Source organism: Miniopterus schreibersii (genome assembly GCF_964146895.1).
Source record: "Miniopterus schreibersii genome assembly, chromosome: 15".
Lineage (NCBI taxonomy): Eukaryota > Metazoa > Chordata > Mammalia > Chiroptera > Miniopteridae > Miniopterus > Miniopterus schreibersii.
This window is the reverse complement of record NC_138115.1, coordinates 32,372,470-32,516,648: the sequence shown is the minus strand read 5'-3', so window position 1 is coordinate 32,516,648 and position 144,179 is coordinate 32,372,470. Positions and strand designations below refer to the sequence as shown.

Here is a 144,179-nt window from a genome sequence, read left to right as displayed (position 1 = left end):
AAGAATGTGGATGTGCAAGTGTGTGTGTGTGTGTGTGTAAAGTGTTGGGATGGGGCAGCCCCTTCTGTGGATGGCTCCCTCCTTTATTTTAAATCCTCACCCGAGGATATGTGTGTTTTTTGTTTTGCTTTGTTTGTTTGTTTGAGAGAGAGAAAGAGACAGACAGACAGACATCAGTTGCTTCCCCTACCCACCCTGACTGGGGATTGAACCTGCAACCTGGGAGTGTGCCCTGACCGGGGATCAAACTTGCAACCTGTTTGGTGTACAGGGCGATGCTCCAACCAACTGTGCCACACTGGCCAGGGCGGAGGGCTCTCTCTTAATGATGCACGTGAGGAATCAGGGGGTGGTGAGGCTGTTGGCTGATTTACTAAGGCAACATTTTTGTTTATTATCTGTCTACTTGTTTTGGGCAATAAAAGGCGATTACTGATCTGTATTAACCTCTATTCTTCTGAAATCATCCAGCTGTCTTTGCACAGTGTAGGCAAGAGTAGAGATGAGGGAAAACTGCTGAGATTCAATTTCCGGGAATTTCATAACAAGCTGTGCAAACTGACACTTGTTCTACTCACACACTGCAAGAATAATTTCCATCTCTAAGGAAATGCTCAGTGCAAACATTAATCTCATAGTCTTTCTCCTTCAAAGAATTGTGTGGAATCATCTTTACGTGTTACTTGTGACAGGAAACAACTTGTAATGAAATATTCTCTTACATCGTGCAGTGGTTTGGAAATGCAGAGAGACTAGAGATTCTCGAATAAAAGCATGTAATTTGAAGGACTGAGTTATGCTTCTGTGAACTGGAGATGAAGATGCAGAGTCGAGCAGAACTGGGTTGGAACTTTAGGTCCCCTGCTTAGCCAGCTGTGTGGCCTTGGACAAGTCACATTTCTCCAAATCTCCAGAGAAATAGACCTAATTAACCTTAGAGAGTTGTACAAAGGGTTAGAAATAATGGATGTAAAGCAGGTAGTGTGCTATGCACATTGGAGGCCAAGAAATGATGGGATTATCTAATATACTTAATGATGTTGTGGTGTCCTTAAATGGAGACAATTCCCCCATCTTTTTTTTTTTTTTAATGGAAATTCTAGCCCTGCATCTTTAACACTCCTGAAATATTGGAGATGACTTGTAGTGATCTGAGTTGTCACATTTGCAAGATAAATTCCCAGAAGTGGGATTGCTCAGTCTAAGACTATATTTGTTTATAATTTTGATAAATATTTTCTAATTAGTTTCTATGCGCCTTATTCCAATTTATCTTCCCACCAGCAAAGTATATGAGGTAGGCAGATGTTTTTAGAACACTGCTAGATGACCTCTTTGTGGAAGTTTACAAGTCTATAAATTCTCTGACGCACCTCCCATCGAGAGGTGGGGTCTGTGTCCCCTCCCTCTGAACCTGGGTGGGCTGTGACTGCTTTGACAAATTGCTGTGGCAGAAGTGATGATATATGGTTCTGGAGGCTATGTCATAAAAGGCCATGCAGCTTCCACCCAGTTCTCTTGGGATGCTCACACATTGAAAAGCAACCACTATGAAAGGAGCTCAGCTACCCTGAGGCCACCAAGTTGGGGAAGCCACATGTGGCACCCTCTGATTGAGCGCCCAGCTGAACTTCCAGTCACAGAAAGGACTAGCTGTTGGCCGTGTGATGGAGGCAGGCATCTTGGTTGTCCAGGACAGTGGAGCCTTCAGATGACCATAGCCCCAGCTGACGTCTGACTGCCACTGTATCAGAGACCCCAAGAGAGGAAATTGCCAGCCCAGTCCTTCCTGAATTTCTGACCCACAGAATTGTGAGCAAAATGAAATGGTTGCTTTAAGCATTGAAGTGTTGGCGTAGTTTGTTACCCAGCAGTAGTAATGTGGACACTTCCCCACAGTGGTTCTTGAATTCTTTTTCTCAGTCTCCCTAGAAAACCTTTCAAATGAGGGTTCCAGAGGTTTACCAGGGGTAAATGCAGGGTCTAGCTCACTGGTTCAACTCTAGTCCTCTCCAGCCCAAGGAAGCATGGGAGAAGATGAATAAGAATGAGACTGTTACAGGGCCAACCTAGAATCAGCAGCAGCCTAAATTTAAAAAAGGTATTCATTAGTTAACTGCAATACTGTAGTTACTTTCTAGGAGACAGCGCAAGGATGCATGAACCCTTCTTTGGGGTCTGAGGGAGCTTGGTATGAGAATTTGGGAAAGGTATTTCATACCCTCCGAGTCCCAGTTTCCTTATCTGTATTGGCAATACTTAGCTCATGGAGTTCTTGTACATTCAATAACAGAATGCAGGAAAAATGCATGCTAGCGATTGTCTCAATACACAGTAGTTAGCTGAGAAAGCATGACCTGCTGCCCTGTGAGGCTAAATGTCCCTCAGGGCTGGGCATCACTAGGCTTATTACTGGAAGCCATTCCCTGCAGTAATACTTCTAGAAAACTTCCAACTTCGCCCTCCATTAGCATGTTTACACCTTATAGGCAGAGTGAGTCTAAGTTGGATCATGCCACCTCTCTGCTCAGGGCCCTCTGACGGCTCCCATTTCATCCAGGGGAAAAGCCAGAGTCCTTGCTGTAACTTACAGGACCCTCCATATTTACCTCACTTATTACTCTTCACCTCACTCACCGGGCTTCAGCCACTTAGACCTCCTTGCTGTCCCTTGAGCCCTCCCAGGGCCACCACAACCTGTTGGGTGGGTTGTGCTCTGTAGGAAGTGCAGCCTAGGCTGCACTTTCCATGTTGTGCTCCTGGCATGATTGACACCAAGGTATCCCCTTGCCTAGCAACAGCCCTGAACTCCCAAGGTGTGCTCCTGTCCCAGGGCCTTTGCACTTGCTGTTCTTTGCCTTGGACTCTCTCCCTTCAGAATACCTGACTTACTCATTAATTTCCTTCAGGTCTTTCCTCAAATGCTACCTTATCAGAGAAATCTTCCCTGACACTTTTGTATACTGTATTTATCTCTGCTCTCCTCTCTGTAGACAATGATTCTGGAAGAGTAGCCCCTGAACCCAAAGCAACGGCCTCACCTGGGAACTTGTTAGGAATGTGAATTACCTGGCCCCGCCCAACACCTTCTTAATCAGAAGCCCTGGAGGGGGGCCCATTAACGTGTTTCAATAAGGTAATTCTGATGCCCACTCAAGTTTGAGAATCCCTGGTCTAGGGAGTGAGAGAGAAGATTCTTTTTTCATTCGCTGAACAAAATCACTGGGTTGAAGACTCTGCTTCAACTAAGAGACCTGCCTTTCTCCAGATTAGGATAAAATAAAGTGCTCAGGGAGTATGAAGCCCAGGGGTGCACCTCTTGACCCTGAGTGTGGCTGGATCAGTGTCTTGTGCTTTAAATGTGCCCAGTTGCCTGCATTCTGGTCCAAGCTGTGATGAAATAGAGGGGAAAACAGAATCTTTTCTTCTTTCCTCTGGCAGTCAGCTCATTCATTCCATCTTTTGAATGAGCTTTTCACAAGGATGATATCTCTAGTGTTTGTGTTCAGAAGCTGGAGCCAGAGGCTAAATTTTGCTGAAAATTGAGCTTTTATTATTTGGATTAAAAAAAGACCTGCTAAGAAAACCCTGCCCGTGGCCTGCCCCATGCAGAACAGAGAGATGAGCTCAGCTGCTAGTGGTCATGTGGTCAACCCGAGGCTTTATCTTTGTTCACTGAGTGGGAGTTTTTTTCTTTTTCTCAGAGGCTCCCAGCTCATCTCATACCACTCCCAAACACAATTAGAGGGAAAACAGCCTTCAAAGAGCAAAGCAAGATACACTTTCCTTCTTAAAAGGGGCCCCTGAGGTTATTTCTGGGTGGCGGGTTATGGCCATAGGTGATGCTTCTGTTTCCTTTAACCTTACTTGTATTTTAAAAAATTTTCTAGTCACACCCTGGATCATGTATTATTTTTTGCAATATAAAAGGTTAAAGAATAAATTCAACTGCACAGACAATTTGTGAAATAAGTAAATAAATAATCAAAATGGCTGGAGATAGAGAGGGATTTTATATATATTTATATTCTTATTTCATTCCTCAGTTCTTAAGTCAAATTCCTGCATACTTGGTCCAAATCTCTCTACCGACACCAACCCCCTGCCTCCTAACCCCACGGCACCTTTATAGAAACAAGCTTTAATCTTAGGAACTCAACATTCTGCTGAAGAACAAAGAAACAGTCAGGAGGGAAATACTTTTGCCACAGGTAACACTGTTCCTGAGGACATAGTCATTAGTGTGCCTGTAAGTGGATCAGGTGTGGCTTAAAAGTCCACAGCATTTGAGTTTCAGAATAATGTTAACAGAAAACACTTATGTCACACTTACCATGTGCCCGGATCCAGTCTAGGGTTTGCCAGTGTTAACTTACTTTTTAATTTAAAAAAAATTTTTTTTTCGAGAGAAACATCGATTTGTTGTGCCACTTATTTATGCATTCATTGGTTGATTCTTGTAAGTGCCCTGACTGAGGATCGAATCTGCAGCCTTGACATACATGGACGATGCTCTGACCAGCTGAACTACTCAGCCAGGGCTGACCAGTCATGTGGCCGGATCAGTGTCCTTGTGTTTTAATGTGCCTACCAACCTGAATTCTGGTCCAAGCTGTGATCAGATAGATGGGGAAACAGAATCTTTCCAGCAACTGTATGAAATCAGAACTATTTACTGTTTTTTCATTTTAGAGATGAGGAAACTGAGGTACCCACAGATAGAGTAAGTAACTGGCCTAAAGTCACACAGCTAAAAAGAGTCAGGGCCAGAATTTAAACCCAGAACTGTCTGACCCCAGAGTCCCTTCTCTCAATGTACTTTTTCTCTCAATGGGATGACCTCGTCCAAAGATCCTTGGTAAGTAGGTAGGAAATTCAACTTCAGACATTATTGGGGTTCTCTTCTCATCTCCACAAGGTCAAATGAGAAAATCTTCAGCTGGGAGAAAGGAGGGGTTGGGAGCCCAGTGCACACCCACCTGAGGCTTCCTGGTTCCATATTGGTGAACACCCTCAGGGCTGGTTCTCCCACCTGGCTCCGGGCACACAAGAGAAGCACAGGGCTGTATTGTGCTGAAGGTTTGCCCTCATCGGGACCTTCCCCCCCAAAGCCCCCATCTACTGGGGCTCAGTGGGCCCTCAGCGTCCAGGCTCGGTCCTGTGTGGAGACCCCAAACCCCACTCAAGGGTATAGTCTCACGACATTTCTGCCTCCCTTCTTAGCTCAAGTAATGGCCTTTGTCGCCTGTTCCCTGTGAACACCCAGCTGAATCCTCAGTTGTGATGAGACAAAGGATTTTTACTTAGTTCCCAAGACTGATTGGAGGAGGGGGCAAATGTATCCTAGTGCTGATCCCTTCTACCAGGGTGGGAGGTGGGGAAGGATGGATGGATGGCAGGTATATGTTGGTAAATCATTTACCCTGTTGCAAATTCCCATGAGCCAACAGGTGATGCAAGTGACTCAGGAGTGCAGGGAAGTGGAGATGGGAAAACTCCAGGTGGAAAGGCAAGAATCACTTGAGGGTGATTGTTCAAAACACTCGAACCCCATTCCCATTCCAAATTTATGGAATCTGAACCCCCAAGGGTTTTAGGAATACTAAAGTTTAGGATCCTTCGGTCTGCGTGGTCTGGAAAATTTTTGCTTCACCCATGAACTGGCATCCTACTGTTGTCTAAAGGAGTTAGGAAATACATAAGGCCCATCAGGGTGGTCAGAGTAAGCCTCATGGATACGCCCCAGCTCTGCAAAGGGTGGCAGTGATGTGTGTGTGTGAGAGGGGGTTGTTTCTGGGGCTTGTTCTGAGCAGTGTAGTCAGTGGGAAAGCAGGGCACTGGACTGAGGTTAGGAAAAAAGAAAGCGTTCAGGAAAATTATCTGAAACTTGGGAGTAAAGTGAAAAGATGATTGCCTGACATTTTAATGTCTTGCTAGAGCATTTTTTATAAGCCTGCCTCAGGGTCATCTGAGCCTCTGGGAATATAACTCTGATTTGCTAGTCGCAACTAGATCCCATCTGCTTTACAGCTCTGAAAAGTTAGAGATTAAGTTGTATTAAACTGAGAAGAGGCTTTTTTTTGCCTTGTAGGACATTGCTCAGCATTGTTCCTGACTTAGCACTCATTTCAGCATTCCCTTTTCCACTGGCCGTATAAACCATACCTCTCATATCCTCATGGCACTGGCTTTTTCTCTCTGCCCATTCCCGCATTAATGAGTTGAATAAAACTTTGAGTGAGCTTATTATCTATTCATATGAGAACTATGATTACCTTCAAATTATTCTTTCACAAAGCATACTGAGCCTTTTTAGGCCTGAGGAGTAAGCTGAGGCAGTCAATGGGAAACCAGTCAAAGGGCTGAGTTGAATTCATTAGGAGCAGCGGTCCGAGAGAGAGCTCTAGAAAAGTTAAGGCGAGCAGTGCAAGATGAAGGCAGTAAAGACGATAAGGTTGGCAAGTGTTCTGTCTGTGTGTGGTCCCTGGGGTAGACCAGGATTGTTTTAAGGCACCATCCTGGACCACTCAGATAGTTCTTGCCCTGTTAGGAGGCTCAGAGCTAAGATCTATGCTCTTCCCTTCCTCAGCCAGCACTTTCCTGTTTCTTTTTCTCCTTTCTTGCCCTATGTCACTTGGCCTCTCTCTTTTTGTTCTGTGTTTTATTTGATGTGCCCTCTTATATAAGCTATTTAAATTCCTGTTATAACCAAGGAGAAGCAAATCAGTCAATAAAGCAAAGGGAGATGCCTCAGCAGTATACCCTGACCTAAGTTGATGTGGATGTTCACAATTATTAGGCTCTTTGATTTATTTTATTTTAGTTTTTGGTTCATATCTGTAGTGTCCAATAGTTAGAAGTTGGAACTGTAAGTCTAGATGTAGGTCTTTGCTATTATGTTAGAAGACAGCAAGTTTCAAATTGAATTTATCCAGTTAGACATTTATATTTAAGCAGGCAAGAACAGGCAGGGTAGGGCTAGGATTAGAATTAGTTTATAGACCACCTATTTGGCAAGATCAAGAAAGTGCTGCTTCTTTGTCTTTGATAGCACCTCGCATGAAAGAGGCTCTCCAGAGGCCAAGGTGACAATGCTCAGGGGCAGGCTTGCCTGACCATTGAAGTGAGTGAGGGGACCAAGAATCCTTCCAGATCAGGGGTTGCACACAGAACCTTTGAGAACCAAGCCTCAGAGACTTTCCCAAAGTACACGAGGCTTTTAAAATTCTTATACCCTGTTTGTACAAAGATGGGAGTGTCTAGTATTTCTGGTGAATCCACTATTTAGAACATCACGGATTTCACCAAAAAAAATTCTATTTCCAATGGTCATTATGCTAATTAACAAAACATGTTGGTTGGAGAGAAAGTTAGCTGAAGCGTTGGCAGTAGCCATCTCTGGTGTGTGGCCTTTTGATTACATGCTACTTGACCATTGGGTCAGGGCAATCCACTTCTAGGACATAGTTGAAAACGAGAACCCACATGCCACGCTGTGGGAAAGAGTTGTAAAGAATTTCCCAGCCACATCACGTCCAGGACATGGGAAAATTCACTGTGCTCTTTCTGGCTGGTATAGGAATTAAATAATAAGCCACAATATCTTTGAATCAGCCGTGATTAAAATTAATTTTAACAATTTCATAGCAGTAAATTTGAAAGGAGAGTAAATTGTCAATGCAAGTGCTGTTGAGAAGGCAAAGCACTGCTTTACATAGATTAGGAAGATTAGAAAAATACACCAGTTGCAAAAAAAACCTGGGGTTTAACTGATTTGTAACCTGTATCTTGTCATCATAAATTTGATTTTTGAGCTAAGTCGGTTCCCTAGAAAGGCAGAGTTTTCTGTAATAGTTGAAAGTCTACTTAATATAAACCTTGGAAAGATCATCGACAAGTAACTTCGAGACCATTAGTTTGTGTTATAAGGAACTACATTTGTTAGGATATTTATTATGGAGAGCAATGTTTATCACTTCAAGTTGTAAACTGTATTTGTCACTGGAGGCGGAATTGACGGCCAACCTTGGGATCACTGATCCCCTGACTGACCTCTTGATCTTGTTGTAATTAACTACTAGTCATTGTATGAAAATCAAGCACTTTTTTTGGAGAGAGGAATGTTATTCCTCCTTGCACAAGTTCTATCCAAGTAAATGTTAAATATGTGACTTTAGAAGGTAAAGACACAAAGCAAATTCTTTCTTCCACGGTGGGTTTGGACCTGTTTTCCTGTAGCCTGTGAAAGTTGTGTGGCAGAATTATGAATATTCTGGATACAGTTTTGAAAATGATGCTATCATGTGAATGACCAAAAAGCCCAGGCTTTGATTGCACAGGGGTTAGCTATTTTTTTTGTGTGTGTTTTTTTGTTGTTGTTTATGTCTGGTTTCTCAATCTCTTCTTGTCTGCTTTTTGTCATGGATACAGAAACCTTATCTCTCCAAAGAACATAGCTTTGGGGATTAATCTTGGATTCCAAGAGGCCAGTGGAATGCTGATCCCACTGTAAATACTCAGCCAGCCTTTGTTGGTGATAACTGGGGCTCTTCCACCCTTCAAGGATTTGGGTGTGAGGATGGAGGGGGATAGTTCAAAATCTTTGATGCCTTCCTTTCTGAGACAGAATGAGGAACCCTTTATGTCTCTGTGTTTATAGGGGATGGGGATGGGATGGGTAACAAGACTGCAGTCCTAAGAATGTCTTCCAGCTTCCAGATCAAGAAAAATTTGAGAGAGAGGTGAGAGGCTGTTACCAATGGAAGCTAGTTTGTCCACTAATAAGCACATATTCTTCTGATGGGGTCTCATTTTGGCTCATGGAGTTGACAGTTATCTTTCTTCTTCTGGCTGCCAGCATCTTATCTCCCAAAACCCCACAAAGATATCCTGAATCACATTTATTCTGAATTACATTTATTGCATCATTTTCCCTTTGAAGATATCTCGCCCAACAAGAGCTTGTGAGGGGTGGCTTAAGTCTGAGATTCTGTCACAGCCTGGTTTTTATACAGACCTGATTGGGTGCACTGAGTTACAAATTTGTGGCTGGCATTGCCTAATTCATTCTCTTAGGTATAAGTAAATGTCTCTAAGTTTTTAAAGCATTATAACTTTAGCCATGATTTAGGAATTCCTGAGTTTAGTACCAAGCCTTCTCTCACCAGCCTTAAATTCCAAGTTCTTGGCTCATCACTGAAATCACTGTGGACTCCATCTTTTGTATAAACTTTCGGGCTTTTGCAGGGTCTGACTAGTATTAATTCCTCGGTTAAGTGCCATTGTCTATGCCTCTGTTCCTCCCTGCTTTCCTGGAATCATCTTTTCATTTTCTTTTTCTTCTTCTTTTTAAAAAACTTATCTTTATTGTTGAAAGTATTACAGGTGTCCCATTTTCCCCCCAATTGACCCCCTCCACCTTGCTCCCACCCCCTCCCCAGGCCTTCACCCCGTTATTGACTGTGTCCATGCGTTATGCTTATATGCATGTAACTTTTTTGGTTAATCTCATCCCACCGTCCACCCTCCTTCCCTCTTTCCTCTGAAATATGATCACCTGTTGCATGCATCAGTGTCTCTGGATCTATTTAGTTCATCAGATTCTTCTGTTCATTAGCTTCTTCTTAAAGAAGACCTTTCAACTTTTCCTATAGTGCTGGTCTGGTGGTGATGAATTCCTTTAGCTTTTCCTTGTTTGAGAAGCTCTTTTTCTGACCTTCAGTTCTAAATGATAGCTTTGCTGGGTAGAGCAATCTTGGTTGTAGTCCCATGTTTTTCATCACTTTGAACATTTCTTGCTACTCTCTTCTGGCCTGCAAAGTTTCTGTTGAGAAATCCGCTCACAGTCGTATGGGTGCTCCCTTGTAGGTAACAAACTGATTTTCTCTTGCTGATTTTAAGATTCTCTCTTTGTCTTTAACCTTTGGCATTTTCATTATGATGTGTCTTGCTGTGGGCCTCTTTGGGTTCCTCTTGTTTGGGACCCTCTGTGCTTCCTGGACTTGTAAGTCTATTTCCTTCCCCAGGTAGGGGAAGTTTTCTGTAATTATTTTTTCAAATAGGTTTTCAAGTTCTTGGTCTGTTTCTTCCCCTTCTGGCACCCAAATAAAACGAATGTTGGGCCTCTTGAAGTTGTCCCAGAGGCTCCTTATACTATCTTCATATTTCTGGATTCCTTTTTCTTTTTGCTCTTCTGGTTGGTGTTTTTTGTTTCCTCATGTTCCAAATTGCTGATTTGATTCTCAGCATCCTCTACTCTACTGTTGATTCCCTGTAAATTATTCTTCAGTTCAGTTCATGTAGCCTTCATTTCAAATTGGTACTTTATTATGTTATCGATTTTCTCAGTTATTTTCGTAAAACTCTTACTAGTATGGTTGAGCATCCTTAAAAACAAAATTCTGAGCTCTGTATCTGTTAGTTTGCTTGGACCTATTTCATTTAGTTCCTGTTCTAGAGATTTCTTCTGTTCTTTCCTTTGTGACATGTTTCTTTGCCTCCACATTTTGGCTGCTTCCAGGTGTTTGTTTCTATGTAATTGATAGAGCTGCTATGTCTCCTGGAATTTGTAGAGTGGCTTTGTGTAGTAGGTGTCCTATAGAGTCCAGTGGCTCAGCCTCCCCAGTCACCTGAGCTGGGCCTTCTAGGTGCTCCCCTGTGTGGGCTGTGTGCACTGTCCTGTTGTACTCGAGCCTTGGTTGCTGTTGGTGTCACTGGGAGGAACTGACCCCCAGGCCAATCAGCTGTGGGGACCAGCTGCAGCTACAGCCAAAGAGCTGCTGTGCTGGAGACACCCCTGTGGAGCAGGATTTACTTCAGTGGGGCTTTGGTTCACCAAGTGTGCCCCTTGAGTGTGTCACTGGTGGATGTGGTAGGGTTGTAATCCAGCGTGGTCAAGTCTGACCACCAGGTGCACTGTCTCTGGGGCCTCCCGGGAGGTGCAAAGTCAGCCTCTGCCAGTGCCTTGCCCAGGGCCACCCAGCATGAGCTACACAGCAAACCGTAGTTGGCTGCTCCTTGTGCTGGGCTTGGAGGTGCCCAGGAGAGGCCAAGCTATGAGCCAGCGCAGGCTGCCGCTAGTGCCAGGCCTGGGGCCACTTATCACGCCATATGGGGCCCGCTGCTGCTTGTTGGAGAGATTTTAGGAAAGTCCTAAGCATGAGGCTCGAGAGGCCCCTTGCACAGAAAAGCCCCTGGAAATGGCCTGGATGGGCTGCAGGTGGGGAGGGGCGGGGCCTCCGGGAATCACGGGGCGGGGCCAAGGGTGCGAGTCAGGTGCTGGCGATTCAAACATGGCGCCTGCCTGCCGGCTGTGTGCCGGAGGACTCGCCAAAGCAGCAATGGCCTCTGCCAGCCCTTCTGCCTGGGAGGAAGCCGCCCTCCAGCTCTCGCCCCGACTTCAGGCAGGTTAGTTCCTCCCCGAGTGTCCCGGGTCCCTTCAGGCTGCTGCCCGGCGCTGGGCTCAGAGGGAGCATCCGGGTGAGTCCGTGCCGGGCCCTTTGAGAGGAGCTGCTGGGGCTCCCGCAGCCTCCGCGACCCTCAGGGACAGTCCCCGCTGGTTTCACAGCCCGGAGTTGTGGGGACGTCTCTTCCCGGCCCTGGAGCCCTGGGCTGGGGGCCTGCTGTGGGCCTGGGACCCCTCGCTCCTCTGGGAAACCCCCACCGCCGAGATTCCCTCCCGGGTTTAACCCGCGGCACCGGGTGTGGGCCTGCGGCCGAGTCTCTGCAATTCAGCCCCCATCCGCTCGCGTCTGCGCCCCTTCTACCGGTCTCGGTGCTTCTTCAGTTCCCTGGTTGTAGGGCTTCTGTTCAGCCAGAGTTTAGGCGGTTCTGAGTGATGGAGTTTCTGTATTTTAGTTGTAATTCTGATGTGGTTGCGGGAGGCGGCGGGTGCAGCTGTTACCGGCACCGCCATCTTGTTCCCTCCCATCTTTTCATTTTCTGTCATCAGCCCTCCCATCAGTGGAGAGGAAAGTGGAGACACTCTTATTTGAGGCAGTTTTCAAATAAAAGAACAGAGAATATAAAGAAAGCAGAGTGAGTAGATAGTGTTAGTTACCCCAGAAAATGGCTATCGATTGCTTATGTGGCCTTTTTGGGCCTCAAGTTCTGTTGGCAATAGGAGGTTTGACTAGATGATCTGTAAGATCACTTCTAGGGCTAAATTCTCCAAATGCACAAACATTTCAGCTAGATATTGTATTTGTCTCTAGGATTGCTGGTAGCAAAAGAAAATAGGAAAAGATGTTGAATTATATGGTGTTCACTGACAAAAAGAAGTGCAGGCTTGCATCTGTAGAGATGGACTAATACTCAAGTATGAAAGTATATTATAGGACCCTGGAAAAAATTTTAAATTGTGCCTGTGCAAAAGTCATAGTGATGGTTCTGAGTTACAAGTGACCAAAATTAAAATTGAGCTAGCTTAAGCAAATAAGGTAATATACAGTACTGACTAACACACACATATACACACACACAGTAGAAGGGCAGGTACTTGACTATCCTTAGAATTTCCTCTCTACTTTCCTTTGTGTTTTGGGATCAGATAGGCAGGTTTTACAAAGCTGAAACCATGGCAACAGGCAAATTCAGCATTGTATTTTTAAAGCTTCATAACTGCATAACCAGAGATGTTAGAGAAAAAAAAAAAATCTAAGGAAAGATTTTGATTGGCCGGGTTTGGGTCACATGCTGACTCCTGGATCAATCATGGTGTGGGGACTGCAGCTCCCTCCCGCTGGAGCTGAGGGTGAAATGGGATTTTCCCATAGGAGGGTGATTACCATTCCAGGTAAGCAAAAACAAAATGACTGTTTCACCATGTCATGGTTGCTCTCTTTGTCCCTTCTACTCTAGGTTCAGGTCTACCATACAAATTTGCCCTTCTCAAAAGTTCTCTATACACTCAAAGCCCCTAGATCTTTAAAAATTGTGACTTAGCTCCTGACTGAGGTTTACCTGCCCAATCTTCTAAGTGCTTTTCATTGCAGCAACTAGCAATCTTGATAGATTAATCTGTGCTGCAAACAAACAAGCTAGAGGTGATAAAGACCACCAAGGACACACTTGCCATCCAATAAAGTTGGGTTAACTTACTGAACAAGGGGACCACACACCAGAGGGATGAAAGAGTTCCTCACCAGACAAAGGAAGACACAGACTTGCTATAATATTGGGGACAAGGGTGGGGATTTGATAAAATTTCAACAAAGCAGTGTTGTGCTTACTCAATGAAGGAGTAGACATCAGGCCTGGGCCCAGATGAGAAAACTGAGGCTCCAGCTTCCTCGGAAACTAAAAGTTAAGATAAATGTGGGATGTTGTGAAGCTCTGCACCTAGGTTGGAAATTGAGGCTGTTTTTCTGTTAAAATGACTTAGATTCCTCAGGCAAGAATGAGGTGTTTCATTCCCACTGGATGTGGTTGCAAACAGCGAAGTTCCTGACAATCTATGGTTTTAGAAACCAAGTTTTCTCATATTCTTTTGTTAATGAACAAAAGCATTTTTTTTCTTCACAGTTTCACAGAAGAAATTCTTTCCCCTCCATTCATCATATAGGGTGGGGCAAAAGTAGGTTTACAGTTGTTCTTATGGAAAATAATACAACAATTCATAAAAATACAAGAATAAACTGTGTTTCCCATATGTAAACCTACTTTTGCCCCACCCTGTATATGCACTTGATCAGAGCCTCTTTTGAAATAACAGCATGGCTTTCGTAGTCAAACATCAAGGAGTGAGTTAAGGTGGAAATGCTATGGCAGTTACAAGGAGAAGCTGGAGAAGTTCTTCTGGACTTAATAACATACTTTAGGTATGTTATTAAGGTGATTAGTTGCCATTTATTCACTCTGAAAATATTTGCTGACTTCCTACTATGGGCCAGTCACTGCAAAGGAGATAAAATTTCTATCTTGGAGCAGCTCACAATATCGTGAGGGAAATATCATGGAAGGAAACAACCCCAGAACTCCACGATAAGGGCAATAGTGGATTTTTGCATAAAGGTTTCTGAGAACAAAGAGGAAGGAATTGTGAGGTCTGACCTGAGGAACTTGGCTCCACTCATGGTAAGAATAATCAGTGGTGGAGGGGTCATTGGCAAAAAAATGGGGACATCTAATACTTTCAACAATAAAGATAAATTTTAAAAAACTTAATCAGTGGGAGGGAGAATCTGAGGTTTTAAGGTGAGGCGATTTCGTTTTGAAGAAGTTGGAAAGTGTAGCAGACACTGTTGATCCCTTCAGGTCTTACTTTCTGTATTCCCTCTCTCGTTTCCCTGGATTGCTTACCGAATAAATCGCCTACACCCAAGTCCTTGTCTCAGGTTCTGCTTTTGGGGGAACCCAAACTAAGACAGCAAACTTTTCCCCTGTAGCAGAATAGTGCACAAGGAGGAGTGAGAAGATGCTTAAAGGTCAAGGAGAGGAAAGTGGTGAGTGTTCTGAGGTAACAGAAGAAATAAGGACCTTACTGCTTATCTAGGGTCAGCATTAAGATTTCAACATCATGAGCCTAAGGTCATCTTGTCTAAGCTACTGCCTTAGGGAATGGAAGGGAGGCTAGAGGAGAGGGTTGCTGTTGAGTGGGTGAGTCACAGGGAGAACATGGCTTTCTGAGCAGAAAGAGGGAACAGAAGACTGAAAGCAGTGGTTGGCATTAAATATCTGAGCTTAACTGCTTTTTGGTGAAGAATTTTACACGTGATAACTTGATTATTTCCCTGAGAGAATCAGAACATTTAGTGCGCACTTCACAAGTGCCTCAGCTATATGTGAAGGACTCTATTTCTGAGTAGAACAAAACTTTGCCCTGTTATCTCCACATAGTGATTCATTAAGGGACAATGGATAAAGAGTGTGGTAACCTATCATTTCAGGAGTTATCCTCCATCTAGGATGCTCTCTAGGTTTTGTGCCCAATTTAACAATTTTGGGAAAACACTGAGAAACTTGAATTGAACTTTGTTAGTGATTTACTGTCCTTCTAATGATAGTTTATACTCAGGCCAGAAACTAAACACCTCTCCATTCCAAGAATGGGTCTTCAGATTTTGAGACATTGTATACAAAATGTGATGGAGATAGTAGCTGACCATGGCCTCCTCCTTCTCCTTCTTCTAAGGTAATAGTTGAGCTAGACACATGGCTGCCTAGTTGGAAATCAAATATTATGTCTTCCCTGCTGCTGGGTGTGGCTGTGTGACTAAGGTCTAACCAATGGAATGTGGTGGAAGGATTGTGAGCAACTTCTGCTCTGCTGATTTAGGAAGAAGTCTCCAGGTTTAGTTATTTCCCCTTTTCTACTGGTTACCCTGGTGCTACTTGCAGAAGCCTTAACTGACACATGTTGAATCTTAGCCTGGATACCTGAATGACTGTGTGGAGGAAAGCCTCTTGCTGACCTGGAATACCTTACTTGGACTGAATTAGGTGAGAGGGAAATGACTTTCATTGTTCTTTAAGCCATATTATTGTTAGGGGTCTGGTTATAATAGCTTAACTCTTACCCTAATTCATGTATACATGCATGTAAATACTTATATATTTCCTTTGACTCCACTATGATCCCTAATCTGGTTGGTGTGAGCTAGTTTAGAGCATCCAAGGAGAATACAGACAGTTGAGCTTTGCCCTGCCTGGTGAAGGTTATCAGTGCAGAGAGTGTTTGTCGTTGTTCAGTTTATTAATTTATCTATCCACTCGTCCATCTGTCCATCTACACGTCCATCCAAACATCCATTATACATGCTGTTTTGAGACCTAATACGTGCAAGATTCTTTGCCAGGGGATATCTGGGGGATATGAGTGACACAAAGATGAATGATACCCAGTCCCTGCTCTCAGTGAGTTTATAGTCTAGGGACTTTGAGTGGAGACTAATTCATTAAAATAGGGATAGTTAGGGTCAATTTTTATTCTAGAAGCTTAATTAAATTTGAAGAAAGCTAGTTTATATTATTATTATTATTATTACTATTATTATTATTATATTTTGAGAATGCTCTCCTTGGTAAGTTTTTGTGTTCATTTTCAAGACCAGTGTTTACAGAGTGAAGGACAGTTTTTATTTAATGGTAATAAAAAATGTGTGAGCACAAGCAATATGTTACTCTCCATAAACACAGCCCTTGCTCCGCCTCTTCCCCCACCCCCTTGTTTCTTCCTGGGAGCGCATTAAATCCTGGAAAAGCTGATGTGTAGCCTTGAGCCTTCCTGTACTCCAGCCTCAAACAGTTCTTAAGTGATGAAGACAAGAAGGAGAAATTGAAAGGACCAGCTCAAAAGGCTTTGCCAGGTAGGAAGAAATGCCTTTTCCCAGGGATAGTTTTTCTTATTGGGAACTCTAGTTTGTTTCTTTTTATTTTTGCAAATACACTGGTTCTTTTCCATTTCTAGGCAGAGAGAAACAGAGCCATATAGACAGATAGAAGGGAACGAGAAAGAGACTGACAGAGAAGTTGAATAGCAAAGATGGAGCAGTTGAGATAGGGAGAAAGGTGCAGAGAGACAAAAAAACCCAAAGAATATGTTAGATATACAGAGAAAGAGGAGCTTCCAAAGGAAAACTATGACAAAAAGAGATCTGCCATTCTCTGAACTTTTAGTGAGCAGGAAGATGTGAGATATGAGATTGCTTCCAAAACTTATCATCTGTGTGGAGAGGGGAAAATGACTTTGGGGACTCACACATGTTGCATGAATTATTTCATTGATGCAAATCTTTGGGAGACTTTAAAAATGGAGATTAATGTTAAAATGTAAGGCCAAAGGAAGAAGAAAACACTAGAGATTTAATGAATAAACAAACTTAGTAGAAAGATAAAACTCAGGTAAAAATGATTCTCCCTCTTAGAGTGTTCTCAGGGCCAATAGGGGCAATTTGGAGTTAGAAATAAAAGTTTTTGTCCATTTAGTTTGCCAGGATTCATACAATTTGACTATTATTTCCTTTCCATTTGACTACCACACACAAGTTTAATAAATAAGTTAAATGATTATGTACATTTTTTTAATGAAAAATTTCAAACATACAACAACATTTAAAGAATTCAGAGAATACATGTATACTCAACACTTACATTCACCATTAGCAATTTAATGTAGCTATTTCTCACATATCTATCCCTTTATTCATCCCTAATCCATCTTATTATTTTATGCATTTTAAATTAAATTATAGACATCAGTGCACTTCTCCCTAAATACTTCAGCATACACATAATTTACTAGACTCAAGGAAATGATTATTTTGTAAAGAACTGTGAGGAAAGTTAAGTGAAAATGATCAGTTTTAGATTTTTGTATGCAGTTTTTAGATAACGGGCTGATATTTCTACATTTAAATTCACTGAACAGCCCTGGCCTGTGTGGCTCAGTTGACTGGGCATCGTACCGTGCACCAAAAGACTTTGGGTTTGATTCCTGGTCAGGGCACATGCCCGGGTTGCAGGCTCGATCCCTGGTGGGGCATGCAAGAGGCAGCTGATCAGTGTTTTGCTCTCACATCGATGTTTCTTTCTCTCTCCCTGTCTCTCTAAAAATCATTAAAAATAAATAAATAAATTCATTGAAGAAGCATTGGGGATGGTGATGACTATTAAAGGTGACTTCTGTGGGGTGAAAAGATAAAAAATATTGGCCGAAAATTATTCCACGAGATCTACAGGAGAAAAAAATCTATCACCTTTTGTCTCTTTTGTACTGATCTTCAGAAACTAAGAAATAGGCCCAGGGAATACTAGATACAGAAGGGGTCCCTTTTTATTTTAACCCCTGAATATGTAACCCACAGGCTTTTGAAAGTAGTCTGTCATCACATGGTTCTGTCTGGTAATTTCTGACTCATAGGAATGGGCTTTGACAAGCCTAAGGATGTGTTTATCTTGACACTGACTAAGAGTAATGAAGTCCTGTCCATATTTTTGCAGAAACAGAAAATATGGTGTGTTACAGGGTCACTAGGAAGTGAAATGATAGATGTTATCTCCCTGATGTTTTGGCCTGAAATATCCTGAGTCTAAAAGCATGATGGCTCCTTTAAAAAAAATCATACAGAAAATTGTTTTGCTCAAGCATTCCAACCTAATCTTGTGTCTTATGTTTGAGCAACTCACTATCTAAGTGAATTTTTGTGGCTGTGAGTTTTAGTAGATTCACCCTTCTGGTCACATCCCTCCCCTCCCCCCTTGGGCTTGGGTTGCAGTCACAGACTGGCTTCATTTGAGATTTCTCAGAGATCTTAAACCAAGTCTCTTCCAATACTATGTCCATGATCTGGTTTTACCCATTCTACAAACTTGCCAAAAGTTTAGATTTATACTGTTTGTTGTGATTATATTTTTAATACAGATGAATAAAAATAAAACTGTAATTAAAATGTAAATGTAAATCCAGTTGGTTTTAAGTTCTTCATTTACCAAAAAATAATGGTGTAGGGCCCACCAATCATCTCAAGAGTGCCTCTAAATCTTTGTATAGAACATTTTATCCTAAGAACAGGAAGTCACTTATTTTTTTCGAGCCAATGAATTTACGCAACAAATATTTGTTGAGCACCTGCTATATGCCAGGCTCTAAGGATACATCATGGGAACAAAAAGATTCCTCGTAGTACTTCTATTCTATCTAATGGTGGGGGCATAACAACAGGTAATTAATAAAAACCATGATGAACATTAGATAGGATGTTAGTTCCCATGATGAACTATGGGAAAAGAGGAAAAGCAAAACTGGGCAAGGGAGGTTGGGTGTGCTGGGAGAACAAGGGTGGGTGGAATTTTAAGTAGAATGGCTGGGGTGGACCTAACTGTGAAGATGACATTGTAGCAAAGACTTGAAAGAGGCGAGGAATTAGCCGTGTCTATATGTGGATATAGGGGTAAGAGTGTTAGAGGTGGAGGAAACAGCATATGCAAAGACCCTAACAGGGAATGTTTGAAGAACATCCAGTAGGCAAAGGTGATCAGAATGCAATGAGCAAGAGTGAGAGATGAGTCAGAGAGAAAATTGTGAGCCAGATCACACAGGGCCTTGTAATCTACTTTGTCTTTCTACTCTGAGCAAAACGGAGTCATTGAAAGGCTCTGAGCAGAGGTGACTTAGGTTTTTGAAAGGATTTCCCTGGATCTATATTGAGACTAGACTTAAGGGAGAAAGGCTAGAATCAGGGAGACCCACGGAGGTTGCTGGTTTTAAAAGAATTCCCCTGGGTATATATTGAGACTAGACTTAAGGGGAAAATGTTGGAAGCAGGGAGACCCATGGAGGCTGCTGTGGTAATCAAGCAATAGAGGGGATGGTGGCTCAACACAGGCTGTTTGCAGTAGAAGTGGTGGGAGATGATCAGTTTCTGGATAGACAGCTTTCATGGAGAGCCAGCAGGATTTCCTGGCAGGTAAGATGTAGAAGGTGTGTGTGAGAGAGGAGTTAATGGATTTGGGCTTGTGCTATGAGAAGGCTGCAGTTGACATGAACTGAGAGAAATGAAAGGAGGGAGTTTAAAAAGAAAAAAGAAAAAAAAAAAAGAGCAAAGAAAGGAACTGTTCTAGGTGCTGAGCATATATACATGATGAAGGCACAGCCTCAACAAAGCCTGGTTGTTCATTGAAATAAGTGCACAAGGTTCAGAGGGAGCACAGAACAGGAAGTGATTTACCACCAGGCTTCGGTTAGGGAGGTGACATCCGAGCTGGGTTTTGAAAGGAGCCTGCCAGGTGTGTGTGTATGTGTGGGTGTGTGTGCATGTGTGCCTATGTATGGAGGCCAAGGAGTTGGAGTGCATCCTTTTAGGTAAAGAGGAGGAATAAGTGACATATTGTGAATCTGTAGTCTGAATGAACTTTGCAAAACACACTATCTTATAATTATGTAACCTTCAGAGAGCCTAATGCATCTTACAATCTATAAAGAAATATATATATATACATATATATTAGATATCTTTATTAATTTCAGAGAGAGGAAGGGAGAGGGAGAGAGAGAGTTGAAACATCAGTGATGAGAGAGCCATCATTGATCAGTTGCCTCCTGCACGCCCCCAACCGGGGACCAAGCCCGCAACCTGGGCGTGTGCCCTGACCCGGAATCGAACCACGATCTCCTGGATCCTAGGTTGATGCTCAACCGCTGAGCCTCACCTGGCCGGGCAAGAAATATTTTTATCTTTCTGAGGGCCAGAGAGGTAGGTATTGACATATTTAATGGGTGTTTTTCAATTTGTTTAAAAAATTTATTATGCACTATTGAAGATATTAAAAAAATGATACAAAGAAGAGTTCAATGGTACTTTGTTATTTTAAGCTGAAGTCCTGGAGACAAAAGTGAAAGATTTAGCTCAAAGAACATAGGCAGCTAGTTTCAAAGAGCTTGTGCCATCCAAGTGACCACACCGCCACCAGCTTGGTGTCACACCAGGTACCCTACTCCTTTGATTTAGAAAGTCTTTTCTCATTGCTGTAAAAAGTCTGTTACAACCCAAATCTCACTTTCATCATAGCATGGTTATTTCCTAGAAATAAGAAAGCAAAAAATGTCATCACAGCTCTTTGATTCAAACAAAGCATTGCTCTTGGAATAAAAACTGCTGAAGCCTGGTTCTGTCAACGAAAAAGGATTACATTTTGGGGACTTTGTTCAATAGATTATCACTTGACAAAGGTAATGGTAACCTCTCAAGTTTTATAGCTTTTTACAAAGTCCTTCCTCCCCCATTAGCTCATGCCATCCTGCCAAGTGGGGATGGCAAGGTATCATTGCCTCTATTTGATGCTGACAGAGCTGAGGCTTAGAGAGTTGCAGAGACTTCCAAGAAGTAACGTAGCAAGCATGTGGCAGGGGTGACACTTGAACCAGAAAATTCAAAGTCAGATTCTGTGCAAATTTTAATGCTCCACACTATACTTTCTCTCCAGTGTCTGGAGCAACCTTCTTCTTAAAGGACATAAAAGAAATATGTGTCAGCAGACTAGATAATTGCAGAGGGCCATCTTGCCCTTACTCACTATCATGACCTGCTCTTTCTATGTTTCCTGGTGACTGGAAGTAAGGAGTGGCAGAGTGCCCTGACCCACTCAGCGCCTTTGGAGAGAGACCTGATCTGCTTAGTGGGTTGTAGGCATCCTTCCTGAATGAGACATCTCAGAAAGATAGGGGAGTTATTCCTATTTCCCTGTCGAGACCAAGCTCATGAAATGCTGGGGGGATGGAGTTTATAAACCACACGTAAGTTGAAAGAGTTTGAGTAAATATTTTTTTCCATTGGATTAAATCATTCAACCATTTATATAATGAGCATAAAAGGAAAGACTTATTAGTTGGCTTCAATGTATCCAGCACTACAATGATTTCTCAGACCAAGTCTCCACCCTCTTTGTGTTCACAGACCAGTGAGGGAACAAACAATTAAGCAGGCAATGACAATGCAATATGGCAAATGACGTAATTGATGTGTGAACCAGAAGTTTTGGAAAACTAGGTGAATCAAGATATGAAGAGAGCCTAGGATGGTTTTTAAATGCCCAACAGCTGAGATTTTGTTCAGTTCCAAAATTTTAAACATCTCACAAATTAACTGTGTGTGGATTTTGTAATTACCAGAGCTGACGAGGGTATCATGGCCATCAGCACCCACTTATTACTTTGCTGAACTGTGGCATTGTCACCTTTACCTCTCCCTGGTGGAATACTCTGAGGCTCTGCATCTTGTTACATTTTTCTTTTGGAGCCTAATGACACATTAATTGTCATTGAAATGTTTGACACAGCCTCTCTCAAATATTTTGCAAAAAGTTGTATATATATCCAAGCACTCACAAGATTTGTGAATGGGCACAGAAAGTAAATGTTAATATTTATGCAAAAGGTTAAGGCTAACCTTTAGTTTCTTTTAACTCTCAGACATGCTGTGTGGTTTTTAACATGTTGTATACAAAAAACTCTGTTTATGTTCCCCAATTGTTTGCCTCCTGGAGTTTCCTATTGCCCAGATGTGATACACTTTGGTTGGAAAGCCAAATCTACGGTGCTTAAAGTACCCTAAGTGACCAGTAAGTGGTGGTGGTGGGGGGCATAGTTTTGGATTTCAGAGTAAAGTATAATTAGGAATTAAATTTAAAAATGTGTTAAGTTAATTTTGCATATTTGCATTGGGCCTTTCATCCAAATATATTGCATCTTCTACCTCTCAGTCACAGAAATGTGAAGAAAAAATTTTTAAGTTGATCATCTCTTCCCTTTCCCCACTTAGTTGATAATAGACACTTGATTTTCTCCAAGTGATTTGTGAGGGGATATTTTGAGACTGTGTTAAAATCCTGTTTTCCAACACACTTTTAACCAATGGTTTTAGCATCTCTTAATGATTCTTTCCTGAATCAATTATTACTATAGTGGGTGCAAAGTAATTGTTTTAATTGAACAAATAAAATTATCTTAAAAAAATAAATTATCCTAACAAGTTAACTATTTAAAGCAGCATACTTTGAGAGAAGTCGCTCTCTACCCCAAACCCATTAGAATTATTTCCAGAAAGAATTGGTATCCGATGCTATACTTACCTAATTGCCCTTCATTTAATGGCTTCATTTTTTTGTCTCCATGATGGGCCTTACATGTTCAAATGCAAAACCCCTTTAGCAGCTTAAATTCGATATAAACATCTTCATGGAATAGTATATATAATATAGATAGTAAGCCCTTAACATACAGACATTTTTCTCTTTGTTGATATAACACACACATATGAACAGCTGTAAAATGTTTATAAACTTTTGACTTTCCCACTCAATTTCCATAAACATCCCTGGTGCTTTATTTACAACTAACTAAAAATACTTTTCATTTCTTATGATTTATTGCATTATACTAATAATTAAGGCATAATGAAATATAAAATGTAGATACTCTACTTCTATATTTCATCTAACTTTATTAACCCAAGACTTTCAAAAGTTGAAGTATGCAGTGGTGTGTGGAACCAGCTTACTAGCTTGTGAGAGCTGATAGTTAAATTTTTAGGAACTCTGCAGGCTAGTTGTTAAGTACATACAGTTTAAAATAACATTACATAAACTTAAAATTAAATTATATTAAAGGTAATGAGTAAATGAGTACTCAAAAAAGTTGAAATATAGTATTTTATTGTAATGTAGTAATAATCATAATGTATGAATTTATTTTAGATTATTTTTTCTGGCACTGTCAAACTCTCACGGTCTTTCCTTCCATACTGTCCTTAATCTGTTAGAACAGTCTATTCTTTAAGATTCATGCGTTCATTTACTTGCATTTAGATGAAAGCTTGTTGGGAATAGGATATTTATAATCTTAAATTATCTCTCCTCAAATTACTTATATGCCTTCTTGAGAAGGCATTAATGGGAAGTTGATGTAGAAACTAAGGGACAGAGAAATACAATTATATCCCATCTGTGTTTTGGAAAATCACTGGACCAATTCCTTGGGGAATGCTTGCAATATAGTGGACAATTTAGTAGGTGTCTCAGATCAGCACCAGGCCCCCTGAGTCATCACATAAACCTTGAAAGGTGAACCAGCTTGCTTAAGTCCACACAGAGCAAGTGGTCAAGCTGAGGCAGAATCAAGGCCTGTGGGCTTCCTTTGAAGTCGTGACTTTTCCCAGTATCTTCTGCTGGCATAGAATAAAAATAGATGTGTATCCTTGAGCCACTCTTAAGGAGTAAATTAAGCATGCACAGCAGAAATGTGTCCTCTGGGAAGCAGGGTGACTACATGTACACATTCTGAAAAGAAGATCTCAATTGTTGGGTGGCTGCTATTTTTGGGCATCACGATATCATTTCCATACAATATTCTGCTTTAAAGATCCAAGACTGAAAAGTGATTTAGATACAGAGACTCTTGCTTAAACTCTTTGATAAGTTTAAAGAATGATCCTTAGAATTTACTGAATTTCTTATCACTTCTGGGGTGTAAAATTTCTCTCTGTCCAAATAGATTGTTCAGTTCTCTAAACACAAGAGCAAAGTTTGTCACTCCATTCTCTGGAGCACCAAATGCAGTGTTTTAGACGCAAGACTGCTCTTTGAAGACCTAGTTGGTGGGTAAAGGAACTTAGGTCTGAAGTTCATATTCTTACCCCAGGGTAAACTGCTCACAGGTCTTCATTTTACATGAAGTGGACCCTGGGGAGCTGACTGACAGTCTGAACTTAAAGATTTTCATTGAAGGGTCTGAAGCAGATGTTTGAGGTCCAGGCATGCACCCAGGACCTGGAGTCAGGTTACCTGGGACAGAACCTGACAGTGCATAGCTATGTAGCTCTGGTATACTATTTAATGTTTGGGACCTGATTTCTTTGTTTCCCTCAATGAAATGAGCAGAGTAAGGTTTGCTCTGCTGGCCATTCCCAGGTTTGAGCTGAGGAACATGAAGGTATTAGCATTGTAATTTATAAACAGTGATCAAAGTGAAAAGTAAATGAATTAAATTAAAAATATGAATCAAAACACATAAAACAAAATAACTGCTTTATTAATACACAATGCAAAGTATTAGTGTTCCTCTACTTCTTCAGATTCTGAGTTTCCAATGAAGAGGAAGTACTTTTTTACTTTTACATAGTGGGTTTTTAAGAAGATGTTTTCTATTTAACAAACACTTAAAGAGTGCTATGTGTCAGGCATGAGTCTAGTGTTTTATAATAATGAGCTCACTTAATCCTGATTACAAGATTCTGAGATAGATGCTATCATTGCCTCCTTTTTACAAATGGGGAACCGGACACAGAAAGACCTGAAACAACTTGCTCAAGATTAACTATTAAGTAGTGGATCTTAGACTGAAACCCAGGCAGTCTTTCTCCAAGAATACTTTTGTTCCTGCACTCTGCTGAGAATGGCTGTGAGGTTGCCTGGCTACGAAGATAAAGGCGAGGTGTTCTCTGTTCAGTTGGAACATCTCATTCAACTGCTGTGTTCTCATTTTTAAACACATAGACTTTCTTAGAGCAAAAAACAGAAATGGAATTGGGAGTGGGTGATTTCCATGGGGGTCTTTGGAACTAGATCCAAGTTTAGGAGCAGAAAGTCTGATGCTCTGCTTCTCCTGGGAACATATAAAATATTTTCAGGCTAGGCTGATTTTATCAGGCAGATGTGCTCCTGAGAGATTTGACTATTTCTTCATGCCATAAATGTTTATCAGGTCATCCAATGCTTGTATAAAAATACCAGCAAAATCATCCAGGAATGTTTATGTTCCAGCAAAGAAATTTATTGTGGGAAACAGAAGTTCTTCCTAGGCCCTATATACTTTCTCCTCTTATGGTCATATCTGGACAATTTTAAACAGGGAAGTCTGAGGTATACACTCCGGATGTTTACAGAATTCTTCCTGAGTTGGGTCAGCAAGACCATTTTCTTTGAAACAGTGTGGCAGTGTGTCATTTTTTATTTTTATCTTTTTGTCGTTTCTTTTATTTTAATTGAGTTTATTGGGGTGACATTGGATCGCAGAGCCATACAGTTTTCAAGTATACAACTCAATAAAACGTCATCTGCACTCTGCATCATATCCCCATCACCCCAAGCAAAGTCTCTTTCCGTACCCATTTGCCCCCCTTTGCCCACCTCCACCTACCCCCCACCACCCCTATCTCTCTGGCTATCACCACACTGTTGCATGGTCTATGTGTGTGTCATATATATGTGTGTGTATATATGTTTTTTCCCCTTAATTCCTTCACCTTCTTTTATCCAGTTCCCCAAACCCCCTTCTGTACCATGTATCTAAGTTTCTATTTTGTTCATCAGTTTATTTTGTTCATTAGAGTCCACATATAAGTGAAATAATATGGTATTTGTCTTTCTCTGACTGGCTTATTTCACTTAGCATAATGTTCTCTAGGTCTATCCATGCTGTCACAAAAGGTAAGATCTCTTTTTTTTTTATGGCTGAGTAGTATTCCATGGTGTAAATGTCCTTCTTTATTTTTATAAAGTTTCATCTGGAAAAAGACATAATTGGACTTAAAAAAAAAATCAAATTTTTTGACATAATTAACATATAATATGATGCATACATTTTAAGTGTATGGAGACAATTTTAATTATGAGGTTTCTTTTTCTCTCTAGGTACACATCTAGAATGGAGACTTGGAAGACATTTTGGAGGGTCATCTTCCTTGCAGCTAGTTTTGGCTTCATCAAGTCACAGAGAATTGGTAATACATTGTATTCTTAAGTCAAAAATGATGACCTTGACAGGAACCTAATGGTAGTGACAGTCTTAAAATATTACAGGAGTGTCATAATTAACAAAAAAGGAAATGGTTCTTTAAAAAGAACTTAGAATCTGGAAGCTTTTAATGAACACAAATCCTTGTTTTTTTCAGGCCTTAACTTCAAATGACAAAAAATAGATAGTAAAAAATACTATACTTCTGAATGTATTACCAGGTTCTCAAAAGCTTTTGTAAACCTGAGACTAGTCTATTGATTCTGCATTTTGCTTTGTTTCCTTTGGCAGAGCTATTCCTGGGGGTGATTGTCATCACAAGATGGGTAGCAATTTACCAAATGCTAGTGACAACTCTGAAATTTTTTGCAGTCACTTTAACAGATTGTTGGGACTTTTCAAGATGAAAGTCTCACCAAGAGAAGAATGCTTGAGTAGTCTGAAGCCCCACTGAGACAATATTGAGTTTTAAATATTCACGTATAATTACACAGACTGTTATTTGTTGGAAAAATGATATGAAGCTCTCCGAATTTTCCCTTTGGCTCTGACTCCTCTCATTTGTAAACAGAAAATGTGACAGTCAGTCTTTTCATGTTCCAAACACCTCCTCAAATGACAAAAAGCTAGTGGAGAGGTTAAGAAAGTAACACTGCATGAAAATGTAATACATCTCTCAAGTTGCACATGATGAAAGCAATACTTATTTGCCTGAAAAATGTTCTACAGCTGTGAGGTTTCCCCTGATTGGGAAGATTAAAAAACCACTTCATGGTCTGTGTGTGATCTCTTCTGAAAGAGATGTTAAGGGGACAAACCAGTTAGCCACCCCAGGAACACTCACTGAATTCTCTCCTCCTAACAGGATTGCATTTGGGAGGGCCAAAGGGAAATAAAGCTTAAAGGACTTTAAGCTCATATATTATCTGCATTTTCAATAATCATGAATCCACTTGGATGATGTCTTTGGTCAAGTTCTCTAGAAACAGAGCCCAGAACAGGGATTTGGTGAACGTGTTACTGGGAGGGAGTACTCTTTAGGACAAATCTGTAAGGGAGTGAGAGAAGTTGAGACAGGGGAAGAAATGAAACAAGGGTGTAGCCTCAGGTAAAAATCAAGCCTTGGCCTGAGTCATGGGTGATACTAGAGCACAAATAGCACCATGACATTGTTTCAGTTAAGACAAGGGGGGCAGGTGTGAGGTGATAATCTCATTGAGGTGTTTGGTTTTTTTTTAATTAAAAAAAAAAAAATCTTTATTGATTTCAGAGAGAGGAAAGGAGAGGGAGAGAGAGAGACAGAAACATCAATGATAAGAGAGTCATTGATCAGCCGCCTCCTGCACGCCCCCGACTGGGGATCGGACCCGCAGCCCGGGCATGTGCCCTGACCGGGAATCAAACCCTGATCGCCTGGATCCTAGGTTGACGCTCAACCGCTGAGCCACGCCAGGCCGGGCTCATTGAGGTTTTAATTTGAATTTATCTGATGATTAGTGTGCTGAGCATCTTTTCATATGTCTATTGACCATCTCTATGTCCTCTTTGGAGAAATGTCTATTCAGATCCTCAACTCATTTTTTAATTGTATTGTTTGGTGTTAGTGTAAAGTCGTATGAGCTCCTTATGTATTTTGGGATAGTAACCCCTTATTGGACGCATATCCCTGGTGAATATGTTCTCCCATTCAGTAGGATGTCTTTTCTTTTTGTCGATGGTTTCCTTTGCTGTGCAAAAACGATTTAGTTTGATGTAGTCCCATTTGTTTACTTCTTTTGTTTCCCTGGTTTCTTTTATTAAGTTTAAGGGATGAATGGAGGGCCATGGCCAGGGATATAGTTGAAGGGTCAAAAGTTAGATTGGAACAGAGGGTGGCAGGTGAACAAGGGTAGATGGTGGCCATGAAGAAGCCAAGATGATCGTGTGCTTAGGCCATATGCATGTTAGCTATCATGGGAGAGCTGTGCAGGCAGGCCTGTGGGTTGTAAAGGCACTAATTTGGGAGAGAAGTATTTACAGCCAGTAGCTGTCAATTTTGTAATGTTTTATTTTAAATTGACTCTCTTCCCCAGTCTGCAGCCAGGCCTCTGTGGGAGATGTTGTGTTTCTAATGGACACAAATATCAACCCCCGATACACCCGCAATGTGCGGAACTTCTTGTACACCATGGTGAACAGCTTCAATGTGAGCAGAGAGAACATCCGTGTGGGGCTGGCCCAGTACAGCGACGTGGCCCATTCGGAGTTCCTACTTTCCACGTACCACCACAAAAGTGATGTGTTGAGGCACATCCGGAGGTTTCCATTGAAACCTGGGGGTACTGGAGGCAGCAAGATGGGCCTGGCCCTGCAGTTCCTTCTAGATCACCACTTCCAAGAAGCAGCAGGGAGCCGGGCTAGCCGGGGAGTGCCTCAGGTCACCGTGGTCATCAGCAGCAGCCCAGCCCAGGACCCTGTACAGGTACTTGCCGAGGCATTTAGGAGGGCTGGCATCCTGCTCTATGCCATTGGTGTCGGAGATGCAGCTTCAGCAGAGCTCAGGGAGATTGCCAGCCGTCCTGTGGAGAAGTTTGCCTTTTTAGTTCCCAGCTTCTCTCATCTGGGCAGCCTCACCCAGAAGCTGCAGAAGGAGCTCTGCAATACTTTGGCAAATGCAGCTCAACCTGTTGACCACGTCTCTCCAGGTACAAAGTCTTTTCCCTTCTTATTTCTGATTTAGAAGTCACAGAACTCAAGGCCTTATCTCTAATTCATCCCATGCACTATCCTTCTTATTTTCCATATGTGTGAGTATTTGATTTTAACATTCAAATTTTGCTAAGCCATCTGTACTCTATGCTCTTCTCCAATCATGGATCTAAACTAATCAACTCTCTCTCTCTCTCTCTTTTTTTTTTTTTTAAATCCTGTGGGCTTTATGCTGGTTCTATAAAGTCAGGTAGTATAAGTCCATTTTTGATGAAAGAAACATTTGTTCCTATGGTATTATTATTCCTAGATTAATTTACCCATAGTGCCTGGATGGAGGGCAGAGGAGGGGAAAGGGACATAGAGGCTCCGAGAGGATCTATGGCTTTTTTACTACCAGGAAGCCAGCTTATTTTACTGCTAGTATGTTGTTGTAATGTACTGGTTAAGAGGATGAATTTAGGGAAAAGAAAGATCTGGGTTCAAATCCCCATTCTCCACTTTCTAAAGGTGTCATCTTGAACATGTTGCCTTATCTCTCTGAATCTATAAATTTTCTTTCTAGGATGATAGTATCTGCCTCAGAGAGTTGTTGAAAGCATGAAAGTTATCTAAGGTGCTTATCACAGTGCTTAGCCCATCAGAGATGCCCATAAGCATTACAGTCATTGTCTGTGATGATAAACTTGTCATCAGCTTTATACTTCTGTTAGTGGTGATGGGGCATAAACTGGTGAAAATTCTTTATACAGCAATTACTAAACTTTACTAGAAAGCACAGAACTTTTAACAGAGAAAGAGAAGATTGTTTGTGGGTTCCATCAAAATCCCCTAGAGGATAGCGCCTTCATTTCTTATTCTTTAATTTGATATTTCTACATAGGGTGGGCGAATTGGAAGAAGAGCTAAAACTTATGAACCGTTTGATTCCACAGGTGTGCAGTGGTAATATTGCATTTGTTCAGCCAACTTATATATCTTACTTTTGCATAGTACTTCCAGATGTACAAAGAGGCTTTACATACATAGTAATAACTAGTTTTCTTGGAGCTATGTAGTTTTCAAAACTTGTTTGCATTGCCCATCTGGTAGATAGATACCTAATGTGATTTTTGTTAGATACATAGGGCAATTAGTATTATTATTTGCATTTTTCATGTAAGGAAACTGAGGCCAAAGGTAACATAACTGATGGCAAAGCTAGGACTTGATCTCAAGTCTTTCAGAGCAGATCCACTTCAATAGAAAGGTGTCTTAGATTGTGTCCCCGGGAACAGAGACTGAGACAAGGATTTGAATGTATATTATTTGTTATGGAACTCAGGGCTGTCTTGACCCAAGGCAAGGAGCTAGGCTTTCATATATTGTAGGCAAAACAGCTCCAGTACCTGAAGAGAAGTTCTCCAAAGATCAGTGTAAAGAAATAGTAAAAATGGATCCAAAAGGACCTGGGCAGAACACTGATCTTGTCTGCTACAGTAGATTATCTTATCCTCAAAACAATCTCATGAGATTGTGAGGGCTGGTATAAAGATTTCAGTGCTGTAGAGAGAAACTTGAGTCTCATAGAGGTGAGTGATAAATAGGTCACAGGGCTGCTAAGTGGTAGAGCTACAGTGAAATGTATCATTGAACCTGGGATAGATTCCAGCTTTCTGACCCGTTGGTGCCAGCACACTCCTAGAGATGAAGTTTATTCCCACTGGAGAGAGTACATCCCCTTTCTCAGCATGCTGCTACATTTAGAGAAGTGTCTTTCTCTTAAAGAGAGTTAAGGGATTGTCTAAGTGGATTTCAAGGTTGGAGGTATCAGCTGAGCACAATGGAAGTCTCAGAAGTTGACGGAGTGGAGGGAAGGAAAGGCATAGGGGATGCTGTTGCTTTTCTGAGCACAGTGTCACTCGGGGTATTAAGGACCACTGAGTATAGGTTGCCTGGCATTGCTCTCCCTTTTTGTACACCTTTTGACTCCAAGGGTTCTAAGCATTTTGAGTGAAGGTCCACAGACTGTCCCTTTTGTTCTCTCTGTTGCAGCTTGCAGAGAAGCAGTCCTGGCGGATATTGTCTTTCTAGTAGACAGCTCAACCAGCATCGGACCCCAGAACTTCCAGAAAGTGAAGAACTTCCTTCGCTCTGTCGTCTTGGGGCTTGACATCAGTGGTGACCAGGTCCGAGTGGGCCTCGCTCAGTATAATGACAACACCTTCCCAGCCTTTCAGCTGAACCAGTACCTTCTGAAGAGTGTGGTCCTGGAGCATATCCAGAATCTGCCCTACCGCACAGGAGGCACCAACACAGGGGCTGCCCTGGAGTTTATCAGGACCAACTACTTGACTGAGTCGGCTGGCAGCCGGGCCAAGGACAGGGTTCCTCAGATAGTTATTCTGGTGACAGATGGGGAGTCAAATGATGAAGCCCAGGAGGCAGCTGACAGGTTGAAGGAAGGTGGTGTTGTTGTGTATGTGGTAGGCATCAATGTCCAGGATGTCCAGGAGTTGCAAAAAATAGCCAGCAAGCCATTTGAGAAGTTTCTCTTTAACACTGAAAACTTCAACATCCTGCAGGATGTCTCGGGAAGCATTCTTCAGTCACTGTGCTCAGCAGTGGAGCATAAAATAAGAGGTAAGAAGCTGTGTCGAACCCAACATTCCAACCATGGTGCCTAATTACAATATGATCCAGGATACACTGAGCGCAGTGGAAGGTAGGAGAAGGAGCTGCCCGCTATCTCTGGAGAACCCGGGGGAGACTTGCTAGATGAAGGAACACCTGAGCTGGGGATTGAAGGATGAATGAAGTTCTCATGGGTAGAAAAGAACACCCTGCCATATTGGTAAGAGGAAACAGCGTGGGTTTTGAAGTCCAGAAGACATGTTTTTTTTTAATTCTGCCTTTGCTACTTTCTAGTTCTGTGAGCATGGACAAGCAGTTAAGCTTCACTTCAGTTTTCTCATCTGCACAATGAAGATAATAATACTTGTCTAGTAGGATGGTTTATGAGGACTAAATCAGATAGAGTACATAAAAATCTCTAGCACAAAGTAACTGCTCAGTATAAGTCAACTTCCCTTGTCTCCTTCATTGGTGAAAGAATAATTGGAAGAGTCTAAGAGGGAGAGAGCCTTGTGACAGTCTCACGTGGCGGAGGTGAAAGTACAACATGTACAATGTTACGTATATAGAGTACCTCTTCCTCTTATGCCCCCCCCCACAAAACCACATTCAATATCCATGAGATCTTAATTTGATTTACTTTGTCTTCTGTGTCTTTCCCTGCCCCTTTCTCTCTTCAATTCCAGAATTCACCCAGGCCTATGCAGATGTGGTCTTCCTTGCTGACACCTCACAGAACACATCACAAGCTAGTTTCCAGTGGATGCGGAATTTCATCTCCAGAGTGGTTGACTTATTAGATGTTGGCAGAAACAAGTACCAGATTGGGCTGGCTCAGTATGGGGGTCAAGGTCATACTGAATTTTTGCTCAATACCTACCAGAGCCAGGATCAGATGATTGCTCACATTCATGAACACTTTGTCTCCCGGGGTGGCTCCAGGAGAACTGGCAAAGCTCTGCGATACCTTCATCAGACCTTCTTCCAGGAGACAGCGGGAAGCCGGTTTCTCCAGGGCATTCCCCAATATGCAGTGGTCATTACATCAGGCAAATCTGAGGATGAGGTCTGGGATGCCGCACAGACATTGAGGAAGAAAGGCGTGAAAGTCATGTCTGTGGGTATACAGGACTTTGACAGAAGAGAACTGGAGGGGATCGGGACCCCACCCCTTGTATATCAGATGCAAGGACAAGATGGAGGCAGACAGGTGATGCAAGATGTGAGTATGGTGATCCAAGGGACTGGGCAGCCCGAGTTCAGGACAGAGGCCGAGAAGGAGACTACAGTAGGTAAGGTTTGGTCTCTAGGTGTGTGAGCCACTGAGAAGTTTCAGCATAGCAGGAAAGTCTGGGGAAAGGGCAGAGAAGGGGGGTATTCTGGATTCCTCAGCACTGGCGCACTAGCCCAGGTGGATGGGGAAGGGGAAGGGCATGGAACTGCTTCAGGCACAAACCTTGTATTAGTTAACTATAGTCACAATGATGCTGCATAACAAGTCATCCAAAAAGGCAGTGAATGAAAATAATTATTTATTTTCACAGCTCTGCTGGGGCTCAGCTAATCTTCTTTGGGTTCAACTGAATGGCCTTGCTAATCTTTTCTGGGCTTATTCACAGATTTGGGATTTGGCTGAGGGTTGGCTGATCTCCATTTGGCTATGCCCCATGGCTTTCTTCTTCCTGGCATTATTAGGCTAATCTAGGCATATTCTTCCTATGGTAATTGTAGAGTTTCAAGAGAGAAAACCCAACTGCATAAGCACTTTTGAGACCTCTGCTTTATCATCTGCTAACATTCCATTGGCCAAAACAAGTCATATGGCCATGAAATCATGAATGGAGCAAGAAAGTATATTTCTATCAGGGAAGTAAGGTGTAGGGAGTAAATATTTCTGAACAATAATCCATGTTACCATATGCCTTTTCCAGGAGAATTCAAGGTTCTCCCCAGAGATTAAATAAAGTCCTTCCCTAGGTTGGCATTCAAAACACTCAAAGGAGATGCTACTGGCATTTGGGGTGGGAAAATTCATAGTGTAGGATTGTCCTTTGCATTGCTAGAGGCCTAATATTCCTGGTCCCTGCCAGGAACATCCCTGAACCTTATGACAATCCAAAACACCACTATATATTTCCAAATGTCCTTTGGGGATGGATACCACTGTTGGTTGAGGATCACTGAGCCTTAACTCCTGCTAAGTTCTTTTATACATTCTAACCACTAGCCAAGCTGAACTACCCACCATTTGCTGTGTATGTGTAATTCTTTCCCACCTTTGTCTCTTCCCTGAATACGCTGTACCGTCAGCCTGGAATACCCATAGTGAAAACTTCATTCTCTAGTTTTTTTGTTTTTTAAAAAAATATATCTATTGATTTCAGAGAGAGGAAAGGAGAGGGATAGAGAGATAGAAACATCAATGATGAGAGAGTCATTGATCGGCTGCCTCCTGCACGCCCCCCCTGGGGATCGAGCCCACAACCCGGGCATGTACCCTGACTGGGAATCGAACCCCGATCACCTGGATCCTAGGTCGACACTCAACCGCTGAGCCACGCCCGGCCAGGCCACCCTCTAGTTCTTAAGTTACCTTTTTTTGTGGAGCATCCCCACAGCTAGAAGCTTGGTGTAGCTTCTATATCCCCACAACTAGAAGGTAATCCGTCTCTACTATCTCTGAACTTTCATAGCTCTGCCCAGACCTCTCAACATCTAGAGCTTGAGGGTGTTTGGAATTTTATAGGTGGAAAAGACAAACACATATGTGAGACAAGAAGAGGAAAATCCAAGTCGAGCTAATAAAGAATTAATAAGCACCTTGCAGACACTGTATCAAGTAGAAAAAGAACAGAAGGAGGGTGTCATGGAGAACCTGGGAGGAGCTGTGTTGGCCCCTCAATAATGGGTGTAATTTTAATGTGTAGGGAGAAGGGAGGAGGGTACTCTTGGTAAGGGGAAGAGCATGACTAAGGGTGTGGAAGTAGGAATGGGCTGGGTGAATGTGAAAGAAGGTGAAAAAATGGAGCTAATTGGGATTGGGGGAAGATTTAGAAGTAGCAAAGGATGAGATTAGATTAGGTAGAATGAACCCTGATTATGGGGACCTAAAGGCACTGGGAAGTGGCAGTAGGCTTTTAAGCAGGAAAAAAAATGACATGATCAAAATGGTCTTTAAGGAAGCCTTCAGTGTGCAGGCTGGATTCCACGTGACACCTCCGACTCAGAAGGACTTTGAGGCTGTCCATATAGGGAGGATGCCTGGGTCTAGCCATTGGTGGCTCTGATAATGAGGAAAGGGCACTAATCCTGATGACGGCCTTTAAAGAAGATAATAGTGCTTGGTACCAGCAGGTGAAGAAGGCGAGCTGTTAGGGATGCTTGGAGTTTCTACAGAAGGTGTTTTAGACTTGGCTAAAATAGGGGCAACTCCCTTTTTTAAAATCTAGGATTGATTTTTGGTTCTTTGTAAAAAAGGACCCAAGAGGGAGAATTTTAGGATACCAAGAGACCAAAGATAAGTCAAAGGATCATTCTGTTGGCCCTATATGCTGGTCTCCAAACTTTGTTTCATGATATTCAACTGTCTACACACTGGTTTCAGCCTCCTGCATATGTGGTTTTGGCTCTCTGCTAGGGAGATTTTTATTTTTTCCTACATCCAAGCCGATTTGGACCTTTTTGGTATGTGGACACAGTGGGCTGTTTTTGTTTGTTTGTTTGTTTGTTTTATAGTAGGCACTGCCTTAAATTGTGAGAGAGGTGTTTGGACTTCTCTTAGACAGGAGTTTAATGCGGTCATAGCTCCACTACCCCATTAAAGGCAGGTTGGAGGGAAGATTCTTTTATAGCAAAATAAAACAGCCATTAAGCCCAATTTTTGAACAAAGATTTTTGACAGGAACTTGTGATATTTCATGTTGCCTCTGCTGCAATAACATGAAATTTATAGAGAAAGGTGCACAAGTTAATGGTCACAATTTACTATTCCCAATCTTCTACCAGGACAAAGGAAAAGTTATTAAATCCAGGAGGTTTCAGGCCCATAAAGTTATTAAATCCAGGAGGTTTCAGGCCTATAAAGGGAATTTGACCCAGGGTTTCCTGAAACTAGAAAAATGGAGAAAAAAAACTAGACAAGCAAGGCTCAGATGCTTCTAATGGACACAGCGAATTGAAAAATGACCTTAAGGCACTTTCTTGTGGATATACATATATTTACATATTTTGCAAGTGATGTGAATACTCTTTCATGTGAAAAATTTGGGGATAAGAATGAACCCTGTAACGCTCTTTGACCATCACCCCAAATGATGGTCATAAAGGCTTCCACTAAATTCTAAAATGTATTAATGTAAATTAGTATAATATATATTATTACAATTTGTAATAGTAAATATTACAGTATATAAAAATAAATATATAATTATTGTGGTATATAAAAATATAGCATAACTTTTATATACAAAATGCACGTTGTCTTTACTATTCTGTTCTCATGCTAAAGCCCTTCTGTTTGTTTTTGTTTGTTTATAGCATGTCCAACTGCTATCCCTGCTGACTTAGTATTCCTCATTGAGGACTTTAGCAGGGATAGGCAACTCAATTTCCAACAAGCTGTCAGTTTCTTAAAGACCACCGTCAGCTCTCTAAGCATTCTTCCCGATGGTGTGAGAGTTGGCTTGGTCTTCTACAGTGAGGAGCCACGACTTGAGTTTCCACTGGATGCATTTCACACTCCAGCCAAAATCTTGGAGCATTTGGACAGATTAACCTACCAGGGAAAAATAGGAAGGACCAAGACTGGTGCTGCTTTGGATTTCCTAAGGAATGAGGTTTTCATTCCAGAGAAGGGCAGCCGGTCCAGGCAAGGTGTGCAGCAGATAGCCGTGGTCATCACGGAAGGCTTTTCCCAAGACAACGTGTCCAGACCGGCCTCTCTCCTCCGCAGTGCGGGGGTTACCATTTATACAGTGGGCACCCAGCTTGCCTCAGAGAGTGGGGACCTGGAGAAGATAGCATCGTATCCTCCTTCGAAGCATGTCGTCACCCTGGAATCCTTTTTCCAACTCTCCACTGTGGGAGGCAAGATTAAAAACAAGCTCTGCCCTGAGATTGCGCGTGGAAGTGTTTCCATTACTGGGATGAGCAAAGTCCTGCAAGAAGGTAGGAGGACCTCTTCCAAATTTTGTGTGTATGTATATATATAGAGAGAAAGGGGCACAAGTTAATGTAAAGGGGCACAAGCCTTCAGTGATGTGTATATATATATATGTGTATATATATATGTATATATATATATATATATTTATCTTTACTCTGCTTGCTCCATACACCTACTCACCTCCTCTACTCCCCACCACGCCCCATCCAAGAAAAGATTTTGAAGTCAATTTATTAAAAAACAGAAACACAAAACTTATAAAATTAAGGTTATTTCGTCTTGATTCCAAACTGCAGAAGGGTGCGAAGTGCATAGTGAATACTCCCCCCTCTTCCTGTCTTACCCCTCACCCACTTTAACAGCTAGATGACAACATATGTATATTTACAGTAGAAGCTCTAGGGATCTGAGTATGGATTGACCAAATCTTAAGCCACATAAAGCAGGAAATTATTTCTAAAAAGATACAAACGTTCTTGAAATTTTATACTTTTGACTTAAAAAATAAAATGACCAATTTCTGAATCTTTTGTGAAGGGCCAATCCTTCTTTGAATATGAGCCCTGCTGACTGGAATTCTGAGTATTTTCTTCATCCATCACTCAAAAATGTGTTTTCTATAGTTTCCAGTTTCTTTACAATGAGAAGATAACTTAGCCACTTTTGAAATAACCTGAGTACAGAAATACTGATTTTCATGATCTCAAAAATTCAATCTTTTATAGTGCTATCTAGTACACCAACAATTTCTTTGATAACAACTAGCCTCTATTGGTTTTTCTAAGCAGTTAACCTGGTTTTCATGGATGCAATAAACCTCTTTTATTCACACTCATATCCTACTGATTTGCACAGTATTTGATTTGCTATGTAATTATAATAACAAAACTGCCATAAACAGGCTAGGGACAGACCCATGTCGCCCTTGGTAAGCTTATTCTTCCACTGAGCAAAGCAGAGCTTTGTGGTGTTCAATTGGGAGCGTCCAGGGGGAGGGTATTCAGTGCATTGCTCATGTGTTGCAGAGGGAAGGGAGAATGTTGGTTACCTGGGGAGCCACTTAAGAGGAGGTTAGTTAGGAGACCTCCTACTGTGTACGCAGTTAAAACAAACAAACCAGAAAAAAAAAAACAGCAGTAAAATATGTGTACCTTGGAGTCAAGTTGCCTGAATTTTTAAATCCCAAATTTGCCACTTACTGGCTGTTATAATAAATACCTTTTTATCTGTCTGTCTACTTGTCTATTTTTGTCTACCCATGCTAGTATTTCTTAGATTCCAGTCAGAATTATAGAAAGGAGATGACAACTTGAAATGTAGATAATTAACTTAAAAATTCAAGGTTGTGATTATATCTTTAGGGGAAAATGACTGAGGTTTTGTTTTTTTAACAATTACTAATGATCTTGTAATTTTTTCATTACTTGTGCTGAGGTCTAGAGACTTAAAATAAATAAATCCCCATTTTTTTCCTTTGGCCTATATTTTTAGTCTCTTTCTCTGTCCTAGGAATGAGGAGCAAAATTGTTAAATATGAACTTCATTTCCTTGTGCACCCCTTGCCTCTATTCCATAGGAAAGGAGAGAAGGCTCCTTTTCTCTCTTAATTCACAAAGAGTATAAAGACTTGAGAGTTGGTTTATTTCCCAGACTGCATAGCAGCTGAAAATAAACTTGGAATAGGAAAATCAGCCCAAAATATAGAGGAGTTGGGGGTAACTTAGAGGTAAATAGAAGTTGGGACATTTTTAGCAGAATTCTGCCCTGGCTGATCATAATGTTCATAATATCTACCATTTATGGGTCATCTGTTCTGTGTCAGCCACTCTCCTAAGCACTTTGTGTATGTAATAGACGTGGATGCTTACAGCTGTAAGAAATATCTTTCTTTCTACTCCCTCCCCTTCAAATCTTCATCTGCCAAGATTCACAAGAATGTGTAATGCTCTTGGTTCCTCTGGACAGTGCAAAGGCCCTGGGCTGCAGTGGAGCCTCTTTGGGCCACTGCTGCCTGGGGCTGGCTCTAGAGATGTCACTTCCTGCCCAGTGGCCCTTTTCTCAGACTCAGGCTAGCTATCTACCTGTCAGCAGTTGGTGCTGGGTTCCAGCAAAGCCTGAGTATCTGCCTTCTTTTTTCATAATTTTCCCTTCATTCTTCAAGCATTTGACAAACGCCATAGGGGCAGATCACTCCTTTCTGTGTCCTTCTAAGCCACACCTCCTTCCAATGCCTGCCCCTCTAGGGTAGGGATGCCCAGTTAAATTTGAAGTTCATTTAGATAAACAAGAAATACTCCCCCCCCCCCGTAAAGTATTTTATTTTATTTTTATTTATTTATTTTTTATTGTTGTTCAAAGTATGTCTCACATATTGGCTGGACCAAGGTCCCCCCAGATGAAAGCATGAGTGATGGAGCCCAACTCCCGCCTCAGACCACGTCCCTTTCGGCCAGGGAACATGAAAAGGCTCTTCATTCTTCCCTGGGTCAAGGGAATCCAGACATTAATGCCTCAAGGCTGGGTTACCCTTATTGAAAGGAGCAAGGAGAAAGTTATATCTCATTCTTTTTGAGGAATCTGCTAGGTGACAAAAATAAAACACTGGGTGCTCTTAAACATGAATTTTTAATACTCAGCTCTGCTATGTTTCCATACTCTTATTTAATCCTCACAATAAACTCACTAAGCCTGCTAGTAAGCAGTGGACACAGGATCCAAAGCAGAAAGTTTTAAGTTCATTTAAAGTAATTACATTAAATTAAATTTAAGAAAGTGTTCATATATTTTAAAAAGTGTGACTTGCGTGGGAAGCAGGAATATTAGATACGGAGATAATTCACAGCATCAAATATGCTCTGATATTTTACTTTTAGCTTGTTCTCAACTTCCCTGTTTAAGAAACGTCAAGTAACATTTAGTAAATGTCTCAAGTGGGGTTCACCAGAAACCAACTGTGGGACAAGAATCTGGTTGCAAATGATTTATCCTGGAGATCACTCCGGGGCCCACTGGCCGGGGAGTGGAGATGAGAGAGGAAGGGGTGGCAGCCAGCCCGGGCTGAGTTAGTGAGCAGGTTATTGCTGTAGCAGCTGGGGCTTGGTTCTGCTGGGGACTACTCGCCATCTCACCTGGGTTCTAACGGGCTGCTGCTGCTTCTTATTGTCTAGGCTGTATGCACGTCGAGAAGGCAGACATTTACTTCCTTATTGATGGGTCTGGCAGCATCAGACAAGACGATTTTCTTGAAATGAAGGTGTTCATGAATGAGGTGGTAAAGATGTTCCACATCGGGCCCGACAGAGTGCAGTTTGGAGTGGTTCAGTACTCAGATGGAACCTACAGTCAGTTCATCCTTAGCCAGTATCTCAGCGTGGCAAGACTGAAGGTAGCCATCGATGGCATCCAGCAGAGGGGAGGCGGCACCATGACCGGCGAGGCCTTGAGTAACATGGCCCAGATCTTTGCAGACACTGCTCGCCGAGGCGTGCCTTGGTATCTCATAGTCATCACTGACGGTCAGTCTGAGGACCCGGTGGCTGAGGCTGCAGAGGCACTGAGGGGAGTCGGAGTCATCCTTTATGCTGTTGGGGTCAGAGATGCTAACATCGCTGAGCTTAAGGAGATAGCTAAAGACAAGATGTTTTTCGTGCACGAGTTCGATTCATTGAAGGCCATCCAACAAGAAGTGGTACAAAGCATCTGCTCCTCAGAGAGTAAGAATTTTTTCTTCAGTCTCTCTCTCTCCAAATATATATGTCTATTCCATGAGAATAAGCTTCCTTCTTGAAGTGTGGATTCACTAGTCCATAAGGGAGTATTGGACACAGAGTGACCGTGACCTGGAATGAACCAAGCCGGTCAACTTTTATGTCTTTATCATACAGCTGTGTCTATTTCGAGATAGTTTGTGCTGGGTCATAGAAAATTTATTTCATTGACTTCCTCTTCCACCCCCTTTAAAAATATTTTTATGTTGTATATATACCACCTCAGATTGTCTCTGAGGACTTGTAATTAATTGGTTTCAGTCTCTGAGTGAATGTTCTGTTCTGTTCCTTTCCGCCCCCAGACTGTAAGAGTAAGAAAGCTGACATCATCTTTCTGATAGATGGTTCAGAATCCATCTCCCCAAAAGACTTTGAAAAGATGAAGGGATTCATGAAGAGGATGGTGAATCTATCTTATATCGGTCCTGATGAAACTCAGATCGGCCTTTTGCAGTTCAGCACCACCCCCCAGGAAGAATTCAGACTCAACCAATACTCCTTAAAGGTGGATATTCACAGAGCCATCTCAAATGTTCAGCAGATGAATGATGGCACCCGCACTGGGAAAGCCCTGAGTTTCACCCTGCCGTTTTTTGGCAGTTCAAGAGGAGGGAGACCCAGTGTTCATCAGTATTTGATTGTGATCACTGATGGGGTCTCCCAGGACAATGTAGCCATACCAGCCAAGGCCCTCAGGGACAGAAACATAATTATCTTTGCCATTGGGGTGGGAGAAGCCAAAAGCTCTCAGCTTTTGGAGATTACTAATGACCCTGGCAAAGTGTACCATGAAGAAAATTTTGAGTCTCTGCAGAATCTGGAGAAGGAAATTCTTTATAAGGTCTGCATTCCAGAAGGTGAGTGACAAAGTGTTTGTTATTTAATCTGCAAGCCCATCAGAGTTGTCAGGGACCCAGTTGGCTCTCTTAAAGTAAAACTGATCCTTCTAGCTGGGGGAGGGAAGGAAGGTCACCTGTGGAGAGGACAACTGGACTGAACTCCTAATACTGTGGTTCACCTTCCCCTGGGGATTCTTTTAAATCATTCCCTCGCTGTCTCCACTCTGGCCTCCAGAGACCTGAACTTTCTCAGAATTCTGTCTCTAGGAAGTCCTCACAACTATTACCTTTATTCCTTGTAGATGGATGAAACCAGACTGGAATGCATAAACAGAGCTTACTGAAGATTTGGGCATATCGAAAGGGAAATAGAAGCAGAGAATAATCGGTTAGGTAGTAGTTCATATGAAATAGAACACACTCTTTTCTATGTGGCTCTGTACAGGCGTCTCTCCACTTTGTCACTAATCTGCTTCCATATGGCCTAGGTCATCCTCAATCCCATTTTATCTCCTCAAGCTTTTATCCAAAACAGCAAGGTCCAGAGACAAGTGTTCCTCTTCATAATGGTCTGAGTCTGTTCTTCTGATCTTATCTCAAGACTTGCCTTTCAGTGGGTGATTGACCCAGAGAATACCTTCATGGATGACTGTCTCTTTCTTCAGACAGGGAGTGAGACTCTACAGCAAACCATATGGTAATTAGGATAGCTAACCTTTAGATGGTGTTTTATTTTGTGCCAGTGGCTGTTCCAAGGGCTTCCATATATTAAAAAATTAAATCTTCACATAGCCTTATTGAACAAATACTATTTTACAGATGAGGAAAGCAAGGCACAGAAAATCAGGTTATTTGGCCCAAGTAAATAGCAAAGCTGAGATTTGAACTTGAGGAAGTCTGGTTCTAGAGTTTGTGCACTAAATACTGTTTCATATTGCCTTTTGGTATAGTAGTAGAGTAGGGCATAACAGGGCCTCTCAGACTTTAACATGCATTTGATTCACCTGGAGATCTTGTTAAAATGCAGGTTATGATTCAGTAGTTCTGGGTTAGATTCTGTATTACTAACAAGCTCCCAGGTGATGCTGATCTTGCTGGTTCTCAAATCATACTTTGAGCAGGAGGCTAGTATCATATGGCATAATGAAACATAGTATAATATAGAAGAGTGTTATATAGTATGATATAATCATGTGTCACTTAACGACAAAGATACCTTCTTTTATTAAAAAAATCATTTAATATTTTTCAGTTAGAGTTGACATACATTATTATATTAGTTTCAGGTATGCACTCCAGTGATTAAACATTATATAAATTATGATAAATCTCATACCCATCTGACACCATACATAGTTATTAGAATATTATTGACTATATTCGCTATACTGTACTTTACATCCCCGTGGCTATTCTATAACTACCAATTTGTACAATGAGGATAGCTTCCGAGAAAAACATCCTTAGTGATTTCATCTTCCTGTGGATGTCGTAGAGTCCACTTACACAAACCTAGATGGTATATCTCACTACTGTAATTGTAGGTGCTAAACTTTTATAGGAATGGTAGCGCAGTGTGTTTGCTTACACCAGTATCACCACAAACAAGTGAGTAATTGTACTTTAAGTCCCACTTAGCCATTTGGACTTCTACTGTGCATGTGCTTGCCTCCCCTGTTTCTCCCAGCCTTCCCTCCCCACCACAATCCAGTACCAAGGGTGGGCTGCTCCCTATGTGGGGGAAGGGAGGGGTGATAATCCTCTTGGTGGGCCAATGCTGCTATCCCCTGGAGTGTGTAAAGCTGTAGCTTCCTGGATAAACAGGCGTATGCTCCCTAGTTGATTATGCTTAATAATGTCTAATTCCATTTGCTCCTTTTATAAAAATAATATCTTGCTACCTACTCTAACAATAGTAGTATAGTATAGAATAGCATAGAATGGCATCAAATGGTATAATATGCTATAGTAATGTATATATAATATAGTGAAGTATAGTATAGTATGGAATCATATAGGAGAGTATATAATGGAACCCATAAGCCCAGTATTCCTGCATCAACGCTATGTGAAGCATGTGCATTATTACGATATTCAGTTTCCATATAATCATGAGAAAAACAAAGGAGGTTAAGAAACACAGATGGGAAATAATGGAGGCAGGGTTTGACTTCCCAGCGGTTTGGTGTCAAAAGCTGGAGGCAATTTTCTAGAGCATTAAATTAATATTTTTGTTTATAGTGTCTAAAGAATATCACTTTGCAGTATCCTTGGTGAACTCAGAAATCAATTGAAAAGAGTGCATGTGTATAACATGTTTTAAATAAACATGGGTTATGGAATGTCCTGCATTAAGCAGTTCAGATTCTTTAGAAATTAAAGTCCTATTTTTGTGTTCATATGCACCTGGGTATTATCTGGGAGAGGAAAAGAGATACAGGATTCCAGCTTCTCTTTTCAGTTCATTTTGCACTGTGCAGTAAATTAGGATTTATATTTATCTTCAGCTTTGTCCTTTGACTTTTTTGAGAAAATTAGCTGGATACTTTAATAATAGCTGGAATCTAATTAATTCTAGACTTCTAGAATCATAAAGCTGAATCATAAAGACCTTGGCGGTTATCTGGCAAGGTTAAAGCCCTCTCCATTAACAGGGAAAGAAAATGCTCCTTGCATTACAGAATAAAGTCAGCTGAAAATGTCCCTGTGGAAGAAGTAAATTAGAAATGTTGGAATAATATACCACACCTCAAAAAGGAAATTATTTTTTTCCTGAATTCAGATTCTATATATGGAAATGGGATTTACATCTGTGGAAACTCCTTTTGGTGAATTTCGATTAGAGATTTAAAAATCGAAACAAGCCCTGGCCTGGTGACTCAGTTGGTTGGAGTGTCGCCCCACACACCAAAAAGGTGGTCAGTTTGATTCCCAGTCAGAGCACATACCTAGGTTATGGGTTCGATCCCCTATCAGGCTTGTATGGGAGGCAACTGATTATTGTTTCCCTCTCTCTCTCTTTCTCTTTCTCTCTCTCTCTCTCTCTCTCTCTCTCTCTCCCCCCTTCCACTCTCTCTAAAATCAATAAGCACATCCTTGGGTTAGGATTTAAAAAAAATAACAGAACCAAGAGGTTTTATATGAAAGGAAGGGAGGGAGGCATTTTCTATCTTGGCAACTCTAGAAACATATTTGGCTAGCTAGCCTAGAGTATGATATTTAGGGGATAGAAAACTCATGGCTCACCCCTGGATCTCAGGTCCCTGAAAAACTGTAAGTCACTGTTTATAACACTTTTCACTGGTGATGGGTCCAGTATTTATTTTTCTCAAAATTGCTCCCCACCCCCAAATACACAGTTTTGTTTTAATTGATTCTGAGCCAAATACTCTAAAATGTGCTAGTCTAAGGAGAAAATGTCCACATGTCCTGGTTTGCCCTGGACAGTCCCAAGTTATGTTTTTCCAGAAGTAATTAATAATAGTGGCCCTTTTATGGGCAATAAGTTACATGTTAAGTCATTCATTCAGATTCTAATCTAGGTGCATCTGTGACCATCAACTTTTACCTCTTCAGTAGAATTTTGTGGATAGTCTTTTTTTATATGTGTGTGTGTGGCTATAGACTGAAAGATCAAAGTTCAAATTCTAGCTACACCCTTCCAAGAGGGCTTACAAGTTTTCAGGTAGAAGAAACAGAAAATTGGAGAGATCGTCAGTCCTGGTCTTTTCTAATATGCTCCCCTGAAACAAGGTATATGCATGGGTGATGAATGAAGAAGACAACTTCCAGGGGAAAAAGAAATAGTACAGCTCATGCTGAAAGAGACTCAAGGCTCACTTCTAGTCCCTTCTTTTTTCATTTGTCAAATATTTAACGAGCATCTATCTGTATTAGGTTACTGGGAAAGTAAGATGATATAGTCCTACTATCAAGGAATCCTCATTTGGTGGTAGAGAAGGTCAAGTAAAGTAAATCAGAGGCATTTGATAATTCAACTTGAGGAGTTGAGGACTTGAGTGAGAAAGAGTTTTAGAGAAGGGGTTATTAAACTGCTACTTGAAAGATATGTATGAGTTAACCAGACTGGGGTTGAGGGGATGGGAAAGAACACTTCAGGTAGAGGGAATAGGATTGCAGAGTGTAGCGGTATGAAACAATGTCTATTGTATCAGTTAGCTTTTGCCGTATAACAAACCATCCCCTAAATTAAACAACAGCCATTATTAAGCTTATACTTCTATGGGTATTTTGGGGTTCTTTTTTCAGGGCAGTCTTGGCTGATATCTTCTGGGCCTGGTCATGCATCTATAGATGACTAATTTTATTTTTTCTCCTCTGCCTTCAAAGGATGCAACCTAGATTTGTCTGTAGGAATCGATATCTCCACTCCCACAAGGCAAAATCAGGAGAAGCTTCAAGGGTTACTGCCAGAGCTGATGCAACAGTTGGCCTTGCTTACTAACATCAGCTGTAGTCAGATCAACACAATGTTTCGCTACTTGGTTCCTGGATCAAATGGCCAGCTTATCTTTGACTCAGGCTTTGAGAAGTATAGTGATGAAATCATTCAGAAGTTCTTGGTTCATCAGGCTGCCACAAGCAACCGTATGGATGTGGATTTTTTGCAGTCCCTGGGAGATAATGCTATCCACCTCTCTTCTGCTAAAGTGAAGGTGATAAATGTTGAGAACCCATGTATGGAGCCATCAGGCAGGGTCTGGGGGATAAGGCTTTTGAGACTGAGGCCAATTAAACTGTTCTTCACTGGAGATCCTGCACAGAGGAAATCCATAGTCTTACCCAGTAAAGACCAACAAGAAATGTACTTTCATTCAGTCAACAAATATTTACTAAGCGCTAGAGGCTCTATATTGAATAATGCCAGTAGGGAGGAAAGCATAAAGTCCTTGTCCTCAAGTTGTCCACAGTTTAATGATCCAGATTCTTCTATGGAGTGGTCCATTCCAAAGACCACTGGAAGATATCTTGAGATTCCCTAGCTCCTTATGGCCACTGATTTCCATGTAGAGTAGAACGCGTTATTTTTCCATTCACCTTGAACTGTCTTTAGTGCTAGCTGATGTCTCTCTAGTGCACCTCTTCCCTTCTGAATGCCCCAAAATTTTATACCCATAAAGGCCCATAGGCATTGCAAGATCTCATGTGGCATTCAGAAATGACATCTCCAAGTTTTAGAAGTTATATTTATTTTTTCCTTCAGTCATGCATCCACTGAATTTATTTCTTGACTAGTATAATTCATTTTTAAAATTAAAATTTTCTATGAGTAAAGGTAACACATTTTAATTATAGAAAATGTAACTTTTTTGGTATTTTTATATTGATAAAGATGAGTATTGTAAGAATTTTTGGAAGATATTTTTAAGTGAACATGTGAAGCTGGTCCAAATTATTATTATTATTTTTTGCGGGGGCGGAGAGCTGAGGGGAAAGTTGAAGTAAAAATGAATGTGTAATAAAATGAATAATGGATGGGTAAAAGGGAACAGGGTGAAAGGCTGGATACAACCAGAAAAGCTAGACTTATCCTTGCATTTTAAGGAAATGTGCAATTTACAGCATCCATCTTCTCCATTTCCTTCTCCTTCCCCCTCTCTCTCTCCTTTCCCTTCCCACTCCCCCCCCCCCCAAACAACAGGTCCTTTTAGTATTTACAGATGGACTGGATGATGATTTAGAGAGACTGAAGAGAACATCTGAGCTTCTCCGAGGCAAAGGTAAGTGCACAGAGTTGCCCTGTGTGGGCCTCACCCCTCTCACAGGGGCTGAGATCCTCTTACCGATTTCCAGGCGTCTCTGGACTCTATTAAGCCTACAGGCTGTTAACACAGGTGATAGGAGCTCAGTGCCCACCAGGCTAATACCCACTTTCCCTCTTTGGATGAATCAAGGGGCTATTTAGGGCTGAGACAGCCTGTGGCTACACATCCCTGACACTGACCAGGGGCTTCTCTGAGACAGGATCAACAAATTACCGGCCTGGCATCTGCTGTTGAGGGTGGGGAGAGGGGTGAAGGTGCAACTCCTACTCCATGGTGAGTGGGTGCTCCTTGCTCTTTGAGGCTACCTAGGTGCCCATATGTCTCTTTTCCCTGACATCTGGAGTCAGCCTAAATCTTGGCCTGGCTCTTTCCACTGCCCTTCCTCCCTCGTTTGCTCCCTAACTCGCCCTCCTTCTCCATCTCCCAGGGCTGCTGCTAGTCTATGTGGCATCTTTGTGAAATTAGAAAAAGAGGCCCAGTGCTCTGGGTGGGTGCAATCCTGTGCCTGGGCACCTGGCTTGGTGAGTGGTGTGTTGGCTGCATTTCAGCATCCATCAGCTCCCTCAGCTGGGTGTCCTTGGGCAGCACCTTCTGTTCAGCTGTGTCTGGTTACTCTGGACATTCCCGGTGTGTGCCACAGAAAGGCTCTAGAGCCAACTCTGGATGAACAGCCAGCAATGTGACTTGTTCAAGCTCCCTTCATCTTTCCCCCTCCCCAGTCGAGTATGTTCAACATGTTCTGGGGGTGATGTTTTCCCTTGGTTAACGATATGCTGGAGTATATATTCTTTATGACAATTTGCTCCCAACAACATTTACCAAATAGATCGCTACTGGAAGTTTAAATTGTTGCAACTTTTCTGGAAGAGATTTGGGAGTCTATGACAAAAGACTGCAAACTTTGCCAGTGTGCTAGATCAGCAGTTCCATTTCCAGGAGTTTATTTTCAGGAATAATTAAGAATATCTATGACAACTTTTAACCACAAGATTGTTAAGCAGCTTTTTTTTTTTTTTTTCTTTGCAAGAGCCAAAAGCTGATGTGCATGTGAATTTACTATTCAAAATACTGACACTAATATTTGTTCTGAAATTCTAGAAACAGTGATTTCTAGCCAAATTTCAGTGTCCTTGTTCATTTGTTCTCTGTTATGTGGACAAATCCAGATGAAATGTTAGTGCCTGATTCAGTAGAATAGGCTAAATTATGCTGTAATAACAAACAACCTCCAAATCTCAGTGGCTTAAAGTAGCAAGAATGTATTCATTTTATGCTCCATACCCACTCATACATGTGGCATCCTCATCACTCAAGGACTCAGGCTGAAGGAGGGGTCTATTCCTGCGGCAGGAGAAAGGAAATGAGGCAAATTGTTTCCTTCTCTTTACATGTCTCCCAGGGAGTGACACATATCACTACTGTACATATTTAATTGGTCAGAGTAAGCCATTTGGACAGTTCTAACTTTCATGAAATAGGTAATATTTTTACAGGTAAGGAATTGAGGCTTAAATGAGAGTTTATAACTTTCCCAAAGAAGTAAAATCATATCATGTCCCCTTAAGGAGAGGAACCAGAATATTTGTGAACTGTCCCAATGATGCCACAGTTTCTAAGAGTAAAGCACAAATCTACATCAGGAATGGGTTTAAAAGGATGTAACCCAACACAATAACAAGTGAAAACCCTGTATGAAATAAAAAGTAGGCACTTTAAGGGAATTATGAAAGCCCTTTGTGGTTCCACCTAGCTGCTTAACTTTCAGCTGGTGGGATTGAAATGTATTAGACCAACTCTTCAAGAAGGAATGCCATGGGCTAGTTTTGATTTTAACAAAAATAGAAAGGGTGGGGTGATGGAAGAATATCTGGGGCCAAGACAAAGGCAGACCATTCAAAAGACATACAAGTAAATTGCCTACCTGCTGGTTTCTTAAAGGATTCTCTGGACTCCTCATGATTGGCCTGGAAGGTGTACATAAGTTGGAAGAGCTTCAGGAGCTAGAATTTGGCAGAGGATTTGCATATAGTCAACCTCTGAGCACCACACTGCCATCCCTCCCAAGTATCTTACTGAAGCAACTTGTAAGTATTTTTTTAAATGCCATCCACAGGGTTTTAAAAATCCTGAGGGAATTTTGTCTCTTTAGTGTGTAATATGGTGTAGGTTAACAGATGAAAAAAAAAATGTGATATGGGTTATGTCTTTCAGGACACAATTGCAGAAAGAACATGCTGCAATGTGTATGCAAAGTGTTTTGGAGAAGATGGACACAGAGGTGATGGTGGGAGCCCTGGGAGGAAGGTGAGAATTTATTGAGTGTGGATGGGGGAGGGAGAGAGATGACATTTCAAGTAGATGATTGTAGGTGACTACATACCAGGCTCTGTGTTACACCTTTAACACAGTTTTCTTCTAATTCTACCCTCCTAATAAACTTTGGAGGTGAATGTTATTTAATGGGTTTGAAATTGATGCTCAGAGAGGGACCATCACTTTCCCAAAGTTACACAGTTATGAAGAGGTATTTTTGAATTTAAACCCCTGTCTTCCTGACTCACATTATTTCCACTCTATTAGATACTTCCATAAGTTATCTCACTGCACAGAAGTTTTTACTTGTCTCCAAAATTTTCATTTGTCCATCTTCTGCTTTCTTTACAGTAGTCAATGCTCCTTTCCCCCCTACCTAACCTCCCAGTCTATAGCATCACACTCTGAGGAAAGATACAATCACTGGTTTACTAGGGGTTAATTTGCATCTCTGTTAACTCTGAGTTAAGTGGGAGAGAATTTACTGCTTCACACTTTTATGAGTGAATATCTCATTAGAAATGGTCCTCAGACATCCAGGGACACAAGGTTCCATTCTCATGGGGAATATAGCTTCATGATGAGGTTAGAGTCACAAACCCACAATGTAAGCTTGAATCACCCCCCTTGGCTTTGCCCATGTTTTTACATGCTCTCTTTGTAAGGTTTTCCATGAAGTTGTTGGAATGAGATCTATTGACTTTGGGGATCAATCTTAATTTAGAGTAGTATAAACTGTGTAATTATTTTTTGAAAAATAAATTGCAGTTATGCCTTAGCACTAGCTTATTTCCCCCCTCACATTGTTCTTAGGTCATGGGTCGATGCTCAACCATTGTGTAACACTGGATAGGCCTTCATATTATTCTTAAACATCACACTGGAAAATCAGAAAATCAAGCTTGGGAATCTCTTGACTTTGTGTTTTTTTTTTGAAATGCAACTTAAGGACTATGCCTCAGAGGTCAAAGATGAGAGTGTTTTGACTTTTTGACTTCTCTGCTCCTTCTGTTTGTTAAAATTTAGTGGTTGGTTATGTTGACTTTCATATCTTTGTTGATCACAAATAGACTATGGCTCCCATGTCTTATTACCAGTTTTTAGACTAAACAAACACATCTGGCTATAAAATGGTAAGGCAAACTCTCTCGAGAAGAAATGGTTTGTGTTTTTAGGTATCTAAAAAGAAGTTAACAAAAAAGAGAAAGAGACTAAATAGCCGAGTGATACAGAAATAAGTAATATGGTTGCCAACACCTTTGCTTACTGATGTTTTGTAGAACAAGGTCAAAGCCCTCTTTAAGAATAACAGTTTTCCTTAAACATTTGACTAGGAACTAGTTTTTCTTGGATTTTCACAGTAGAATGGCATAAGAAGTTATTTTAGAAAAATAAAAATAGGTTGATGTATCAATTATTAAGACAAACAGGTATTCAAGTTTTCCTTAAGATAGACCATGAATACTTGTTTCTATATGTCTTTGTGCACTGCACTCAATATTTAGTAGATTCTCAATAAAATGCCAACTCAGTGAGACAAGGTGATCTATTAGTAACAATTTTTCTTTCATGTAGCTTCCAGATATGAAGAATTTAGAGTCCAAGTTATTTATTTTGATTTCTTTTCTTTTCAGGGAGAGAAGGGGCCTGATGGATTACCTGGTCATCCCGGTGAAGAAGGGAGACATGTAAGTACTAAATCTTAATTGTTTTCTTTGATGGAACACTAGCAATACTTAATTGCACTTAAGTCATGAACATTTTTCTTATCTATGCCATTTAAAAATGGGTTTAAAAAAATAAAACAGGTTTAAATCTATGTAAAAATAACCACTTATTCTAACAAATGTCAGGTGGGCAAATTGTGTATAGATACATAGTCTCTAGAAGGTGTTTAATGAGGAAGTGTTTTGTTTTTTTACTGAGTGAATTCGTGATGACTGAAAATGTGGCCTGTGTCTGATGTGCATGCATGTAATAGTAGTTGTTAATCTTGAGCTAAATTGCAGGTAATTTGTTACTGTTAATGACTTAGTCATGTTTGTAAGTGGTTTAACTAAATAAATGGAAGAGAATCAGGCCATTCTTAGAACCTGATCCCTCACATGTCTTCCTGAGTGGCTGAAAGGAGATGGAATTATGGTTACCCTTACCCACTGATAGTTTGTATAGATGCCTGGATACATCCCTGGGCAAGGGAAAGTTATCTATCATATGATTGCCTGTGGAGAAAAATGTATATTAAAGGGAGAATTGTTAGCTAGGGGACTGAAATATAGTAGAGATCATATTTATTATATCATATAAATATCAAAAGGATTTTAAAACTCCATTGTTTTCAGTTAGTTTTAAATATGGAAAACCACTTCACCACAGGCGTCTATTTTACAGTTGATTTGTATATACCACTGGTTCTCAAGCTTTTTGTTTGTTTGTTTGTTTTGTTTTAATTTATCTTTATTGATGAAAGTATTACAAATGTCCCCTTTTCCCCTCCATTGATCTCCTCCACTCTGCACCACCCCCTCCAGGCCATCACTACACTATTGTCTGTGTCCTTGGGTTATGCATATATGCATATAAGTTCTTAGGTTGTTCTCAAGCCTTTTGATCTCAGGATATACTTTTTTTTTTTTTTTTTTTTTTACTGAGGACCTTGAAGAGTTTTTGTTGATGTGGTTTCTATCTATTTTTATTTACCACACTAGAAATTAAAACTGAATTTTCAGTGATCTATTTTATTTCAAAGTAACAAAAATAAAACCCTTAACATAAGTGACATACTCTTGTATGAAAGTAATGATATTTTCCAAAACAAAATATATTAGTGAGGAAAGTGGCATTTTTAAAACATATTTTCAAATATCTTTAAGGCCTAGCTTATTGAGCTAGATTCATATCTCTGCTTCTGTATTCAGTCTGTTGTGATACCACTGCTGTGTGGCCCCTTAAAAACTCTATTATATACTTGGGAGAGCATAAAAATAAAAAATAAAATAACATTTTAGTGTAATTGGGAAAATAGCTTTGACTTTGTGAGCACCCCCTCCCAAAGGGTCTTGGGGATCTGAGAGGCCCTTGTACCAAACTTTTCAAACTGTTGGTATATACAAGCATTAAAGTCTCCATTGCACATTGTTTTATTATTCTGAACGTTTAGGCGCCCAAACAGAAAATAAGCAGAAAGTAGAGAGAAATGCACCTGCTGAGACCTATGTAAGCCGATCCATTTCCTTGATTACACTTCTGGGAGATTTGCTCAATTTCTATTTCGTCCCAGTATGCATAATCTTAGACGTTAGAAATGCATTCAGAAATGTGAATTGTGGATTATTTTCTATTTTGTTTAGGAGTAGTGAAAATATCCCTTCTCATTTTTATGAAGTTTTAAAATGTCCCTTAAGTGTTATTTTATTTTTCTGCTTGTCCTGTGGTTCAATGAGCCTCACCAAAGTTAAGAGAGTTTGTCAAGCACTGACCAACCCATTAGGATCATCGCCACCAATTTCAGACAAACAGGATAAACAAGGCTTTGTCTGCCCAGAGTGGGAGATGATTTTGCCCCCCTTCTCTTCTGTCTTATTACCTTAAAGCCAAGATATTTTATAAAGACCCCCTAGTACAGAGCTAGAAATATAATGCGAGTGACATACAGTAGCCTCCTTTTATCTGTCGTGTTCCTTTCTAGATTTCAGTTCCCTGTAGTCAACTTCTGTCCAAAATCTTAACTGGAAGCTTTCAGAAATAAACAATTGATACATTTTAAATTCTGCTTGGCTCTGAGCAGCATGATGAAATCTCGTGCTGTGCCTTGGGAGAGGTGAATTATCCCATCGTCCAGAGTTTGCACGTTGTAGACGTGCCCGCCCGCCCGTTAGTCACCTAACAACCATCTCGGTTGTCAGACTGACTGCCACCTTATCACAGTGCTTGTGTTCAGGTCACCCTTATTTTACTTAATAATGGCCTCAAAGTGCAAGAGTCGTGATGCTGGCAAGTCAGGTGTGCCAGAGACAAGCCATAAAGTGCTTCCTTTAAGTGAAAAGGTGAAAGTTCTTGACTTACTAAGTAAGAAAAGATCACATGCTGAAGTTGCTAAAGATCTATGGTGAGAATGAATCTTCTGTCTGTGAAATTGTGAAGAAGAAGAAAGAAATCTGTGCTGGTTTTGCTGTCACAGCTCAGAGTGCAAGTGCAGCTCACCAGGTAGGCACTTTAGCATCTCACATCAGCACAAGAAGAAGGCGGGTGAGTATAGAACAATAAGATGGTTCTAGGGAGACCACCCACGTCCACTTAACTTTTATTACAGTATATTGTTGTCATTGTTCTATTTTATTATTAGTTATTATTAATCTCTCATTGTACCTAATTTATAAATTAAACTTTATCCATAGGTATGTATGTACAGGCAATGATAGTATGTATGGGGTTCAATGCTATCTGTGGTTTCGGGCATCCACGGGGGTCTTGGAACATATCTCCTGGTAGTGAGGGGTGGGGCTACTGTGTATAATTTTATATAATTTAAAATTTTATAGTAGCACTCTAAAGAATGTAAAAAGAAACAGGTGAAGTTGATTTTAATAATATATTTTATTTAACCCAATATATCCATAATATAATTATTTCAACATGTAATTAATATAAAAATTGATGAGATATCTTACTTTGTAAGTATACTGTCCTTGAAATCCAGTGTGTATTTTACACTTACAACTCATTTTAATTTGGACTAGACATGTGTGGCTAGTGGCTACCAGTGCAGCTCTAGTCGGTCTCGGTTGCTTTTTACTATGTTTCTCACAAGAGACTTTGACTTCAAAATATGTTGTCTCCTGAAGGGCTTTTAATGTCATTTCCCCTCAAAGCAGGTCAGATTGGGCTGCTCCACAGCAAAGGCATCTCTTTGCAGATGGACAGGTTTACTGATGGGGCCCTTAATTTGTAGGCCCTTAATTTGAAAGTTTATAAGGACAAATAACTGCCCTACCCCCCAAAACCCAAATCAGAAAACCCTTAGTGGTGTGAAACAACAATCATTAAGTTCTCAGACTCGGTGGGTGGGGAAACTGAAAAGAGGCCAGCAGGGGCCTCTTGCCTGGATGTCTGAAGTCTCAGCAGGGCCTCCTCTCTCACACTCTGGCTCTCTGTTAGGATGGCTGGCCTGGCTGGCAAGCTGGTCGTCTGAGGCGAAAGTGTATGGCATATGGCAGCTGGGTCGCAGAGGGAACATCCAACAGGGAGGGTCAGTCCCAAGAGTGAGCTTTCCAGGAGACTAAGGCCAAAGCCGCCAGGTTCTGAGCAAGACTCAGAAGTTAGGCGGTAACTTGTCTGCCACACTCAATTGGGTACAACTGAGTCACTAAATCCAGAGCAGATCAAGAGTCCGGCGGGGGGATTAGACTCCTCTCGATGGGGTGTGGCAGGTCACAGGGCGGAAGCTCAGGGACATTTTGTTGTGGCCTTCTTTGGAAAATACAATCTCACAAATTCTATATATTTTCAAATTTTACCTATTATGGGATAGTGGTTTATCCATGCTGTCACATGTCAGAATCTCTTTCCTTTTTGTTAAAAATTTTCTTTAAAATCTTTTTAAAAAAATCCTCACCTGAGGATATGTTTATTGATTTTAGAGAGGAAGGGGGTGGGGAGAGAGAGAGAAACATCGATGTGAGACCATAAGTGCCCTACGAGGGATTGAACCCGTAACCTAGGTATGTGCCCTGACCAGGAATCGAACCTGCTACCTTTTGGTGTACTGGACAATGCTCCAACCAACTGAGCCACCAGCCAGGGCCAGAATCCCCTCCTTTTTAAGGCTGAATAACTCCATTGTATGTATATGCCACTATGCCACTTTGGTTTATCCATTCACCTGTCAGTGGACAATTGGCTATTCTACCTTTTGACTACTGCAAATAATGCTGCTGTGACTATGTTGGTGCAAATACCTGTTTGACACCTAGCTTCCAATTCTTTGGGGTACACATCTGGAAATGAATTGTTAGGTCATGTGGTAATTCCATTTCGACTTTTTTGAGAAACGACCTTACTGTTTTCAACAGCAGCTACACTCCTTTATAGTCTCACTAGTGCATAATGGTTCCACTTTCTTCACATTCTTGCCAATACTTTTTTTTATTTTATGATGGCCATTCTAAGAGTGGGTTTATTTTTAATGTTTTGTTAAAAATAAAACTGTAAACATTTTCCCTTGGTGTCTCTGCTTTATCAGGGGCATTTGTTTTATATATCACAACTCTTTTCTAATAAACACAACAACCAATTATTCATGATTCATAATGCTGCATAGAGCAATATAATACAGTAAATGTGTTAGAGTTAAAATTTCCAGATGAAACTGAAACACCATGCACTGAACCTAAAAATGCATGTAGACTAGGAAGAAGGGGAAGTAGACATTTATTTGACATCTACTGTATGTCAGGCCCTACATTAGGCATTTTGTATACATTATGACATTTAATCTTCATTACAACCCAACCAACACATGCTAATAGTTTCATTTTATAGATGTAGAAGTAGAAACTCAGAGAAAATGATTTACTAAGGTCAGATAGAGAGGGTTGGAGACGTGTCCAAACCCAAGTCTGTCTGATGCTAGAACCTGTGCTTTTCTCATTATGTCTTGCTGTTTGTTAAGTATAAAACCCCAAAATTTGTCCAAGGCATATGATTTATGACGTACTTTCAATACAGTATCTCATGTGTTCAATACAACAATCTTTTAATGACTAGAATCAGTATTATCCAGATCCACATTTTATAAATGGAGAAAAGTTATATTCATTAATATAATTCAGGAGGTAATTTTTCAAATCCTGGTTGGATGTCTACTGTGTGCCAGAGACTGTGCTTAGGGCTGAAAACCCAGAGATAAATAAATGAGACATTGTCCTTGTCATCAAGAAGCTCACAACATGGCAGAAAAGAGTATAACACAAAAACAACACATGATATAACAGAAAAGGCTTCTCAGAAGAAGAGGTCACAAACGATCTATACCTTAGGAAGGGGCAGGATTTCACCTAGAGGAGAAAGTTAAATAATGGTTTATTTCTTGTGGCACTACAAGGAGACCATCTAGTTGTAGCTGCCTGAAGGAAATGTTCAGACACATCTCAGTTTTGTTTGAATGCTGAAGTTTTGCCCATGTGGCTTGACAAAAGTGATAAAAATATAGATGATCTGGACTTGTATGATTTGGGGCCATCAATATGGGTAGTTGATGGATGAGCATTCTGATTGCCAAGCAGGTGATCCAATCAGGTCTCTGAGGATGTAGAAGTAATTGTAAGGACCGTGTCATATTTTAGTCGTTCTTATGATCATTATTGTTGGGTTAAATTCATCAGGTGCTTGACTGTCTCCATGCGAATCTTTATTTCACAGGGAGAAAGAGGCCCCCAAGGTTTTCCTGGACCCCAAGGTGAGGAAGGATGTCCAGGTATGAGAGGGCCTAAGGTGAGTGTGACCTTGAGCTGTGGAATTCTCCCCCCTATCTCTGTTTCATCCCTTGAGTTTGAAAAAAACCTTAATCTTTCAACATAGGTATGGTATCTTGGTTCCTCCTGAGATGGAGGGTTTCCCAGCAGATGAGCCCGACAAACAGAATCAAGTGCAACTAATTTATTGGGAGGCAATCTCAGTAAACACTTGTAGGGAGTGGAGAAGTTAGACCGGGAGGGAAGGTGGCCTAAAAAGGGCAAATTTTCAGTGAGATTGCCACCAGGGGTAGACAGAGCTTAATCCTGCTGAGGAACTCTGGCAGCCAGTGTTGAACGTGCACCTCAATAATTTCCCACTCAAGGGGAATCTCCTTTAATAAAGCCAGAAAAACATTTCTATAATCTTGGAGTCCTATGGAGATTTTTTATGACCCCAGTGACCATGTTCTATGTATTTTATTTTTATTTATTTATTTATTTTTTTTCTATGTATTTTAACAAGTTACTCTTGCAATTAATTTGTCCTGTTGTTCCTAGAAGCTCTCTCATGCTTGTTAGCCAGTGTATTGTCATTTTTGTTTGAAAAACGATTGTTATAATTGTAAGTGGCGGGTCACTGCTATTTCCTGCTCACCCTACAATGTGAAGAGTTACAAGGTGCAATTTTCTTCCAAGTCACAGGGAAGTGGTAGTAATCAGAGTGCTGTGTGCGACGTCCATTACAGTTGCTGGAGAAGAAATCCTCGTTTTGAATTAATAAGTGCATTTTCTTGAAACCAGGGAACATATGGTTTCCTAAATGAAATGATGTTTTAAAAATGTAATTCAAGCTCAATTCTTTTTATTTCTTCCTAACTTTAGGGAGCACGAGGGTTTTCAGGAGAGAAGGTAGGTGACTTTCCTTACTCTTCTTAAACTGGAGAGCAGTTTCTTTGGGAAACAAAATAATGAGTCCAGTTGCTTTTCCTTGGCTTGACTGAGGTGGGGCTTAAAACTTTTAGGTGAGGGGATGTGTCAGATGGTATACTGAGAGCCAAGCTGCCATGCTACGGAATGGCTATTTGTAAGACATATATTTCAGGTTTAAGGTAGGGATTTATATATTATCATTTCAAGCCTTGCTAACTCTATAATAATTGAGTCACCATGTTTATCTCATGATGGTCTGAAAGAGTTGGTCCTGAATTCAAGGTGTGGTTGGGAGGGACTGGTCAAGGTGGGCATCAAATGGGAGAGGGACACTAGGAAAGGAGCTGGTAAGAAACGAGGTGGCCAAGGAAGGGAATGACTTTACACTCAGATTCAGATCCATTTTCTCATTTATTGAAAAAATATTTATTACGTTCCCACTCTTTTGAGGGAGTGGTTGCCAAGTAATGAACAAGAGAGACAAGGGCCGATAAAGCTTCTTTATTCATCGGCCTCGGGACCACTGATTCACCTCGGGACCACTGATTCCCCCTAGCATGTATGTCATGTAATTTTAGCCTGGGAGTTTGGTATGCTTACTTTCATGCACGAACTTGGCTGTACTTTGGTTTAAAAAAAAAAAAAAGCCTGAAACCAGATTTCCTCATGGGGACAGTATGAGTAAATCAGCTATTTCACACATGCAAAAGACATTGTATTCTGCTTGCAAAACTGAATATTTTCCCCAAAAGATATTTTAAAAGAAATGTGTTAACTGTCATTTTGGGATAGCTGGCAATACAAAGGGCCCATAACTTGAAAGTGATTGCATATTAGATCAGATGTCACTGCACCTGCCAGTTTTTATTCTTATCTAGTTCAGGTTTTCATTTCTTTTCTTAAGGGCGTTTTTTTACTGCAAGTCTCCCAAAATGCACACGTATGGATACACTCCCATTTAATTCTTCCTTAATCATCCAAGTTTCCATTATGAAGATTAATTCAGGCATATTTGCCAGTCTTTTCAAATAAAAAAAAAAGTCAACGACCAAAAGACCATCTTTAACATGCTGACAACCAGTGGGCAAGGTTTCATTCAGTCTTCTGGACAAGTTACTTGTGTCCAGTGCAAAAGTTTCAAAGGAAGTCCTTCTATCCAAAATTTGAGTTTCTTTTTCCCCCTAGCATTTTCTTTGACCCCTGAAACTGCCAGGAAAAACAGTATATAACACTAATGACTTTTTGGGGGGGGGGGGAAATCATTGCTTTATAATAATTGAATGCAGTACATAAACATTGTTTTGGAAGGTCTAGATTCTTCTAACTGAAAAAAAATATTAGTATGGAAACGAACATCAAAGCAATAACCGTGTACACCTGGTCCTTTTGCCTCTAACTTCGCCCCTTGGTTCACAGGGCAGCCCTGGTGAGGAAGGTGTTGATGGCTTGGATGGAGAACAGGTACAGCAAGTTTCTCATCCTTTGTTCCTCCCTCTACTAGTTTGGCATTTATACTCTCTATTCATACATTTCACAATTAGTCTAGAAATTTTTAACATGCATGCTCAACGTCTAAAGTTAATTTATATATTTGCCCTTATCTGCAAAATAGAAGGATCCTAGCAACTTAGCTCTAACCAGCCGCTGCCTGTAATACATAGCATTGTCCAGGATTTTGTTTCCATTTTTTGTTAAATTCTACCAACTAGACACTATAATTATTGTGTTATTTAGTCAATGCTTATCTAGCTTTACCCTCATATTTATTACTATTACTGATGCCTTCCAACGAACATAAAAAGGTCCTGTTTCTTTTGTCTATGGTAGGACTTTTAGAATTTCCTTTAATGAAGTTCATAAGCTCCTTTGGTTTTTGCTTTTCTGAAAATCTCTTTATTTTACCCTTTTTTTCTAGAAAGATAGTTCTTGGGGAAACATTTTTTTCCTACCACTTTGAGATGTAATTTCATAGTTTTCTGGCTTCTGTTATCTCTGTCTTTCATTATTGCTGTGAAGAAGTTATCCATGAAACTAATTGTTGTTCCTCGGCCAGCAATCTTAAAAACTTATCAGGCTGCTTTAAAATGGTCGCTTTGTTTCTAGTTCTCTGTAGTTTCAATAAGAAATGTCCAGCTGTGGGTTTCTTTTTATTTATCCTGTGTGGGACTTAGTAGGCTTGTGATTTGGAGCATTTGGACCTTCTATAGGTTTTAGAAAATCCTTAGCAAATTATCATGTTGATATTTTTATCTTTTAATTTTTTTCTATTATCTCTTTATTTTTATTTATTTTAATTTTTAAAATATATCTTTGTTGATTTTAGAGAGAGGAAGGGAGAGGGAGAGAGAGAGATAGAAACATCAATGATGAGAGAGTCATTGATCGAGCCCACAACCTGGGCACGTGCCCTGACCGGGAATCCAACCGCAATCTCCTGGATCCTAGGTCGATGCTCAGCAGCTGAGCCACGCCAGGCTCTCATATCTCTTTATGGAAGTCTAATTAACAATTTGGGAGACCTTCTCATTCGATAGTCAATGTCTCTTTATAAAGTATTATTTTTTAATTCTCACCTGAGGATGTTTTTTATTGATTTTAGAGAAAGAGGAAAGGAGAGGGAGAGGGAGCAACGATACATTGATATGAGAGAGAAACATCGGTCGCTTCCCGTATGCACCCAGACTAGGGATCGAACCTGCAACCTAGGCTTGTGCCCTGACAGGAATTGAACCCCAAACCTTTTGGTATAAGGAATGACACTCCAACCAACTGAGCCACCCAGCCAGGGCTACGCTCAATGTCTCAACCTCTCTTTCATATTTCCTATTTCTTTGTCTTTCTGTGCTGCATTCTGAATAATTTCTCCAGTTTCTAATTCACTAATCCTTAAGTCACTTTGCTTAATATGCCTTTTCACCTGTCAATAACATTTTTAATTCCAATTATTCTAATTTTCACTTCAAAAAGTTGTATTTTATTTTATTCTTTCTCAAATCTTCTTGGCTTTTTTTTACAGTTGCTTTTCAAAAATAAATTCCTTTCTTATTTAAATTTATTAAATATACCTATTTCATATTCTATATATGATAATTCCGTATCTATAGTCAATGCAAGTCTGATTTTGTTGTCTATTCTTCTGCTGGTTCCCCCATCCTGGTGCCTCCCTCATGTGTGTTGTGACTTTTGATTTAAACTCATTTTTTATTGAAAATTTTCTGTGAGAAGTCCTTAAGGCCCGAGCTGAAGGTTGTTTGCTTCTGCCACGTTACTTGGTGGCACCCCCTCCTAGGACCACTTTAAAATAAATGATCAGCTTGTGTTTTTTACACCACGCTCACATTGAGTGATCAGAAGTCCTTAGGACATCTGGTGGCTATCACTTCTGTTGATTCCTGCTTTCTCTTTATTCTGAACTCAAAAGATTTCTCTCTCTCTCTGTCTTTTAAAACTCAGGTCATTAATGTATGTGAAATATTTTGCAGTTTGTTATCTTGAATTTTAGACTGTTTTTCAAAGGGTCAGTATTGTTCAGGGCAGCTAGTCTGTCACATACTCAGAAATAGAATGGTAAAGAAACTTTCTACTGTTGGCTAGAATGTGACAGTATGTGAAAAAAACTCTGGTGTGACTAATATAACAAAGATGCTTTGCATATTTATTTTATGTTTTAGGGTAATCGTGGGATCCCAGGATCATCTGGAGAAAAAGGAGATAAGGGAAATCTGGTAAAGTATGAGGATATTTTTGTCTCATATTTCTATTGGTTAAAATGACCTTAACAGTTTATTTTTAAGTTCTGGGAAAGAATCATCCAGTGGCTTAATTACTAGATTGGGGGTTAAAGGGAAATACATATTAGATGACTGTTTGGAACCTACAACTTAAGGCCTGACTCTGCTGATAATGAAATGGGTAATGTTACTTAGTTTTTTGTGCTTTAGAACCGTAACTCATTCCCCGTATCACTAGCTTTTATGTCTCCCTGTTGCCAATGATTTAGTCTTATACCCAAGGCCTTTCCACAGCATTTCTCACTAATCTTGGTAAAGAAGTGTCCTTCCTAGGATTAAGAAGTACAAATTGACAGTTATAAAATAGTCACAGAGATGTAAAGTACCACATAGGGAATATAGGCAATAACATTGTACTATAGTGCCAGGTGGATACTAGACTTGTCAGGGTGATCACTTTGTAAGTGATGTAAATGTCTAATCACTATGTTGTATGCCTGAAACCAATATAATATCATATGCCAATCGTAATCGAAAAATGATAAAGAGAGGAATCCTCCTCAGTCAAGCTATACTCACTGTCCCCTGAAGATTCCTTATGCATGCCCACCTGGAATGTCTTTTCCCTGCTTTCATCTTCAGGGCTTATTTGATGATCAGTTTTTCTTCAGTTTCCAGCTCCTGCCTTTCCTCCTCATGGTCCTCTCACTGACCATGTTAATGTGTAGAGCTCTCCCTTCTCTATATCCTTCCAGTGTACATTGTTTGTACTATCTTAATGGTGACTGTACACTGCCTCATGCTGATCTTATATTTCTATGTAAGGGAAGGTGTACATACTAAACTCTTCCTTCCTGTGCCCATGGCAGACATTAGTAATTAATTACAGAATACAGCCTGAAGGATCCATCTCAGCACAGTACTATAATCAGACTCTGTTGTTTGATTGGATTAGATAAAGGGAATAAAATTTATTCACTTTTTTTTTTGTATCCCACGTGGAATTAGAGTAGTGCTTTGCTGCAAGGTATGGATTGATTTTCTGACAAGTGAAACAGGAACTCATAAGAAATGGCTTTTTATTGAGGTTTAATTTTCAACCTGCAGTTTGTCAATGAGATTTTGGAGAAGGCAGAGGACACCACACTTCCTTCAAGACTGGAAGGCCTATAGTTTCCATTGAGTTTAGTGAATTTCAATAAACTCCTGTCAAGTGTTGCTTGCCTGTATAGGGTATTTTGCTAGACACAAATTAGAATTCAAAAGTAAATAAGTCATGGTTATGACCAACAAAGAGCTTATTAACTGGGGCAGGAGATGAGGTTTGTATAGGAGGAACTGTAATATAAGATAGGATAAGATAAAGGCTTTAAGAATGGTGCAACTAAAGAATGAATGGGAGCACAGTGACTTGGAAAGGAATCTAAAGTAGAGTGGTGTTTCTTCATCTGATCAATCATCAAGATTTATTGAGCATCTATTGTAATTTTGGCATGACTATAGAATGGGGAACAGCAGGCATGGGTTCTGTATCTCAGAACTGGACTCTCTGGGGGTGAGACAGCTGTTAATGAAATAATCATGGAAATGGATGTAAGATTACTGGTGAGATAAGTGCATGACAGGGAGATCTGATCCAGCCTGTGTAGTCAGGAAGGCTTCATCGAGAGAGTAAAGATGGAATGAAATTTAAAGGATGAGTAACAACCAGATGAGGAGGGAGGAAAGAAGGAGGGCAAGAGACCAACCCTCCATACTAAGGTCTGTGGCATTTGAGAATGGTGCTGAAGGGTGGAGAGGCCTCTGGCATTCCAGGGCACACAGGAAATCAAGACATTTTTTTTACCCAGACGTTTGTGAGAGAGACACACAGTGTATTTCGGGTGAAGAAAACAGTAAGGCTTAGAGTTAGAGGAACTCACGGGTAGCAGAGTGGCGCAGCGGAAGCGTGCTGGGCCCATAGAGTTAGAAGAACTCAGTGGGCTCAGACAAACAAGGTTGCCAATTCAACGGGAGTGGAAGGTGAGATAAATAATACAAAGGGTGAGAGGAAAGTCTGGAGTCAATTTAATGACATGTTTAGGGGTTTTGTTTTTTTCTACTGTATAATCAGGTGCTACTGAAAGTTTCTAGGCAAGGAATACATGTTCAAAGCTACAGATTTGGAATATTACTCTGGAATCCAGTGTCTGAGTCAGAAAAAGGAAGGACTAGAAGTTGGACAAATCATAATAGGAACCATATGCCAGGCTCTGTGCTAGGCATTTTAATTTATCATTCCATTTAATCCCTGTTACAACCCTATAAGATAGGTATATCTGTTTCACAAATGAGAAAATTGTCTTAGAGAAGTCAAAGAAACTTGCCTACCTAGTAAATTAAGCAGCAGAATTAGAATTTAGAATTAACTAACTTCCTTTTACCATTGTATCAGACCAGGAAAGAGGTCAGGAGGGGTCTCAAGTCATTACCAGATAGCATCTTTTGGAGCCTAGAGAACATTCCATTCGTTCTGTGTCTGAGAGCCAGATCTCAGAGAAGGGTCCCACTTCATTACTTTCAGAGTATGGTGTATACCCTTCAGAACCAGGCACATAACATTATCTGAGGAAGGTTCTGTGGCTCTGTGGGAACTACTACACAGATATGGTACCACTAAGGGCAGGTTTTAAGAGAAGCAATCATTTGCTTATGTCATAGTCTTACAGCAAGTTGCTTTGCCTCTCTGGTTCCCTGTGTACAGCAGTCAGGAGCTCTGGAAGCATTTTCCTCTCTTTTTCCCTGTTTTTCATGAGATCTTGTTCTGCTAATGTTGTCCATGTTCATGATGGAGAAAGCCTTCTTGTTTTTCTTACATGCATTTCTGTGTGGGAGCATCAGGGTAGAGTGGAAAGATCAAGGGATTTGGTAGTAGAGAGACCTGGGCTCCACTTCTCTGAGCCTCAGTTCCTGAATTGTGAAGGTTAAATGAGGTAATGCACACTTAGGGTCAAGCATATCACAGATTTCCAATAAAAAATGTTCTTTTCTGTGTCTCAACCTCACCTCTTTGGCAGTAAATGATTTAAAGTTCAAATGCAAAATTGCTCTTTTAATTTGATTCTTATTTTCCCATTTTCTTTCCTTTAGGTAATAGATGATTTTAAAAAGTGACAGTTTTTTCTTTCTTTGTGATTTAAGGGCTTGACAGGACCCCCTGGGCAACCTGGAGAACGTGGAGAGCCTGGGTTAAGAGGAGATCCTGTGAGTGGTGGTTAATGGGTTTCTGTGGCTTTAATCCAGGGACTTGCAAACTATTTGCTTGAGCACAAAGGTAGAGAGCAATTAATTATTCATTAATGAGTCATCATTCAACCTATCTTGGCACTGTAAAAAAATAAGAGATTTGAGAAAAAACACATCTTATAGAACTTTTGCGTTCTTAAAGAGTTTGGTATTTTAATTGCATTGCATATTTGGGATTATTGGGTAGGGGTAGACAATTAAAAGGGTCTACTTTGGTGCCTTCTTTTAAAAAAAGATCCTGCTTCCTATAATTTTTTTTTCTGTCTTTCCTATCCATTTGAAGTAAGCAACCTTTTATTTTCTCAGGGGGATCCTGGAATTGATAGTTACATCCAAGGCCCTAAGGGAGAAAAAGGAAGGCATGGACATCAGGTAGGATGGTCTCTGATTGGGGATACTGGTACACATGGTAAAGGATACTAGGTGGTGCAGAAGACTTTGCATTCTGGTTGGATCAGCATAAAAAACAAGACAGCAAACCTGTGGGATGCCATTGTCATGGAGACAGAAGCTCTGAATATTAACCCCCACTAATATATTTGTCCTTGCATCCATGTCTTATAGGTAGGGGTGTGTGTGTGTGTGTGTGTGTGTATAGAAATATTATCTTCCACAACACTAGTAATACATGTTACTTTACCTCCTTTGTCCTTGGTTTCTTCATGTCCAAAATGAAAGAATAAGACTCAGTGATCCCCAAGATCTTTCCAGCTTTAAAATCCTCCAATTTTATAATGATGTATTGATTTTAATGATGCTCAGGGTCATTGTACTGCTGGTTTGTTTTCCATCACTGCCAATTTTGATGGATGTGTATCGGGGACTAGCCGTTTTTAAAGATAGGATCCTTGTTTAGTTCCAAAGACTAGCAGCATCGTGACAGAAGACATCACAGGAGGAAAAGACTTGTTAACTTGACAGACGCTAACTTGTTGGAAGCCATTTTTAGATTTTTATATTCTAGACATTAAAATGCATGACTCTGAAAAATGACTAAAATAACCCAAGTGTGTCTGTCCTAACATCTCATCATTCCCAGTTTCCAGGAATGAGGTCTGCATGCCAACATGTTTACAGCTGTAGAGCAACCTCTGCTTGCTTTGAACTCAAATCTGTATCCTTTGACAGAACCTTAGTACATCAGTTCTCTTCCCTGGATTGTGGCTAGTTCACATCCTTTTTATATGTGTCTAGGTCCTGAATAAAATACAGCTGGTAACGAGATTATTATTATGTGGCTATGGGAGAAAACTGTTAGACTTGCTGCAAGATTTTCTCGTTCTGTTGTTAATTACAGTTATTTTGGACAAACTCCACTGAGAGGGTTCTCTTTGGTGAGTTGAGGTTAGAAAGCCCTGTGAATATCCACTAAATAATAATAACCCATTCAGCTATGGAATTGAGGTAAGAGAACAGCAGAGCAGTAACCCTCAAATCATGTGGGCCTCAGTTTCATTATCTGCAGGGTGGGAAGATTAGAGAAGCCATTTCAAAGTTTCCATCAGTTAGTGGTTATCATGGGAAGAAAGCTCATGTCCGCATATGCTCATGGTTTTACAGCTGGGAAGGAACTCAGTCTGCACAGCCATGGGAAGAGCCTCATGCTCACAGCTTTCCGAGGTCTCCATCACTGACTTTAGCTAAGGGTTAACCTTGAAGTTCAGATCCCTGAATTGTGCATGCAAACAAAAATTGTAATCCTCTGAGGCAGTGCCATGTCGTTTTGCATTTGTGTTTGCCATGGTTTCTATTCCCATAATGAGGTTAAAGACAGTGCTCTAAGAACTGAGAAGATAGCCCTCTAGGGGGCACTCTTTCATTAGTATTAGTTTTGAGTCCAAACGAACAGCAGATTAGATGTAGCAATTTGTATGGAGAAAGTGCCCTGATGATGCAGTCTTTCAAACCAAATTGAGAAACCTGGTATTGGGGAAGGAATTAAAAAACCAGTCATGCTTTAGCACTTCTGGGTAAAATGAAAACCAATACAACCTTTTTGGAAAGCAATCAGGCAACATACATCAGTTAAGAATGCTGATTTTTATTTATGTTTTTTAATATACAAGTGACAGAAAACCTGACTGGCAGCATTTAGCTAATAAACATGTTTGATAATCCAGGGATAGGTGATTCCAGGTTTGGTACAGTAGCTCATCGATGCCATCATAACCTAGTGTCACCAGGGACTCAGGCCCTTTCTTTCCACAGTGCCATCCTCAGGTGGTCCTTGGGCTTGGCAGCCTGAGAATGTCCTTTAGTCACAACCTTTGCCCAGTTGTTTGTTTGTTTATATAACATTGACATTCCAGACTAGTTAACCTGCTAAACACCTCTCAATTAGGATTTGTTTGATTGTTTCCTCCTGACTAGATTCAGGTTAAACATTTTTGGCAGGAGATTAAGACCTGTTGTACCCTTCTCAGTCACCAGGAGGGACAACTACATCAGTCTGTCTCATTATCAATAGATTAATTTGGTCACTTGATTATGATGATGTTCACCAGATTAATCTATTGTGAACATACTTTCCCCCTCTTTCTAATGATGAAGTAATCTGGGCAATAATAGTCTGAGTGTAAATTTTTTGTTTTCCAACATTCTTTTACCCGGTGGTTCCTGCATCGGCCCAAATAATTCCTTTATTAAGTTGGCTGAAAAACCCACAAAAAAAACACAAAAAACAAAACCTGTTGACTATTGAAATGAGAAAATGGTAAACATTTTAAGAAAGAATCTTTATTATATCTAGATCAATTGTGAGAGTGCTATATCTAAAGCATTCTCCCTGATATGAACTACTTTTTTAAAAAAAATTCCCATTATAAAAGTAATACTGACAACAGGAATTTTGGAATACAGAAATATAAAATGTAAAAAAAAACAAAAAACACAACAGTTCCAGTAACCAAGAAAACCATCACTTTACAGAACTTTCCTAACTTTTTAATGGCAGATACTCTCCCTGAGAAAGCTATATGAGGATCTCAAGGGCTTATTAAAAAATGTTCTAGTGTAATATAAAAAAATGAGGAATCAGCAGGCTGGTGTGGCTCAGTAGTTGAGCATCGACCTAGGATCCAGGAGATGGGGGTTCGGTTCCCAGTCAGGGCATATGCCCGGGTTTGTGGGCTCAATCCCCAGTGGGGGGCATGCAGGAGGCAGCCGATCAATGACTCATCATTGATGTCTCTGTCTCTCTCCCTCTCCCTCTCTCTGAAATCAATAAAGATATATTTTTAAAAAAGAAAAGAAGACGAGGAATCATCATTTTGTCTTCCTCAATATTTGGGATAAATTATTCTGCCACAGAATTTAACATACTTGAAAAGAACAACATTATAGCACTATTTTTCTACTTTATAAATTTTTGATAAAGATAATTTTTAATTGTTGCATACTATTTCAATAAGCGTTTCTACCATAATTGAATTATCAGTTCCTTCATATTGTGGAATATATATATTATTTCAGAATTTAATCTATTATAAATGACAGTTGGAAGGACACTTTGCACAAAATGTTTTTGTTTCTGCATTCCACATTCTCTCCTAATTTACGCCTTCTTACTGAGGTAGCATGCAACTTCGCTGAATAAGTCTTAATATATCCCTATTTGGGATCAGGTCATTTCCATTTCTCTTGAAAGATAAACTCATTCTTTCTCTGGACACCACACATTTCCCCACTTCTGACCTTAAAGAAGTTGAGAGCTCTGGACGGTTTGTCCATTGTGACTGTGTGTGACCTCTCCCTCGGTCATCATCTGTATGTATTGATCACTCCACCTGTGCAGAGACAACTCTTCTACCTTCTGTTTCTGTCTGCCACTTTGTACCCTGTAGAATGCAGCTAGGAAGGGAAATGCTGGTATTTCTCAAATATTAAGCATGGCTTGTTGGAGAATATGTATGATTACTGTCCCAACATGGTGAACCCTGAGGTGTTGTCAAATGAACAGCCTTTGGGGAAAGATGCTTACAACATGAATATTTTTAAGCACCCAAATTAAATCAGCACTCTAAAGGAGTGTTGACCAATAGAACTTTCTGAGATCATGGAAATATTCTATATCTGTGCTGTCCTATGCGGTAGCCACTAGCCACATGGAGTTATTGAAAACTTGAAATGTGCCTAGTGTAACTGAGGAACTAAAATTTGAATTTAAATTAATTTAATTTAAACTTAATAGCCACCCATGGCTACTGGCTTCTGTATTGGACAGCCTGTGTCCAATACTGTGCAAAAGTATATAGACAGCTAAGCTGATCGTCCCTTTACCTTTTACTTTTCAGGGAAGTTCTGGTTACGAAGGCCCTCGGGGGGAAACCGGAAATGTTGGCCCTCAGGTAGGTATAACTGCTAATGTATTTCACCTGCTTTTGTGGAAGAGTGAGATTGGCTGGGGTGAAAGTTGGCTGTTTTCTTCTCTAAGATCTTTGTTTCCTTTGTATTCTTAGGGGTCAAGGGGAAGACAAGGTCTGCCAGGATCGAAGGTCAGTGCTTCTTGTTCCACATCTGTGGCACGTTAAGTAGTTCTGTCTGAGGTCAAGGGGAGTGCTGGTTGGGCTGGCTGGGGTTGCACAAGGATCACTGGGAAACTTCCATGGGGACCGCACCCTCTCCATGAAGAAGGGAAAGTTTATGTGGTTCCTCTCTGCTCCCTCTTCAGCCTGCTAGAATATTTCATTTAGATTGAAAAGAAGCTAATACTTTAGGGAATACCTTTTACCTCTGAAATAATGATTTTTCCATTTAAAGAGACTTCCTATGGGTGCATAAGGGAATCTCACAGTCACTAATTGAAGGGGAAAATACTTTTACTTTTTCCAAAGGGGGAATGATGTGATTTGAGGGTGGGATGGGGGGATATCTGTGGAAATTGTATTTTGCTAAACATTTATCTGCCTCCAGTCGCCATGTTAGACCTTTATTTATATTATCTCATGTAAACCTTTCTACAGCCCTAGGAGTTATAAGCATCACTGGTTACTTTATATGGATAAAAGGAAATACAGGTTTAGCAAAGTGAAGTTACTTGTCAGAGGCCACACAGCTAATAATTGGTGGTGACAGGATTCAAATCCAAAGATCAGAATGCTCTTGGAAATAAGAGTTAAGTTCATTGTGCAGACTTACCTTTAGCCTAGTCTGGTCAGATTATGCTGGTATTATTTTTTCTAGTATTCTCATGATTTAAGGATGAAGAAGTCAGAGACTGACTTATGTCATCTCTGCGCCTGGGAATGGGTGAATCTGGGTGTGTGTGTGCTGGGTAATGACCTAGGTACAAATGGAAAATGAGATTCATATGTCTTCAAACCAAAAATGTTGAAAAAAGCATGGATATTGAGAAATTCCAGCTCTCAGATATCCAAACAAGGTTTGTTGACACCAACTAAAATATTATTTCTTTTAAACGACGTTAGGATTCGAATTAAGTTCTTAGATAATCTTTGTGCTATTGATTAAATTTTAACACTTGTGAAATAAATAATGTCTTGAAATATCATTTTATCCCATTGTTTTTATCCCCCAAAAGCAAAAAGAAATAGACTACAATCAACCATGCTAAGTTTTGGAGAAAATTTAGTGGCTCTTGGCAGTGTAATGAATTTCCTACTCTTGAATTATTTAATTCTCTTATGATGCTATGTGCAGTTTACCTAAACATCCTTTAGCAGTGTGTCCTCTGCTCAGTTGGGTCTTGGTTATTTTTGATTTCCTGTGTTACTCCACCTCCTGTCTTTTTTTTTTTTTTTTTTTTTAATTTAATTTAAATCAGAGCCATGCCTGTGCATAAATTTAAAGTCAACTTGCACTCTCAGGCTTATAATGAAAACGATTTCCCTGTCCGTTCTTCCCCTTTGTTCCTGACTCCCAGATCTTCAGGAACACTCACTTTCAAGTCTTTGGATTTTCCCTTCCAATATTATTGCCTTTTCTGTTTTAAATTCTTTTTTTTTTTTTTAATTGATTTCTGAGAGAGGAAGGGAGAGAGGGGGAGAGAGATAGGAACATCAATGATGAGAGACAGCCATTGATCGGCCGCCTCCTGCACGCCCCCTACTGGGGATCCAGCCCTCAACCTGGGTACGTGCCCTGACCGGGAATTGAACTGTGACCTCCTGGATCATAGGTCGGCCCTCAACCACTGAGCCACACTGTCTGGGCTGCCTTTTTTTCCTAAATGACATGTTCACTTTGCTATTTCTTGGTTTTCAATTTTGGATGTTTCCCTATTGATTTCTTTCTTTCTAATTTTGTTTTGTCCTCTGTTGACTGGAATTTAGATCCTGATTTACACGGTGTGTTCCTGAATCAGAATATGTTCCCCTCCAGGCTCTTACTATGTGTTCACTTGTGAAATATTCTATTTTATTTTCATAGCTAGACCCTGACCAAGGATTCTGTAAGCCCTTGAAGTTGTTTATATTCAAGAGTAAATAAAATTTTGTTTTTCTAACCCCCTTTCTCTAATTCTCTGTGTTTGAACTCAAATAAATTGACTGTTATGATAAATTTACTCTAAAATAAATGCATTGGGTTTTCAGTGTATGGCTGTGAGTCCGTTTCTAACCCAGATTCTTATTCAGGATGCTCTTTCAATTATAATGTATTGTGAACCTGTAATTTGTTGTTGACGGAGCCTTCTGAAGGGTTTTTCCTGAACTTTTATTTGGTCAACCTTGCTTGATACAAGATTGGTTCTAAAAGGCAATTTACTTGAGTTTTAAGGAGTGGAGTAGAAAGAACTATTTCAGTTTCTCTGGTAGTTAAGTATTAGGTTTTCTTTTCTTTCTTTCTTTTTAAAAATAATTTTACATCACCTTTTCCACCCATCTCCCTACACCCCCTCTGGCAGCCGTCAGTTTGTTCTCTGTCTCTGTGGGTCTGTTTCTGTTTTGTTTTGCTTGATTTCCTACTGTGGAGGGTAAAGGTTTTTCTTAACCTGCCCATCTCCGTCTCCATACACTTTCCCTCAGCTCATCCTTGCAATAAAATTATTTTCTCTACTTTTGATCAATTTAGTTCATTGTTCACCTGATGACATAAAGGTAAATATTACTTACAGCTATATAACTTGTGTTTTCCTGAGTCACCCTTTCTCCCATTTGCTTTGTGTCCTATGAACATATTACTAGTTAATCATAAAGCTCTTTCACAGAACTAATAACCTCCTAATACATTCCAATATGTGAGGTTTGCTCCTTCCTGGGCCCTCTGCCCTATTGCTCTAATCAGGACTGATTTTCAGCTGGGCCTCTGTACTGTTTTCCTATTGGGACCAGTTTTGGAACAGCAACCTCTTCTTTTGGAAGCAGAGGAAAATGTGTGCAGACTGCTGTCTCTAATAGGAAGCTTCTCCCTTTAGTACATTGTTATCTTGAGGAATCCCTATAGTTGTTTGCTCTTTCCCATTGAAGCTTTGATTTTCTTTAAAAAAAAAAAAAAAAAGAGATTTGTAGACTTCAGGATGAACTGAGTTTATTCAACATGTCAGTAGTTTGCTAGATAACCCAGTGTTGGAGCATTGGTCAAACAGACTCATTTATGTTTTTGAGACTGTAACTTGCTTAAAATCAGCCAAAGCTATTCGAAGAATATAGCTTACAGAGGTGCTGAACTCTAAATTACAACATTCCTTGGACGTTGAGAAAAGATGGCTCATTACTGTCTATAAAATTAGACATTCTGGTTTTTGTAAGATGCCTAGTAAAATGGAATTCTAAATGAGATTTTATTTATGGGAAAGATTGTATTTTGGCAATAAGGAAAAAGTTTAATTTGTTAATTATGATAAATTTAAGAATGTCATTGATTTTTAAATGTTCAAAAACCTACCACCCTCCTGCAATTATTTTTATGTTTGTGTTTCCTTTACTTGCATAAATAATAAGGGGGTTATCATAATATGTATACTATTTTATATTCTGCTTTTCTATGTCTCCAAATCTTTCTATGATCATTTTCTTTTTCTTTCTTTTTTTCTTTTTAAATATATCTTTATTGATTTCAGAGAGAGAAAAGGAGAGGAAGAGAGAGATAGAAACATTAATGATGAGAGAATCATTGATCAAGCCCACAACCTGGGCATGTGCCCTGACCAGGAATCAAACCTGATAGCCTGGATCCTAGGTTGATGCTCAACCGCTGAGCCACGCCCGGCCGGGCTCTATTATCATTTTAATACATTATATCTCACTCTGTTAGAGAACGATATACTAAGCCTTTAGGTAATTTCTGTTTTGTTCCATATCATGTAGTGATGTAAAGAAAACCTGCATTTTAGGTTTTTTTGTTTTGTTCTTGCCTTTGCTTTCCTGAAATGATTTCCTAATATAAATGTTTAGACATGGAATTATAAGAGCCTGAGCTTTGCCATATAGAGCCATGTTGTTTTAGAAGTGTTGCATTATGAATGTCACTGATGTAATATGCAAATTAGGTAACATTTCACAACCTTTTTCAAAATTTCTAGTTGCATGCCTTTTGAAACTTGGTTCATATTTTTATATCTGTAAACCAACTCTTGAAGAGGAGAGTATTATAATAGTAATGATTAATAGAAGTGCTTCCCATTTATCTGAATAGTTTTAAAAACTTAAGCACATGTAATTGATCCACATATCGATTAATTCTGAGTTTAAGATTTTCCTCTCTCTGCAGATCTATGAATAATCAATCAGTAGCCTAGTCAACATGAGAAAGAAGGCAGAAGAATTCACAAAATGGGCATTATCCTCAATCTTGGAAAATGTATCTTCTCTGTAGAACTGAAAATACTAATTTGAGGGAGAAATTAAATCAGTTATCAGATGAATCATTTTAACAGCTCACCCTTTGCCTGGATAACTAGGTTAATGCTCTAAAAACCTATAGGGTTTTAAATCCAGTTTTCTGCTCATTCACGGTGTGCTTTATGGGCGTTTGTTCCAGAATATCACACCTGTTGCTGTGTTCAACATGCTGCGTTTCCTCAGATGGCATAAGGGTCCTTAACACTGGTCAGCATTTAGCCCACAAGGAATGGATGGGCTTTTAGTGACCAGCTGTTATGTAAAATGGGAATCTGAGTAATTTAAACAAAGTATTTTTGCTTCCATCACTAGCTGAGACATTGGAAGGAGATGTGCAAAGACTGGGGAAGAGTAAGAACCTGGTCTTCCATTTTCCCAACTCTTCCACTCCTACCCAACTCTACATCCTAGAAGGACTGAGTGCAGACAGTGAAATCTCTTGTCTTTCTCTTGTGGCCTTCCGGTGACATCTTGCAGGGAAGGCTGTCTTTGCTAGGAACACTGAAGATGCCTGGTGAACTCACTAAACCTTGTTCCTTCTGACAGGGTGTTCGTGGAGAATCCGGTCAACTCGGTTACCATGGAGAACTTGGGTATCCAGGCTCACAGGTTGTATCAGTGAACTTGTTTCTAGTGCTAAAGGATATTTCTTTAAAAATTTAACTTAGATCCTTTGATATGGATTTCACATATATCAGAATGGCCTTGGATACTTCCCTTCCAGGGCCTCTCGAAGCAAATTATATAGGCCTTCTTCTGAGCAGGTTAAATCCCAATAGCTAATATTTATTGAGCTCTTACTATGTCCTAGATATGGCCCTAAGCTCTTGTATTAACTCATTAAATCCTTCCATGGGGGGTTTATTATTCCCCATATTACAGGGGAGAAATGGAGGGAGGAGGGATAAAGAAGTTAGGTAAATTGGCCAAGCTCACACAGCTAGTAAGTGATAAAGATGGGATTCAGACTTGGGCAGTATAGTCATAAGTCTATGCTCTTAATTATTGCCTGTTCAAATTAATCAAATTATATTTAATTCATTAAAATTGTACTCAATTTGGAAGGGAAAATCAGCAACTTGTTTATGAAGTATCTATTATACACAAGGCATTTTGCTAATAGTCTGGGGACATTCAGACCTTTAAGGCAAGGAGCTTGCCCTGAAGGAGTTCAGTCTAGTGGGCTGTTGTAAAGAATGCTGTGATAACTGGAAATTTAAACTTCCCCTCGGTTCTTCTGGAATCTTCTAAGCGTAACCCAAATCTGTCTTTCTGTAAACACTCCTGGAAGACCCTCTGCATCTTTCTTTGAAAAGTCGAGTTGTTTCAAAGTATTCTCAAGTGGAAGAGCTTTAACACAACAGATTTTGCTAACACATGGAATCACTATCCTTAACTTCAAAGATCCTCTGAGTGTCAGAAGATAATTTGAGAAGGTCTCTGCTGTTTTTCCACTTGACAAAGATGCTAAAGAAAGAAGTGGATAATCAACGTGTAATTACGGATTATATTTACCTTATGATAGAAAATAGTGTCTGAACTCAGGGGGAAACAATGCAGAGATGCATTTTCACCTTTCCTTTTGATCACTGGCTTAATTCAAATTTGGACTTCCTGCTATTGCTGTTTCCTGGCTTCCTCCTTTATTCTACTGCTGAGTGCAAGGGGAGCGGGGCCTGTGGTGAGCCAGGAGCAAGGTAATCGATAAAGCCTCTGCTTCATTCTCACTTCCCACTGGCACGTGGGTATGATTCAATACCCACAGAGGCGATTCAATACCTCACGCAGGAGCATAGAAGCCATGATCAATGCTTCCAATAGGAAAGCATTTCTCAGAAAAGCTGGAAAAAATTAAAGTGTCAGAAATCAGGAAAGTAAGATAGATTGGGGAGAAAACAAGCAACTCCCCAGCAATGTGCCCGGTGAGATTAGGTCACGTAAGTGTATTTTTGGTTCTTGGTAAAGTCAGAACGTAATTCCTTGTTTAACCCTTGTATATATAAGGAGAAGGTTCATTTTTCAAAGGCAATCACTATCCTTACAGCTTCTCTCATTCCCTTTTAAGATTTAAAATTAGTTGGGTGAATTGAAATATAAAAGCGATGTTCTCAAACTTTAGTACTCATCAGCTTCAACTGGAGAGATGGTTAAAAATATAGATGCTGAGGACTCACATCCTGTGCTTCAGATGGAATGAGTTTGGAGTGAGAGTACAGGGGGTGCTCCAGGGTGCAGGTGCTCCTTGATTAAAGTGTAATAAATGAGATAGTGATGGGTCAGGACACCTTAATCTGTACTTCCTTCAGCATCCAAGATGATTTTATGGTTACATGGGGGAAAATTATGTAGCTCTGTAAAAATTGCTTGAATTTTAATTTATCTTTGGACCAGGGACTAAGAGGAAGGCAAGGACCACCAGGAATTTTTGGACAAAAGGGCTCAATGGGTGCTCAGGTAGGTTTAGAAAACTAAACGTTGCGACACAGCTGCTCATTAACAATGGCCAGTTCATACACCTGAGTGTTCCTGGGCAGATAACATAAAGCCACACTGTTTGTTCTGGGATCTGTGGGTATCAGGGATTTCTCGAAATAGCTAATTTGATGTAGGGGCCATTGATCATCAGGTATGTGCCCCTTTCTATTCTAAGTATATTGTGGGATCAATGAGATTGGGTTTGAGCCTCAGGGGTGTGTAACATAAATTCCTACTTACCTATGGTGCAAGAAAACATAGTATAAAGGGGAATAAGTGGTTAATTTACTCCTCACAAACATGTAAAGAACATTACTATTCCAGTTTTCTAGAAGAGGAAACTGAGGCTCAAAGGGATTAAATTACTAGTCATCTGGGTAGTAAGAGGCTGAACTGGCCTCTAACTTTGGTCTTTCTAGTGCCTGTTCCACAACCCATCCAATATCCCTGGGGTCCGCAGAAGGTTCAGACCAGATTGAGGCAGATGATTGGAGCGGCTTCCTAAGGAAGGGAGTATTTGAATACCTTAAACCTGAGCAGCATGACTTAAGTCGGGGATAAGAGTATCTGGAGATTTTAAATAGCAGCTTCAGAGGGCCCAAGCCCTAGTCCTGTCTTCATTCTTTCTTGGTTGGGAAAATTCTAGCCCCATAACTGATTGTGTTACTTTCATTCCTGTTTGATAATATTTTCCATTTGGGAAGGGTAAAAGTCCAGGCATTTATCTTCCCAACCTCTTAATCAAATGGTGTTTTCCCCTCTAGAAGCCAGATAATCCCTTCAAGTCTTGGTATGTGGTAGATGTGGCCTCTTGCACAGAACACTTTACTCTCCCACCCAACCCCCAGCCCAGAAGTTAAATGTGTATATTATGTTATTTTCTATGTTGCAGGATAAAATTAATTGTATTAAAGGTAATTCATGAGCATATTACCAGTTCCAGGCCATATCAATAATAACAAGAGTCAGATAGTTAACGCTGTGGCCCTTTAGGTGATTTTGGTCGTGGTCTTGTTGCAGGGGAATCCTGGGCCTCCAGGGCCAAATGGTTCAAAAGGAAAAGCTGGGCCAAGAGGAATGAAGGTAAATGTCAGAGAATATGCTCTTCCTTGATTGCAACTTGGGTTTTCCTATATGAATCTCTCCTTATGGCATCATTTCCAGCATGAGTTTCTGATGTGGTTGGTGATGATAGTGACTGTCCATTACCTTAGAGCTGGATAGATGGGTGCAGAGAAGGAAAGACATATAGACAGACATATAGAAAGAAGAATAGGTGGCATCATGTATCAGTAGACAAAGACATACTGATAGATAAACATATGCCTTCATCATAAATGCAGATTCACACACTCACACCTAGAAAAAGCCCTAGCAATATAAAATTCTGTAACTGGTGCTGCATACCCAGTTTTGCTAATTTTCAATACCAAAAATTTAAATATATTTTTAGTTCTTTATATTTAACCAAAGTCTAGAGGAAGATATTTATCTTAGACTGTAGGATGATGTCAATGGGACTTGAAAAGTGACTGTAAAATTTCTAAGAAAAATGATATAAAATTGTATGAACTCATAGGAGAAAATTAATTTCATCTTTATCTTTCATTATAAAAGGGAGAGCATGGTGTTGCAGGGGAAAGAGGCCCACGGGGTCAACAAGGACCAAGAGGGCAACCTGTAAGTCTGGTTTCTCTGTTTTGAACTCCTGATGGAATTTCTTGTTTATTATTTGTTCTTATCTCACATAAAATTCTAATTTTCATCATGAATATTCAGGGTAACAAATATGACATAATCACTAGGACTGCTGTGAATCTAGAGAGTCAAAGATCTTTAAACTCCCCATATAAATAAAGAATACAAAGGTGTCTCTGCGTTTATTTTGTCTTTTCACGTGTTATTGAAGAGGAGAGTGCTAGTTAGCCTCTTATGGTTGACAAAGGTGTTTACAAGCATTTGAGCCTTTTAGGAGTAGAGATGCTCAATAAAACATTTTTTCAGGGAAATAAGACAGCCAATCAGAGGTGCAAACTTCTTTTTTTTAAAAAAAAGTATCTTCCTTGATTTCAGAGAGAGGAAAGGGGAGGGAGAGAGAGAGAGAGGAACATCAATGATGAGAGAGTCATTGATCAGCTGCCTCCTGCATGCACCCAACTGGGGATCGAGCCCACAACCAACTTGTGCACTGTCCAGGAATCGAACCCCGATCACCTGGATCCTAGGTGGACACTCAACCTCCAAGCCACGCCCGGCCGGGCAGGTGCAAACTTCTTAAAAATGACTTTTTATTGTTGTGTTACAGATGTCCCCCATTTCCCCCCTATCCTCCCCTTCCACCTAACTCCTGCCCCACCCCAGGCCATCCCCACACTGTTGTCTGTGTCTATGAGTTATGCATATATGATCTTTGGTTAATCTCTTCCCATTCCCTCCACCTCCCTCCCCACTGAGATCTGTTTTTCTGTTCCATGCATCCATGGAAAGGTGCAAACTTTTAAGGGCATGAATGTGATTACCTAGAGCATAGAAATAATCTTTGAAGACCAAAGATCATAAAAGATTTGCTTCAACGGATAACACTTTCAAAGACAGGGCTATGCATTTTTACCTTAGTCATTGCTTTGAACGTAAGAGCAAGTAATTATTTTGTGACTACTTTAAATTCAACACCTTATTGGAATGAACTTTATGATAACAGAGTAATGTTGTCTTTCCTGAAACTCAGATTTCTGAGATTTCTCTCATCAGCAGTAGGAAGGACCTGCATCTGCTTTACACTCAGCACTGAAATTACATTTGTTAGCAAGGAGAGAAAATAAAAACAGGTCTAAGAAGCTTAAACTAAACTATGGCCAGGGAAAAGCAGAACAAGATTACTATCAAATGAAATGTAATTTTATTTATTATTATTATTTTGCATCTACACTCAGTTCAGATGATGGAGTTAAAGCACGGTTTGACATTATTAAAATATCCTGATTTAAGATACTGAAAAGCTTGTTCCTATTGACCTCTTTTGGACAGACAAAGCTGGGGAGCAATGCCTTTCTTGAAAGGGTCATTTCAGGGATGTTGGAGGGTGCTGGACATTCCCAAAATACACAGTTTGAGTCTCTGGGGTTGTAGATGCTGAAGGCACATGTCCTTCAGCAGAGAGAAGCTGGAGTAACTGCAAATGGACTTCATTTGCATTCTTCCCCCTCAAATAATTCACTTCGGCAATCTTCTTTATCTTATTTTCTAATATTTCAAACTTTCCTCCTTAGCCATAAGAATGGCTTAGAATTAAAAAAAATTATTCTCAGTTAATGTACTTGATTTAGGTCCAGTCTTTGTCCATTCAGCACAAAGCACCCAAAAGGTTCTGAATTCACTCTTTATTACAGGAAGCTCATGGGTCTATGTACAGATGCTAAGATCCCAGTACTATCATTAACATTTTCATAATTATTGTCATCAGCACCACCTCTGCTTCCACCGCCTCTACCTTCACTACCACCAGCACCATTATCACGACCAATATCATTGCCACCATCATAACCATCACAACCATTACTACCCCCTGGCCAGCATCATCACTATTCCTGCCACCATCAGCGGCAGAATAATGACCACTTATCAAGTACTTTCTCTGCGCCCGGCATCATGCTAAGGACTTCCCATGCACAGTCTCATTTAATCTTCCAACCATAGATCAACGATATTACTATCCCCATTTAACAGATGAGAAAACTGAAGCTCAGAGAGGCTGAGTAACTTGCCTAAGGTCACTCCTACGACCAGTGTTGAAACTTCAGGTCTGTTTGGCTTTACCGCCTATAAACTTATTCACTAAACTACATCACCTCCATCCCAATCTTTCCCTCCAAAGTCTGTCTTTATCCCTAGAGATTTACCAATTGTGGAACTCCTTCCACTGTTTACTTATCCAGCAAGGAAAGCAGGTTTGCTCAAGGAGAACTTTGTACAGTGATTGGGCTTCCTACACCCATGGTATCGTCTTGCTGAGGTACAGAATCTTGCTGAAGAAGCGGTTAAAAATGAGCAAGAATACAAAACACTTATTTATATAATTATCTTTAAAAACTTTAAACACTATTCCCTCCTTATCTGTTGAAGGCTGTCTAGTGTATATCCTATGAAGCTGGGATAAACCTCCCCTTTTGTCTTCCCCACCTCCTGCCACTGCTGATTTTTCCAAGAGTTCAGATAATATTAGCAACCAAGTGCTCATCTGGATGACTCTACAATTCATCTTGTGTCCTTTTCTTAGGGTATGTTTGGTCCTGATGGGTATGGACGTCCGGGAAGAAAAGGAACAAAGGTGAGAGTTACCTTATAGAGTATTTTGAACTGAAGACTACAGTTTCGACTTTGTTTTACTAGGGTGAAAGTTATTACTCAAGTGGCATGCCAGGAATGGTTTCTGCATGCTGTTCATGACGTGTTGTAGCTGCCAGAGTTCCCTCCTTAAAAAATAAAAGTTGAATTTGTCACTCCCTTATTTAAAAATCAAACTCCTTACCTCTTCTTCTATCTACACCAGATATCCCTACCCCAGCTCTGGGCATGCCAGGTTCTTTCTCTACTCCTTGCCTTTGCAAACACTCTCGCCTCTATTTGGGATGTCCTTCCCCATCTCCCTCCTTTGGACAATTTTTATTCATTTTCTAACACCAACTTAACTTCTTGTGGAAGACAGAATTTGTTGTCCTATATTCTGTGTTCCTAAAACACATTGTTCATATTTCTACAGTAGTCCCTTTCCATTGAGGTTATATTATAATTTATCCTTGCATATTTGTCTACCTCCCAGTTTGTGAACTTGGTAGCAGAACTGCTCTTTACTCATTTTTGTGTTGCTGGAACAGAGCCTGGCACAGAGTAGGTGCTCAATAAGTATATTTAAATATTTCCACTCCTATAAGAAGCTGGTATTTTAACATGTAGTTAATGGGTTACTGACAAAGATTTTGAAGGATGGAAGTCACATGAATCTTGACGAGCAAATCAAATGTCAATAGCTGTGGTTGGTGCCTGATGCCTTAGCTTGCAAGTCACATTTATTGCTTCATGAAATAAATCACTGGGATGTTTAGCTATGCTCAGCTACTTAACAATGTCAATACTCGGGGCTGGCTTCTCTGCAATTCTCTTGTTTCCCTGAGGCTGCTAGATAGCACCACTGTCATTTTATTGAGCAGGAAAATACCCCAAACATAGCAATCCCTTAGTAAATATCTGTGGAATGATGACAATGTGGGACCTCAGTGGCCATCCAGTTTAGCCTTGGTAATTTACAACTAAGAAAATGGAAACTCAGAGAAGTGCAGTAACTTGCCTGTGGTCACATAGCTAGTTAGAGACAGAGCTGAGTGTGGAAACTAGTTCATTGTAATCCTATCCTGGCAAATTAAGTCTTTCTTGTCTAGGGAAGAGTTTGAATAGCAGGGAATTCTGGGTAGAATTCAAATGTGCATATTTTGAGCCACAGACCAGCCCTGAGCTAACCACAAGGGCACTCTATGCTGATTGTGATACACATAACATTGTGGAACACATGGATTCATTCCACATATGCATGGATTTTTCTTGGCAAGACATCATGGTCTCACTTTAACTGGCCCTTACTGCTGCTTGGCCAGCAGACTACATTTTTTTTGGTCTGTTCACTCTCCCCTTCTTTGAGTGACCTGTTCCATACACTTCCTTCTCTATAGATCATTTCCAGTACAAAAAGAGGTGGGAATATCTCTTATTTAAGAAACCCCCAAACCAAAAGCAAAACCCTCACTTAAGTACATACTTTCATTGCCCCACTTCTCTCTGGCAATGCTTTGAAGGAGTAGTTCTATACCCATGTTCTTGACTTCTAAATATTGAGAGACTCGGGGCTCTACCCTCATATTTTTCTCCCTCTTCACTCACTCCTTAGGTGACCTTATCCAGTTCCATGGCATCAAGTACTATCTATCCTGTGATCTCCAGTTTATTCCTCCAGCTTGGACGAATTTCTTAAACTCCAAATGTTTCCATTTGTTTATCTAATAGGCACCTTAAAATCGGCACATTCCAAAACAACATTTTTCTTCTTTTGTCTGTGAACTTTTTATTATGGAGAAATTAACACATACATACAAATGAAAAGACATATAGTAATATCTCTTCCCATGGATCCATCACTTAGCTCAAACAATGCAAAACCTTTGACCAATTTTGTTGTTTAATTTCTACTCCCACCCACTTACCTACCCACCATTTTTTGAAGTAAATCCCAGATATCATACGTCATGTATTAATTATACTGCATAAATATTTCAAATTGCGTCTCTAAAATATTCTTTAAAAATATAACCACAATACCATGATCACACCTAAGAATCAACAATAATCCTTTAATATCATCAAACATCCAGGGAGACAAAAGTGATTCTGCTGACAACGTGCTCCTCCTCTGGCCTTCCCTGTCTCGGAAGGCGAGACTCTGTTCTGCCAGTTGCTCAAGACAGACATTTGCACCATCTTTAATCAGTTTCTTTCTCTAAACCCCTACATTTAACCCATCAACAAATAATGGTGAGTGCACCTTCAAAATATCTCCAGCATTTCATCCCTTCTTACCACAACCCCTGCCACCCTCTGGGCCAGGCCGACATGGTTTTCCACTTTGATTACTGCAGTAGCCTCCTAACTGGTCTCTCTGCTTCCATCCTTACCCCACCTTGTTAGTTCTTCATGCAGCAACCAGCGCCTTCTTTTAAACACATAGTTACATCATGTCACTCCTTTACTTGAAGCCCAGCTATGGCTCCTGATATCATTCAGAATTAACCTCACCGTTCACATGGCCTACAAGACTCTGTGAACCCTCTGACTTCATCTCCTACTGTTCCTCCCATCCCAACCCCATCCTGCTTCAGTGTTCCTCAAGTGTGACACACATCCATACTCTTGCCTCAGGACTTTTTACTTTCTCTTCCCTCTGCCTGAAATGTGCTTCTGCCAGATATCTGCTTGGCTTGCTTCCTTAATTCATGCTGGTCTTTGCCCGAATGCCACCATTACCAAAAGGCTTTGTCTGACCACCTTATATATATAAAATAGTTACTCCATCCCCCCATTCACCCATGTCATTCCTCATCCCTTAATCCCCTTTCTGGAATAGCATTTACGTCTTCCTGATGTATTATATATCTCTTCCTCACTAGCAGGTAAGTTCCATGATAGCAGCGGTCTTTGTTCTGTTCACTGCTGAATTCCAAGGGCTTAGAGAAGTGTCTGGCACATAGTAAGTGCTAAATAAATACTTGTTGAATGAGTAATTGCTTTGTAATGTGCCTTTGATCTGACAATGAGGACCTGCTTCCCAACAGTCAATTTGGTGCCCCTTCCCTTGGTATTCATTGGATCAGACCTCTGGTTATTTTAAACTGATAGGTCAAGATGCTTAAGAAGGCAGTTTTATTACAATATATCAATGAGGGTGAGGAATCTGTAAAAATCACCTGTAAGTTGTTTCATGATAAATTATAGAAATAAAATATGGCCACTTCGGAGTAGCTCAAGATAGCTTTTGAAATAGTTGTTTATTTTGGCACCTGTTTTGAGTCTTTTCCCCTCAAAGTTATAATTTCTTCCTTTCCCCTGGGGAATGCCAAAGAAAAACTTAATTGCATGACTTTAAACAAGGCCTTATCTCCTTTCTGACACTAGGGTGAATCTGGATTTCCTGGCTATCCTGGCACACAAGTAAGAAGATATCTTTCTGGGCATGGGAACTGGTATGCAGCATGTGTCATTTGTTTGTACTTATTTTTCTTTATACCCAAGATTTTGCTTTCGATTCTATTAAGGGAGAAGATGGTGACCTGGGCCACCGAGGAGAGAAGGGGGCAAAAGGAATCAGAGGGAAGAGGGTAAGAATCAGAGGAATTTCCCGAGATCTATAAAGGCCCACCCTACATCAGGACATTCTACTCATCGGAGCGCATTTCCATTGGGTTAATGGACTTTTTTGCAGGAAGCCCTTGTCCTTCCCAGGCAGGCACATTCCACGCCTTCCTTGGGCTACCTCACTTCCCACTTAATGCCACTCTTATCTACCTTCTGAGTGCAAACGCATGCTCAAACCATAACAACAGAAAATCCAAGTTAGAATTTCAGTTATGCAACATTAACCTTTTAAAAAATAGGTTTGGAGACATCTCTGTATTTGGTAAGCATGGGTATCATTTGGAAGGGTATTGCTTTAGCTGCAGAGCAAACTTTGCTGTTTCTTTGAGATCCTTCCAAGCCTTACCTTTCTCTTAGCTTTTTAAGCACTACACTCTCAAGAATGTAGCTGCCATCCTGGTGGACATTGAGTCATATTTTCACTGTACTTTATAGAGTCTACCATGAAAAATCTACTTCAGGTTCTGAAGATTCAATCTTGAAGAGCCATGGTCACTAGCAGCTCTTTTTGGAAGGCCTGTGGATATCTAAAACCTTGGTAGCATTTAGCTGATAGACCTTAGAGAGCAAGGTCTTCTGGGAAAAGGACATGGACCAGTGTTCAGTGAAGAAAAGAGGAAAGGAAAGAGAATATATACTTTCTAGGTACTCAATAATTGGTATTTTCATATACTGGCAAGGACATAAAGAAAAATTTGATCTATGCCTAACTTGGCTTGCTGCTGGCTAATATTTCCCTGCTCACCTAAACTTATCTCTCTGGTTTTAAATTGAAAAAAGAAAAGATAAAACATTAAATTATATGCTGATAATGCTGTGTCAGTTCAAATACCTGTAAGTTGAGCAGTGAATCCATGGCTAGCATGTATATCTTTTCTCATACACTGAAGATCAGAAGGTGATGGAGGAGCCTTTTCTTTCTCTTGATGCCAGGCCCTCAATGCATACTTTATTTACTCTTTTAATTATATGACCTGGAGGCTCATCTGCATATGACAGACATCCCTTAAGGCTGTTTAGAAGTATGTGTTTGTGTGCGTGTTTACGTGTTGGCTGGAATTAGGTATGTGGTAGGATTTTTAGATGGTTCCCATAAAGAGACCTCCCTTCTCTTTCTAGTCTCTAGTCCAGTGGTCACAGTTCATAAAATAACTGGTTTATAGCAGACTCACTGTACCTTAGATAATAATGATAACTTGAATACCTCAGAGTAATGGCTTTAATCAAGTCATATGCAAGGGGGAAAGCTTATTCCTTTGGTTGGTCATTTCTAGGGTAATGCTGGCTTTCCAGGATTTGTTGGAACTCCGGGTGACCAAGGCCCTCCAGGACCACGGGTAACATGAACTCTTCTCCTTTCTCTTATTTTCAACCTTTGTGTAAAAATGAATAAAGACTTGATAAGAAGCATCTTTAAGAAGAAATGAACATTCAGGACACATGAGGATCTATTAGTGAATGGGCCAAATTTGCTTTACATTTGCTTCACATTTGCTTTGAGTCCTTACAGAGTATATTTATTCAGTATAAATGTTTTACTTGAAGATGGGGAAGATATTGGAATGGCTGGAGATGTGTGAACCTGTCAAAATATGTAAAACAATACATAATACTCACTGGAGAGAGAGTTTATCAATGTAAACAAGATGGACAACATTTATGCCAACACTAGAGGGAAATCCTAATATAATAGGACATTTATATAATCTTAACTGAACTGACAATGTTGCAAGTCCACAAATATTTTTTAAACCCCCTGGAAGGTCATTTGATATGAAAGGAAAGACTTGGGGCTATTGTCATTTTGCCCCATGGCTCATCCTAGGAGGCTAAGCTGTCATTCCATGAAGGATGGCACCTGTGGGTTGAACCTGGTGGTTTCACTGCAGCATAGGGCTTACTGCAGAAGTACAACGAAGTTATAGAATCAAAAATCTTGGAAATACAAGGACCATCCATGCCCATTTTACAGATGAGATAACAAAGGCTGAGAAGATTATAGTGACCTGTCCAAGGTCACAGATCACTACCTTGTAGAGTCTAAATAAGGCAACCCTATCTGAAGGACCCAGGGAAGATTTGTTCAGTCTCAGGCAGAGATAGGGTGGTGGTGGGTGGCTGGAGGAGAAAGGGTAGGGGAAGACTGGGTTCTACTTTAGAACTGCCTACGAATGGCCCTGAGATCTTGACTGGCCTTTTCCTGAATTTTACCATAAACTGTGGCTTTGTCTCAAAATGACTTGATCTTCTAAAAGTTATGTACCATGTACCTGGGCATCCTGGACTCCAAAGTCTGGAACACACCTAGTCACTCTGACTTCCTTCTTTAAGGGGTCAGACAGAATTCCAGGGCTAGGAGCAAAGGGCAGAAGGTGGTCCATGAACTGTGGTGAACTTTATCAGAACCTGTTGGCAACTCAGGATAAAATGTATTGGACCTCAAAATTTTGCATTTTAAAGCTGTTTCTGTTCTTTCCAGGGCATCAAGGGCCCCAAAGGCTTGGCAGATATTATGGTAGGGGAAGATTTTAATTCTTAACTTTATTCTTTTCAGAACACAAAACTTTCCACTGTGACAAAACAGAAATCTATAAAGATTCTTTAGTTTTGCCTCTTACGAATTCTGTTAGTACTTTAAATTTACAGACTTTGAAATGTTACAACCAAATCAAATAAAAAGAGTGAAATAATATTCCTGGAGGGAATCCGGGTGTTTTTGAGTAATACTAGTTGAGATGAAAGGAAAGACTGAGGCTACTCTCCTATGCAATATGCTTTTTTATGAAGTTCAAAAATTACTTATAAAGTATTTATAAGCCAACACACAGCACAGTCCTGGCCTTTGTGTCTCATGGAACACCTGAAAACAACCTCAAAAGTTATGATGTTTTTTTATTTTTATTTTCTAAGTACAAACATACTACTGTGGGGATGGAAAAAGGAAGAGGGGACAACTGAGGAGCAAGAAGTGATGGGGTTGAAGGAAGAACCAAACAGAGAGGAAAGGGTCAACGGAACGAAGCAGAATTCTAAGGGAGGTGTTCGGAGTACCTGCCTTGGCAGTCATTCTAAATGACTGAAGAGGTGTAGCAGGAATTGCTAATAGAGAGATCCAAAAATTTAAGGCATTTCTCTGCCTTCTGTGCCAACATTCCTGGATTTAATTCTTCAAAATCATATTTGATTCCTTTGCTTTGTGAGGTAGATAAAAAAAAAGAAAAAAGAATTTCCCTTAGCTACTTATCTCTAATAATATGGGCACTATATTGTATGTAAAATATTTTAAATACTTTAAAATATCCACTGGATCCAGAAATATAACTGCTGGATGGTTTATTTGCTATAATAATTTTTGGGTTTTTTTGTGGCAGTGTAGAAAGCTTCAGACAGGCACTGATAATATCCATATGACATTTCTAAGTCACCAGGGTGAGGAGGAATATATTTCCAATTAAATTCTTTTTCCTTTTCTCTCTCTTTCTCCATCTTTCTAACAGCCTTGTCAAATCATCGATTTCACACGAGAAAACTGCCGTAAGTTGTTTGAAAGAGGCTCGAAAAGAGCAAGTGGTGTGAAATGGGGATGGATCATGGACTGGGGACATAAGTCACTGTGGATTTGACTGAGGTTTGGGAGGTGCCATTGTCCATCATGAAAGGCTCCTGTAAATGAATATATTTAGCCCAGTCCCCCCTTGGGTAAGTAATCTTCCTCTTAGAAATGAAAAGCACGAAAGGCACGTCATCTCAATGGTGGAAAAGAATTCCACTGTACAGCATCGCACCCCATGAAATGCAGTGATCCTCGCTCTCCTGCATGTCTGCGTCCTGGTGCCTCTTATCACGAAACAGGCAAAGGGAAGCTTTGTTCTTTTAATCTCATCCATTTAAACAGGAGGGATCGATGGTGAGCTTTCAATAAGAGATGTGTCCTATTTTATTTACATTTATGTTTTAAAAATGGAATTATGAATCATCAAATCTTAAATTATTTCATTCTCAGATTATAATTTATTTACTATCTTCAATGTATTCCAGGATATTTGCATCCTATAATTAACACATTTCTCCACTTACTTGCAATAGGGAAAGAACACTGACCTGGCAAATTGCTTACTTTGGGAGCTTGGTTTTCTTCGCAATCATCCCATCCCTCTAACTCTTCCATATTCTATTCATTCCTATCCAGTTGTTGCTCAGGGAGATTACGGAATCCTATTTCCTAGAAATCATAAAGAATATCATCATCATCTTGGCCATAAAGTAAAAAAATATCAGAGTTGGCCATATAAAAAGTGAAAACCTCTTTACATTGGAAAGCAAACAAAAAAATAGAACAAAAATATATGTAATATAAGCAAGAGGTCCAAGCAAAGGACCCAACGTCATTACTTGATCGTGTCAAAACATATAAAATTGCTGCTACTCAATAATTTTCATCAAATGATTCAGACAAATACAGATATTTCATATTTGCTAAACATAAATGTAAAAAACTCTTTTAGAATGAAGATGGGCAAAAGACATGAAGGGAGGATTCAGAGAATGGAGAAGGCCATTGCTGAATTTCCCAGAGGGAAACTCATTCTGAAGCACTCACATGGAAAACACACTACTACTTATGTAAACTAACAATGTCCTCTTTTCTCTCCAAAATAATTTCCCTTCCAGCGTGTTCAACAGGTAAATAATATTTCTTCTTTTTCATTCAAATCTTCACTTGTTAGAGGCATTGCAGAAAATCTTAAATCTGTGTATCCATGTGTCAAGGTGTTTCCAAATGCCCAGTGTTCCCCACTGAAGTGGTCTTTGCCTTGGACATGTCAAACGACGTCTCTGAGTTGGATTTTGAGAGGATGAGAGACATTTTATTGTCTCTGTTGATGAAGATGGAAATAAGTGAGAGTAACTGTCCAACGGGTGCCCGAGTGGCCATCGTTTCTTACAACAACAAAATAGATTACCTGACTCGCTTCTCAGACTACAAGTGGAAGCCTGCACTCCTTCAGGCAGTCAGGAAAATCCCTCTGAAAAGATCATCTGGCAGCAGGAACCTTGGGGCCACCATGAGGTTTGTGGCGAGACACGTATTCAAACGTGTGCGCTCGGGACTTCTTGTGAGGAAAGTGGCTGTGTTCTTCCAGGTGGGCTGGGCCCAGGACTCAGATTCCATCAGCACGGCTACACTGGAGCTCAGTGCACTGGACATCATCCCTGCAGTCATCACCTTCACAGAGGAGCACAACCTCCCAGATGCCCTGGTGGTATGCAGGGGAACCTCTTGGGGGGCAGGGGAACTGGGACAGTTAGCACATGGTCCTTACCCCTCCGTCGAGGACCACATGAGGTATGAGAGCTATTCAGGGGAAGAATTTCCCAGAAATTGGTGTGTATGCATGGGGAGAAGGGGTGTCTCATTATGGACTCTACTATAAGTGCTGACTGGCTGTTCTTGAACATTTATTCTGTGTTCTGTGCCTCATAAACGTTATCATATTAAATTATCCCCAGAACTCTATAAGGTAGGTTTACTGTATATCTCCGTTTCAGAAATAAGAAAACTGAGCCTTAGAGAGGTTAAGTCTGTTATCAAAAGTCAAGTATCTAGTTAGTGGCAGACTGATATTACCTACCTTCAGAGCCTATGCTTAGCCACTATTCTAAATTGTAACATGGGGGTCCATAGAATATATTTTCACTTCAGGTATAAAATACATATCTTATATAAGAAAGCAGGTATTATACACAGATTTTAGGTGAAGAACTGATTGGGTCCTTATATATGTTTAAACCCCAAGACATGTTTCAAGGTACTGAACATTTTCACATCCTGTAACTTTTCTTATGTCCCTTCTCGTCCCATACTCTAAACTCCCAGAGTCACTGCTCTTCTGGCTTCTATCACAATCAGTTAGTCTGACATTTCTGGGCCTTCATATAAATTGACTCCTATAGTATTTTTTGTATCTGGCTTCTTTCACTCAACATCAAGTATATTCTTTTTGTTTACCTATGTTGTATATATGAGTATCCAGTTTTTGTTTGTTTGTTTTTACTGCTGTTCTGAAGTATTCTAGTGTGTGTATACATCACAATTTATTTAACTATTCTCCAGACTTTACTCTTCTTACCAAAACCCACAGAACACATCCTCATGGAATATCTGATATGATTTATCTAAATGAACTTAGTCTCTCTTTTTTTGCATTTATTTATTTATTTATTTATTTATTTATTTATTTATTTATTTATCTCTTTGTAATTGAATTTGTTGAAGTGACATTGGTTAATAAAAGTATGTAGGTTTCAGGTGTACAATTCTATAATACATCATCTGGATATTGTATTGTGTGTTCACCATCTCAAGTGGTCTCCTTCAATCACTCTTTTCCACCTCCTCCTGTCCCCCTTTCCCTCTGGAAATCACCATACTATTGTCTGTGTCTATGAGTTCATTCGTTTGTTTGTCTTGCTTAATCCCTTCACCTTTTTCACCCAGCTCCCAACCCCTGTCCCCTCTGACAGCTATCAGTTTGTTCTTTGTATCTATGAGTCTGTTTCTATTTTGTTTGTTAGTTTATTTTGTCCATTAGATTCCACATACAGGTAAAATTACATGGTACTTGTCTTCCTCTGACTGGCTTATTTCACTTAGCATAATGCTCTCCAGGTCCATCCATGCTGTTGAAAACAGTAAGATTTTCTTCTTTTTTACAGCTGTGTAGGATTCCACTATGTAAATGTATCACAGTTTTTTTATCCACTCACCTACTGATGGGTACTTGGGCAACTTCCAAATCTTGCTATTGTAAATAACGCTGCAATGAACATAGGGGTGCACTTATTATTTTGAATTAGTGTTTCAGGTTTCTTTGGATATATTCCCAGAAGTGGAATTGCTGGGTCATAAGGCAATTCCATTTAAATTTTTTTTAGGAAACTTCATACTGCTTTCCATAACAGCTGCACCAATCTGCATTCCTACCAACAGTGCACTAAGGTTCCTTTTTTCCACATCCTTGCCAGCACTTGTTGTTTGCTGATTTATTGATGATAGTCATTCTGACAGGTGTAAAGTGATAGCTCATTGTGGTTTTAATTTACATTTCTCCAATGATTAGTGAGGTTGAGCATCTTTTAATATGTCTATTGGCCATCTGTATGTCCTCTTTGGAGAAATGTCTATTCAGGTCCTTTGCCCATTTAAAAAAAAATTTTTTTTGGTGTTGAGTTTTATAAATTCTTTATAAATTTTGGATATTAACCCTTTATCAGATGTATAATTGACAAATATGTTCTCCCATTCAGTGGGTTGTCTTTTCATTTTGTTGATGATTTCCTTTGCTGTGCAAAAACTTTTTAGTTTGGTGTAGTCCTATTTGTTTATTTTTACTTTTGTTTCCCTTGCCCAAGGAGATATATCAGAAAAAATATTGCTATGAAGACTGTCTGAGATTTTACTGTCTATGTTTTCTTCTAGGATTTTTATGGTTTTGAGTCTAACATTAAAGTCTTTAACCCATTTTGAGTTTATTCTGTGTATGGTGTAAGAAGATGGTCTAGTTTCATTATTTAAAAATGTATTTGTCCAACTTTCCCAACGTCATTTATTGAATAGATTATCTGTATCCGATTGTACAGTTTGGACTCCTTTGTCAAATATTAATGGACCATAAAGGTGTGGGTTTATTTCTGTGCTCTCTATTCTGTTCCATTGATCTATATGTCAGTTTTTATGCCAATACCATGCTATTTTGATTTCTATGGCCTTGTAGTATAGTTTGATATCAGGTAGCGTGATTCCTCTAACTTTGTCCTTGTTTCTCAAGATTGTTGTGGCTATTTGGGGTCTTTTGTGGTTCCATATAAGTTTCTGGAATATTTGTTCTAATTCTGTGAAAAATGCCATTGGTATCTTGACAGGAAATGCATTGAATTTAGAGATTGCTTTGGGTAGTATGGACATTTTAATGATGTTAATTCTTCCTATCCATGAACATGGTATATTTGTGTGTTTTTCAGTTTCTTTCCTCAGTGTCTTATAATTTTCCAATTACAGGCCTTTTACATCATTGGTTAAATTTATTCCTAGGTGTTTTTTTGTTTGTTTGCTTGGTTTTTTTGTTGTGTTTTTTTTAATGCTCTAATTGGGTGTTTTCTACTACCTTGTCTTCCAAATCACTGATTCAGTCCTCTGCTTCATCCAACCTACTATTTATTCCTTCTAGTGTAGACTTCATTTCAAATATTGTATTCTTCATTTCTGACTGGTTCTTTTTTATGGTTTCTGTGTCCTTTTTCACTGTTATAGTTTTCACTAAGTTTCTTGAGCATCCTTATAACCAGTTTTTTGAACTCTATATCTGATATATTGCTTCCCTCCATCTCATTTAGCTCTTTCTCTGGAGATTTCTTCTATTCTTTCATTTGAGGCATGTTTCTTTGTCTCTACATTTTGGCTGCCTCTTTGTGTTTGTTTCTATGTATTAGGTAGATCTTCTATGACTCCCAGTCTTGGTAGAGTGGCCTTGTGTAGTTGGTATCCTGTGGACCCAACAGCAAACTCTCCTTGATCACCTGAGCTCGGTGCTCCAGGAATGCCTCATTTGTGACATTGTGGGCCCTCAATTTGTAATTGAGTCTTTATTGCTATTGGCCTCTTTGTGCTTGATGTTGACATTCAGGCTGGCTGACTCTCATGATTGACTCCAACCACAGTGTATAAGCTGTTGTGCAGATGTTGACCACATGAAGCAAAATTTGCCTCAGCAAGTTCTGGTGCCTGCTGAGATCTCTCTTTGGACATGCTGCTCATGAAGCTAATTAAATCCTGCTCTGATGTTATCTGAAGCTGGCTACTGGATGTGTTGGTTCTGGGGACTCTTGGGAGGGACTCTGGTGCAGTCCAATGTCAGATGCTGCCTGTGACTGGTCCTGGGGAACCTGTTTGGAACTACAAAGCAATCCACAGTTTGTGGCTGCCTCTACTTGGCCTGGTTGTGTGTGGGAAGGACCAAGATGCTCACCAAGGTCAGCTTTTACGAGCACTAGGCCCAGGGGCAGGTCAATGAAAGTCCTAAGGCACCCTGAGCTCTACCTCTATCTGCCTGCCCCTGAAGGCTGCCTATTAGGCTCAGTCATTGAAAGAGCCTCTGGTGGTACTCAAGTTGCATGAGGTAGGTTCTCAGTGTGTCACCAGGTAGGGGTGCGTGGTATTCACCAGACTGATATAGGTTCAGTGCTGGGTCTGAAGCTACTCAACAAATGTTCCAAGATATTCCAAGTCTAGCTGCCACCCATTGGGTGCTCGCATACCTTTGTGCTGGGGTGGAGTCTCAGGGGGTCATCAGGGTGAGGCCAGCAAAGTTTATCGGGACCAAACAGGTCAGGATTTGGAAGGGAGGGCTCTGCACTGATCAGGCATGGGAGGGAAAAATGGTCCCTGTCTTAGAGCCACACAACTCAGTAGGTCTCAGATTCAGCCAGAAGCTTGATCTCAGCAGGGCAGGGCTTCTAGGAGTCAGGAAGGTGGAGTTAGTGGATCTCCTGCATGGGGGAGGTGGTGGTAAGGATTGGGGGAGTGGCTCCCACCCTAGTACCACATGTTTAGTGTGTCCCAGATTCCGTCCAGACCTTGGCAGGGTGGAGCAACCAGGAGTCAGAAGGGGGGGAGTAGCTGATTTCCCATGAGGGAGAGGTGCTAGGTTTACAGAAAAGTAGGGGGAATGACTGCTGCCCCAGAGACACACAACTCAGTCACTGACATCCCCTGAGTTTGCCCAAACTTCTATATCCTAGCCCAGGCAGCTGATTCCTCAGCAGGGCACAAGCTTCACAGAGTGAGGTGACAGGCAGTCCAGAGGGTGAGGCTATTGCATCCCTCCAGGCTGATGTCATAAGGAAGGGAGTGCTCCACCCAAGAAAGATGGCATCTATGGTATGGGAGAGTGACTTAGCATAGGGATCCTGGCAACTGTCTCTTTAGCTCTCTCCCCAGAGCCACAAACCTCAGTCTCTCCTCATGCAACTCTTATCCACTCTACCCTCCTTCCGCTGGACCCCAGGGTGAGTGGCTACAAATGAGATTTTGTGCAATGGCCCTTTAACAGGGCACCCATTCTCTAGCAGGCTCCTGTTTTACCCTAGTGGACACAATCCCCATTGATTTTCACAGCCAGATGTTATGTGGGTACCTCTTCCTGGCTTTGGTGCTCTTGGCTGGGGAGCCCAACTTGGGGATGAGAACCCATACTTCTCAGGGTAAACCTTTGAAGCTTTTATATCCCTCCAAAATCTCAACTAGTGCTCATGGGATCGGGGCCGGCCCTTGTTGCATCTCTGCCCTTCCTAACGGTCTCGATGTAGCTTCTTCTGTAAATCCTTGGTTATAAGACTTCTCTTCAGCTAGTCTTCAGTTGGTTATTCAGGTTGATTGCTCTATATTTTAACTGTAATTCCAATTTGGTCCTGGGAGGGGCTGAGTCTAACATCCACCTACTCCGCCCACCATCTTGGATCCAAATTGTTATTCTCTATTTAAGAGCTTCCAGGATGCCTCTGAGTGTCAGGTTGAGCCATGTGACATTGCCAATATTTAATTGTTTTTGACCAGCAAAAGTGCAAATGTCCTATCATTCAACCTAATAGCTAATGAGTTTAGCTGGGCTAGACCACTTAGTTTTCTTTGAAGGTTGAGTGTGCAGCAGAAGTGGTAGGTGAGAGATTTTGATGACACAGTTGTAAATCTGATTCCAAGGATTGATAGATACAATTGTGACAGCTTGCAAACCATTGGGAAGGACAGACAAAATATTTTGGGTTTCAAGAAACAAAGTTAAATGCAGAAGTTGAATTCCTTGTTCAGTTTACATCCCTCTTGCCTAGAGGTGTCTGGATAGGGATGGATTAGTGGGGGTGGGGGCAGCTTTCAATAACCTTCTGAATGGATTAATAAAGGCAGAGTATAAGCAAGTAGTGGTTTAAATTAGATATGTAGCTTTTGTCTTTGGCTCTTTCATCAGTAATGAGGTGCCTTTGGAAAAGTCTCTTCACCTTTCTGAAACTCATTTTGCTCAGCTCTAAAATGGAGACTGTCACAACTAGACATTATCTAGGCTTCTTCCCAGGTGTAATTATCTATTTTTTGGAAGGAATACTCAGGATAAAGTTACATCCTCCCAAATGCTCATCAGTGCTGCAATCTGAGAGGGGGGTCCTGGGCAGGCAGTATTTGGATCCTATGTAAAGATGATCCTATGCAAGATGTTCTTGCTCTCTTTGTTGCTTTGGTTCTGGATAAAAAGATATAACGATATGTGAGAAGAACTTGCTAGCTTCAACATTCCTGAACTTCAGTTCTGTCATTTCTATCTGCTCTTCTCTCCATTTTTGGACATATTCTTGACCCAGAATGCTGGGAGACTACTCTGTTCTTTAAATTTAACAATATAGAAAGGATGTTAAATGGGGCTTGCCAGCTCAAACATAATAAATGACCTAATTTCTGGTGACATTAGCAAGGAGAAAAACTGTAAAAATAACAATCCACTCTCAGGGCCTTTCAAACATCTTCATTTCTTCACAACTGGACATATTGTAGCCCCTAACCTCTCTTGCCCTGTGCTCTATCTTTAGGAGAATCCAGTTAAGAGGGTATGAATATCCTGTGATTTTTCTTCTGAATTAGCTGCCTGAAGGCTTTCTCTGACTATCTGTGGAGATTTTGTCTTTCACTTGTACGTTATTTTATTTTTCAGAACAACACCTACAGGCTTCTGGCAAAATGATGGTTATTCAACTTGAAACAATTATATAAACAGATGCCTCAACTTCTTAGTCCATTTCAACATGCTTGGAGACTGTGGACATATTGAAAATATTTTTTAACCCATCCATTGAGTCCTCTCAGCCCTGAATAAAACAGTATTATAGCATTTGGACTATTTGTGCCTAATCCCACTGTCAAGAAGTGTCCAATTTGCTTTGAGTCTCAAAACATGACTTCAATCACCTGATTTTTTTAAAAGTTAAAAACCAGAGGATTAGAGGAATAATGCAATTTGTGTGCCGGATTTCAAATTTAATTTTTCTTTATAAAAATCTAGCATATGTTCCCTTGAAACAATGCTGAAGAAAAAAAGCTCATGTTTATTTAACCAGAATCTGCTCTAAGATCTTCCCACTTATTGATTCATTTAATCCTTACAACAACCCAATGAGATAACTGTTAATATTGGCTCATTTTTCAGTTGGTGACACTGAGACAGAGAAGTTAACTAACTTGCTCAAGGTTTGAAATTCCCCTTAGCAATGGGATTTTAATTCAGAAGTCAAAATTGGAAGAGAGTTTAGAATTTCAAAGCTTTTTACATGAATTAATTTATTTTATCATTACAATAATACTATGAGGTAGATCTATGAACTGGCTCTATTTCTATTTCTGTGTGATGTTCTTAAAAAAAAAATCCAAAGAATAGATTTGGATTTCTGACTATCACAGAAACAAACAAAAAAATCAAATCAAATCAAATTTATAAATGAAAAGCAGCGGGGGGGGGGGGGGAGGAAGGGGCAAAAGTAGGTTTATAGTTGTGAGTATGTGCAACTTACTTATTCTTGTATTATTTATTTATTATTGTATTATTTATTTGTAGTACAACTGTAAACTTACTTTTGCCCACCCCTATATTAAGAGGAAAACCAAAGAAATTTTGGGGTTTAAAAAATTTTGGTATAATTTCAGAATTCAGAGAAGTTGCAAGAGGATGTATATATATACTTTTAAAGAAAATATTGGGTTTCCAGGCAGGCCCTTTCAGAAGCCATAGATACCACTCTGCTGAGGCCTTGGGAGCTGCTGTTTTTTGTTAGATTTTTACTCCCCTAAAGCCAGGATCAGCAACTGAGGAAGGAATTAGGCAACGAGACTTCAAACTCTGGCTTTGTCTCTTATGTTATCTGGACATGCTATTTGACACTGGGACTGCAATTTATTCACCCATAAAACGGATAAACTCACAGGTTTGTTGTGGGAGTGTAAGAGATAGTGCCTACAGGGACATCGGACACTTTCTAAGTGCATACTCAGTGTGGGCCATTATTATTACCATGTTCTCAAGGTCCTTAAGAGTGCACCTTTGCCCTATTTATTAAATTGTATAGTTTCCATTTGGTGAATACCTATGAAGTTCCAACCACCATGCTACATGCTTTTCATGCCTTGTTATCTTAACCCCTCTCCACTCAAAAAATGTGGTCCCAGGACCAGCCACTTCAACATCCCCCAGGTTTGCGAGAAATGCCAAATCGCAAGCTTCAAGCCCAGCCTAATCAACGAGGCTCTGCATTTTTAAACAAGATCCCCAGATGGTTTGCATAACTGTTAAAGTTTAAGGAGTGTTGGTATGATCTCAACTATCCTACAAGTTAATAATGATAATCTACATTTCTAGAGGAGGTAAGGGAAGTGACTTGTTCTAAACTACATAGTCCTGGCATTGGCTTTCTCATATGTCTGGTTCCCTAGTCCCAATCTGTCATCCAACACCCTCAATCCAATGCCAACCTCTCATATTTTCTGGGGAGTTCAGGAAGAGTCAACTGCTTCACAGCAGTCTTGGTGGGACCATGCCAAATGGCAGGGGCTAAAACTGGACTCAAGCTCTGGGGTCAGTCACAGGTTACATGACTGTTCTCTTCGGTGTCTTTCCCCTAGTTTTTCCAGTTTTCCCTCCTTTTTCCCTGTGTCTTTACTTCGGCTGAGTGCCAGGTTATTTGTAATTCCCCCTTCTTAGGGTCCAGTTAGCTCTTCCTCTGTCCAAGGCAAGTCCTCCTTCCCAGAACTTTCTTCCTGCCTCTCTCTTCCCTTCTGTCTAAGACAAAAGCCTCCGCCAACTCATTCCCAGGAATGAACATTGTTCCATGGCCTCTGAAGCTTAATACAGCAACTGAGACCCTGTGGATCTCCCTAGCTCAGGGACCATGGAGAGTTTTTTAATAGTGAGTGCTAAGGTTTGAAGGTTGTCTATATCCTTTTAGGAAATATCTTTCTGTTTATTAAATAAAAGAGGATATTAATGTAAATCCCTGTGTTGCACACTTCTCTCCCCCCCCCCCCCCAGCTTTTATATTCCTTCCTATAGACCACAACTGGACATTCAGGAATAAAGTTGGATTGAGAATTACCAAAGGTGCTGATTCAAACTATAGTAAAGCTTTGAACCTTGAGCAGATTACTTGGCTTGTGTTTTTGAGATTTCCTAGTGCTGATTTGCTGGTGCTGATGGGATTTTGCAGAAGGAATTGCAGAGCTCGCTTTCTCTTCTCACACTGAGATTTCCTCCCAACACTATCTCTCTGCTTGGAGCTTCTCATGAACTGTCTTGTCTACTTCTTTATCAGTGACTAGGACCATGCTGGCAAGTCCAAAGTCCAAGTAATTAATCATCAATTAATAACAACTAAGTACAGATGAATCTATACTGAATCATAGTTCCCAACAGACTTCCATTCTGTTTTAGTATACTTGTTCCCACAATTTTATTTTTGCATAAACAGAAAAATTTAAACATGATCATAAAATTATTCTTCCTAAGAAAAGTTTTTAAAAAAGATGCAAGCTTTTAAACTATTCTCATTCATTTGAATTTGGTTATTTTCCAACAAACAGAAAAACATGGACAAGTGCCTCCTCTCAGCTGCTCAGAGTAAAAAGGTAACAGTGTCCTGAACATGAGACAAATACAGAAAACAGTAATTGAGGACCAGGCTGTGTTGGAACAGGAAGAAAACTTAGCAGCATTGATTCCTACCCTAAAACTCTGTTGCTGAGGAAACTGAGGCCAGAGGCTTGTCCAAAGTCACAGAGCGAATTATGGTAGATCAAGGACTAGGACCCAGGTTCATGACACCTAATCCATTTCTGCCACATAATTTTTTTTTTTTTTATGAACCAGGCCTTTGTACAGACTTGGGGAAATATTTGAATTTGGTTTAAAATCTTTCATGTGACCTGAAAACTCACATACATTCTGTATTTTATAATGCACTTCACCCATGTGTCCTGTGATTTGAAAATAATGTATTCTAGCTTAGCATTTTCCCATAACTCTTGGGGTAAACATTGATGCTTCTGGGGTTAGCCCAGCCTCCTCATATCTCCTGGAACCCTGCTGGGAATCCTGATTTCAGAAGCCTTCCAAATTGCCTCATGTGACTTCCAGTAAAGCTATCAGTGTGTCATATGCGTGCCTACACTGTTTTCTCTAATCCTTGATATTTAATTAAGTCCATTTGGTTTGGTGGAGTAGATTTGAATGTTCAAGGCGGCAACTCATATTTCATGTCAGCTTCCTCCATCTGGCAAGGAGTTTCAGGCTTTCAGATGTGCTGTGCAGCTGCACATTGGAGGTGGGTGTTCTCTAATCTTTGGGGAGTGGGAGTCTTGAGAATTCTGTAGATAACTGGCCTGCCTCTGGACCTTTGTACATGCTGTTCCTCCACACTGTAATGCTTTTACCTGCTTCTTTGCCAGGTAAATTTCCTATTCATTCTTTCAAAAGTGCCAAATGCTATTATGTTCATCAAGTTCTCTCTATCGCTTCCCCTTCAAATTAATCTCCCCTTTTTATTGGACCTCTTTCTTGAAAATAGTTTGTCTATCTTTCCACTTAAGCTCTTTGAAGGTGTGGCTGTGGCATTTTTGTATCTCCACATGGCTTGTTAACACTTCTATATAGTAGCTGTTTAATCAGTCTTGGTCGATTGGAATTTCTAAGTCAGGAAAAAGCATAATTTCAGCTGCCTTTGCTGTGTGAAGAACAAGAGAGAATGCATTGCAGCTTTCTTCTCAGGAGACCTAGGAAAGTTCCCATGCTTGGGTTTTCTTGTTTTGGTGTTACATTAGCATAAACAAAAGTTCAACTCTGTATTTCTTTCCCACAAGGGTTTTACTCCAAGGTTTGGGGTATGCTGCAGTCCTAAACAGAGTAAAGAGCTCTGTATGGACTATATGTTACAGAAAATTCTTTGTTTTGTTTTTTTTACAATATATCTTTATTGATTTCAAAGAGAGGAGGGAGAGGGAGGGAGAGAGATAGAAACATCAATGATGAGAGTCATTGATCGGCTGCCTCCTACACGTCCCCTGCTGGGGATTGAGCTGAAACCTGGGCATGTGCCCTGACCGGGAATCGAACCGTGATCTCCTGGATCCTAGGTAGATGCTTAACCACTGAGCCATGCTCGGCGGGGCCAGAAAGTTCTTTTTCAAAGTAACCCTTGCCTGTCTGTTTCTCTGAGGGCTAGTACGACATCTTCATATGCCTAGCACCTTGTTATCAGACGGCAGTCCAGAGCTTGCTTGGTCTGAGCCACAGGGATAAAGGAGGAGAAACTGACCTTCAGTGGGGCCCTGTCCTATATGATTTGACAGAGAATAGACAAAGAGATTGGACATGACTAGGCTTACATATCCATCTCTTTGCAAACCACACCTCAGTTCCTGAGAGAAACAACCTAAAGGACTTCTAATTTCATCATGAGATGGAAATCCTGCAAATAATCTGTATTAGTCAGGGCAGGTTAACTGTGAAGCCATTCATGCCCAAGTCTCAGTGGCATAATACAATAAAGTATTATTTTTGCCATCTATCGCAAGTGTACATGGGACCTTGGGTATGTGTGTGGGAGGTAGAGAGGAGGGTGGTTGCTGCATGCAGCCATTTCAGGTCCTGGGCCCCGTCTCTCCATGGCCCTCATCAAACCCTTTGGCCTCAAAGCCTTCTTCTAGCAGGTGAGGGCCAAGGGAGCAATGGAGTATAGTGCATGCACTGGGAATGGCACCCATCACTCCCACCTACAAGCCATTGGTTAGGCCCCAGTCATATGGTCCCAGGTAACTGCAGGGGAGCATGGGAAATGTGGTGCAGTTGTGGCCCTAGGAAGAAGAGGGAATGGGTGTGTTTATTATCTAACCCCTTGTCACATGGACCTTGTTGGATTTATTATTGTTATTATTAATATTTTACATTTAAACCTTGATGTCAGTTATTAAGTAATGCTAACTGGAACGGTTAAGTGAAGAAGATAAATAGACCTGTCATCCCTGCAAAGCCTTCCTTGCTTCCTACTCACTCCTGCCTCTGGCTTTGATGTGTCTCAACTCTGAATATCAGGAAAACTCTGGAAAGGCCTCTCATGGGTATATGCTGCTTTCCCATCTAAGGGTATTGACTTATATGACTGGCTCCTTAAAGGGAGGCGCGTTCAGGTTTATAACTTCCACCACACTGCACCTTGCATACTGTGGACAATCACTAAAGACTTATGGAATTTATAAATGATTGAGCCCTCAGCTCCCTTACCATCATTCCAACACAGCATGGCATTGGTTGAGTTTTCCACACATTGGGAGTCTGAAGACCCACAGCTTGTGTACCCACACCAATAACAGTCCAACATCCAGGTTAGAACCAGAGAACTAAATGACTATAACTGTAATAGATAATGCCAAATTATACCCTCACATATATTCATATAATTATATATTCTTTAAAAAATATCATATTAACGTTTTTCTCATCTGAATTGGAAAAAAACCTGGCTTGACATTTAATTCAGTAAATGACACACTTGTGTATGTGTTTGGATTAGATGGATGGAACCAACAGATTTCACCTGTTCATCTGGGAGACTCAGAGCCAGCAGGATGTGGAACACATGGCCCGCTGCGTTCTCTGCTATGGTAAGCATGGATAGCATTTCTGATCAGACTGATGTCTTTAGAATAGGATGAATTAATTGGCGGCCACAGGCCAGATCTGTTCTGCAGATATGTATTTTCTTAGCACATGCAGAGTTTTAGAATCTGGGGATTTCCTATTAATTCTGGGTTACCAGTTTTTCTTAGGAAGTCAGAATAGTCTGGAGAATCACAGATGTTGGGTTCCCATGTGGCTGCAGTCAGCCAGAAATGTGTTGTTCCTACTCCCTTTTGATGGAGCAAGGGTCTGCTGGCACCTTCCCTTCCCTTCCCCTCCCTATTGTCTTACCTCTAGCCTGCTCTGCTTACTTACCTGTCCTGCCAGGTTCCTGTGGATGACTGGGCTTATGTTCCTTCTTTAGTGGCACCTTAGTGTGGAGGGCAGACCACTGAATTAAGAGTCAAGAGTCCTGGGGTTAGGCCTGGATTTATCATTGATCACCAGTGGGATATTGGCAGGTCATTCAATGTCTCTGTGTCTTCAGTCTCCATGGCTCTATCCCACACCTCACACTAGCCTGTGCCAGAGAGAACTTAGTGCTGTAACCCACGCTTTCCCATACGTGGACCACTCTTTTCCACCCCCACATCACCCAGGGCTAGAGAGAGTCCTATTGGTGAAATAAAAAGGGGATTCAATCATTCCCTCTTCTTGATCTGCACTGAGACCTGAAACTGCCGTGAGAGATTTGGTCCTGAGAACTTCGTCAGGTCAAATGCAGTCATTGCCATTTGCAGAGTATGTTACAGTTGATGAACTGCCTTCACATCCACCATCTCATTTGGCACATTGTCTCTGGGCCTCAGTTTCCTCTCCTGTAGAAGCATAGACCTAGCTGGTATTTATTGAACTGGAGCTTTTACGGTACCAGGTGTTGTTCTGAGCAGTTACATATATTAAGTCATTTTTTTAAATTGAAACCTCACAAGACAGGTATTATTATTATTATCATCATTGTCTCTGACAGATGAGGAAACTGAGGCAGTGGGAAGGCTGAGTAATTTGCCTAAAGTCTCCCACCCAGTAAGAGGGAGGACCTGGACTGGGCCAGACAGATGTCTGTGAACCTAAAAGTTAAGAAGCCATAGGGCCTAGTAGTTAAAAATGTTAAATGTGAAATCATCGTCTCAATTCTTTCTTCTGAAAAATGGGCATTTACTGACAGTGGCCATCTGCGGGCCTTGTCAACATAATGCAATTAGCACTCAGCAGCCGCTATTCTTATAGAGTCAGAAATGTGTTTGCCGGGAAAGGAAAGAGATGCACAGTAACTCTGGCCTCTCCTCGCCCTTCTTTCCCTCCCAGACAAATGCAGACCAGCGCTGGAGTGCAGGTCAGGCTCACCTGGACCCCTGGAGGTGGACGTGGACGTGGCATTCGTGGTGGATAGCTCCCAGAGAGTCAATGCAGACATGTACCGAGCTGCATTGAGTCTAGTGGACGCCACGCTTGACAACCTGGAGGTGGCTGCACAGCCAGAAGCGTTCCTCCGAGGGGCGCGCGTGGCTCTGGTAATGCACACGACCCCAGGCTTCTGGCCTGGAACAGGACGCCCCCCTGTGCTCGAGGCTTTCCGCCTGACCTCCTATGGCCACCGGATACAGATGCAGAGGCACCTCCGGGAGGCTGCGGGCCGCCCCCTGAAGGGAGCCCCGGCCCTGGGCCACGCCCTGGAGTGGACACTTGAGAAGGTGCTTCTGGCAGCTCCGCTACCCAGGAGGGCACAGGTTCTCTTTGCCATCGTGGCCAGTGAGACCAGCAGCTGGGACCGGGAGAAGCTAAGGACTCTGTCCCTGGAGGCCAAGTGCAAGGGTATCACTCTGTTTGTGCTGGCCTTGGGTCCCCGAGTTGGAACCCATGAGCTGGCTGAACTGGCTCGAGTGGCTAGTGCCCCCTCTGAACAGCACCTGCTGCGCCTGGAGGGGATCTCAGACTCAGAGGTGGCCTACGCCAGGGGCTTCACATGGGCCTTCCTGAACCTCCTAAAAAGTGAGCAATCCCTGAGCACTGGGGATGCCCCGGGTGGGCTGGGGTGAAGAGAAATACTTACATAGCCTGGCATTTTGGAGAGCAGGTGCCCACTGAACCTTCATCTTTGCTGAGGTGCGTGCAGTCCCACAGCCTCTGGGGAGTCCCTAGAGAGTACCCCGTTTCTGGAAAACCCTAAGCTGTCATTGCCCAGACACTGTGCCAAGCCTAGTGCTGATTTCTTATCTAGAACCTCTCAGCTGGTGGTTGGGAGGCCTCAGTTCCACCTAACCTTTCCATTTTCTCATATACCAAAATGAAAATTACAGTCTCATCTTTATTTGTGAAGCCTACATTCAAATACCTGCATGGAAGGGCTTTGAAAGCACCAGTGTTGTACAAATATAGGCACAGTTATTGCTATTACTATTTCGGTAATTCAGACCCCAGAATCCAGTGGTGTGTAACAGTGCTTCTCAAATTTTAACGTGCACACCCATCTCCTGGGGATCTTGTTAAAAAATGTGGATTCTGATTCAGTAGGTCTGAGCTGAAGTCTGAGATTCCGCATGTTTAACAAGCTCCCAAGTGATGCTGATGCTGATGCTGATAGTCCATACACCACACTTTGAGTAAAAAGAGTGTATGACATTTATTTTTCAGGGACTTGCCAGGCAGTGAGAAAGAAGTCCAGGGTCTCCCACCTCAGGTTGGGTGGGTGACACCAGCAGTGAAGGTTAAGGGGCACATTGATAGTGCACCTGGGCAGGAATCCTTCCCCGCCCCCTGTTTTAGTGTCCTCACCAGCAATCAGAACTAGTTGAACCAAATTTATGGGCAGCCAGTACAAAAGCTATATCCTTAGCATGATAATGAAGATTGTTGGGATTTGGGGGTGGGTATTATCCTGGTTACAGTTCCTGGAGTTTGTCTTGGGCTAGAAAGGTCAGTGAACCACTCTGAACTTTAGATTCCTTATTGTTGTGGTAGGTGGATGAGGTATTTATAATATCTGGCTGATGACTTCTTTGAGGGAAAAGAAGCCTGAATGAATCACTTTTCTAGTCTGTTTTAATTTCATTTTACTGTATTTTTTATTATGTTAGGTTGCATTTTATGTTTTCTTATGTTCTTTTATGTTATGATTTTATATTATTTATATGATAAGATGCATTGTGTTGTGTTATTTTATTTTTGTATTTATTTTATGCTTTGCTTGACTTTATTTTACATCTTTTTGACTTTATGTCAATGGATTTTTTGTTTTTATGTTTTATTCTATTTCATTTTTATTTTGTTTTGCTTTTTAGTTTGCTTTAATGTATATTTTACGCTTTATTTTATTTTATGTCTTTTAAGTTTTTGTGTTAATGGATAATATGTTTTTATGCTTTATTTTACTTTACGTTCAGTTTATTTATTTATTTACTTATTTATTTATTTTTAAATGTATCTTTATTGATTTCAGAGAGAGGAAAGGAGAGGGAGAGAGAGAGATAGAAACATCAATGATGACAGAGTCATTGATCGGCTGTCCCCCGCACGCCCCCGACTGGGGATTGAGCTCGCAACCCAGGCATGTGCCCTAACTAGGAATCAAACCCCAATCGCCTGGATCCTAGGTCGATGCTCAACTGCTGAGCTACGCCCGACAGGGCAGTTTATTTATTTTTTAAAAAATATATCTTTATTGATTTCAGAGAGGAAGGGAGAAGGAGAGAGAGAGAAACATCAATGATGAGACAATCATTGATCCGCTGCCTCCTGCACGCCCGCTACTGGGGATCAAGCCCACAACCGGGGCATGTGCCCTGACCAGGAATCGAACTCAGATCTCTGGCATCATAGGTCAATGCTCAAGTGCTGAGCCACGCTGGCCAGGCTGTTCAGTTTATTTTTAGGTTTTATATGATTTTATGCTTTATTTTATTTGGTTTGATTTTTAAATTTTATTTTTAGGTGGAACGAACCAGTACCCACCCCCAGAGCTCATTGAAGAATGTGGGGGTCCAAACCGAGGGGACACTCTGCTACAGTCACATATGCTTACCAAGAGGTAGGCTGAGGGCAGAGCTGAGGTTGTCCCAAAGCTCTGTCCCCTGTAGGAGACTATCTCCCTAAAGAAAGGTCACAGGCAATGCCAGTCCTTGACCTGACCCAAACTATTGGAGCTAGGATGTTCCTGTGTTTGACAACTCTGACATGGTTTGTTTTTTCTTTCCTTAAGAGTAATACACAACCAGTGTAAAACATTCAAAGAGCACATAAGTATATAAAAACAAAAATTAAAATTTTCCATTCCATCCCACCCCCCATCATCTAATCCCATGTCCCAGAAGTAAAGTTAATAATGCTAAATATATTTTTGTTACTTTTGTCCAAACATCTCTGCAAACCTAAGAAGGTAGCTAATGTGATAACAAAGTCATTAGGAAATGATCCAACCCAAAGCTTACTGAGCTCAGCATTGTCGATTGGAAAATGAGCCTCTCGGTTCTCGTGGCTTGGTTATGCGGTTTGACATAGATTGTTTCTATACAGGTTGCCCAGGCGCCAGCATTTTGCTGATGATTTGGAAGCACTTGAAGCAACAGACTTTTTTCTAGAGGAGAACAGAACAGCCACAATGACATCTATAACTCAGCAAGAGGTACTTGAAAATTATGAAAAGAATGGATATGCCATTGAAGAAAATGAACAAGGAATGTCTGCAAAACAAAAGAAAAATGGAAAAGAAACAAATCCAGGCACTGTCTATGGTAAAAACCAACTATTCTTTTCTCCTTAGGTTAACTTTTTAAAATCTTTATCTTTAAAAAAAATCCTTCGTACTCTGTTAGCACGCAAACTTTGGCTTTTATATACTTTCCTTCCAAATGTACAAATTCATGTATGCAGCTAAAGAAATTAGTTTAAGAACATATACAAAGACACACTTTCTCCTGAGTGTAAAACTGGAGCTAACGAAAGCTATTTCAGGGAGTAAGGTGGGGGGCACACCCTATGAAGTGTCTATTTTATTGTGGAGAAGCGTTGTTCTATTGCAGAAGGGGCAAACATTCTCCCAACCTTTAGGGAAAATGCACTGTCTTGAAGAAGGCTCCTTCATCTATCTATGAGTGGCCATATAGGTTCTGACCAAGTTGCAGGAACCTTTGTGTTCATCTAAAACAATTGCAGCAATGATTTAGGATTACAGCATGTAATAATGCAAATTCCATGTGACCTCTTATATGGGCTCAACAAAGTGAAAAAAACAGTGACCACATTAGAAAGAGACTTGGGGGGATTTGACTCTCAAGGTTTTAAAATGCAGGGAAAAGAAAACTTAAGACTCTGAGGCTTCCTTATGTTGCAAAGAATACCGTAGAGATAAGTAGTTTAAAGCACTGAGAATATACTTCCCTATAGTTGTGTTGACCAACTACTAGCCACATTGGCTATTTAAATATAAAATAATTTAAAATGAAATAAAACTGAACATTCAGTTCCTTGGTTGCAATAGCCATACTTCAAATACCCAATAGCCACATGGGCAATGGCTACTGTATTACACAGTGCAGACATAGAACATTTCCCTCATTGCAGAAAGTTCTGTTGGGCAGTGTGCTCTAGAAAAATAATCTAGGAGACGCAGCCCATTTGCCTCTCAGATTAAATGCAAGGGTGGGGCCTCTAAAGGCAAAAGCCACCAAATGTCACTGGGAAAAGTAATGATCGATCGATTATTTATTTATTTATTTATTTATTTATTTATTTATTTATTTATTTAATACTTACCCAAGGATATGCTTTTTATTGATCCTAGAGAAAGAGGAAAGGAGAGAGAGAGAGAGAGAGAGAGAGAGAGAGAGAGAAACACCAATGGATTGTCTCTTGTGCTTGCTCTGACCAGGGGTCAAACTCACAACTTGGGTATGTGCCCTGACTGGGAATTGAACCTGCGACCTTTTGGTGTACAGTTTGATGCTCTAACCAGCTGAGTCACCCCACCAGGGCAAAGTAATGACCCATTTAAACAAGTCCTCGGCCTGTCAGTTTAGAATCAGCTTGTAATGGTAGAGGTTTGTGCCAGCTGACTGCTGAGCCCCAAATCTATTTGTTGAACCTACAGAATACAGTCAAAAGTTCACCATTGGAGTGTTTTTCTGTTGACTCTGATACATTTTTGGAGAAGCATTTGCTCTGGCTCTTTCTCTTGGACCCTTACTGCTTGCTGTCTTACCCGCCCACACCACCCCAAAGTCAGAGTCATGCAGCAGGCCAGTTCAAATGTGCCTGTTCAAGGCGTAGGACAGTTCTTTTCCCTGCTAAGAGTGTGTCTCATCCTCTTGGGTCCAGAGCAACTGGCCACTCCTTCAAGAGAACTACTCTGTGCTGATTATACTAATGGGGCTGTTTCCCAGAAACAGACCATAAATTTTAACTCTTATTTTCTGAAGACAATATCTTCTTTATTTGGGAGTGATTGGAAGGTGGGGGGAAACTGTTTGAAGGATACCACTAATCTGTGCTCTGGGGCTGACCTAAAACAAGAATACCTGGAGAAATTAACGTCTGACTTAAAAGTCACTGTATCCCAGATTTTGCTCTGTTGTAACTTGTTGATTCTCAATGCTTTCTTCATTTTCCAGGAACATTATGTTTTTCTTTTAATATTAACATCTTGGGCAAGTGTCACGGTACAATAAATAATAAATAAACTGGTTTTGCTTAGGCTATTAGAAGGCTTTGAGGTTACCTAAGCGATTGAGATGGTTTGAAAAAAGAAGGAAATAAGTATAATAAACAAGTAAAGAGTTCTCAGTATCAGAAAGATTTATTCATTCATTCACTCATTTATACATTGTCTAATGTACCTGCCACGTATTAGGTACTGTGCAAAATAAATAGCTGTAATCATATTACACCTTTCACATATGTTATGTGACACCTTACAACAAACTTGTGATGGTGTTGGTTTTTTTAAAAATATTGCTTTTATGATTTAGGGAATTGAGGCTCAGAAAGTTTACTTGCTCAAGGTCACACAGCCAATTGGTAGTGAGGCTAGGATTCGTTTCCAGGTCTGTGACACCAAACCATTATTCCTTTCTGGTCATGCTCATACAAGAAATTCAACTCTCTGCATGTGTTTTGTGACAGGTCCCTGTTTTATGGATCCGATGGAAGGCGAGTGCCAGGATTACATCCTGAAATGGTACTATAACAAGGAGGAGCAGGCTTGCCAACAGTTCTGGTATGGCAGCTGTGGGGGCAATGCCAACCGGTTCGAAACCAAGGAAGAATGTGAGGTTTGGTGTGTCCCAGCACCCCTATAGTCAGGCAGAGCCTCATTACTATTGCCTCTGTTTTAATCGTCTATGAAACCGAGATTGAGATTGCCTTTCCTGAGACAATGCTGCAGATCATAAGTGATGAAGCCCATTCTGCAATCTCAGAGATCGAGTCCTAGCCCCCTGAACATTTTCCTGCCAGTGGGGGCTTGGGCCAAATGATTTGTGATTTGGGAAGGACCGCATTCTAGTAGTTAAAAAAAAGTAACTGAAACTTTCCTGAAAGTTATTTAAATGATCTAGAACTGAATGAAAAAGAAACTTGAACTTGACATAACACTAATTTTTTGGGCTATGCAGCAAAAGAAAAACCAATGTAAGCAGTGAGTAAAACTAATTTGGAAGTGAGTTGAAACTTGCTTTCTTTTTTACCAGTAGAAAATTTGGAAGGGTTAGTCAGAGCAGGGGTTTGGAAAAAGGGACACCTAATGTGAAATTTCATCCTGACTACCTACTGTGAAAATAAAGGCATTCTCAATTAAATCATTTGGTGTGACCCTACATGTGATGATACCTTCTCACTGCAATCTGCACTATTCTTTGTTGACATAGCACTTGATGGAGAGGAAACAGAAGTGACTTTGTCATGGGGCCAATCCTTTGTTATTAATTACAGTGACTCTTGCTCTTTGAAACTGTGACTCAACAATTAAGGCTGACATTGTCAACGCAAATATGAAGGGTCTAGGTTTATGCTGAGTGAAACATTTTGCAATATGGCTCACAGCTCTATTCTGTAGGCCTCTGAACTTGGGCCCAGCTTCAGGGCAGAAATTGGCATTGCATGGAATTCTAGAGCTGCTGGGTACTGAGGGTACCCGGCACAGGGCCTCTGAAGGGTCATGTATTAGTCTGCTCAGGCTGCCATAACAAAATACCACAGACTGGGAGGCTTAAACAACAGATATTTATTTCTCACAGTTCTAGAAATTGGGAATCCAAGATTAAGGTGCCGGCTGATTTGCTTCTCATGAGAGCTCTCTTCCTGGCTTGCAGATAGCTGTCTCCTTGTTATGTCCTTAAATAGCCTTTCCCCTGTGGAGAGAGAAAAAAAGAGAGGAAGGAAGAGCGAGAGTGAGAAAGAGGAGGGAGGGAGGAAAGGAGGGAGGGCTCCTTTCACTCTACTCCATTGGTTCCAAAACAGGAGGATGAGCTGAGACAGAAGAAAGGAATTTCCTGCCTGACCATAAACAAGCTTGGCTTTGTTATCTGCCTCAGATGCTTCCCTCCCCCGGCCAACCCACCTCCCCACTACCCTATTGTCTGTTTGGGTTTCAACCTTTCAACCCTACTCTACTATGCAGTCAGAGAAGTTGGAAGCTCAGTTTCCCAGACTCCTATGTAGCTGGGGGGACCGTGCAACTCAGTTGGCCAGAGAGGTACGTGGGAGCCTGCTGGTTCTGCCTTTGCAGCTTCCTCACCCTTTTCACCTAGAATGTCCACATGATGCTGAAGCCTTTGCCGAGGATAGAACACGTGGGGAAGTTGGAAAAAGTCTGGATTCTTGATGGAGTAGACCTTAGACCTACTTGCCCTGGACTGCCTATCCTGGATTTCCTCTCCTGTGAGACGAATTCCTTGTTTGCTTGAGCTATTGCTTGTCTGGAACCAGCCACCACACAAGACCCTAACTGATATGTAGGCATTCAGAGCTCCTTCTTTAAATCGCTAGTTCAAGCGTGGACAAGCTCTTCATCTCTTGTCCTCTAGTCAAGACTCTTGGATATAAATGTCAGAAGTAAAACTCAAAATAAGTAGTAAAGGCCGTAAGAAGAATTAATTGGCTCATGTATCCCCTTGAAGGCATGGAAAGAGCTGGGTTTCTGGAACCAGAGATTCAAACACGACTAAGCTCCATATTTCTATCTTTAAGTCTATTTTGTTTTGTGGATCAATTTCAGTTTTCAAACCAGTTATTTCTAGGGGTCTTGAACCATCATTCCAACAATTCATCGGTCACATCTCACCCACTAAGCCACCAGAAAATAAGGATTCTCTTCTTGTTTTGTGATATTAGCACACTTGCCGCTGAGGGCTGCGGACTTCCCACTCTCAGGTCCCCTTCACCTGGTGGGTGTCATCCATAATCTACCACTAGGAAACCTCTTCTTTGATCCTCTGACTTTGAGTAATCAAAATTAGAGTCTCCCTGCATGCTACTTTGGTAGCGCCTTCTCAGTCTGGATTTCCTGTCAGAAAGACTTCTACTCTCCAGCTGACACATATAAGAGGGTAGCTTTTATTCTGAAATATTGTCTACATATTTTAATAAAATATAAGCACCCCTATAACTGTAACAAGTAGGAAGAAAGGAGAAAAGTATGGTTTTTTCTCACAGGCCGCTCCCCACCCCTGCTCCAAATAATGTGAGAATGTACTTTTCTAAGGAAACTTCCAAAAGAAACCTCAAGCCATTTCCCATAAATTAAAGCTCGAGGGAACTAGCAAGAAATATGTGAGTCACAACTTGGTTTTTGGATTGAAGTTGGATTCAGGATAACAAAAGAGTGGTTGGATTTTAAGAATTTCACCATCGATATGTACAGAATGAAGCCACAGTACACAGAAAGAAAAGCAGAAAAGAGACTAGAAGAGACAGACATCCCAAACCACGATTGATAAAGAATAGCTGTTAAATGTAGTGAAATGTAGAGAATTCTATTTTATTTTTATTTATTAATTAATTTAAAATTTTATTTATTTATTTATTATTTATTTATTATTAATTTAAATAGAATTTATTGGGGTAACATTGGTTTGCAAAACCATACAGGTTTCAAGTGCGCAACTCAATAAAATACCTTCTGCACACTGCATCGTGCACCCAACGCCCCAAGCAAAGTCTTTCATTCTCATTTCCCTCCCTTTGCCTCCCTCCCCGTCCCCCCATCCTTTTCCTCTGGCTGACACCCCGTTGTCTGTGGTTATCACGACACCGGCTGAGCCCCTACCACTCCTGATCTAGATTAAAAAGTCATTCAGTTCTACTGAAGGTAACTACAAAGGACAGAATTTTCTTGCCCCTTACCTCCTTAATTCAGGCTCCCAAAGACAATCACATTCAACTCTTTCTTCCTTTTTTTTTTTTTTTTGTGTGTGTGTGTGTGTGTATAATATTCCCTCACAAGATTTTTTAGCTTTAGATATTCTCTACGACTGGCTTTCTTAATCACATATCCTTTTCTCTCTTTCTCACCCTTCAAATGATTATATCTGTTTAAATGAGGTCATTGTTCAGTGTTTATATTACTATGATTATGTAACTATTTCTCCCAGCAGAGTGTTTTGTAGGTTACTGTCTTCTTTGAGAGTAATAGTCACAGCTATTTTTTGTTTTGTTTTGATGGTCCTTTATATGTGCATCACTATTTCACTGCCAAATGCTGTGAGAAGTGTAACTTTCCTCTCAATCTATTCAAACACATTAGTTATTCTATCAGTTTTATCTCTTTACATCTCTCTGGAGCCCTGTACCCTTCTGCTCTGTTTAGGATCAGTTGTTCTTTTTGCTGCATAATTGTCACCCTGATAACTGTAGGGGAGAAACTGTAGGAGAAAGATGATTGTCATGAGTGGGGATAGCGATGGGCATTTGGGTTACACAGGGGTATGCACTTATCAAAGCTCAGCAACGTACACGAAGTTTGTGTATTTAATTGTATGGAAATTTTATAGCGAAAAACCAAAACATAAGCAAATATTAAACTCGAGTTAATGGAACACTGGCTAAAGTATTCTGGGGGAAATACACGGATGTCTGTAACTTTGAAATGCAACAAAAAATAAGATGACTAGATGGGTGGATGAGTAAGATGATGGATAAACGTGTGTTAAAACAAGTAGAGTAAAATGTTCACAATAGAATCTAGATAGAGGATTTACTGTAAAATTCACTGCAAAAGTCTTTCAACTTTGCTGTGCTTTTGAACATTTTTATAATGAAGTCTCTACCATCTCCTTTTGCAGAAACCTATTTTTTTTTAATTTAAAATAATACAAATGTGCCTTTATCTCCCCAATGACCCATTCTACCCCATCCCACCCCCTTCCCCACTCCCCCTCCCCACCGTTGTTTGTGTCCTTGGGTTGTGCATATATGCATATAAATTCTTCGGTTACTCTCTCCCCCTCCACCCACCCACCCTCCTCCCTCCCAATGACATTCGTCAGTCTGATCCATGCTTCCATGTCACTGAATCTATTCTGTTCATCAGCTTATTAAGTTCTTTAGATTCCACATATAAGTGAGATTATCTGATGTTTGTCTTTCTCTGCCTGGCTTATTTCGCTTAGCATAATTTTCTCCAGGTCCATCCATACTGTCCCAAAGGGTATGAGATTCTTCTTCTTTACAGCTGCGTAGTATTCCATGGTGTAAATGTGCCACAGCTTTTTTATCCGCTCATCTACTGATGGGCACTTGGGCTGTTTCCAGATCTTAGCTATTGTAAATTGTGTTGCTATGAACACAGGGGTGCATATGTTCTTTCCAATTAGTGTTTCAGGATTCTTAGGGTCTATTCCTAGAAGTGGGATCACTGGGTCAGAAGGCAGCTCCATTTTTAATTTTTTGAGGAGCCTCCATACTGTTTTCCATAGTGGCTGCCCCAGTCTGCATTCCCACCAGCAGTGTACCAGGGTTCCCTTTTCCCCACACCCTCGCCGGCACATGTCGTTTGTTGATTTGTTGATGGAGCCATTCTGACAGGTGTGAAGTGATATCTCATTGTGGTTTTAATTTGCATCTCTCTGATGATTAGCGACATTGAGCATTTTCTCATGTGTCTTTTGGCCATCTGTATGTCCTCTTTGGAGCAGTGTCTATTCAGGTCCTTTGTCCATTTCTTGATTGGGTTGTTTGTCTTCCTCTTGCTGAGTAGTATGAGTTCTTTGTACACTTTGGAAATTAGCCCCTTATCAGATACATCCTTGGCAAATATGTTTTCCCAGACCGTGGGGTTCCTTTTGTATTTTGAGGCTGTTTTCTTTTGCTGTGCAGAAGCTTTTTAGTTTGATGTTGTCCCATATGTTTATTTTTTCCTTTGTTTCTCTTGCCCTAGGAGATGTATCAGTGAAAATTCCACTACATGGGATATCTGTGACTTTACTACCTATATTTTCTTCCAGGATTTTTATAGTTTCATGACTTACATTTAAGTCTTTTATCCATTTCGAGTTTATTTTTGTGTATGGTGAAAGTTGGTGGTCTAATTTCATTTTTTTGCATGTATCTGTCCAATTTTCCCAGCACCACTTATTGAAGAGACTGTCTTTACTCCAATGTATGCTCTTGCCTCTTTTGTCAAATATTAACTGAACATAATGGCTTGGGTCTATTTCTGGGGACTCTGTTCTGTTCCATTGATCTATATGCCTGTTGTTGTACCAATACCAGGCTGTTTTGATGACAATGGCTTTGTAGTACAGTTTGATGTCTGGCAATGTGATCCCTCCCACTCTGTTCTTTTTTCTCAAGATGGCTGCAGCTATTTGGGGTCTTTTTTGGTTCCATATAAATTTTTGAAATGTTTGTTCTAGATCTGTGAAATATGCTGTTGGTATTTTAATAGGAATTGCATTGAATTTATAAATTGCTTTGGGTAGTTTGGACATTTTAATGATATTAATTTTTCCAATCTATGAGCATGGTATATTCTTCCACTTGTTTATATCTTCCTCTATTTCTTTTTCCAGTGTCCCATAGTTTTCCCAAGTACAGGTCTTTTACACCCTTGGTTAAGTTTATTCCTAGGTTTGTCTTTTTTTAGTTGCAATGGTAAATGGTATTGTGTTTTTAGTTTCTCTCTCTGAAAGTTCATTGTTGTTGTATAAGAATGCCATTGATTTCTGGATGTTGATTTTGTATCCAGCTACCTTGCCAAATGTATTTATCAAATCTAGTAGTACTTTGACGGAGTCTCTAGGGTTTTCTATGTACAATATCATATCACCTGCAAATAATGACAGTTTTACTTCCTCCTTTCCAATTTGGATACCTTTGATGTTTTCTTCCTGTTTGATGACTGTGGCGAGGACTTCCAGTACTATGCTGAATAAGAGTGGTGAAAGTGGACATCCCTGTCTTGTTCCTGTTTTTAAGGGAAATGGTTTTAGTTTTTGCCCGTTGAGTATGATGTTGACTGTAGGTTTGTCATATATGGCCTTTATTATGTTGAGGTATGATCCCTCTATTCCCACTTTGCTGAGAGTTTTTATCAGAAATGGGTGCTGGATTTTGTTGAATGCTTTTTCTGCATCTATTGATATGATCATATGATTTTTGTCCTTCATTTTGTTTATGTGATGTATCACGTTTATTGATTTGCAGGTGTTGTACCAATCTTGCATCCCTGGAATAAATCCCACTTGGTCGTGGTGTATGATCTTTTTAATGTATTCCTGAATCTAGTTTGCTAGTATTTTAGTGAGGATTTTAGTATCTATGTTCATCAGGGATATTGGCCTATAATTTCCTTTCTTTGTAGTGTCTTTATCTGGTTTTGGGATTAGGATGATGCTGGCCTCATAAAAAGAGTTTGGGAGTTTTCCCTCCTCTTGAATTTTCCTGAATAGTTTGAATAGAATAGGTGTTAATTCTTCTTTGAATGTTTGGTAAAACTCTCCTGTAAATCCATCTGGTCCAGAACTTTTGTTTTCTGGGAGTTTTTTTTATTACTGCTTCAATTTCATTAGTTGTCATAGGCCTATTCAGGCTTTCTGCCTCTTCTTGATTCAGGTTTGGAAGGTTGTATGCTTCTAGGAATTTATCCATTTCACCCATGTTGTCCAGTTTATTGGTATATAGTTGCTCATAGTATTTTCTTACAATCCTTTGTATTTCTGTTGGGTCAGTTGTTATATCGCCTCTTTCATTTCTGATTTTAGTTATTTGGGTCCTCTCTCTTTGTTTCTTAGTGAGTCTGGCTAAAGGTGCATCAATCTTATTTACCTTTTCAAAGAACCAGCTCTTGGTTTCATTGATTTTTTTTTTGTATTTTTTTTTAGTCTCTATGTCATTAATCTCTGTTCTGATTTTTATTATTTCCTTCCTTCTACTTCCTCGGGGATTTTCTTGCTGTTCTCGTTCTAGTTCTTTTAGTTGTTGTGTTAGATGGTTCATTAGATTTTTTCTTGTTTCTTAAGATAGCCCTGTAATGCTATGAATTTTCCTCTCAGGACTGCTTTTGCTTTGTCCCATAGATTTTGGATTGTGGTCTGGTCATTTTTGCTTTTTCCCATGAAGTGTTTGATTTCTTCCTTGATCTCATTGGTAACCCATTCATTTTTTAATAGCATGCTATTTAGCTTTCATGTGTTTGAATATTTTTGGTTTTTTTTATAGTGGTTGATTTCTAGCTTCATGGCATTGTGATCCAAGAAGATGCTTGATATGATTTCAATCTTCTTGTACTTGTAGAGACTTGCCTTGTGCCCTAACATGTGGTTTCTTTTTGAGAATGTTCCATGTGCACTTGAGAAGCATGTGTATTCTGCTGCTTTGGGATGAAATGTTCTGTAAATGTCAATTAAATCCATTAGGTCTAGTGAGTCATTTAAGGTCTGTGTTTCCCTGTTGGTTTTTTGTCTTGATGATCTGTCCAGTGCTGACAGTGGGGTGTTAAAGTCCCCCACAATGATTGTGTTGCTGTCAATCTCCCCCTTAAGGTCCCCCAAGAAATTTTTTATATATTTAGGTGCTCCTATATTGGGTGCATAAATGTTTATAAGGGTTACTTCCTCCTGTTGGATTGATCCCTTTAGTATTATGCAGTGACCATCTTTGTCCCTTGTTATGGTCTTTATTTTGAAGTCTATTTTGTGAGAAATAAGAATTGCTACTCCAGCTTTCTTTTCCTTTCCATTTGCATGGAATATTATATTCCATCCCTTCACTTTTAGCCTGTGTGGGTCTTTTGCTCTCAGGTGAGTCTCTTGTAGACAGCATATATTTGGGTCCTGTTTTCTTATCCATTCAGCTACTCTATGTCTCTTGATTGGATCATTTATTCCATTTACATTTAAGGTTACTATTGATATCAACTTATTTAATGCCATTTTCCCCCTTTATGTTGATGTACCTTTCTCTCACTATTTTTTCTTTTTCTTAGAGCAGTCCTTTTAGCATTTCTTGCAATGCTGGTTTGGTGGTACTGAGTTCCTTTAGCCTTTTTTTGTCTGGGAAGCTCTTTATTTCACCTTCAATTTTAAATGATAGCCTTGCTGGATAAAACAATCTTGGTTGCATGTTCTTGCTTTTCATTACTTGGAGAACTTCATGTCACTCCCTTCTGGCCTGGAGAGTTTCTGTTGAGAAATCAGCTGTCAGCCTTATGGGGGTTCCCTTGTAGGTCACTGCTTGTCTCTCTCTTGCTGCCCTTAATATTTTCTCTTTGTCTTTGACATTTGCCATTTTAACTATGATGTGTCTTGGAGTGGGTCTCTTTGGGTCCCTCTTGTTTGGAACCCTCTGTGCTTCCTGAACTTGTGTGGCTTTCTCCCTCACCAGCTGGATTGGGCTGGATCTCAGGCTTCAATCTGGAGTAAGGTCTGCTCCATGGATTTTCATTTGACTACTTGAATTTTGCTCTTCTTATGGCAAAGATTTAAAACTTTGGTGGAAACTCCATACCTCTTAAAAGTTTAACTAAGGACAGGCACTGTCATGATTTGCTCATATTCCATTGGCCTATATATATATATCACAAGGCTCAGTCCAAAATAAATGGAGTGGGGAAATATACTTTTTTTACAGCGAACTTGGAAGTTGTGGAAGGGAGAAAGGAAAAATCATGAAAAAATATTGTACTCTACCTTTCCAAAGAAGGTCTCCCAAAAGAGATAGCTGAATTCTGCCTTAAAGAAAAATGCTCATAAAATAACAGAATGAAGGGACAAAGCCTTTCAGGCAGGGAAAACAATTCAAGTAAAGGTGTAGTTATTAAATTCTTCATAGCATGTTCATAAAATAATTAGAAAACAAGATTAGCAGAACCAGAAGATTCACATTTATAAAAAGTAAAAGCAGTTTGAAAGTAGTATGGGCTACATGGTCAAAGACCTTGCATAGCTAGTTATGCAAAGCACTAGTAAACACTGGTAGTCAAGATGTACTTGCCCAGCAGAGAATTTGGCTCTCTGGTCAGTAGTGTAAAACAGTACTTCATAATTTTCTTCCTGCACTGTTGAAAATTAAATTAAACTTAAGAGGACTTCACATGTTTGGAAGTGTAAAATCTGAACTTTGACCTTGAAGAAAATACATTTTCTTCCTATTTATAAATTCTCTCCCAGGTTCCTTGTATAGGGATATGGGTTATGGTCTTAGGGATTTCAGATGGTGTGAGTGTAAATTTCATTTGTGTTATATTTTTTACACAAAAATTTGGGAAGCATTTGGAATCCTTCTGTAAAATCTTTTCTAATCACAAGAGCAACAACAAAGAAGTCCTAATCATTGGACTGAAAACATCTTGTAGACTTATGTGATGGCTAGAACACCAAGATTCATTCACTTGTACACATGTCCCCTTCCAATTGTTTCTTGCCTCAACAGTTCCATTATTTGCCTTTTAGGGAACTAATGCAGCACAAGGCAGAAATTTCAAGTGTATGCAGCTGGAATAATTACAGTTAGCACTAATTCAGGATACCCTGCTAATGTATGACTTGGTAATTGAATGTTTACAATCGAATTAACATTGAGGACTTGAAACTTATTATTTTCCAGAGACGTGTTTATAGAATTATCATGCTTATGTTTTCCAGATGTTTGGTGGTGCAGTAATGAATAATTAAGAATTCAGATATGTAAACACAGATTTTACTTAATAAATCAGACACAGAATAAATTTTCCAAAAGAACCAAGTAAAATGAGCAGAGAAGAATGCATAACATTTGGCAGTTTTTAAAGCCCTATGCTTGATTTCCCTTAGGCCTTTATTGGTTTCTTTAGATTCTTGCCATCTTGACCAGTGTTTATTTGTGAGGCAGCAATAATAATAAAAACTCAGCATATTTTCAAAGGTAGAAGTATCAGTTATAGGATTCACATAATGAAAGCCATTTCAAGATGGTGGAATGAGCTCGTGCTGCAGTATCTTTTACATAAAAGCCCTTAAAATGAGAGAATACTAAATAAATAAACCAATAGATAAATACATACATTTGAAAATAGAAATGTAAATTACTGAAGGACCAGAGGCTGTGAAAATTTCCCTAAAGACAGAAATTAGGTATTCTTAAGTTAAGGAGGAAAACCACAGCCCAGTCCACTTGTGGGAAAATATTACAATATTTTGTGAAAGATAGAAGGATCAAGAATGATCTATGCTGAGAGAGATAGAGAGTACAAGAAGTTAACTACTGAACTATCTAGTTAAATGTCAGATCTTCCACCAGACTATAAGCTTCTAAGATCAAGGACTACGTTTATCTTGTTCATTGCCGTATCCCCAGGAACCCAAAGAATCACCTAAGTCAGGCAGTACCCAATAAATACTTTTTAAAGTAAAATTGTAATGAAATGATTTAGAGAAATTTAAAGATTCCCTCTGTTTGCAAAGGCTGCTATATACCCATTCACATTTTTACTTCATCTGTCTTTCACACCCAGGTTATTCCTCTTTGGGAGTTTGATTTGAAACTTCCATCCAGTTTACAGGTTCGTTTCCACTTACATGGCTCATGAGTTGTTCATCTATCACCATAATAATTATGTATAACAAACTACTCTAACACCCAGAGGCTTATAACATCAAGCCTTTAATTTTCTCATGCACGGCTCTTTGGGTTGTCTAGTGTCTGTTGAGTAAAGAAGTGGGCTTGACTCCAAGCTTTGGGTAGGTATTAGGTCTCCTTTACATGTATCCATAGTCTCCTTGGACCAATGGTCACCCAGTCACATGGACCAACCCATTGACCCTTTTGATGCATGGGTCAATGCTGGTTTGATTCCTGTTTTGAAAGTAGTTAACTTCTTATGTGTATAAAAGAAAAAGCAAGCACAAAACAAAATCCTGGATATGTAGTTTCTCATTTAAAAATGAGAGATGCCACTATTAATAACTACATAATGATTGGAAATATGGGCTGTTTCTTGCAACCCACTGGATGTAACCCCTTCTACCGAGTGTGGATATACACATTTAACAAGAATAAAGCACTTTCTAAAAATAGAACTAATTGACATCAGATTTCATTGTTGACAAGGGTGCAAACTTATGAAATTGATTTATTATGAGCATATGCTGTAATGAAAAAAGGATGTTAATAAGTGTAAATAGAAAACAGAAGGGAGGTAGTTATTGAGGAGTATACAGCACATATCTGGCCAGTAGGCTTTGGCAACTTTTTTATCTGCCTTCATTTCCGAGAAAGAGTTCCTACATTGAATATTCATAAGCTTAGATAGATAAACCTCAGTGTTGGAATTACCTAACCATTTGGATGGTGGTAGTGAGATCCAAAAGAGTGAAGTCATTTGTCTATTCTAAGTTGCCATAGTGAAACTGGTGTGCTTTCATCAGCCTCTATTTACATAGATCTACTTTTTCCTTCATCTGGTGAACAGCACATTCTTCAGAACTCTGACCTTGAGTTATCTCCCCACTTTAGTTTTTCTTGACCTCTACAAGTGGTATGAACAGCTAATGTATCACTGTTGTTTGGATATTTTACTCCTTTGTTCCTCACTCCTATAAGTTATGGCTTCCTTCTGGGTGAGGTTGCATAAGGCTTAGTTCTTGCTGCATAGACCATCCCACACCTTTATTTGCTCCTGCTTTATTTTTTCAACAACCATATTTAATAATTTGGCTTCTCTAAAACCTGGTTGTTAGAAAGGGTATATGGACGCCATTAGAAAGTCCTACTCATAACAAGGGAAAAACAAATGGGCATCACAATTTGTAAATCAGGATATTGTGCATTTGAGTGTATAAATAAATTCTTTGGACTAGTGGTGCTCAAACCGCCTGGTCAAAAGAATCAATTCTGGAGCCTTAAAATATCATAAGTCCTGGCATCATCCTCAGGGATTCTGATTCAAAAGGCCTTAGATGGGGCCTATACATACATATTTTTAAAACTCTTTATTGATTTTTATATACAATTGATTTGAGGAAGCATGGTCTAGAGCTTGATCTCTCTAATAATCTAATAAAATAAAAGCAGGAAAACTGAGGTCCAGAACTCACCAGGGCACAACAGCTTCTTGGAGGTTTAACCTGTACGAGTAAATTGACCATAACCACTTCAAACATTGCCAGTTACAATATCCTTATAGCCTTGGATTTGTGGCATTGCATGCTTTTTTGAAATTTGAATGGAATTTGTGTGTGTTATGTGCTATTGAGTTGGCTTTACTCCCTGGTGTCCCTATGAATGAGTGATGTTCATAATGTCCTGTCCTCAACAGCTCTGCTTGGCTCCTGTAGACTTATGCTTATAGTTTCTATTATAGAGTCAATGTATCTCTTATTTAGACTAACTCTTTTCCCGCTGCCTTCTATTTTTCCTGGTATTATTATCTTTTTCATAGAACCCTGCCTCCTCATGATGTGCCCACCGTAGGACAGCTTTAATTCTGTCATTTTTTCCTCCAGAGATGTTTCAGGGTTAATTTGCTCTAGGACCCACTTGTTTGTCTTTTTGGCAGTCCAGGGTATCAATAGAACTCTCCTCCAATATTATATTTCAAGTGAATCTTTTTCTTCCTATCAGCTTTCTTTACTATCCAACTTGGGCATCCGTACATAGTAATTGGGGATACAAGAGTGTGGATGATCTTAGCCTTGGTCTCTAATGACACATCTTTGCTCTTGGTGATCTTTTCATTGCTGCCCTTCTGAGTCTCAGCCTTCCTTGATTTCTTGGCTGCTGTCTCCATTTGAATTGATGACTTTACCAAGGTAAGCAAAATCTTTAACAAGTTTAATGTCTTCATTGTCTAAGTTGTGCATTTCTTCTGTAGTCATGATTTTTCATCTTTGTGATGTTCAAAAGCAGTCCTGCTTTGGCACTTCCTTCTTTCACATTTATTAGAAACCATTTGAAGCCAATGCTACTTTCTGTCAGTTAGATGGTGCCATCTTTGCATAGTAAATTATTGATATTTCTTCCACCAATTTTCATTCCTCTTTCCTCTAAACCTAGCCCTGCTTTTTGTAGGATATTTTCTGTGTACAGATTAAACAAAGGAAGATCAAATGTACCCTTGTCTGGCACCTTTGCTTATAGAAAACCATTCTTTCTCTTCCTATTCTGTCATAACAGTGGCTTCCTGTACACAATACAGGTTATGCATCAGGACAATCAAGTGCTGAGGCACGCCCATTTCTTTCAGAGCTTTTCGTGATCGAGATAGTCAAGACCTTTACTGTAGTCTATAAAACACAGACTAAGCTTCTTCTGAAATCCTTTGGGGCACTCCAGTAACCAACCAGTGCTTGCGATTGGATCTTGAGTGCCTCTTCCTCTTCTGAAACCAGCTTGAACATCTGGCATTTTTTGTTCCACGTAAGCTAGAAGCCTTTGTTGCATTGCCTTGTGCATTACTTTGCTTGAGTGAGAAATTAGAGCAATGGTCCTCTAGTTACTGTACTGTTTAGCATCTCCTTTCTTGGAAATTGGGATGTATATTGAATGTTTTCAGTCTGTAGGACAGTGTTTTGTTTTCCATATTTGTTGACATGTTCTTGTTAGTATTTTGACAGATTTAGTCTCTGTGGTTTTCTAGAATTATAGTTTCTTCCTCATAGGAACAGAGGTATCTATAATCCTTTTGTCTTTTCTGTATAGATTTTGAGCAGACTGTTTCCACCTTCCTGTCACTTTCTCCTGGTCGGATAATGTGCTTCCTTATTGGTCGCTCAGCATTCGTAGCCTAGATTTGAATCCCCCTTTTATTGTTTCAACCTTTTGGTAGAGGTCTCTGGTTTTTCCTTTTTTTGGTTCTTTTCTATTGCCTTACATTGCCTATTGTAATAATTCTTTTTATCTCTACCTGACAGTCATTGAGAAACCACATTTAGTATTCTAACTCTGCTTTTGTCACCTTTGACTTTTGCCTCTCACATGTCTCTAACAATTTTTAATATTTCTTTTGTCATCCACACTGATTTTTTTTCTTTTTACTTCTGGCATTTTCTTTGCACATTCTTCCTTATTTATATTTCTACTTTCAGTCCACAGCTCTTCTGGTTCTTGATCAATTAAGTCTAACAGTGCAAATCTTTTTCTAAGTGGACTTGAAACCCATCAGAAATGTTACTTATGTTATAATTTGGCACAGTGGTTCTTCTAGTGCTCTTCTTCAGCTTGACTCTGTTTGCTATTAACAGTTTCTGGTCAGCACCACAATCTGATTCTGGTTTTGTTTTGATAGAGAGAATATAGCTTCTCCATCTCCTGCTTCAAATTACATACTCTGATTTCTATATTGGCCATCTTGTCATTTGAAGCATGAGTGAGATGGACAAGTTGTTGGCTTTGCCAAAATCCAGGAGCTTATCTCTTGCTTCATTTCTGATGGCTAGTCCAGATTTTCCGATAACATTTGATTATACTTTATTTTCCACTTTTGTTGTCTGGTCATCTATAATTATCAGCCAGTTTTGTTTCAGTGTGAGATGAATTTCTTGTTCGATACTTGTGTAAAAGCTTTCAATTTCATCTTCTTCAGTCTCTGTATTTGGAGCATAGACCTGAATGATTGTTACGTTAATAGATTTTTCTAGAAGTCTTATTTATATTATTTGATCAGACTTTGCATTTTAGTCCCTAACTGCCTGTGCTACATCTTGCCTCAGCATTAAAGACACTTCATCTCCTTTGGGTTTGTCATTTCCAGAGTAGAACACTTTGTATTTGCCTAACTGGAAATGTCCCATTCTGGTCCACTTGAGTTCTCTAACACCAAGCTCTGCAATGTTTAGACTTTCTATGTCTTGCTTTCCACTTTCCAGTTTACCTCGGTTAGTGAGTGTTACGTTCCGTGTTCTGATGTATGTGTTGTGCAGCATTGTATTTTCCTTTTACCTCTGTGCACATCAACACTTAGCATCGTTCTGGCTCTGGTCTAGTTGTGTCATTAGCAACAATGTTATTTGTACTTGTTCTCTGCTCTTTCCCAGTAACTGTTTTAGTGCTCTCTGCCTGGGAGTCTCATCTTTCAGCATTATCTCATATTTCATTTTGGACTGTCTCATCTTAGAGTTCTCAAGATAAAACAAAAGATTTTTTAAAAAGGAATAGGAAGAGAAAGTGAAGCAATGGTTTACCACTGCCTTCTGCTGTGAAGTGTGTGAGTCCAAGCCACATGTGCTTGGGTTCATGGTGCCAAAATTATCAACCGCTTATGAAATGTAAGCACCCTTATCCTTACATTTGGATCTTGGCCAATGCTTACAAATGGATTTACCCTTAAAAAATCCTTCCTGAGGGCTTGACATTGAGAACTTGCCCACCTGCTGAGCAGTGGCTGTTAAACCTTATATATGGTGTATGCTTAACACATGTGGCTCCACCCGTTGAGTGGGAGTTGAGACATTCTGAAGTTTCTGGTGGTTAGTTCTTCATTTCAAATGGGAATAGAGAACATAACTGTTTATTTATCCTACTGTGGTGCTTTTTAAGATTTTTAAGTTACTTCAGGACATTTCTGATGTACTAAAAGGAGTAACAGATGGTTTCAGTAATCAAAAGCAACCAAGATTTAAGTAGATGAGATAGTCATTATATTAGACAAGCTTTTTTTATTATTTTTTGAGTAAAATACAACTAACTAGTTTAGGCCAAGAAGGGCTATTTCTTGGCCAAAGTTTAAAGTTTATGAGAAGGATAGTCTTAAAGAAGATTAGAATCTGGAACTCTAATACTCCCAGAAGGTTCTCCCTCTCTCTTCCCTGTAGGTCAACATTAACCTTTCAACAGTCTTCTTTCCCAATGAGTGGGATATGTCTTCCATCAGCCATCAGACTCATATTTTTCTTTTGAGGAATGAAAAGTCAGCCTCTCTGAACACAAGATTCCAGGGTTGACTGGCCAGATTTGGGAAGTGGGGCCCTGAAAAACTGGCAGCTCTCTTTGGAATCATATAAGTAGAATTGATGTTTCCCACGAAAGGGGAGGGGAATGTTCTTCTGAGAATTTGAAACAATAGATGCCCCATACAGGCATAAAAATTAATTGTTACAATTAATATATTATGGTTTATGTATGTGTGTATCTATACCTATATCTATCTGTACATATTGCTACACAGGCTGGAATAACTAACACTGAGTGGAAGTGATGATGAAGAAGGAGCTTCATAGAATAGGTAACATCTGAGTAAGTCTTTAAGGATCATTAGAATTTTACCAGGGAGGCAAATGGGAACAGCGTTTGCAAATGTATGAAGGTATAGAATATCATGGTATGTGTGGGCAACAGCAGGATAGCTTAGATTTTGGTAAGTTACAAAAGTAGACTCCATCTAGATCATTAAAGAACTTTTATACCTTTCTCTAAGTTAACTTTATCCTGTAGGTATTAAGGAGTCTAATGGGTTCCTGGGCCCAATTCCAATGAATGTGTGGGGGAGGCGGGGGGCTTCCCACACAACACCAAGCAATTCTCAGACATCAGAAGGGTATCTGGGAATTGAACTCAATTCTGACACTATCAGAGATAGCATAATATTCCATAAGTTGAGGGCTCTGTCCCACAAGACTGCTCCCCCCACTCCCCAACTTTAGGCACCAGTCTCAAGCCAAGGCTGTTACCTATGGTCTGACCTCCCTGGTACAAACTGGAGAGGTCCTAATGACTCTTCAACTCAGAATTCCAATCGCAAATTCAGGTTATTACCTGTACTTCTGACTGACACGCTATAAATCAGAAGTTCCCACAACCCCCTCCTCGGGTTCGATTAATTGCTAGAGTGGCTCACAGAACTCAAAAAAAAATTTGCTTACTAGATTACTAGCTTATTATAAAATAATACAAAAGAAACAGCCAAATGGAAGAGATGCATAGGGAAAGTTAAGGGAAAAGGGGCACAGAGCTTCCATGCCCTCTCCAGATACACTATCTGTCGAAGATCTCCATGTGTTCACCAACCTGGAAGTTCTTTGAACCCTGTCCTTTCAGGTTCTTATGGAGGCTTCATTGCATAGGCATGATTGATTAAATCAACCATTGGTAATTGATTGATCCTTCAGCCCTTCCCCCTGGGAAGGTTGTTGTGAAAGATACTGAAAGTTCCAACCCTCTAATCACAAGCAAGCAAGGCCTCAGCCCTAGGTTACCTAAGAGCTTTCCAAAAGCCATCTTACTAAGATAACAAGACACTTATTGTGCTCACCACAGGAAATTCCAAGGGCTTTGGAAGCTCTGTGCCAGGAATGGGGGACATAGACCAAGTATATATTTCTTATTACAAATCACAATATCATAGGAAGCCAGGAGCCACTGAGTTTTTTCACTAAGTGAATTTAAAATCAGATTTATATTGCCCTGGCCAGTGTGGCTCAGTTGGTTGGCCACTGTCCCATACACTGAAAGGCTGCTGGTTGGATTCCTGGTCAGTGTACATGTCTGGGGTTGCAGACTCGATTTCCTGGTAGGGGGTGTGCAGGAGGCAGCCGATGGATGTTTCTCTTCCTCTCCCTTCCTCTCTGTCTAAAAAAATCAATAAAAATATTTTTAAAAATCAGATTTTTATTACAGGAAGATTGTTAAGCCGCCCTGAAGTTCAGACACCACTCTAGAAACTTGAGGTTGGCCTGCTGCTCTATGCTCAGCTTCAGCTCAGCATCCTCCCTGATCCCAGGGACACTTGTAAAGGGGCACAGCTTGTACTGCAGGAGAGGCACACCTTATTCTCCTGAAGATCCCTCTGCTTCACTCTACTGGAGGTCAACAGCTCTGACCCTCTTCAGCACTAAGGTGTGTATTGGAGATGAGGTATCACAGCAGGGATGGGGACTTAGAGGATAGAAAGTGCTGGTTATGGAACATCAAAGACAAAATTGCAGCCACATCAGTAGGTTGTCTGGGTTTGCCTTAGTACTTTCTTTGATGAAGCTAACTTTTATCCCAAGTACCTGAGCTCATACTTCTTTCATTGGCCTTTGAAAAGCTGAGAGACTGTGAAACTGTTGAGGCAAAAACTCTCCTTCTTGCCCATGTTGAATCAGGCACAGAAATTCACAATTATAAGGCTGTGATTGGTTTAAGACAATCAGGGTAATCTCTCCTTTGTCACCATATTGATTCAGGTAATCCTAAATTAATCCAGTGTCTGGGAGAACAGAGCCACAATTTTGAAATTCTGGATTTCTTTTCTTTTATTCAATACCTTTTCCTTTTCTAGAAAAAAAAGGGGGGGGGGCAAGTGAAGCCAAAGTCAGATAAATGTAACATAAGTCCACTTATGCTATTTTCTCTGTTAAGAAATTGAAGACTTGGTGATTTTAGTGCCTGAATTCCTTCAAATGTTGATCTTAAAACTCCTACTTTCTGAAACATATTATATTAGATTAATGGATCCTTCTTAGAATAAATGTAATTTTCGACAGAGGACAATTTTTGCGTTATAATTTCTTATCAAAAAAACTTGTTTCCGTGTTACAAGCAGAAAATAGGAAAAAGAAAGATTGAATTCTGCAGAAAAGATGGCAAATCCCCAAAGCCACTTTTTCAATTATATTGTGATTGTGAAACCTAAATTGTAATTTATGTTTCACAAGTAAAAACCTTTCTACAATATTTTCCAGAAAAGTTACTCAAAGGAGCCAACTTCCATTTGACTCTAATGTTATTCTACTACTACTTCACTAACTGTGAAGAAATAACCCCACCCTTCTCCTGAAGTGAAATTGGCCTGTTTTCTTACCTTGGGATTTTATTGTTGATTGGGAAGGATGCCTCAATTAAGAAATCTTTACACACTGTGGTATATGGACACAGCACAAGCAAAGCTTCCACCAACCAGGCACAAATGTGAAGTGAAATATGTTCTGTCCCTGAGGCTCCAGCTTCCTGCATGCCCAGCCCTCAACATCACTCAGTGTTTCACTCTGATGGTCAATGGCACATTCTCCGTTAAAGCCTGGACAGGATCTGAGACTCGATACTAAAACATGGGTCTTGGGGTGGGGAGTATATCGCATCCAGGGAATCCGTTCTTTGGCATCTTGAGTTCTTTTTTTGTTTTGTTTATAACAAAGAAACATATGTTATGTTTATGGGCATCTACCACAAATATATGAACTGTTGTTCATTTTTTACAATGAAATTCCAATACAAATTCCAATGTAGCTGATTTTAGAATTTACATGAAAGAGAAAATTAACCAAGAAGCATCAAGATATTCCTTATGGAGAAGGACTTGATAGAAGGACTCACTTTACCAGATGTCAAGACTGATTACGAAGCTATAGAAACTAAGCCAGTGGGATACTGGGACAGAATTAGATGAATGAAGTAGAGAACCCAGAATAATACCCACACAAATATGGAAATCTTATTTTTGACAGGAGTGGCATTGTAAATCAATGGAGAAAAATTAAAATATTCAAAAAATGGTCCTAGGGCCCCGCCTGGGGTGGCTCAGCGGTTGAGCATCGACCTATGAACCGGGAGGTCACAGTTCGATTGCCAGTCAGGGCACATGCCAGGGATGCAGGCTCGATCCGGAGTAGGGGGTGTGCAGGAGGCAGCCGATCGATGAATCTCTCATCATTGATGTTTCTCTCTCTCTCTCCCTCTCCCTTCCTCTCTCTGAAATCAATAAAGATATATTTTTTTAAAAAAAAGAAAAAATGGTCCTAGGAAAATATATGCATATAGAAGAAAATTGAAAATGGATCACTACCTCATACCATATCAAAAATTAATTCCATGTAAACAAAGCATTTAAAAGTGAAATACAAATTCTTAAACTTATTAGAAGAACCTAGAGAAGAATATATTTATTACCCTGGGGATAGGAAAGGAAACTCTCAAGTGAGTTATAAAGAACACAAAACATAGAAAGATTAATATATTTTACCATAAAATTCCTAATATTAACTGTCAAGCATATCATTTCTTTCCATTTCCTTCTTTTAAGTACCCCATTAATTCTAGGCTCATGGTTGGCACTGGGGATTGAACAGTGAAGAACACAGATAGTGTGGGGAGGAAAAGATATATTTGGCAAATAATTTTAATCCGTGCAATGTTATAAAGGAGGAGAACAGAGGGCCTTAACTTGCCTGGAGCACCAGGAAAGGCTTGTGGAACAGAAAAGGCTGAGTAGGAGGGAGCTAAGGGCATTGTGGTGGGAGGAACAGAGTGCTCCTGGCCGAGGGGAAAGTAGGCTCAAAGCTTTTGAGAACCTACAATACGGCCAATGAGTCTGAAGTAAGGCGAGCTAAGGGGAGGATGGCACACGTTGGGACAGGAGACGTAGAAGGCCAGATCACGCAGGGTCTTGGGGCCAAGGTGAATATTTTGGACTTCACATAAAAGACATGGGAGCCATTAAGAAAGAGTTTGGACAATGATGATCAGATTGGCATTTTCAAATAGCAAATGGAGAAAGCACATGCACCCCTTTCCCTATTCCTTTCCCTTACATGCTGTTTCCCAAGCGTGTTTTATGAACTAAGGAAGTAAGGAAGGTTTAAAAAGAATAACATATTAAATAAATAATATCATAATTGTATTATTAATCATGATTAATAATAAAAATGATAGTTAATATTTCCAGAACACTTAACACAGTCCAGGAATAGTTCTAAAGACTTTACATATATTAATTCTTTTAACTCTTATATGAAGTGGACATTATCCTGATCTCTGTTTACAGAAGGAAGTTAATAAGCTTGCCCAAGCTTACCCAAGAGCTGGGACTTGAACCTGGGCAGTTTGGCTCTAAAGTTCATGATCTTAATCACTATATGATGTTGGCCAGAAATTAGGAGAAATAATAGACCAACTGCTTGTATGCATTCTATTGGAAACCATTCTCAAACTCCATTAAGAACCAATGGACATAAAATACTCCTTCTGTTATAACCACTGAGATCAGTTATTAGTATGATTCAGGCCAAGTGCTTGACTAGCCAGAATGGCTCACCTAGCCCTGAGATGCTGCCAAAATCAATAGACAGTCTTGTTAATATACTCAAATAAAATTTGAGGTGGACTTGGGCAGAAGTTCTGTTCGTGAGTCTAGTTACAGCTAGGAAAATGAGATATATCATCTTCGCTTGACTGTGCGAATGCTGATCTGGCCTAGAAAGTTGCCCATCCACTTTCTTCAGCAATTGAGGCAAGGCTGAGATTGTGTGGATAATTCCCACAACAGCCATGGTTTAGACCTGAACCAAATTGCACACCGCAAATGTACTAGCACCCAGATGTGCACATGTTGACTCATAGAAATGCCCACATTCCTGTGACCAAAACATCCCTATGGCTTTGGAAGACCTTGCCCTTCCAGAACGTTATCTCAAGCACCTTCCCAGGGACAGTTAAGTTCCGCTGCGCATCTGCACAGGATCTGTGAGGTTCCATGAGGTTTATGAGGGTTCACTGTGAGCAACTTTAGACTAGAGTGGCTGCAGGAAGGGAAAGCACATTGTATACATGGAAGTGGGGGCACTTGTAGTGGCTGTTGTTTTAACACGTTTCTTGTCAGCACAGCTCCTTTTCATTCACTGTTATTTTTTCTTCTCTCTATCCATTGTCAGCAGGGATGCAGCCAGGAGTCCTTTCTATGAACTGCCTCTGATTAGCTTTGGCTCAGCTGTATTTTGTTGTGATTCCAGCTATATGTGATCACTGATGGGACACCAATGGCTTGGACAAGATGTCCAGGAAAAACTATTACAAAACACAGCAACGTCCGGTCATTTCCTCGGTGTGGGTCTCTGAGCACACAGGTGTCTCTGCCTTTCTTTGAATGTCATATAATACATATCACAGAAGTGTGAGCAGCACTTTTATTTTGCTGGGACTTTCCATTTAGCCATGTCACTCAGTTCAATAATCAGTCAGTTCAGCTGTGACCAAACCAAGTTTCCACACTGCCTTGCAAAGAATTCACTATTTAATTCTCGGAATGAAGAAAGCAAGTCACTAATACACACTAACAGGTCTCTCACAGCTGAATCACATCGACAAGGACTCAGCCCGAGAAATTTTCTTGTCCAGAAGACATGCTCCTTGGGACTCACTTGCTCCGAGCTCCAGCCCTGGGGCAGCAGCTGGGAAGGCACCAGGGACATACGGGGCAGGAACTGAATTGACTGGCTTCAGGCTAGAGCGAGAGGGGTGGCTTTCTCCCAGACAGAAGTTTTGAGTTTATTATTATTACTATTATTATTATTCTGTTCGAGAGGCAACACTGGGTGGTCATGTACAACAGCACAGCCTCCCATCTCCTCTCAGCATTCCGCTTTTATTGGTTGTGCTGGTGTTTCTCACTGTCTCTTTGTTGAGGGGGCTCATGGCTAGGAAAAACAACTACAAAACAGCACCATTGCTTCATTTCCTTTGTGCGGGCCTGCAAGTGCACAAGTGTCTCTGTCTGTCCCCGAATGTCCTACCAGATGTATCACAGGAACTGAATTGTGAAGGAGGAGCCAAGTTTCAGGGCTCCGACCCCCGCAGCTCAGAAGGAGACCTCCTCCCAGAACTGAACATGTCTGTGTTCTGTTCTGTAGAATATCCCATAATCCTAATTGTGCTAAGTGGATTTTAGAAGTCCAGGACACCTTTGGCTTAGAGTAAATACACTGTCTTCCAAGGAAAGCCATTTCTCCCCTTATTAATAAAAAAAAAAAAGAAGAAAACCAGTTACTAGTTTACACATTTGTGTTCTCTTTGTTAAAAATAATAATATAATAAAAGGAAAAAGGCCTGACGGCCATCATTCAACTTCTCCACCCTTCCAACCCCTTTCCCTCTGAAATAAACGTGAACACTTTCTGATGAACTTAGGAAGCAGTCCCAGAGTCAAGAGGCTTGATGCCTCAGAAGTCCTTGCTGAGCAAGGGGGCCCCCCATCACGTTTCTTCTTGGTCTTTTAATAAACTTTCATCGGTGTAAGAGATTAGAGCTCATCTCTTCATGGACAGCCTGATGAAGCTCACACTAGCCAGGAACATGTTTATCCATAAAACTTCAACTGTGAGTACATTTCCATGAAAAACAAATAAGCCATCAAATATAAAAATTAAGCCATTTATGTAAAAATAGACAATGCTTTCCAAGATTTTCATTGTGATCTCTGCTAAATCTCACGTTCACTTCTGTTGCCTGCTCCATTTCCCAACCCTGCCGGTCTTGGAAGCTGCTGGAGAGAACTCCTGCTACCCTGAGCATGAGTGCAGGCTCTCTCCCCGCTTTGAGGAATCTTCTCTGGTTCTCTGCAAGCGGGCTCTCTGGAAACGGCTGAGTAAACCGTTGGTGCTAAATGGCGAGGCTTCAGCTCAAGCAGCGGCATTGACCTCAACTCAGTGGCTGGCGGATAAAGGCTGCCCTGGGATCCTGAGGAACTCTGCCTTAGCAAGTTCTTTTGGCAGCCCGCGCCTTCCCCGGAACCGCTGCTGGCCGGCCAGCCCTGGACAAAGCCAAAAGGCAGCTGGAATGTCTCTGGAAAACCCACAAAGAGTTAAAAGCCCCGGCCGGCAAGGGAGAGCCTGGCCAAGGTCAAGGGTTAGCGCAGGCTTAAAAGTGCCTCCCAGCTCTGGCAGCAAAGCTGGGTGCGTTGCGTGTCTGCCTCCTCGCAGCGTGGATCCCGGGCTGCTTGTGCGCTGTCTGCTGCTGCGCCCTGGGCGCACCGAGGCTGCAGCGCCCAGGCGCCCGGTGCTGCCCTCTGGAGAGCTGGGGGCCGTCTCAAGGGTTCTGAGTGTCCCCAGACACCTGGGAGAGTTCGGTGAGTGTGGGGAGCCGGGGCTTGGGGCTCGAAGTGAGCAGAGGAGGGCGCTGAAGGCAGGTATGCAGGTGTGCTCTTTGGCATTAAGGCTTCCGGTGATTTTGCACCTGCCCTAAAATCCCGGACTGGAAAGAGTTTTGCAAATGGTTGAGACTAAGTTCTTAAAGGACAGACTCTTAGAGTTGGAAAGAACCTTAGGGCAGTGATGTTAGAGGTGCCGTCCTAGGACTAGTAGCATCTCCATCCCCTGGGACCTTGTTAGAAATGCAAATTCATGGGCCCCTGCCCCAGACCTGCTGGACCAGGAATGTGTGTTTCAGCAAGCCCGCCAGAAGAGTCTCCCAGCTAAAGTCTGATAACCACTGACTAACGTAGAGGTCACTTACTCTAACACTTGGGCCCCTCCCTCACCCCATGCAGGAGCCCTCAAATGGACAGCAATGGGTGCATAGACAGTGAGCAAAAGGCATTAGTTATTGGGGTCTATTCAGATATAATAAGAACTTTGAAATCCTCATGGTTTGCTATTCTGTTTCTAACTGAACAGTGAGTGATCTTTGAAATTTCCTCAAAACAGCACTCATGGCTTCAACAAACATTTCTGAGTTTCTGCGGTGTGGAAGGCTCCCCAAGCAAGGTTCTTTCAAAGTGAAAGAGTCAGTTACGTACTCCTAAATCTCCAAACTGGTGGCATACTTTTTCTTTAACCGTTTGGTGTCGTGAACCCAGAATGCCAGACTTGATGTTTTGGAAGAGATGTATTTACTTTGTGACTTCTGAACACAAATCCTTAAGAAAAATTCACATTGGTAAAAGATATTTTTTTATCTTTGTATTGATGTTTACATGATACATTTTACCAGTAGAATAGAGATCCTGAGATTTCTTCTGAATCAAAGTGAGAAGGACAATTTGTCACCTTCTCTGAGGAGTCCAGTGCTAGCTACCTCATACAAACTCTGAGGAGAAACCAGTTGCTATGGGAAAGCCTCTTAGGAACAAATATGGATGCCCCGTAGACCCAAATGATGCTGTTCCCTGTTCTCCAAGGTTCTGAACCATTCCTGCCGATGGGCAGGCTCTGAGAGGGCCTTACTCATGAGATATTTGATGATGAATGTTCTATGAATGGTTTGCTATCAGTTGTGTTTCTTCTCCTTTGGTGGCTTAACTTAAATATTAAGTGTAAGTCCACTATTGATTCATCCTGAGACTCTGGAGCAAATCTCTGCAGATATTTCTCAGTTTTCTCCTCTCTTTGATGGGTGGAGGCAGGATGTGTGGTTTTTGCTATGGCATTTGGTAGAATTATTCCAAGGTTTCTCCCCAGAGTTCCCTACCTGCTGTGTGGTTATAATGGTGAATCTTTATGAACATGTTAAAGGAAAGAAAATATTTAGTACAGTGATCATCTATTTAGTTATGCATGTATGTTTTAAGTTAAAACATCTAAAAGGTTTGTTCACAGGCTAACTTCTGTTTGATAACAACTTTGGAAATGTCGGTAAAATTGCAAGCCATTGCTAAGAATGTCATGAGCCTGTGAAAATAAAGTTCGCCACCCACTGTAAATAATCCCCATCCTGAATCATGGCTGCACAGAGTTTGTTCCTCAGTAATAAAAGGGCATATACTCAGTGTTCTTCTATAAGGAAGTGTGAGGTTTACAAATATGTCTTGTCTTCACGGTTATTTTAGGTTGTATTATTCCTCCTTCAAGTTCAAATCACCTTCCAAATGGGAATAACTTTTTAATTTGTATTTTCTTTTTTTAAAAAAAAATTTTTATTGATGTTTTAGAGAGGGAAGAAGGGAAAGAGAGAGAGAGAGAGAAACTTTGATGTTGATGAGAGAGAAACATCGATCGGCTGCCTCTTGCATACCCCCCACCAGGGGTAGGGCCTGCAACCTGGGCATGTGCCCTGGCCAGAAATTGAACCAGCGACCTCTTGGTGCATGGGAAGACTCTCAACCAACTGAGCCACACTGGTCAGGCAAAAGGGGAATAATTTTTAACTCTGGAACATTTACCCAGAACCCTCTCGCTCTGACAGTGAAGGACAGGAATTCACTGGAGATGTGGCCCTTTCTTGACACTGGAGTTTGCTTTGAGGATGCCCTGATCCAGGCCCTCTCTGAGCAGGTACAAAAGAAGGGGAGGGGGCACTGGCTAAAGTTGAGACCTAAGATACAAATGAAATGCTTGCCTACCTTATGAGGAAAGACTGTCTGGTGAGCATTAACATTTGCCTGCACTTTTGCTACCCCTGTCAATCCCCACTGCCCTGTTGTACTGCCTTAGATTCCTCTGACTTGTTTGAATACTCATCCTTCAAGCCACTCTTTGGGAGCTACTGTTATTCAAAAGTTGGCCTTCAAGAGGCCACTGTAAAATTTCACATTATTTGGTGGGCCAGGTGACACCTTGAGCCTTCTCCCTTAGCATGGTTAACTAATAATCATCTTGGAAGATAATAAGACTCATAAAGGGACCAGAATAGTGGGATGAGAGCTTTATAAAGGCAATAGTACAGTGGAAAGAACATCACCTTTGCAGTCAGAGGCTGCAAGTTTTGGGACAAGCTATACTACCTCTCTGAGCCTCAGTTTCTTCATCAGTAGTATGGACATAAAAAGACCTACTTTTTCTGCTGGGTCATCCACCTTCTGAGTATATTTCATTGGCTAACCTTAGCTACAAAGGAGGTTTGGAAATGTGTTTTCAGAGCTGAGCACATTGCCTCATCCATCATTATAGAGGGTCTATTGATTTTAAAAAGGTAATGTTGGGTAATGGATAAATGACTAGAAGTCTCTGCAACATGGTTGCAGAACAAGAATGGTCCTTTGGAGAATGGCATGTGGCCGTGGTTGTGGTGAGTAGTGGTGTGTACATGTGTGTGTTTTGGGGAAGAGAAAATGGTAGAGAAGACTTGATAATAACAAGCTTATGGGCAACTGGATGGCTTGAGGATGTTCAAGTCAAGCAGATAGGCTCTTCAAATAGGCATCTGGGTGTGAAATTGTAGGAATGATGGTATCTCTGTCTAGGTCTTGAAGCAGTTTATATAAATGGTTATATTTAAATTGGACAGTAATTCTGAGAGGTAAAAGAAGATGTGTTTCTTACCACTTCATGGATGAGAAAGTTGAGGCTCAGAATTATTAAACCCTTGCCCAAGAGTACATGATCAGTCAGTACCCTGCTACTCTAGACCTTAGCTTTTCTGACACCCAGTCGATCTTCATAATGGAGCGGGGGAAGGTTGTACAAGAAATGAGAAAATAAAGGTAATTTTGCATGCTTTATTTTAACCATTGCAATGATGTAAGAAACATAATTTAGAAAGAGGGAGATAACAGTCAAATTTTGCAAGCAGTGTAATGATTTTAGAGGTCATCTACCTGAGTTCAAATCATCATTTTATCACTTTCTAGCTTTGTGAACTTGGATAAGATAGTTAACTTTACTTTTATCTTCTATCTCATGGGCTAGTAGTGCTCACCTCATAGAGACTTTTTAGAGATAAAGAACAAAGAATAGTGATAGACACATAATAAGAAATATGTAAGTGCTTCCTGTTTCAGATAGACCATAGCCAAGAGAGACAATTGAAAATCGAGTTGAGATATCTGACTACAAAATAAATCCAGAAAAAAATTTAATAGCTTCTCTATAAAGTAGTAACAAGCTGCTAAAAGTATAATGAGAGGGAAATGTCACTCTCAATAGCAATAAAGTACAAAATAACTGAGAACTGTAATTGTGAAATGTGTAGGACCAACTTCTGTTGCATCCCTGTGCCTGAACTTGACCCTCTCCACTGTCCCAAACATGCATTTGACAGCTGCACAGAAAACTGAAAGCACCAGTATGGGTCTTATGCAAAAAGACTTTCAATAGAAAGGGAAGCATTCAATAGAAAGGGAATTATTCCAGGAGCCCTGGCTGGTTTGGCTCAGTGTTTGGAGCATTGGGCGTGAACTGAGGGGTCCTGGGTTTGATTCAGGTCAAGGGCATGGACCTTGGTGGCAGGCTCAATCCCCGGCCCTGTCGGGATGCATGCGGGAGGCAACCAATTGATGTGTCTCTCACACATCTATGTTTTTTTTTCTCTCTCTCTTTCTCTTCCTTCCACTCTCTCTGAAAAGCAATGGAGAAAATATCCTCGGGTGAGGGATAAAGAAAAAAAAAAAAAGAATTATTCCAGGAAACACACAAAAAAATTACACCAAACTCTTAAGCATTAGAGAATACAGATTTGCAAAGCAAGGGCTCAAAGAAATGCCAGAAGTTATGAAAAGCAAAGCCAAGGGAAGTACGAAAGGAAAATAAAACCTTTACGAAACCAAAATTGAAATTAGAAGCAGCTGGATACCAGTCAACCTTATGGAAAATTGGGTTTTGACTTAGGGGACAGCTTTGGGAAAAATCTCATAGAATGGAGAGGATAGGACCAAGAAACACAATAGTTAGTGATGGAAAACAGAGAAGCTGCACAGGACTAGGTGGACTTTTCTGAAAAAAGAGAGAGAGAGAGAACAGAAGCAACTATAAAACATGATATTTCTTTGATCTCAAATTATCATTAATTTCAAGGTGCCCCATTGATTTAAAAATAGCTTTTGGGAAAACAAAAAGAAATGGTAATATATTAAATGAATGTGTCACTTATAAGACACTTCTCAGTTTGAGAAAGACTAAAATGTGAAAAAAATACGTCTTTGAATTAAAGAAATATGAAATTAGATGAAAGGCTTCCCCAAATAAAAGAATATCAGAATTGGCAGGTCGAAAGTTTTGTCATGTTTCAGCAAAAAACACACCCCAACATAATTAAGATTGGCATGGTGTCATTTAAGGATAAAGGATAAACTATCCAGGCAGAAAAATAAGCAAGTTAGGCTGACCACGTAAATTATCCCAGCAACATCAGATTCCAGAAGACAGTGATAGAGAGCTCAGAGGGAAAATGGAAGGGGTGAGGCCCAAGAATTCTATTGCCACATCCTCTCTGTGGCTTGTATTGCATTTCTGTTAGGCAGCACTGATTTAGATTGCTCTCGAGATGTCAAGCTGCAAAGGTATTAGACATTCTCAGTGATGCCAGACCACAGTAAACAAGGCCTCATCTACTGCCATTCAAGTGTTTTCAGAGGACCCACATCCTCTAGGAGCTTATTAAAAATGCAGCATCTCAGGCCCACTCCAGAGCTACTGTATCAGAGCCTGCATTTTAACAAGATGCCCAGGTAATTTTTGTGCACATTAAAGCTTGAGAAACACTGTCTTAATGAACCACGTCCTAAAACTCACCCAGCCCAGGGCTTCCTAACTGCTGTGTGTTTTATGAACTATAGATATTCTGAGACATTGACCTCCGTAGCCTGGGCTGTGGGGTGGAAGACCCTGGGCTGAAGACCTAAAGGACATTGTCATTTTCTGCATGTACAGTGATCTTTAGTTGTGCTTTCCAGTATGGTAACCATTCACCATCTGTGGCTATTGAGCAGTTAAAGTGTGAAGAGCCTGATTTGAGATGTACTGCAGGTGTAAAACGCACACCAGATTTTGAAGACTTAGTAAAAAAGAAGAATGGAAAATGTTCCATTAATAATTAATTGTTACACATTGAAATTACATTTTGTATATACGGGGCTAAGTAAAAATATTTAATTTCATCTATCTCTCTATTAATGTGGCCACTAAAATTTTTTAAATTACCTACATGGCTTACATTCTATTTCTATCAGACAGTGCTGATCTGGTCCATTTAGATGGTAAAAGGAAGAATTCAAATAAAGAACCCAAGAATGTATATAGACTTACAGGCCACCTTGAGTCCATAATCTTAAAGAGTTGGCTGTGGTATTGTAATCACAAAGCAAGAAGTATAATCCTTGAGAGAAAAGCTACAGTATAAAATACCTAAAGTTTAAAAGGTAATTTCATGATAATAGAGACTCCCCTTGCCCCCATAAAATGCAAACAAAAAATTAAAGAAGATGAAGTAAATATAAGCAGATTAATTTTTTTATCTTTCACAGGTGGGGATAAAAAATACTGTTGTTTCGTTTCTAAAGTTGATGAGTTTAGAAATTTAAGAGGAAACATTGTATTTGCAAATAACTTTATGTATATTCTTCCAAGTTAATGATTAATGAAGGAGAGATAGAAAAAAAGAAAATAGATAACAAGGCAAAATAGTTAAACAAAAGAAGCTGTGGGGAAAAGTAAAAGATAGTATATAAAGTAGAGATGAAAGAGGTAAGCCTTAGCATATATTCTATAAGATAAAATAAAAAGAGTTTAAATTCTCCACTTTAAAAAAAAGATTTACAGATCGGATCAAAAAGCTGAATCCAGCCAAATGCTCTCTACCAGAGATACATCTACAATAAGGAGATTTGATCATTGACATCCAAGAGAAAGCAGGGATTACAATGTTATGTCAGATAATGTTGAAATTGAGCCCACAACCCGGGCATGTGCCCTGACCCAGAATCAAACTGGGGACCTCTTGGTGCATGGGACAAAGCTCAACCAGCTCAACCACCTGAGCCACATCAGCGGGACTATACCTCAGCTATTTAAAAATATATAGTGATATAGACTGTGTTGGGGGCAGACGGGAATATGGAAGGTGGATGCCCCTATAGGAGCCAGGGAATAGGCTGGGCAATTCTTAAAGTGTAGTAGGGATTTGAATTTGTGCGTAAGACAGACTGTTCATGCTTGAGGCAGAGGAAAAAAACAGTGTAGATACCATGGTGTTGGGTCCTCTCCAGAGTGACAGGGAATTTGAGAGCTCTCCAGGAATTCTGGTTCTGGAAAGTTGCAACAGAAAGGAACCATCATAGAGGCCCCAATCTTGGATATCCCAGCAGGTCTGGTATCCAAGCACTGTAAAATGTTACCAAATGTATATTGGAAGGGATTCTTTTGCATGGGAATTCTCAAACCAGGTCAAGCACAAGTGGGAATTATTGGCTGAGACACCTAAAAAAAATCTAGGGATTGGTCAGACTGATCAAGATGTTGATGTCACAAACATGTCTCTTGATTTTGGGGTTCTCCTTCATAGTGGCAAGATGACTCCAGAAACTGTAGGCTTTTGTGGAGTACACATGGGGAGATGACTTGACCTTTAGTTCTTACCATCTTTCAGAACCTCTTGTTCCTTTGGCTGCAAAAGGGGAGAAAAAAAGAAATTCAACTTCATGGGTTTAGAGTGTTATTTGTACCATGTTTGATTTAGGATTTAGCAGTGTAAACCTCCAAAAAACTGTTTACATACTTGTTTCCAATCCAGCGGGCTCAAGACTTACACCAGTGCCTTTGGTGTGTTCGTACAACTCACTAAATAATCAGTTTTCTTTGTGTGTTTGAACCTGTCAGAAGGTTGCAAGCTTTGTAGTGTGCCTTTGTATCCACTAAATGAAACTTTTTTGTTTTCCTGCTTCACTCAGTCACTTTTAGAACTCATGCCTTATATTATAAAACAGACTGCCCCATAGAAAAGACAGTTTATCATTCAGAATGAGTGAGATTTGTCTTTACAGACATTTATGACCAAAGGAATGTAATCAAAAGAAAGGAGGTGATTAGTCATTATTCCATTACTGCTCACTTATTTTGTCTCCTGGCAATGGCTGTGGAGTTTAATGCCCCATCTCTGTGTGGCCGGCTTGCATGTGTTGAACTTTCCCACAGGAAACAGCAAGTCCAGCTGGTTGTTGCCCAGTATGTAGCATCTTCTCTCCAGATATGCAGTTTGGCTATTGATTCCCCCTGAAGTGGGTTTGGGGTGCCCTTCCCTCAGAGATGATGTTAGCTTAGAATTCCAATCAGCCTCAGAGTTTGAGCATTAGAAAATGTGAGAATGGGCAGGTTAGTTTACTTGGCAGCTACCTGAGCTTGGAGTTTTTCTGTGCCCTAAGTCTGATTTGGGGTGTATATCCTCTAAAATGGCCAATTAACTCCCCCAACATATAACTTGCTCATGCCACCCCCTGATTCAGAACCTTCCATCATAGTATCAAGGGATAAGAGACTTTGGGGTTAGGAAGAACCTTAGAGATGTGTTTCAACCCTCTCATAAGGGCTGGGCCCCCCACTCTGATGTCTTGGGACTTTCACACCCCAATCTTTCCTTCACTTTCCCCTGTTTATTTTTGGAAAAGTTGGTAATTTAGTACTGGCTGCTGGCTTGTACCAAACTTCAAGATGCCACAGGGGAGATAGGGAAGTTGAGCCATCAAAGAACCAAGAGCTGTAGGTAATCAAGGGTGGCTGCCCAAGAATAACCACAGGGTCTGGGGTGGAAGTACTTGGATAAGAGCTAGGGCTGGGAGGGGGGATTGGGAGTGGCGAGCCTAGATTGCAGCATTGGAAGTCTTCTGTTGTTGGAGGCTGCCCTCTTTTATCCCCCTCTTATCTGGAGGAACACAAGCTTTCACTCTATCCTCAGGAATACATTACCAGCCAAGGGAATGGACAATGACCATATACACAGCAGGGAGCCTGTACAGTGGCCCTGCCCAACCTCAGAGCACAATCTCCAATCCCAACGCCCCCACAACTGAACGATACCGTGAAGGTCTTGCCCAACTAGAGGGCCTGGGCAGCAACATCACCCAACTTTGAGGCCTGGCTTGTGGTCCTACCTGACTACAAAGCATAGCCCTGTCTAGACTGTGGCCATGACTAAACACGGAGTCTAGCCAGTGGAACCATTCATTTGGAGAACACAGCCTGAGATTCCACCAGACCCAGAGTGATTGCAGAGTCCAGCCCATAGTCCTGCCCATTGTGGAGTCCAACCATTAGCATTATTTTACCGGGGAATACAGCCTGTGACCTAGCCAAACCAGAGGTGATTACAGAGCCAAGCTAGTGGCACCAGCAAAATGGAAACATGTCATACCCAAACTTCTGGGATATAGCATAAACAGTTCTAAGAGGAAAGTTTAGTGTTATAAATGCATACATTAAGAAAAAAGATCTCAAATTAACAGCCTAACTTTACATGTCAAGGAACTAGAAAAAGAAGAACAAACTTAGCCCAAAGTTACCAGGAAAGAAATAATAAAGACTAGAGCAGAAACAAATGAAACAGAACAGGAAAACAATAGAAATGAGAACCAAAAATAAGAATTGGTTCTTTGAAAAGATAAGCAAAATTGACAAACCATTAGCTAGGCTCATAATGAAAACCAGGGGACTCAAATCAATGAAATTATAAATGAAAGAGGAGACATCACAACTAATACCACAGAAATACAAAAAATCATGAGATTACTGTGAACAATTATGCCAACAACTTGGATAATTTCCTAGGAACAAATAACCTACCAAGAATGAATTAGGAAGGAAGAGAAAGCCTGAACAGACCAACACTGAGGAAGGATATCGAATCAGTAAACAAAAACTGAAATGCCCAGGACCAGGTGGCTTCACTAGTGACTCCTACCAAACATTCAGAGAACGATTAACACCAGATCCTCAAACTCTTCTAAAAAATTAAAGACGAGGGAACACTTCCAAACTCATCTACAAGGTTGGCATTACCCTGATACCAAAGCCAGATAAGGACACTACAAGAAAAGAAAACTACAGGCCAATATGTCTGAAGAATATATATGCAAAATTCTAAACAAAACACTGCAAACCAAATTCAACAGCACATTCTATGGATGCCAAAACCATTCAAAATCTGGAGTATATAAAGATCTCTTACAACACAACAATAAAAAGTCAAATAACCCAGTGAAAAATGGGCAAAGTGTTTGAATAGATATTTCTCCAAAGAAGATATACAAATGACCAATAAATACATGAAAAGATGTTCAACATCATTCATCGTTAGGAAAATGCAAATCAAAACCACAGTAAGATACCCATTTATACCCACTAGAAAGGCTATAATAAAAAAAGACAGTAACAAGTGTTGGTGAGGATATGGACAAGTTGCAACCTTTATACATTGCTGGTGGGAATATAAAATGTTCCAGCCTCTTTGGTAGTTTCTCAAAATTTTAAACATAAAGTTACCATAAGACCAAAAATTCCACTCTTAGGTATCTACTCAAGAGAAATGAAAACATATACTAACAAAAAAACAAGTCCATGAATGTTCATAGCAACATTATTCATAATAGTCAAAACATACAAACTAAATTTCTATTAACTGATGAATTTTTAAAACATTGTATAATAGGATGTTACTCAGCAATAAAAAGGATTGAAATACTGATATATATCACAACATGGATAAATGTAAAAAACATTACGTGAAATGAAAGATTCCAAACACATAAGGCCACATAGTATATGATTTCATTTATATTAATGTCTAGGATAGGCAAACCCATACAGAAAAAGGTAGATCAGTGGTTGACAAAGGAAGGATAAGTTACTGCTAATTGGTATGAGGTTTGCTTTGGGGGTCATGAAAATGTTCTGGAATTAGTGATAATGGACACAAAGCCTGTAATTAAACACACTGAAGGATACACTTTAAAAGGGTAAAATTTACAGTATGCGAATTATATCTCAATAATAAAATTAATGAATAAGTAAAATACATGGTATATTAGAATACGATGAGTATGTATTTGAAAGTCATTGTTGACGTGATTCAGGCACTAACTCCTGGGGAGCCTAGTTAGTGGATTCGCCTTAGCAAATTAAGGATTTAGTCTAAACGATCTATAGCGTCTCTTCAAAATCTAGCTTCCAATGGTTCTCTCAGTCTTTCCAGATGATCAGCAACTTCAAAGGAACTGCTGGAAAAGTTAACTCCACAGTAAAAACCAGTCCTTATACCTTTGACATCTCACTTAAGGCAGCTATATTTTTGAGTCATTTCATCTATTTCCATTTTTTTAAAGAACAACTCTGATTTGGTGGAAATTCTAAAGGATTGTAATTTCCCATGGAGATTTCTGATGATCTGTAAGCTGTGTGGAGAGAATGCTGAAATTAAAGTAATTTGTAAAACTGATTATAATCATAAATGAGAGAATAGTTTTCACTAGGGTTTAATGAAGGAAAAACATGGAAAGCTGTTTGTTGGCTTTTTTGAGCCAAGTTACGAACATATACAATAGTCACCACTGGCATGAAAACAGACGGTAAAGAGTAGTGAGTGCATACATTTTGTGAGGACACAGATT

General features: G+C 40.3%; 1 protein-coding gene across 1 annotated transcript; it reads left to right on the top strand.

Annotated features, from left to right (window-relative positions):
• Positions 1 to 26,134: 26,134 nt before the first annotated feature.
• LOC308567507 (collagen alpha-4(VI) chain-like) lies at positions 26,135 to 110,679 on the top strand (the record flags this gene model as incomplete). The annotated part of the gene is made up of 38 exons (XM_081159146.1): positions 26,135 to 26,210; positions 28,297 to 28,908; positions 30,947 to 31,534; positions 32,212 to 32,817; positions 36,062 to 36,691; positions 39,857 to 40,402; positions 40,759 to 41,313; positions 45,646 to 45,971; positions 46,958 to 47,036; positions 49,020 to 49,165; positions 49,293 to 49,385; positions 51,029 to 51,082; positions 56,814 to 56,885; positions 57,731 to 57,757; positions 59,195 to 59,239; positions 61,450 to 61,503; positions 64,690 to 64,752; positions 65,101 to 65,166; positions 69,087 to 69,140; positions 69,252 to 69,287; positions 74,139 to 74,201; positions 75,984 to 76,046; positions 77,088 to 77,150; positions 77,685 to 77,747; positions 80,344 to 80,394; positions 83,784 to 83,819; positions 83,924 to 83,986; positions 85,298 to 85,360; positions 86,503 to 86,538; positions 87,521 to 87,557; positions 88,695 to 88,706; positions 88,794 to 89,287; positions 101,676 to 101,766; positions 103,091 to 103,774; positions 105,713 to 105,809; positions 106,295 to 106,512; positions 108,899 to 109,047; positions 110,524 to 110,679. The coding sequence occupies 38 exons, from the start codon at positions 26,135 to 26,137 to the stop codon at positions 110,677 to 110,679; spliced, it is 7,167 nt and encodes a 2,388-aa protein (XP_081015272.1).
• Positions 110,680 to 144,179: the final 33,500 nt, after the last annotated feature.